At 43.7% G+C, this 118,292-nt stretch overlaps 10 protein-coding genes across 21 annotated transcripts; 5 read left to right on the forward strand and 5 right to left on the reverse strand.

Annotated features, from left to right (window-relative positions):
* Window positions 1-3,304: 3,304 nt before the first annotated feature.
* On the forward strand, window positions 3,305-4,869 carry gadd45gb.1 (growth arrest and DNA-damage-inducible, gamma b, tandem duplicate 1). The gene is made up of 3 exons (XM_068573954.1): window positions 3,305-3,516; window positions 3,631-3,838; window positions 3,965-4,869. The coding sequence occupies exons 1-3, from the start codon at window positions 3,374-3,376 to the stop codon at window positions 4,079-4,081; spliced, it is 468 nt and encodes a 155-aa protein (XP_068430055.1). The 5' UTR covers window positions 3,305-3,373; the 3' UTR covers window positions 4,082-4,869.
* Window positions 4,870-5,933: 1,064 nt separating this feature from the next.
* Window positions 5,934-9,397, reverse strand: nim1kb (NIM1 serine/threonine protein kinase). Of its 4 annotated transcripts, none has more exons than XM_068574723.1 (4): window positions 9,032-9,397; window positions 7,871-8,934; window positions 7,333-7,601; window positions 5,934-6,895 (listed from the first exon to the last, which is right to left on the reverse strand). In XM_068574723.1, the coding sequence occupies exons 2-4, from the start codon at window positions 8,142-8,144 to the stop codon at window positions 6,134-6,136; spliced, it is 1,305 nt and encodes a 434-aa protein (XP_068430824.1). In that variant the 5' UTR covers window positions 8,145-8,934; window positions 9,032-9,397; the 3' UTR covers window positions 5,934-6,133. The 4 variants fall into 4 exon arrangements, with proteins under 4 accessions (XP_068430824.1, XP_068430823.1, XP_068430822.1 ...); XM_068574722.1 differs by having other exon boundaries at window positions 7,871-8,721; window positions 8,844-9,397; XM_068574721.1 differs by having other exon boundaries at window positions 7,871-8,146; window positions 8,494-9,397.
* A 128-nt stretch (window positions 9,398-9,525) lies between these two features.
* LOC137784218 (coiled-coil domain-containing protein 152) lies at window positions 9,526-15,027 on the reverse strand. Its single transcript, XM_068574724.1, has 9 exons — window positions 14,687-15,027; window positions 13,991-14,096; window positions 13,386-13,454; window positions 12,920-12,984; window positions 12,196-12,331; window positions 11,831-11,958; window positions 11,358-11,462; window positions 10,279-10,429; window positions 9,526-9,766 (listed from the first exon to the last, which is right to left on the reverse strand). Exons 1-8 carry the CDS (start codon window positions 14,747-14,749, stop codon window positions 10,301-10,303), a joined length of 801 nt encoding a protein of 266 aa, XP_068430825.1. The 5' UTR covers window positions 14,750-15,027; the 3' UTR covers window positions 9,526-9,766; window positions 10,279-10,300.
* Window positions 15,028-22,932: 7,905 nt separating this feature from the next.
* Window positions 22,933-25,164, forward strand: LOC137784155 (uncharacterized). Its single transcript, XM_068574620.1, has 4 exons — window positions 22,933-23,397; window positions 23,843-24,043; window positions 24,172-24,282; window positions 24,822-25,164. Exons 1-4 carry the CDS (start codon window positions 23,074-23,076, stop codon window positions 24,876-24,878), a joined length of 693 nt encoding a protein of 230 aa, XP_068430721.1. The 5' UTR covers window positions 22,933-23,073; the 3' UTR covers window positions 24,879-25,164.
* Window positions 25,165-28,570: 3,406 nt separating this feature from the next.
* pip5k1ba (phosphatidylinositol-4-phosphate 5-kinase, type I, beta a) lies at window positions 28,571-39,559 on the forward strand. The gene is made up of 14 exons (XM_068574186.1): window positions 28,571-28,642; window positions 30,591-30,810; window positions 31,608-31,738; window positions 32,721-32,838; window positions 32,955-33,107; window positions 33,488-33,784; window positions 34,697-34,881; window positions 35,226-35,306; window positions 36,052-36,100; window positions 36,195-36,279; window positions 36,370-36,513; window positions 36,610-36,691; window positions 36,865-36,961; window positions 38,796-39,559. The coding sequence occupies exons 2-14, from the start codon at window positions 30,748-30,750 to the stop codon at window positions 38,796-38,798; spliced, it is 1,488 nt and encodes a 495-aa protein (XP_068430287.1). The 5' UTR covers window positions 28,571-28,642; window positions 30,591-30,747; the 3' UTR covers window positions 38,799-39,559.
* A 1,643-nt stretch (window positions 39,560-41,202) lies between these two features.
* tjp2a (tight junction protein 2a (zona occludens 2)) lies at window positions 41,203-69,617 on the forward strand. Of its 8 annotated transcripts, none has more exons than XM_068574879.1 (26): window positions 41,203-41,344; window positions 51,388-51,517; window positions 57,394-57,447; window positions 59,209-59,333; window positions 59,996-60,098; window positions 60,229-61,030; window positions 61,197-61,300; window positions 61,646-61,799; window positions 62,900-63,014; window positions 63,514-63,644; window positions 63,741-63,819; window positions 63,978-64,128; window positions 64,334-64,442; window positions 65,157-65,376; window positions 65,675-65,862; window positions 65,942-66,037; window positions 66,205-66,284; window positions 66,370-66,580; window positions 66,919-67,019; window positions 67,131-67,355; window positions 67,502-67,609; window positions 67,908-68,108; window positions 68,337-68,351; window positions 68,574-68,651; window positions 69,159-69,244; window positions 69,350-69,617. In XM_068574879.1, exons 2-26 carry the CDS (start codon window positions 51,515-51,517, stop codon window positions 69,498-69,500), a joined length of 3,690 nt encoding a protein of 1,229 aa, XP_068430980.1. In that variant the 5' UTR covers window positions 41,203-41,344; window positions 51,388-51,514; the 3' UTR covers window positions 69,501-69,617. The 8 variants fall into 8 exon arrangements, with proteins under 8 accessions (XP_068430980.1, XP_068430975.1, XP_068430976.1 ...); XM_068574874.1 differs by lacking the exon at window positions 41,203-41,344 and adding an exon at window positions 47,284-47,363; XM_068574875.1 differs by lacking the exon at window positions 41,203-41,344 and adding an exon at window positions 47,284-47,363 and having other exon boundaries at window positions 63,744-63,819.
* Window positions 69,618-71,648: 2,031 nt separating this feature from the next.
* On the reverse strand, window positions 71,649-85,832 carry LOC137784315 (amyloid-beta A4 precursor protein-binding family A member 1-like). 2 transcript variants are annotated; one of them, XM_068574882.1, is made up of 13 exons: window positions 85,234-85,832; window positions 80,042-82,010; window positions 78,668-79,048; window positions 78,230-78,269; window positions 77,866-78,011; window positions 75,075-75,107; window positions 74,774-74,860; window positions 74,475-74,675; window positions 74,042-74,221; window positions 73,573-73,785; window positions 73,140-73,259; window positions 72,871-73,011; window positions 71,649-72,288 (listed from the first exon to the last, which is right to left on the reverse strand). In XM_068574882.1, the coding sequence occupies exons 2-13, from the start codon at window positions 81,932-81,934 to the stop codon at window positions 72,217-72,219; spliced, it is 3,507 nt and encodes a 1,168-aa protein (XP_068430983.1). In that variant the 5' UTR covers window positions 81,935-82,010; window positions 85,234-85,832; the 3' UTR covers window positions 71,649-72,216. The 2 variants fall into 2 exon arrangements, with proteins under 2 accessions (XP_068430983.1, XP_068430985.1); XM_068574884.1 differs by lacking the exon at window positions 85,234-85,832 and adding an exon at window positions 84,984-85,049.
* A 4,408-nt stretch (window positions 85,833-90,240) lies between these two features.
* On the forward strand, window positions 90,241-102,618 carry LOC137783933 (MAM domain-containing protein 2-like). The gene is made up of 15 exons (XM_068574288.1): window positions 90,241-90,286; window positions 90,409-90,519; window positions 93,886-94,166; window positions 95,848-95,932; window positions 96,125-96,262; window positions 96,996-97,273; window positions 97,556-97,649; window positions 98,208-98,354; window positions 99,052-99,171; window positions 99,302-99,444; window positions 100,480-100,576; window positions 101,028-101,186; window positions 101,283-101,536; window positions 101,960-102,044; window positions 102,268-102,618. The coding sequence occupies exons 1-15, from the start codon at window positions 90,256-90,258 to the stop codon at window positions 102,312-102,314; spliced, it is 2,070 nt and encodes a 689-aa protein (XP_068430389.1). The 5' UTR covers window positions 90,241-90,255; the 3' UTR covers window positions 102,315-102,618.
* A 442-nt stretch (window positions 102,619-103,060) lies between these two features.
* On the reverse strand, window positions 103,061-111,241 carry slc30a5 (solute carrier family 30 member 5). Its single transcript, XM_068573950.1, has 16 exons — window positions 110,712-111,241; window positions 110,191-110,313; window positions 110,024-110,090; window positions 109,641-109,726; window positions 109,375-109,462; window positions 109,147-109,234; window positions 108,964-109,040; window positions 108,687-108,857; window positions 108,304-108,592; window positions 107,889-108,097; window positions 106,938-107,095; window positions 106,724-106,853; window positions 105,027-105,294; window positions 104,434-104,660; window positions 103,524-103,652; window positions 103,061-103,343 (listed from the first exon to the last, which is right to left on the reverse strand). The coding sequence occupies exons 1-16, from the start codon at window positions 110,780-110,782 to the stop codon at window positions 103,173-103,175; spliced, it is 2,352 nt and encodes a 783-aa protein (XP_068430051.1). The 5' UTR covers window positions 110,783-111,241; the 3' UTR covers window positions 103,061-103,172.
* A 614-nt stretch (window positions 111,242-111,855) lies between these two features.
* On the reverse strand, window positions 111,856-116,724 carry LOC137784138 (annexin A1-like). Its single transcript, XM_068574591.1, has 11 exons — window positions 116,630-116,724; window positions 116,169-116,274; window positions 115,847-115,941; window positions 114,987-115,100; window positions 114,698-114,788; window positions 114,296-114,432; window positions 113,862-113,955; window positions 113,232-113,327; window positions 112,740-112,798; window positions 112,197-112,319; window positions 111,856-112,040 (listed from the first exon to the last, which is right to left on the reverse strand). The coding sequence occupies exons 1-11, from the start codon at window positions 116,696-116,698 to the stop codon at window positions 111,984-111,986; spliced, it is 1,041 nt and encodes a 346-aa protein (XP_068430692.1). The 5' UTR covers window positions 116,699-116,724; the 3' UTR covers window positions 111,856-111,983.
* Between the last annotated feature and the right edge of the window lie 1,568 nt (window positions 116,725-118,292).

The raw sequence follows: 118,292 nt of genomic DNA on the forward strand, positions 1-118,292 counted from the left end.
GCTGCCTCTCTGATTGGCCGTTTGGGGCACAATGGAACAGGCCTGCGGCCCCCACCACCCCGCCCTCAGGGACGCGTGCCTATAGAAAGGTCTTAGAAAGTCGGGGGTAGTTTTGGTTGAAAGAATCAGATGTAGAAACTCTCTGACCTTCAAAGGATTCTTTCAGCTTACAGGATAATGAAACCACACAGGGAGAACAGACCGAGGGCGTCAAAGTCCTTGAAGTTCTGGAAGAATTAGAAGATATATACCAATAGCTCCCATTCAAACAGCAAGAAGGTTTGTTTCCATGTTCACAATCTACAGCACTTTACATCACAGCTGAATATTTAACCTGAATATAAACCTCAAAATATGTGACAGATTCTGCAGTTTCATGTCAACACAATGACACAATATATATATATATATATATATATATATATATATATATATATATATATATATATATATATATATATATATATATATATATATATATATATTTCTTTGTCAATGCATTGTGTAATTTTCTGCAAAACCTTCAAAATAAAAGTCTGAATTTAACATTGTTCTCTGGCTGTTCTTACCTCATCTAAGTTAAAGTTCATGAAATGAGTTAAAATGTGTCTGTACAGTAATGGAAACTTTAAAGACATGGAAAACACATTCAAAATGTCAAATTATCATACAAGTACACAAACATTATGTAACTTCACTAGAGTTGCTTTAGTGTTTTTGCAGAGGACACGTGTCCAGATCACAAGAGCATGAAAATAACATTATGGAAGTTTAGAAAATTTGCACAAACAACTGTTTGCTACTGTTTTCAGTGTCATAATGCAACATACCGACATGCCTTGCGTTAGATGTCAGGCAGACTTATCATGTCCAGTATTCCTGCATGCACTGTGTTATTATTGTTGCTGGTTTTTCTTCTGCAGATTGGGCAGCAGCACGCGCCGCTGCTTTGCATGCGTAAAGCCAGGCCTCACTTGAGGCGCGTGGCATCTGGAGATGCCTGCGTGCTTCATCTCTCTGTCTGCATCACTCTCCATAGCAACCGATAGATACCATCTGTCCCCGGGGGGAAGGCGAAGGGGAGAGTGGACAAAGGAAGTCAGTCAGCACCTGCTGGGCGGGATGGCCGTTTTTTTTCTATCCGCTCGAAATATGATTTTAAAGTTTTTGAGGATTACAGAAGTTTCGCTAAATCACACTTATTAAGTCGTGCACACGAATTGCTCACAAAGACTTATTTGATTAATTTAAAAAAAAAAAAACAACATGTTACTAATATTTCTTCCACATGCTAAACTATGCGCCTATTTTCCTTAGAACCGCATCTCGTATGTGCACACACCAACAGCCGGAACATCTCATCCTGCAGCTTTAGACACGTCCTATCCTCATAAAAGAGTTCAAAGCCTTCGCGAGTGGCCGCAGGTCCCCATGCAGAAAAGAGCTTTGAGCACCAACACCTGTCGCGCGCTGCCGGGGAGGCCCCCCTCCGTCTGGCAGATGTGCTTGAGCGACAATAGGTCGGTATCGATTTGCACGCGCCCGCCCTGTGGACATGCAAGTCGATCCTTCCTAAACTATCTGTGTTGGAGTCTCTGTCAGCTGGATCCAAAGCCCATTTCTCCCCCAAATGACGGTGTGGCTGCAGCGATGCACAGATAATAGTTGTGTTGATTGACACAACACACTTTCTGCATTCTTCGGCGTGTTTACAGCTTAAACTGAAAATGATTGCATCTGCACGTACACGTCTGGCATGATGTGGAGATAACACGTAGTCATTGTGAAAGTTTTAGACCATAAGCTCTTTTCTCTTTTTTTTTGGCATTCAAATTTAATCAAAACTCAGACAACAGACCGGCGAATGTGGAGACTTGTAGACAAAAGCTCGGCGCGGCCTGGGGTCGGGGTTGACCTCGGTTTAGGAGAAAGGGGAGGGTCCCCTCATAGCGACAATTCTCCATCTGCCGCTCTCTGCCTGCCGCAGAACAATAGCGCTGAATCAATCACCGCCAACCTGTGTCTCCTGCACAGCCTCTCCACTCCGGCCCTCCTCCTCATATTTACAAAGCGGTGGCAGCAGGCCTGACTGACTTGATGTGTTTTTTAATCATTATGCAACTAAAAAAAAGACCCCCTCCTTCCCTCTCATAAAAAAAAAGCACGAGCTGTTGGAGTGCTGCAAATCCTTCGAGCAGAGGAATTAGAGCCGTGCGTAAAAGTTGCGTCGTGCGTAAAAATGATCGTGAATGAGCAGAAAGTTGTCAAAACACGTTTATTTAAACCACCAGAGAAGAACATTACAGTGGATCTTTACAATATATGTTATAAATATAAACAATTGTATTAGTACATGTTAAATCACATTGGAAATGAACAGAGTTGTGTAGGTTTAAATAAAATCTCATATGAAGACATGTGCTGGGTTTACGCTCCAAATACAAAACAATAGTGCAATAAACTGGATGTGCAATAAGTTTTCCTATAGAAGTATAACTCCCCAGAGTAAATAAATAAAAACCGAGCAGGGATTTTGTGGACAGCTGATGGCCACGTGGTCAGCAGAGGCCAGCAGCGCAGATTGCGCAGCACGCACAGCGTTCTGGCACGCGCTGGTCATTTGCATTTGTATGGGGGACCGAGATAATAGAGGGTTTCTGTGCGCACAATGGGGCCGTTTTATGGGTAGCCTCTAGTCCACAGATGGCATCATCCACCTGCCCTTTCTCTCTGCTGGAGGGGGAAGGGGCCGCTTCACACTTTCTCCATGCTGCTGCTGCAATAGTCACCAAAAACCTCAAATGCGAGACAATGTTGTGAGAGTTTGTTGAGTTTACTTATCGTTGAGTTCATATTTAATGTTTGAAAGTTTGAAGGGAGACCTAGAATGTGTCTATAATGCGTGTTTGCGTTTCCACACAAGGCAACATGACGCTTCTGTGCACTTTAATGGGCCTTTAAATGCTTTTAAAAGTAGAACGTCTACGTCCAGCATGCATCTCTGCAACAAGCATCACAGGCTTCTGTTTTCGCTCATTTGCACAAACATAAATAAAGTGTTGCAAACTTTGATTTTAATGAAGCTATTTTTAGTTTCAGGCTGCTGCACTCGGAGGGGGAGCGTGCGCGGCTCAATGACCCCCATCAATCTGCCACGAGCCGGAGTGTGACAAAGGCATTATCATACCAATACACCATTCAGCCTCAGCCAATCAGCGCGCAGCGCTTTCACTGCGCCGCACGAGCTGCAGGGTATAAAACAGGGAGGCTGCGGGTCTGAAGGCACTCTGCTCTCTTTCGGGATTAACTCTCTGAACTAAACGTTCGAAAGCTCTTTCCTTTTGCGGAATATCTTCATCCTCTGATCTTCATCATGACTTTTGAGGAAGTTCTGATCCAGAAACCCGCCGAGCGCGCTCAGTGCACCGGCAAAGCCCTGGAGGAGGTCCTGGTGTCTGCTCAGGACAACGACGCCATCACCGTTGGTGTCTACGAGTGCGCCAAAGTTATGAACCTGTAAGTATGAAACTCCCCGCTGAAGTTTCACACTTTAGCCTACTGCGTGTTTATCGATCACGTATGAGTATTGGATGACATCTCACGACCTTTTTGTCCTTCCTCTCTCCACAGTGACCCGGACAGCGTGTCTTTCTGCGTGCTGGCCATGGACGAGGAGTTCCAGTGCGACATCGCTCTGCAGATCCACTTCACCCTCATCCAGTCCTTCTGCTTCGACAACGACATCAGCATCGTCCGAGTGAGCGACATGCAGCGTCTGGTGGAGCTTGTCGGCGACAAGGCGGAGCAGCTTGAAGACGCTCACTGCGTCCTCATCACGGTATGTGGAGCTCAGAGAGCGAGAGAGAGAGAGAGAGTGACTTATGAATCATTTCAGAAGTCTATGTGACGCTTTTAAACACAAAGAGACGCAGCTAACCCCTCTTCCCTCTTCCTGTTTGAACAGAACCCAGCTGACGGGTCTTGGGAGGACCCGGCTCTGCAGAAGCTGCACCTGTTCTGCGAGGAGAGCCGCAGTCTGAACGACTGGGTTCCTGAGATCAGCCTCCCCGAGAAGCGCTGATCGGGGCCTCGGCTCCTCTCTTGCTCAGATGCTGTGAAGCTTCTTATTTGGAAATACTCATCCTTGATGAACAGGATGACCCTGTTTCTGCTCATCCCTGGATACTCCTGAGGAGGATTCCCGTCCAGGCAGCACGGCGCCGGCCCCTGGGGGCCCCCCCGTGAACCGTCGCCTCTTGTCCCGTCCATGCCAAGATGACTCTCATTCTTTATGTGAATGAGGTCAGGTATGCCACAAGAGCGACACGTCGACCCTCATTCTTTGTGCGGATGAGGTTTGGAGAGGGAGGAGATGCGAGTTGTGCGTCCTGTGGTCCCACAGAGCCGACGTCGCACGTTGAAGCACGCGCAGCCGGAGAAGAAGCGGTGCTGAGGAGAGGCTTCGTTAGAAAAAAGACTTTTTTGACGACGGCCTCTTTGCTGAGCAACATGACAACAGTTGCAATCAGCGGAAATGTTTCCCACTTTCCAGAATTGTCTTAATTCTCTAAAGGTTTCACTTTAGAAATTTAACAATGACAAATGATATTCTAAACATAATTGAAAACAAAGTTTATTCTCTAAAGGTTTCACTTTAGAAAATGGAGAAATAACGTATAAAAAAAGATGAGAATTTGTAAGATTGTCTTATAAACATTTACTATACTGGAGACAGAAATGTGAACAAAATGAAAACTATTGGACCTGATGTTCTGAACCTGTTGGAACAATGTTGGAAGCAAAGTCCTTTATATCTTTATACCAATTTCACTGTAGAAATGGTTTGAAATAGTCAGTGAAAATGCTCAATAAAACACAAAAAGTAAATATATTTTGGTGTCACGTGTTTTCACTTTCTCTTGCAAAGCTTCTGCTTGAGTTGTGTACATTGTGTGTGTGTGTGTGTGTGTGTGTGTGTGTTTGGGTGGAGGTGAGGCTATGAAACCAACAAAAGTTTCAAACTCAGGCTTAGCACCTTCCATGCAAATCTGCTGTCATCTGCTGGCTGTTGTCCCTGCAGTAAAAACCAAAAAGACCCCCCTCCCCCTACACACACACACACACACACACACACACACACACACACACACACACACAGACACCCTCCCCTCTGCGGTCCCTCCTCCAGCAGACTTCATCTGCATGTGTATAGCACGGCGCACAATAGCGGGAGCTTCGGGGCTGTCAGCTCCAGCGGTCCGCACAGAGCGTCCATTGTTCGGCCTGCAGATGTCTGCGCGGCCACGCCGCACCATCTGCCGCTGCCTGCTGGTGGGGGTCGGGCAGGGCTGGGCTGGGAGGAGCCCGGTGGTGGTGGGGTTAGTGAGTTTTACGGTGCCAAAGGGGGCCAGCCAGGGTTGGGGTCTGTCTGGTTTGGGCCGGTTGTAGCGATGGAGAGGGGTCCCGGGTGTCATCTGGTGTCCTGCCAGCTGCTGCTTGTGTTGTTTACACGCGAGCTCTTTGGAGAAACTCCTGCAAACAAGGCGCGAAGGCGCAAACTCGACCCCGTGCGGGTGCAGCGGCAGCACCTGCTATGAGGACGAAGCTGCAGGACGCATCAGTTTCTTGTCTTTTCTCCAACACTATATATGTATATACTTTTATAAACTATAGGAGTCTTTTCAAGGGACACGGTTTGGGAAAGTGGGTGGAAGCTTTTCCCTTTCACTTCAACTACAATGTTCATGTTTACCAACCCTGTCTCAACAGGAGGTGTGGGTAAAAAGCAGGTGCACATAATATTTATTTGCATAAAATTGACTGAAATTGTACTTGTGGTTTTTTTAAACAAATCCAAAGGGTCCAAAGGAGGGTGAAAAGAAACACTAGTTGAATATTTGTATTCTTACTTTAATTTGTTTTGCTTCGTCAGGCACTTTGACATATATAAAAAAGTTGCACTGGAGGAAATGAAAACATATTTTTAAAGTATTCATTAGTAGAAGTACAAGTACGTGTACTAGAAGTACAAGTCCCCGCAAACAATACAAAATATAAAATAAAATAAAACTACAGGTACACATTCCATGTTTGTATAAAAAAAAAGTCTATTAAAAAAGTGCTGAAGTGTCTTCTATGAAAGCACACACAATTTGGAGGTGTGTCTGAGGTTCTTGTAGGCCCGGAGCCCCTCCCTCTTGGGGTCCCTCACCATCCCTCGGATCACTGGGGGACTGTCGCAGCCCCTCTTCTTCTGGGCTCGGTGGAGCAAGATTCGGTAAACCCCGGTGACGTAGCTGCGGCTGTTTTTGGTCTGATTCTTTTGCAGGTGCTCTGCGGTGAAGCCGAGCTCCTCCAGCAGACCCCTGACCTCTTCCTCCACCTCCTCCTCCAGGTCCCTGCGCTCAGAGTCCAGCAGGCTCTGCAGAGGGCTCGCTGGTTCGAGGGGCACCATCGTCCAGGGAAACTGCACAGGTAGGAGCCAATCGCAGCCCAGCATCTGGTCGACGGCGTAGCGATCACCGGGGGCCTCCTTCAAGATGCCCTTAATGAGCCTCTGGCAGGGGCCGGGCACCCAGGGGGGGATGGTGTACGTGCATGCGATGACGCAGCGCCGCAGCTTCCCCATGGTCTCGGCGCGGAATGGCATGGTGCCGGTCACCATGAAGAAAAGGAGGACCCCCATGGCCCACACGTCCACCGAGGCTCCCAGGTAGCATTCGTCCCGGAAGAGCTCCGGGGCGGCGTAGGGCGGCGAGCCGCAGAAGGTGTCGAGGGCCTTGTTGCGGTCCGAAACCTGCGTGCTGAAGCCAAAGTCCGCCACCTTGACGCAGCCGTTGCTGGTGAACAGAACGTTCTCCGCCTTCAGGTCCCGGTGAATGACGTTTATGTTGTGCTGCACCGCCAAACGCAAAACACAAGCTGGTCAGATAACACGACACAGCAAACAAATCTAACATGATGCAACTTTTTTCTATTATATGCTGGATCGTAGACTGACAATCTTGACCATTGTTTCTGTTGATTATGAGAACCTTTTGCAAATCACTCACATACTTTTTAAAGCAAAAAACAACAACTAAATACAAATGTAAATGCAAAAGTTTATAATTGGAACGTTTGCTTTGTGAAACTGCTCGCATGCACCGAAGGTAAGTAGTCAGTCAAAGCAGTCTGGGGAGACATTTTAAACCGAGTACTTGCTTAATACCTGATAAATTGTGTTGCTTGCTATATTTATAGTACTGTAGACTTAACACAATGAACAAATAACAGCATGATTGGAAAAACAACACACAATTAGGAGCTGTAAAAAGTTTTCATGTCCCTGACCATGTATTTGATGGCAGACAGGATCTGGGCAAATATGATCTTGCAGTTGTTCTCCGACAGCTTTCCCTCGGTGGAGAGCCTGTTGTAGAGGTCTCCTCCTCCCGCGTACTCCATCACCAGGTAGAGGCGGCTCGGCGTCTCCACCACCTCGTACAGACAGACCACGTTCGGGTGCTGCAGGCACTCCATGTTGCTGATCTCCTTGGAGAGCAGACGCTGGGCCTGGCTGTCCAGCCTGGTCTTATCCAGGATTTTCAGGGCCACTTTGTCTGCGAGGAGGACACACACAGGAACATCTGAGACATCAGGCGACAGGCTGGCTGTCCCCAACAACATCAAACTAATCAATGCCAGATATAACAACTTTACAACATTTTATATGACTGGAAACTGATTGTTGCTCTCTATTATACTTCTTTCCTGTGCTGCTCATTGTTTTTTTCTAAATAGTCACATTGTGTTGTGTATGTCTCACTTTGTAAATGAAGTTTTTTAAAAAACGGGCTAAACAGTGTAGTCAAACGGCATGCACGCCTACCTTTAGTCAGAGCATGGAAAGCCAGTTTGACCCTGGAGAAGGTCCCGCAGCCAATCTCCCCGCGGACCTTGTAGAAGCCCACCCTGCGGCCTACGATCAGCTCCTTGATGGTCTTCTCGTCCTTGCACATGTCGCTGGTGAGCTTCTGCAGGGGGGTGAGGCGCGGCGAGCCGTCGGGGTTCTCATCTCCAGTGTCGCCCTCAAAGCTGTCCGTCAGGCTGTAGAAGATGTGCTGCTGCTTGGTCACCGCCACCTGGTACTGGCCTCCGGGCATTTCTGCAGCAGGTTGAAGACGAGGTCGCCATTAAAAGCATGATACCGTCATGGAGTCTTGACCAGCTCGTGGTCTGGACATACAGGAGGTACTTTTCTTTCCTGACATTGCTGATAGGATGTTAAATCCATCGTGTTTACATCACTGAAAATAGCACACAGCCGTGCTTCGGCATTTAAGCTTCATCTGGTAAACACAGCTACACAGTAAATACTCAGTAACTAGTGTGAAAAGCAGTCAAGTTTTGTCTAAAAGCAAATGCAAAATGGATTAAACTCAAGAACATGTCTTAATGAGGAAGAAAACATTTGAGAAAATGCATATTGCCGATATATGCTTGTTCTCTTACCAAGTCTCCAAATGTCTGCACTGCATCAAATCACAGCGGTAGAATCCATTGCATCCAGCAATGTCCACAACGTGTTGGCTCCGTAGGACCCATAAAAATGAATTTACTCCACTTGCATGAGGAAGTCTGACTATTTGTGACAAAATCATCGCAGAGGGTCCTAGCACACGGAGCAGAGCGGTGCCGTCGACGTCTCCTTCTCAGTCCTCCCTAATACAATACAGTACTCTGATGGCCAAAAACCCAGGAGGGTGGAGGGGGGGGGGGGCGTGTCTGGTTGAGCCATCAGTCAAGTGGACAGAAAACAAGAGCTTTGATGGCCACACCCCTCACAGCTCACCTCTGCCTACCTCACTCTCTCCTCCTGTTTGATGATAGATTACGTTGCAATGACCTCTAATCCTGCTTAATTTTGGGTCGGTGCCAATCCGGATCCGATTTCTAATGCCGGTGGAGGGCAGCGAAAAGAAAAAGGTGAGGCCAAAAGGATCAAGCAGACAATAAATGTACACATTGTATTCACGGTGTGTGTACCTACGAGTGAGCAGAATGCTTTGGTTCGCGTGTGTAGCAAAGCACACGAGAGATGCGTCAGTACCACGCAGCTGAGGTTGATCTCTTGGCTCTTGTGAAGACAAAATGTTATGCAACGGTGTTACTCAATGTTCCCATGGCGATTAGCTCTCTGACCCCTTCAGACTGGCTGAGCAGCGCAGATGAAGAGATTATGAAGCTCAAGGTCAACGTGTCACCAGGCGCAGCGTCTGCATACAGGTGTGTTTGTCCATGAGGAGCAGTCATTATTCTTATAGATGATCTTCCGTTGAGTTCTTCATATTGCTCTCGTGTGGGACCAAGAAAAGCTGCACAGCCTCACATTTAGGAATCTGAAACTAGGGACGATTTGGCATATTTGCTTAATAAATTAATCTTATGGATCAATAGATTCTGCCAATCAAATCAAATTTAAGGGTTCTTTATTAAAATAGTTGCTTTATGCTATTTGTTAAAAACATAGTGATGGAAAACAAATATGTGTCAAGCTCAGATCTTTTTTAATTTGTATACACACCTTTCAATATCTATTATCTTTATAGGAAATCTTAAATTGTGCAGATAAATGCAAAAATGGAACTTGGACTTAAGCTCAAATCAGTTCAGCAGGAGTACTGCTCAGGAGTACTGCATAGGAGTACCGGTCGGGAGTACTGCACAGGAGTATTACTCAGGAGTACCGCTCAGGAGTACTGCCTTCTTTCCAGACTTCTTCATCCTTGAACAGAAATGTCAGGGAGCAGAGTTAAATGAGTCTAAATGACAAGAATAGTGGAACACAAGTTTGACTGTAAGGAAATAAATGGAAATAAGTTAAATTATTTATTTTTCTTTGAAAGAAAAGAGATGAACAGATAGGCCTGATTCACCCAGACGTGTGCGCTCCTCCTGCTTCGCCGCCTCCCCCTGCCTCCCCTTGCCTCCCCTTGCCTCCCCCTGCCTCCCTCCCATGCAGGCGTCTGATTGCAGGATTGGATAATTGGATTAAAGCCTTAGACAAGAACGTGGCCTGCCTTTACATGTGCTCTCTGCACGCTGGTCACCTGAAAGCCGGGCAGCGGGGCTGCGAGGCAATGTGACGGTGCACAAGAAGCAGTATCGTTATATAAGTGGTCTGTAAATCACACAACTCTAAGGAACTCAATTTACTTTGATACTGAAATACTAAACTGGAAATTTCCAAACACTTTTAGTCACTTCGGCCCTTCTGGAAGGTCAGGGGATTCTTACACATGTAGAGCCTCAAAACAAACTAGATCTTTCTCTTCTTCAGGCGGCTGTCACTCAAGCTGCATGCACGCTGGTTGTCTTCCAGCTCTTTGATTCTCTGACGCAGAGCCACAATCTCCTTATTCTTCTCCTCCTGGAAGAACTGCAGCTTCTGAGGACACAAACAATGAATTCACACACACACTAAACTAGAACGAGGCACCGCAAACAAGATGTGGAGCAAATTTCTTACTGATGACCTATTAAACTACTCGCCAATACTAAATCTTATATCCAGTGATTCATGTGAATTTATATTTAGCGATAGCTTATTAAAGGTGTTTTAGGACTCTATTGATTGTTTTCATTACCATTTATGATTTACAAAGTTAGTATTTTTTAGATTAATTCAGTGTCTAAATGCACATCACAGTTTCAAACCTCAAATTGCTTTTCACTTCATAACATAAGAAAAACTACAAAATACAATAAAACAAAACATAGAAAAACTAACTTTTAAGAAACTGGACTTAGAGAATGTTCGACATGAAATTCTGATAAATAAATCAACAAATGCATTAGCAGATTCTAGCGACTTCTGTAAATGAATGTGCTCCGTCTTTTGGTTTAATAAGAAGAGAAAGTGGAAGAAAATAAACACTGAACAGTGTTTTTTTGCAGGTCTTTGGTGCACACTCCACTCTTTTGTCTCTTAGACAAAGCTGATGGGGCATGCAGGGAAAAACCCTGACGTTGCTTAAAAGGTGGGGAATAACAAGATGACAGCTACAGGTTAAATGTAATCAAATTGGCTTTGCTCTCAGTAGAGGTTTACATGCCAAGAATACAAACTGCCAAACCCAAAGCATCTTGCAGGATTAAACATCAGTGACATCACTTCCACACAGATTCTGCCCGAGCACTTGCACTAACTTGTTTAAAGTTGTAAACATTTTCCTGGACAACAAGGTCATGAGGTACAGATTGATTACCATTTAAATGTGTTATGCACCTTGTTAGTATGCACCTTGTTAGTTAGCCTCTATAATATAACCTCTATATCACAAAAAGGTGTAAAGGGTGCTGAGTGGGATGCTCACCCTCTTGTAGACACTCTGGGGAAGAAGGTTGGAGCCGTGTTGCTGCTGTTGCTGCTGCTGGCTCCACTGAGCTGTACTCTGCACTCTGGCTAACTTTGCACCAAACTGCCATAACGTGAAAAAAAAAAAAGTCACAAAAAGCTTAAAGGGGAGCTGAAATTGGCCTCTCAAGGCAAAAGGAGAACACAGAGCTACCCTGAAAATACTCTGAAACTAGATTTCAACTGTTCCCCTGTGCAGCGAGACGGCGCTTTATTACTTGAACTCTGAACCCCCAGAACACCTGACAGTGTACCTCAATCAACTGCTTACATAATGATGTTCATCAACACGTTGTTTGTGGATATTACTCAACGGCAGGACCTTAATATCAGCGGATAAATATCATCTTTGAAATCAGAAAAAGTTAATTGTGACTTTTTCATTTTACATGGTGAATCACAAAAATCCCTCCGGTAACACTTTTAATTGACCTCCATCTGTAACTTCAGGAGCTCGCTCTGCCTCTCCCGCTCCTGGTCCTTCAGCCTCTTCTTCAACTCCTCCACATCCAGATCCCTGTTCTCCAGCAGATCCTTTACTTCAGCATCTCTAGCCTCCACTGTTAGAGAACAAAAACAACAGCAGGTCCCGAACACAGATTAATCCCTACATTACACCCATGCATGTTCTTCTCTTATGCTGTGGGCTGCTATGATTATTATAACTGATCCAATCTATGTCTTACGTTACGGTTTTTGGGCTGTGGCAAGGTTATGTTGTACATATATGATCCAAGTATTCCCTGAAACATCTTAAAACATCAGCACCGTCCGGGTGTGTTTTGTTCTGGTCTTACGCTGATGGAAACCCTCCCTGCGAGTGTCCTCCACCTCTCTTCTGCACTGCTGCCTGACAGTCTCTAGCGCCCTCTGGTGTCTCTCTCCTTCTGCCCTCATTTCACCGACGAGGCGCTGAAGCTCGGCCACTCCATCCTGACGACCACAAATGTCGGGTTGAAATGACTTCCAAGCAAACATTTGGAATTGCAACCTTTTTCAAAAGGCACCAACATGCTTTAAAATATTGCAAGAACTATTGCATATTTACAGAACTGACCCATATGATGCCAAATTGAACTGTAACTCAATCACTATTCAGTCCAGAATAAAATAATAGTGCTTCCATCTAGTGTTTTATATTCAACCAGACAACACAAACACATGTAATGTACACACATTTATACTAACCTAGCAAATTACTTTGATTTAGACATCTTTAGCGACAAATTACAATGATAAATAAATGAATAAAAAACAAAGCATAAAAAGTCTTATTTTGTCTGGATTTTGGCAGCTCAAAAGTATGAGGACGATGTTTACAGAACGAAAATTGGAATTAGAAATTCAGATGTGTACAGCCAACATAAATTAATAAATGTCTGTGAACGTTCATATCACAACAAACAGAGAACATTACCTCGTCCACAGAGCAGCTACAGAATTGGAAACCTTTCAATGAAACTTAACTGCTGTATTTAACTGACCTCATGTTAATTTATGCCCGTCTGCCTCAGTTCTCACCTTTGCCGTTCTCTCATTCTGCTGTTTCACGTCCACCATTTCGTTCTTCAGTCTCTCATTCTCTACTATAACATCAACAGTTTCAAAATATATGATGAAAAGCCTTACAAAGAATTTCAACTGTAATCTCAATTCATGTTAATTACTATAGTTGTGGTGCTATGGGTTGACAAATTTAGATCCACATTCTAACTATACTACTACTTAGATATCACACATTTTTTCTATGCAACATGAAAAGCAAAAATGACAGCAACACTATTAGATCTAGAATTATTTATGTGTTGTAGACCTCCATATTCTTCTTTAAGTTATTGATCCTGTGCTACTTGAGTGCTGATTGGCCCTCTGTAGTATGTGTATGTCTTCCAGACTAATTTGACTATTTTAAGTATCCAGTGGTATTAAACACATACATACCTACTGTGTGTTTGTGCGTGTGTGTACAGTGTTTTCTTGCATTTACTTCTGAGGTTGCACTGCTCCTGCAGAGTCTGCTGCAGTCTGTTCACGGTGACGAGAAGACTGTCTCTCTCTGCAACCGGGAGATTGAAAGAATTAGCAACTTGTCATGGATTGATTGATGGTTTTTAGGTGACATGCCAATGTACAGATTAGATTCCAGTGTAAGATAACTCAATGACGTAAATAAGGTTTATACAACCAATAAAATGTATTTATTGCTTGTTTTGCTTGATACATTTACAACATTGTATGAAACTGTAACTTACCCATCCAGTATTTTCCACACAATTAAGAGTAAGACAGCCTGACGCAGTACATTCATCATCATCCTCTCATTGTTTTCACGTATCTCATCGGTCTTAAAATTTAACTGTATGACAGTGTAGTAGAAATGACATTTGCGTAAGGTATCAGCCCATCTGGGCATTTTCACAAATTTAGGATTTCATTTTCTGAACTGAGAGCTGGACATGGGCAAAATCACCAGCAGAGGGAGACATACGCTAAATAAATCACAACAAGGATCTACATTCTTGGAAAAAATAAATGTAACCTGTAGTAAAGAAATGTTAAATAAAACTCCAGGTTTAAAATAAAAACACTCACCCTCCACCAGACTTTTTTCCTTGGCAATATAGAATTTCACGAGTCTATTGGCGTCCTGCAGCATGATGTCCAATGTGTTGTTTTTGCCATTAACCTCTGTAATGTTCTGTCATAAATATAAAGGCAAGTTTAGACTCTTCTTCATACCACATTACATAAGGGTAGTACGGTTATAGTTACTAACACTGGATACTGGGCGAATATGATTTAGCATAAAATGTTTAACTTAGGTCAGTGTAACTTATCTAGGATAACAGCTAACACTATCTATACTTACACTATACTTAACTAAATAGCAGACAATAAATGGAATCAAACACTAAATAAATACTAACTGTTACAATATCCACCAAATTAGAAAACAGCTAACAAGTCACAAAAGTTTTGGTAATGTATTATTGAAGTCAAGGCAATTTAGGAGACTATAACAGTAAAGCTACACCTTAAGCCGGTTTATGGCTACTTATCTCTATTTAAGGGAGTATTTTTTTCTAACTCATTCTCAAACTTTTAAATATTCAGTTTCAGAATGTAGAAAACAATGAGACAAGTTGATCAAATGTCAGAGAAGTCCTTAATTAGCTACCATAGCGTTCGCATATGTAACGTTAGCATAGGTACTGTTAGCTACCATAGCGTTAGCATAGATAACGTTATCTACCATAGCGTTAGCATAGGTACCCTTAGCTATCTTACCTGTTCTAGGTGAGTGAACTCCTCCAGACACCCGTTAAGGTCAACACAGTTTAACTTCATCATTTTACTGGTCCAATAAAGAGCAAAAGACTTCTATGAAGAAGTAAAAGTATCTTATCAATGCTTCGATTTCATGGGGAGGGGGGCAGGTCACGTCTGCGCGCTGCGGCACATTAAATAGCCTGGAGTTTTTTTTCAGCGTGAGAAATACGATGTGTGGCGGGAGGGCGTGATTTAAGATCGAAATGCGTGACAGTCACGCTCAATGCGTGACACCTGAGAGCCCTGTGCTGATGTCCTCGTGCTGGTAAACAGTTGTGCTAATGTTCACGTGCAGGTTAACAGTTATGCTAATGTTCACGTGCTTGTAAACAGTTATGCTAATGTTCACGTGCTGGTTAACGGTTTATGCTAATGTTCACGTGCTGGTTAACAGTTATGCTAATATCCTCGTGCTGGTAAACAGTTATGCTAATGCTCACGTGCTGGTTAACGGTTATGCTAATGTTCACGTGCTGGTAAACAGCCATGCTAGTGTTCCCAATAAACATTGAGGTCCAAAGTATCTGAATACAGCTCCCTGTAATTCAGAAACCATGGCCAGTATCATAACCACCTGTAGTCTGTAAGAAGAGTTGTGTGACTGCAGATTGTCACCATCATGAATGAAGTTGATAGAGTAGCAGTAGAAGCAGGCATGTTATATGTATAAGTATTGTAGTGTGATCCCTTTGCATGTCAAAAATATGTCACAGTTGTTGTTTGAGTTTCCAACGTAAAGGTAATTTATTCCTTACAATTATATATTTTCCCACATAAATTGAAGACAGCCACGTTCTCTGTCATAATCCAAATCTAATCCATAATCCAAATTATCACATATTCACAGGTTATCAAACATTATCACATGGTCAAAAACAGTTTTCTCCTGGCCCTGATGATCCTCCTGATTGTATTAAGCTTTTGCCAATTTTACAGAGGCCCTCCCACAGTGGTGGAAGGTTTAACCAAACAAAACAATAACAAACTGGCTCTTACGTGTTTAAGAGAAGAGAATGCTGCTTCATGCAGAAGACCAAAACAGCCTGTGGCATTCGGTTGCTTGGTGCTGATGTGACTGTATTTGTGTGCTTTCAGAAAAGTAGAGACGTTTTTTAAAAGTCATGCACGCCTCGATGTATTTTGTGTCCAAGTGTACAACAGAATGCACTGCTAAACTGTATCCTTCTTTGTCCAAGGTACATGGCCGTGTGGATTCCTAAAGGGGGAAAGCCGTGTCCAAAAGAAAGAAAGAACGGACAGCTCGGATGAACCGACATCATCACGCGAGACGAAGGAGGACAAGGGAAAGAACCACCCCACACATCAGCAGCCTTCCCCTCAGCCCAAGTCAATATAATGCCCATGGTGCAGGTGACAGGACATGATGGTCCCATGCTGGTTTTACTTTCCTGGCAAGACTCCTACTTTGACAAGCACAGCAGGCTAATGAAAGACAGAATAGGAAGTCTTCTTGAGCCGTATACAAAGTGCATCCAAAAAGAACATTTTCCAAGAGATATACGTGAGTTTAATCAACTTTGTTTTATGCTTACATCATTGAAAACATATACTAAATACTTTAACACTGAATAAATGCATTTTAGTTTGTTAACAGAATACACAAGCCTTTCATAATAGACTCAATGTCATCAGCTATCATGTCATCAGAACAATATGAACATTCAGGCTCACTTATCTGTCTCCAAATGTGTCCTGCAGATATATATGTTAAGTTACAGACTAAGAAAGAATTCCTGCACATTGGGACCTCAAAAAAAACCTCCCCTCTTCAACTTCAGTCTTTGAGACTGATGGCTTTAGAACACAGCTAACTCATGTCCTGCTTGAAATTCAGTCTGCTTTGCATCAAATTAACCAAATGATTGGATTTACTGTGCCTATAGCTTGAGGTTTATATTGTGCCTTAAAGGGGGGTTCAACTTGAGATCATGACTGTTAAATAAACTGTTGAGGGTGCTCTTTTGTAGTCAGGTACCTTTACTGGAGGGCTAGTGTTCGTCTATATTACTCTTACTGCAAAGAAATCCCAATGAAGAACAAAACCAACAATGTGTTAGTTCATTTCTCCATACTTTCTGATTGCCCTTCTCTGTGGCACTCAATCTTTAAACAACACCACACAAATACAAAGTTTAATTTCAAACTCATTGTGTGCTAAAACAAAATAGCTGGGCATTGTAGTTTTTAGTTACTGTTGCTGTTAACAGTGCATTTGTTTGGGACTATTTACAGCTGTGGATTAACACACATTTGACATACCAGCAAGGCATTGGGATTGTTGATGTATTTAGTAGTTTTTTAACAACAATGGAGTTGTGGCAAAAGAAGAGATCCCAGGCTTTGAATAAACACACAATACCTGTTAGCAGGATCAATTCATTATTGGTTTTGGTCTTTTCTAATTAACAATAAATACAATTACATATTGCCATCTGCCATATCATTCATTGTTTCAGATTTGCTAAAAGAAAGTTAAGGGAAAACAAATCTTACTTTGACCACAAATCTTCAGATGAAATACACATTTGTCGTACACCCTCATCATCTCTGTACAAGTGAAGAACTTAGCCACTGTGAACAAATTGCTGAGACTCCCTGTTCAGCAGTCGACTAAGCTCTGCGCCTGGTCAGACACAGCAGACGCACGCCACGCGACACAAACAAGGCTAATCCGCTGGTCTTGCCCCGGAAGAGTTGTTCACTCAGAGTGATCCACAGACCGGCGGCTTGAAGAGCTCGTCTCGACCGGCGGGGCGGAAGAGAGTGTGACACTTGTCCAGGCATCCTCCTCCAGCTCGGGGAGCAGCGGCAGCAGACGCAGCAGCAGTGTCGTAATCCCTGGCAATGTGATTTAAAAAAATCTATTTTGTCCCAAATCATCATGCCAGAGACCCACACAGCCACAGCAGAGACATCACTCCGTCCTCCAGGAAGACTCCCAGCTCTGCCCTCCTCTCGTCATCTCTCTCTCTTCCTCCTGCTACTTTTCCCCTCTCACGTTCCAGCTCTCTCCGGTCCGCCCTCCCCCACTCTCCCCTCTCAGACTCCCATGCTCGGTTTAACTTTGGGTATTTCCCTCATTAACTACGATGCCTATATCAGGAAGAGGCCCGAGAAAGTGTGGCTCTGCAAAAAAATAAGAAAATGACAGCGTGCTCCTCTGATCGTAACTAATGGTAATCACTCTTTCGCTCTGCCGGGTGGGGAAGTCTCATGGCAGGTGTGAGGGCCTCTTACTGCAGCGAGAAGTGCGACTTGTCTGAGGGGCCCTGGCTCCCATCACGGCCTAATGTTGGCACCGACGGACAAATTGGTGCAGGGGAGCACCACCCGCACCACCTGATGAGCAGCAAAGTACTCCTGTTTTCGGAAAGCACCTATACTCCAGGCTGTACTCTGAGGGTAGGAGGAGAAGAAGAAGAGGAGGAAGAATGGTCAATTACTGTTCTCGCCAGTCCAGGTTACAGAGCCTACATAATGTTTGAGAGGTGATACCTTCAAATGTTTTTACCCTCCAGATATGTCACCACTAATATAGAAATAGTCATTATCACAGGCTTAAAGACACCTGAAGTGTACCAAAGCACCATATTCATCCGGGCACCTAAAGTCCCCTTCTTATGGAATATGTTACAGCGATGGATGCATAAACCTCCTATTTTCCTAAACTTATAGAGAGAAACGTACAGGACCTACATGCATGGTGCTGGCCGGTGAAGTGCAGGTTGCATGTGACGACACGACCCTGCAGGGCTGATCTCATATTAGTGCACTTATGTTATCAGTTGGAGCCCGAAGCCAACCATCAGATGTTTCACCATCGGCTCAGCAAGCTAACGATCAGATTGTTGTCTGGCTCTGAGTGCATAGCTGTAAAGATGATTGAAATACGGCGCCAGCCGTGCATACATGATCTTAATTAATTAGTGGAGATTTATAGTTCATATAGCTGCGTCCCACAGCTGCCTCTTAAACATGTCAGTCACCCCAGTCTTTTTTTCACGTCACGTAAATCCTTTTCAGAATGAATGCCTCCCTCAATCCCTGCCAGAGACATCGTGTGCAGAGTTTGAGCGAGCTCACGCGCTACAAAAGTGAATCGGGCGTGCCGAGGCCTCAGCTGTAACACGGCCCTGCAGTATGGCGAGTGGTTTCAGGATGCGTGTGACCGCTGGAGCTTACCTAATGGGAATCACACTACACCAACACGCTCCAGCCCGCTTGCTGGGGTTTCTCTTTTTACATGTTTGAGCCACAGAGGGAGGACATACCAGGCGTGATGTTGGCTCGTGATCCCCGCCAGCTGTTCAGTCACCCAACCTCTGACCTCCAAACCCACAGGGAGTCAGAGGTGAAGTCATGCTTGACTTGATGGGGCCTTTCTGAAAGGTGGCGGCCCGGTGACGGAGAGGTTGTGTTATAGAAGCATGAGGTGCAACATGGTGGAAGAGCAGGCTGAAATACCTAGTTTGCCAAAGCACAGGCCACCAAAGATAATACATTTATGAGGTTATGAAGTTATTGTTACTGCCTTTCTAGAGAGATATGAGAACGTTTCTGCAACTACCGTCACTTTCAATTCCTCCAAATAAAAAAAATCAAGAAATCAACCTCTATGAATGTCGATTTTTAACATAGTACAGGTACACAGAATGGTATACACTGGTTAGAATTTCAATCAGAACATTTTGTATGGTCTTCATCACTTGTTCTTACTGATTTTGTAAGTTTTCCTTTTTTATTTCTAAATTAATTGAAGACACTTAATCAAGTGTCGAGCTCTGTGCATTATTGTAAATACTGATACAAAAATTAAGAAGAAATAGGTAACTTTAGAGATTTTTTTACCCCATGAAAGGTTTTGACCAAAATCTTAGATGTCAGTCTTCATAATGTCCTGATTTACAGTAAAAGTCATTCTGCGTGGTAAAAGGTCTTTCATTTTGATGTTCAAAATTGGAAACCAGATCAGATCATCAAATCCACACCCACCCGCTTCTAGATTATCACTTAGATTAACGTTGCCTCCTTTGACTGGAGCCTAACCCTGTTTTCACTTGTTTATGGGTGCAACCTTCTCCGGCCCTGAATCACACATTCAGTTGCCGAAGGTAAAACAAACCTAACCATATTTTTGGCACGCCGCTTTGCATGTGCTGGTCTTGGTGAAAGCACAGGAAGTTCTCAACAGCTCTGGATGTGTCTTGTGGTATTCTCAGGAAACCTGCACAATTGAGCAATAAATGAGGGCTGCGATCAGATCACATATTACCATCATAAATTACAACCTAATACGTGTTGAAACTTTTTCAGGGTTGGTGAAACTCACTGCAAAACATCTGCCGCTCGCTGCCAGTCTTCATGTTGTCTTTACTATAGGAAAGGCAGTTTTTGCAATTTTATTTGAAGTTGGATAAATCATAAGGGCCTTCTGGATGAGTGAGCATTAGAAAAAAAAGGTTTATCACAAAGTCAATTTAGTAAAATAGTTTAAAAACTTTTTATGGGAAGCCCACGCCCTTTTACAATGTATGGATGAATTATTATACATATGTATCCTGTAAATAGAGAAATCAGTATCATATTTATGGCTCAACTTAACAGACTTAACTTCTTTCTCTATTCATATGTGGATCGGTGCTGGACATTCCCTTCTGGTTGGGAATTGACCCGTGCATTGATCTGATTAAACTTTGACACAAAATCGCTGCATGGCCAAACAATCCAATCCGCAGAGAAGAAAAGATGCTCGCAGGATAGTGACAGGTGGTCATCATCAGCTTGGCTGATATTGTTCTATTAACTGAAACATTCGGTTTGAATTAAAGGTTTAGTACATGACAAAAATGAAAATAAAAACTGGTAATGTTGGGAAACAGGGCCTGACTCTCCTCTCCTCATACACTGAACGCTCCGACCTAAAGGCTGGACACCAGCAGCGCCTGCGGGCACCGTGAGATCATGAGACTGTTTCTATCAGCACATACATGCCTGCGTGCCGGCTTTGCTGCTCCCTCCCTCCATCTCACTCTGCTCGTGTTCAACACACAGCTCGACACACGCACACAAGTGGATATATTTCCAGATATGCACGAACACACAAGATAGTCCTGTCCCGAAGTTTTGACCGAACGGCAGCAGCATTGATAAAAACATGTCTACACTTCCTCTAGAAAGTCTCAAGTGAGGCCCCGTGACTCAATGTATTTATCCACTTGAGCTCAATGTCTCTGGAATGTCACTACTGGAAATAGGCAGGCAATTAGCCTAGCTTAGCATAAAACAGCTAGGGAAACATGACACCAAGGAATGGTTTCAATAATACATTTAGTCAAAGTCCATGTGAGGCACATACAGAGGAGGTTGGGGAGGATGTCAAATGTGGGACTTTTGCAGGAGACGTATCATGTCCTGTGTGAAACCAAAAGTAACACATTTTAACCCAAACCAGGACTTTTTACTAAATTAGTTAGTTACCTAAACGTATTTACACAGATTTTACTCTGACGACTGTGTTGATGACCATAGTTGACGCACATTAAAACAGGCGTGAGGTATCAACCTACTCATCTAACTATGTAAGAAAGCACACAAGAGAACAAAGTTGTCTTTCTTAGCTTTAAAAAAAAAGGTCATTATTTGAAGATGCAGTGGCTTTTAGTATCTTTCAATATTTGCTTATGCATTTATTTGACCTAAAAACCTTTTAAACTCATTTACTCACTGAAATGTCTGGATGATAAAACCGCATGGACTTACTGTACATCGTGGTCCACAGCCTCTCCCGTGCCGTGACGCAGTGACGCTGCCTCCCTGTAGCTTTCTGTGTGTATCCTGAATGGCAGGAAGGAGTGGGCAGAGACTGACGCCTTTCTCTCCTTGTATAAATCAGGCTTTATGAGTTGACATAGTGTCGTTTGTGCAATAGGCCAGCACCGGCTCCAAAACAATTCAAAGAACAGTTTGTTGGTCCGGCCCTTGTTGGCACAAAGCTCTTCATTCAGCCTGAGTCTAGTGTAGGAAGTCATGTTTTGTCCCACAAATTCTCTCCATCAAAATTAATTCAACAAACTTTATTGGCAGGACAATTGATGTTGATTCACTGTGTATGGCCGTGAGCAAGCTCTGCTCACTGTACACTATTTGTCCGGCACCAAACCGCAGATAGACTCATTGGGTGACTATCTATTGAAGAAGAAGAAGTGGAACATCTAGCTGCTGGAAAGATGGACTGTAGGAAGCAGCGCCTTGTTATAGAGCTGCACTGGTTCAATACTCTGTTTCGCTAAGTTTTCAAATGTCTAACTTCATCCTTCTTAGTGAGTTTTTGTTGATAGTCATGGACATTTTACTCCAGTTTCATCAAGACCAAGAATGACTATCTTAGTCAAACTTAAAACAGCAATCGCACAACACTGACATAAGTTGGCGTGGCAAAATTGTTGCCACGTCAACTTACAGCCCATATAGACATCCAGCAGACACGGAGGAACATCAACATTCATTTGAAGTCAAATCTCTCTCAAATCTCCTGCAAAAGTCCCACATTTGACATCCTCTCCAACCTCCTCTGTATGTGCCTCACATGGACTTTGACTAAATCTCTGTCCATCTGATAAATATATGTTCAACATCCACTCTCCTTTTAGCTCTGCTTTTGTCTCCACCAAACTCCTGAGGGAAATTTTATTAAACATGCTCCAATAGACATATTTATTTAGCGATAACACCGACAGGAACATTAAAGCAACATTAGCCTTTTAGGGGAGGACTGAATCTGAGAGGACGCACCCTTCCCAGAAGAAGAAAGAAGCTTGTTGCAGCTCCTGAACCCACCAACAGGTGTCCCTTATGCTTTACTTTCATGTGTAAATCCAAGACAGCTCATTTTCCCGAGGAGCAAAGTGTTTACTTCTGCTGCAGCTTTCACCTTCGATTATGAACTTTATTGACATTCACTAGCAACATTATCTCATCCTTCATACAGGAATTATTCAATCATGTTTCGTGTGCATGTGTGAATACAAATAAAATATTCAGGGCGCTGGTTAGATTTTCCTATTCTCGAGTTCATGCATTGGCCTGGGAACTCCCCCCTGTGTCCGTCTGGCTCTCCTCCCTCTCGTCCCTCTCCTCCTCCCTCTATCCTTTATAACTCCAGAGCTCCAGACCTCCTCGGGGACCACCCGATGCACATCAGGACTCTCGAGGCCCGGCAGATGTGGATCCTTCTCCTGAGCCTCGAAGCAGCCACAGATCTGGTATGTTGATCAGATCCGGTCTCTCAAGATACAGGATCCAGACCTTTAGTCCGGCAAAAGGGGATGTTGAGTTCCAACCCGATGAACTCCTGGGGTATGACGGCGAGCCGAGCGCTGCGGCTGTTCTTTTTGTTGGTGGGACTATGTCAGGCCCACCGTGCCCCTCCACCTGGTGTTCCCTCCGCATCACGTAAGGCAGGTGAGGTCCCCGTGTCCCAGCTGAGGATGCTCTCGCTGGGACTGGCTCACCTGCTGCAGGGGTTGGTGGAGAACGCCGAGCAGCTGGAGCGGCAGGGAGAGCAGGTGGCAGCGGAGCTGGACGGGGCCGCAGAGAGCCTCGAGAGCCTCCGCAAGCAGAGTTTACAGGCTGGACGGACTCACAGACAGGTGAGGAGGAATCCAATCTCACAGGGCCGAAACCTTCCCCTTGATTGATCGATGAAACCATTTCTTTTATTATTAAAAGCAGAAATTCTAAACATGACAACTATCTTTTTATTAATATTTTCTTGTACCCGGGATTCTATCGGAAGTATTTGGTTCTGCCAGAATCTTTGCGTTCCGATGTGACAGAGGCTCCTCAATGTTTCCTACATAGTGCTTCTGATTTCCACATCTTTTAATGATTCCGGGCAAGAACATAAACTTGAAATTGTCAGTGAGCGTTCTTCTGCTGCAGCTGGCTTAAAGATGCTCTCGAGAGCGGGACTATCTTGGGAACCAGTATGAAGTCAATGAGAGTTCTTCAAACATTAGAACACGAGTCAAGAAGAAATACTGTATGTAGGAAAATGCAGATACTGTGAAAAAATATACATATTTCGCTTTTGAGGTGAGGAAGGACCTGCAGATAATGAGTGCCAGGGGGGATCGGCTGTGGAGGGCGGCCAGAGACCTGCAGAAGGGGCTGGAGGACCTGGAGAGAGAGCAGGGAACCATGCAGCGCCGCACCAACCGCATCTTCCAGAAGGTGAAGAGCCTGACCGAGCCGAGGTCGGGGGGTCAGACTCAGCTCCACGTCGCCTCAATGAAGGTAATTGTCTTGGCGGAGCCAACACAAGGGCGTTCATAGACCGAACCGTTTTTCGCATGTCTCGGTGTATGTGCAGTGACAGATCCGTCTCTTCTCGTCGTTTGACATCCCTGCTGTGTCGTACGCAGTTCATCATGGATAAACAGGCCCGGAGGCTCGACAGGCTGACCTCAGAGGTTTCAGCTCGAGACAGAACGATTGGCAGGCGCCTGCGACACATCGGCCACCTGGAGAAACAGGTACGTTGGGGTTTTGAAGCTTAGATATTATGCTCTTTATAACTGTACCTGTTTCTAAAGAAATCTACGAGGCTGACCGCCCAGAGGGAAAACCAGATCAAAGGGCCTCGTATCAAAACAATGTGTCCACGTAAGACAGAAGACATACGTGAAAAGATGATACAAAGATGCAACATAAAGTCCGGAGGCACATGAAGAAACTGCATCACTGTGGGCTTTAGTGTTGGACTGAGGTAAAAGTGACTGTCGCAGGTTGGGTAGAACACAGTGATCTGTAGGAATATGACCTGGGAGGGATCACTGGTGGTCTGGAGCGGGGACATGAAAAAAAGGATGAGAAGCATCTTAAAGTCAAATGAAAAACCGATTTCCGTGTGGCGGTTTATACGTGTGCTAGATTTAGTCTTCTCTTGCAGGATCCTGGCTGCAGTATTGTGATGAACCCTGATGGCCATGAGTTTTTCGGCCTTTTAGTTTTCCACGGTTAAGCAATGATGCATTTCAATCATTTACGACCTGTCCCTGTGTGTTTCTTCGAGGTGTCAAAGAGCCTCCCAGCAGCACCGAAGGCAGATTCGGACTCCGACAGCGTCTGAGGATCACAGCTGCATCAACACTGTCGCTTTGAAGCCATCCTGCAAGCTGCAATGAGAAGGACTTCATGAAGCTGACAGAATAAACTGCTCTGAAAAGCACAAAAAAGATGCTTTACAATCAGCGAATGTGCCGATAAATTTAGATAAGTACACATTCGGGTTGCTCCTTAACACCAACTCAGCAGTTACAACCGAAAACTACATGTCAGGTTGTGTTGAACCCTATTGTCAGTGTGTCATCCTCAACAAAACACGCATCTGTTTTAAAAAGGGTAAAAAAATAAAATAAAAAAATAAACTTCTCTGCTCCTAAGTCATGGCGTTGTGACTGTTTGTGGTTGACGATGGGGATGAAACGCCTTGTGAAGATACTTGAAAATGCTCCTTATCCCTGGTTGAGGATGAAGATCAATCGTTAGTAAAATTGTTTCGACAAAAATACCTTTGTGAGACGTATGTAAATGTATAATGTATTCACTTTACTTACTAGCAGCAACATGCTGACTAAGCTAAAGTTGCCTAAACGTGTGCCAACTTGACTTCAATGGAGGTGATGCTACTATCACCTAAATATGGAATAGCTGTATTATATTGAGGCAAAATAAACAAAGGTTTTCGAAAAATAGATATTTGTTTGTACTCCAGCACATATGAACTGGGTTTAAATAAACTAGGTTGGAATCAGAAGGGGAAAAAAACACTATGCATGCGTATTCAGATTGCTCTAAAAGATTCAGAGCCACGTCCTTACGTAGTGACGAATGCTAACATTCTTTAATCACTTGAGAACTGAACATCAAACCCTCACCGGGTCAGTAGTGGGAGCATCTATGGAGGGAGCAACAGGACGTCTTCCCAGCAGCTCTGCACCCTCGCAGCTGTCTTGAGTGTGACAAAGGTCGTGTGTGGACAGAGCTGTTATCTGATGGCCTCAAGTCGCCATCTTGGCGGCCGACTCGCAGGCAGCCTGTGCCCCTCTGGTGTTCCCAAAACAAACCTCCAACAATGTAACCTCTGTCCCATTTTGCAGGAGAAAGCTAGGGAGTGTGGGAAAAGAGCAGAGACGGTAAGAAAGCATGAGAAGTAGAGAATTACTATTATAAGTGCAAAAAAAAAAAGAGGGACAAAAACAACAAATTAAATAAAGTCAAGAAAATCGAATTCTGGAAGAGAGTACACAGCAGCTCAGATGAGTACAGAGTATTACCGTACGGCATTGTTTCTGAATATGAGAGAAAATATGTACTATATATATATATATATATATATATATATATATATATATATATATATATATATATATATATATATATATATATATATAAGTGATTTATTTGGGATCGGAGGGTTTGGCAGGCGTGTCAAAGCTGCAGCAGCACCCCCTGGAGGGCAAAGTGAAACACTGACGTGTTTGCTATATTAAAAGCGTCTGAAAGCTAATTAATATGCCTACAGAGCGACCACAGAGACTGTCTCTGTTGATTGAACCCGCCGTTACGGCTGTGAACATTCAGGACGGGTCTAACGTCTCTCTCACGCTCTCTTGTTCCAGTCCACGCCCTTGCAGCACCTGTTCAATGTACAACATGCAAATAATGTGAATGAATTGAAATGAGCAGAAGTGAGAGAAAGACAAAGGCAAGCGGAAGAGAGCGATAGACAGTGCACAGTGGACACGTACTGTGGGAGAAAGATAATGATGAGGAACTGCCGATTGTTCAACCTTTAGACTGAAATTATGTGGACATAGCCAATCTTCTTGCTGATGGTCTTTGTAACGGCTATATTTTCCAGGCATTGCCATTTCCTAAACATCCACCAGATGCCCTGGGACTTTCCCTCCTTTGCCGATCACCTGATCACCCATCTTCACACCTGTTCACACTTTCCGCAAAAGCCCTGCAGACACGTAATCGGGCCTTTTCCACACCCTCTTCACACGTTTGCTTTCCAGCATTGTAATCTATTTCCTGGATCCCTGTCACTTAGCTGCCTGACCTTCTGCCTGATACTATGACTTCTAAATGCTTTGGCCAACACTTTCTGATAAGCTTGCCTGTTTAAACTGCTTTCCTGGTTTGACCCTTGCCTATAACTTTGGTTTATTCTTATGAGATACAAACATTTTGACTAAATCTTACAAGAGCACAAACCAGATGAATTGGTTCTATTTACTTCTTTGTGACCATGACGGTCAGGCTGGCCTTGGGTTGGGAACCAATGCAACAGATTATCAGCTCTTTAACATGTTGGACAAACCAGCAAGGACTGTCTCATAAAAATAAAGTTCCAATAACACAGGTATGCAGAAGCCTTCTTTGGGAGGGGGGCCGTAATCTGAGAGGAAAAAACATCCCTGAAATGTAGTAGAGTGCAGTTTATTGCCATTGTAATGTCATTTTTGTGGGAGATGAGGAATGTTTCGATGGGTTATCTCTAGTGACAGAGAGACATCATCTTGAAATACAATATTAGTTTCCTTCTTCCATGATTTATTTGACTTGTCATCACAAAAGATCAAAGGTCACATTTAGCCTGAGTAGACTATTTTGGCCTTCATAGGGGTTTAAATGATCAGATCTCTTCCAGGTAGCAGGTGCTTGTGTTTCTACAGAGGCAGTAGGACACGTCTCCTTTGATTAATTGACCCCTCCTGTTGCCTTTGGGGTCAATTTGACCCCATTCAATGTTTAACGTCTCTAAATAAATGATTGACGTCATAGTCAAAGAGGGTTGGTCATCCTCTGGGCTGTCGTCAGACCCGTCAGCAGGAACATCCCCAAATGCCTGGCAGGAAAAGTACGGCGCTCTTGAGGAGAAGTGTATCCTGAAAGAAAGGCGTTTGGACTCAAACATAAAGGCTCTGCTTTTACTAAACAGGGGTGTGGAGAAGACAACGAAGGAGCAGTCCATGGAGATAAGCGGTTGAATGTCTAGTGTGACTTCCTGTGTGATTAAAACTTCTCCCAAGTGCCAGAGATCCAACAGCTGAGACAGCTGTCTGTCTGAGACTGAAGAAAAAGTACTTTACGTTTCTTTGGTAGGAGGATGCTGGACCGAGACACAGAATTGGATAAGATGAAGATTAATATGCAGGCACAAAAGAGTTAGCGCGTCAGTAGCGCTTCTTCCTCCCCTGAACCTCTTCACGCCCCCTCAGGCAAGACACTCGACCCCAAGTTGCTCCCCGAGTTGTGTCTACAGTGTGTAAGTGATGGGCGGGTGCTACCGTGATGGTAGCTCCTCCTGTCAGTGTGTGAACGGTGGTGTGTGTCGTGTGATACAAGCGCTGTTCATTTACCATTCATGCTCAGGATTTTCCAAAACCCCTAAAAATTGAAAAAAAATAATAAAATGTTATAAATATATTTAAGCCTGTGTGCTTGAATGTATTTAGTATTAGAACAAACAAGCTCCTGTTTATTGTATTTATTTATTTTAGTATGACATAATGACTATAATAAAGAAGTACTTGTATCTAAGTTTGACAATAAATTATGTTTCAAATGGTATTTTAGGTCAATAGCAGGTTATTCTGTCATGATATCCTCCAACACAAAAAATGTGATCTTCATCTCTGACGGGTTTAGAGAGGGGGAGGGGAGAGGAAGAGAGAAAGAGAGAGAGAGAGAGAGAGAGAGAGAGAGAGAGAGAGAGAGAGAGAGAGAGAGAGAGATCAACACAGGCAGCCACAGAGTTCACGTCGGAGTATCATTTTTCCTGACCTGCATCTTCCCTGTCGTCATACAGCGATGCGTGTTACGGTAAGACTGCAGAGAGGCTCCTTTCTGCTGAGCGGCTTCTCTTCCTGCCAACTCTGTCTTGAAGTTTCGTGTTGAAGACACCTGTTTCACTTTTGTCTGTTTCAACTTTAGCTGTATAGGTGTAGTGGTGCGCGTTTCCTGTCGTGAACTCTGATCATCATTATGGTGTCACGCAGGCCGTTTGTGTGTGTGTGTCGTTCAGGGGAGGAAAATTAACTCAGGATGGGATCACAGGGCGACCACCTCCGTCTCGGAGAGAGAGAGAGAGAGACAGAGAGAGAGAGAGAGAGAGAGAGAGAGAGAGAGAGAGAGAGAGAGAGAGAGAGAGAGAGAGAGAGAGAGAGAGAGATGAAGTAAAATGTCGGCAGTGAGCTCGAAGTGGTTGTCAACATTTACATGTATGCAAAAGACGTCGAGGGAGTGTGCTGGTTGAAACTTTCACCTGTGTTCACCTGAGTTACACGTACACAACACAGCCTTGTGATGAATGCTCCTTTACGATGGCCTTCATGATGTTGAAGCTTCTGGTGTTTTCAAAAGGTGATGATTCAACTGTTCAGTCATTCTGGAGGCTGCCTGTGGATCTCTTGAACATTATCGTGACAGGTGTCTCTAACATGTAAAATCATCCTCATTGTTGGAATGATCACGATGATATGTTGGTCATGTGCAGGTTATAGACTGTGGTCCCCACTAAGGATGGAATATGTTGTATTTTAAATGCTTTCTTGTGCTTTATTAAGTATTATTCAGCAGTAGTATTAGTGTTATTAATCATCCATTAACATACAAAGAATTATATGTTTGTCTTGAATAGAAAGACACACAATAGAAATACATACATTTCCCATATGCTGTAGGAAAGCTAACGCTCTTTTAGAAGACATGTTTTCAGCCAGGTTGCGCCGTTACGTCACTCTGTGTGATTTCAATATGTAAAGTGCTGCAGAGAAAACCTGAAATGAACTAATTAAGAGTTTCATTGCCGCGAGGCAGCTTTAATAAAATAAACAGGGGCTTGTCTGTTCAGATCTGGATTTGCAGGTTTGTTCGAGTCAGAGAAAGATGTGTTCATAGAAACTTTTCATGTTTCACAAGCCAACATTTGTGTAATTTAAGTCTGCACAGGCCCTAAAGATAAACAAACAATTTCGGAAGCACGCCTTCAGCACTTATGTACTCTCTATAATACCCAGGGAGCTGGGAGAATACATTACATGCAATTTTTAAACCGCGGAAAATAATTGAAAAGCCTGTTTGACTACATCTGAATTTCAGACTAAATAAAACATCTTTGGCAACCTTTTGACAGATTAAGATAACTTGTGATAGGTGATGTTGAACTGAGCTGTTAGAAATGAAAATTTGAGTTAATAATAAACTTTTACTTTACTAGTAATCAATCCGGCTGCAAATGAGGGTGTGTTTTTCACACACATTGGATTTTTTTAACCAATATTTCTGCAGCATCAATCCCCACAACTGCCCCTTCAAGTACTGTAGCGGTCAATTCATGTGTTGTTGTTGCTGTTGCCGTTTCCATAATCACACCCGGCTTGTTTTGGATGTTGAGGGTCAAAGCACTGAGCCCTTTCTGCTCACTGTTATGAAACAGGGGAATTTGACATGTAATAGTTTCCCAATCCTTCTTAATGAGGATCAAGGGCTGTTGGGAGGGATCCTGGAGTTAAAGACTGAAACAAACACTGGTGGACCCTCAGAACTCAGCGGTACCCCGGACGGAGAGGTCTGCACATTACGAGGCTCTGTAAGTCATATGCGCTCTACAGACACACGGGATGCTGCTAAACTCTAATGCACCATGGGTAATCAGTCGAAGAAGAGCAGGGTTTTGACAAGGTGACCTGTGCTCTGCACTGACGTTCATGCAAATGTTGCACGCTGCGTGACTGCTCTTCTTCTCTTCTTCTCTAACCCACCTCTGCAGGAGCGGTGACCCTGGAACATGCAGTTTCGGTAAAGCCCTTCGGAGGTGAGTCACTGCATCCGGTCGTTCATCATTGAGAGGAAAGAAGGAAGTCAATCTCACAGTTGGAGGAAGGACCGCAGAGCTTCCCTCTCATCGAGTTCTCTCTGTGCAAAAGATGTCAACCACCACCGCAGACCGTGTAGGAAGAGGAACCAAAGCGTCAAAGGATCATAAAAAGGTAAACAGACGTCAATAGTAATTTGTGTCGTGCTTTTCAGAGAAGAGGAGCTCTCAAACACCCCCTGTTTTGAAGACTGCTATTGCTGTTGTTGAATCATTGCTGATTTCAAAACTGAAAATAAGTATCTTAAGTCAGATATCTTAAGAGTTACCTTTTAAAAACACTACATGCACAATATAATGCAATATGCATCATAATTCTTGTGTAAACCTCTGAGTATATCTCTTTCCTTACGACAGGAAAACATCTTTGGGTAAGATGCGTTGAGAAAGAAATCTTTCATTTCCTCGCATGAGTGACACCATACCTGCAGCTGAATGTTGGTTTAGATCGTCAGTTATTTACAATTTATTCATCATCACAAATGTTTCATTATCATCGATGTCCGTTTGTTGGTCAGTCCACCACTTTGGACCAGAATGAAATATCTCAATGACTAGATGTGGCCCTCCATTGAATTGTACACATTCATGGTGGATCCTGATGACTGATGCTGGGCTCACATATGTGAGCCCAGCATGTAGCTTGCTGTTGACGCGTGCAGTGGGAACATGTTGAATATCTGAAAAATATTTCAATGCACTGCATCCGGTAATAGCCGACTGACCAATCTATTGGACCTGGGGCCAACAGCTGATCATCCCATGAGCCGCACTGCTGGCGTTGCTGAAAACTATTCCCCAGATTTCAATACAGTTTGGTGAAAGGTTCGGGAATTGTCAATAGAAGAACTAGTTGATTCCCTTTTTCTTTTCTTTTTTTTTTTACAAATATGTTTTCTTCTCCCCTTTTAGCCCACGGCGGCGGCCCTGAAAGGAGCCATTCAGCTTGGTATTGGGTATGCTGTGGGAAACCTCAGCTCTAAACCAGACAGAGATGTTCTCATGCAGGACTTCTCTGTGGTGGAGAGCATCTTCCTGCCCAGGTAGGCCGCTCGGTTTTACACATTTCTATTATTGACTGCCAGCTAATGCACAAAATTAAAGTTAAGTTTGGATTATAGTTTGGGTAGGTAACATAGGAGACAGTATACTAGAAAAACAGCGCTGTCCTCACAGCTAGTGGCACAGGTAGAGGGGTAGGGAGCAACAATGCCACAGATGTCGGATTTTATTAGATTTATTGATTGCTGTCAGCATGTAAAAGAGAATTTCAACAAATAAAACAAATAATGTTCCTAATATCTTTAATAAACATGAAGGAAAAGTTCACCAAATTACAAAACAATGTATTATTTTGTTTCACCTCCCTTCAGTTGTATCTAGTACATTCAGATTGGGTTTTGTTTGGTTAAATAGTTTTGAAATATCTGTCCCAGGTTCACCACAATGACAAGGAGGGGAATGATGTTGTGTTTGTCCACAAAATGAACGTAGCTTTATTACAAATTATATACCCATGCTGGCTCCCTTCCACACTGGCATGGCCATCGTTAATGCTATTAGTAACACTTGTCGATGTCAAAATGCCTGCTGTGAAAAATATTGCTAAAATGTGTGGTTTTCTACTAAACCACAAGCACGGTAATCTGGTTGTAAACTTCCAAAGAAGAGACTTCCCTATTTTCTTAACATTAACACAAAATGCTGGATTCTGGTTGTACTTGTATACATACATGCATACTTACCCAGAATCTTTGACATCAACAAGTGTTACTAATAGCATTACCGATGGCTCTGGTGCATTCAAGTGTCCTAGTAAGCCATGACAGTGTAAGGGACCTAGCATGAACAGTAACAGGACCCTGAAACTGAAGAAGCTGAGTGGAATTCAACCATCATTAATCACATAATTTACATCTGTGCACGGTAAAATGTCTTCTGTGAAAGAGGCCTGTAAGCTGCAGTTACTGCTTTGTTATTGTGCACCGATATTTTTTTAAATTCCCCTTACTTTCTATTCTGCAGTGAGGGCAGCAACCTGACCCCAGCACATCACTACCCAGATTTCCGCCTGAAAACGTACGCGCCGCTGGCCTTTCGCTACTTCAGGGAGCTGTTTGGCATCAAACCAGACGACTATCTGGTCAGTGTGGAAATTCACATGGTCGCTCTGAGTCAGCGTGATGTGGCGGAAGTTTCAGTTGATTCGATTGCAGCAAACACTTTTTCCTGTTAAGACATCGCTTCTTGTCGTTTCAGTACTCCATGTGTAATGAGCCACTGATCGAGCTGACCAATCCCGGCGCCAGCAGTTCCTGGTTCTACCTCACAAGCGATGACGAGTTCATCATTAAGACGGTGCAGCACAAAGAGGCCGAGTTCCTGCAGAAGCTGCTTCCTGGTTATTATATGGTGAGCTCCATCCATCCATCCATTTTCATCCGCTTACCCGGGACCACAAATTCTGTTATATATATATATACATATATATATATATATATATATATATATATATATATATATATACATATATATATATATATATATATATATATATATATATATATATATATATATATAGGGCTACTAATGGTCAAAACACTTCACAGGGTACCTCTGAAGAGGGAGATAAATGTAAAAATCCCCCCATTTTCCTCCTAACTACAGATTTTTAAATAATGATCAACTTCCATGCGACTTAATTGCAGTTGCATGCAAAACAATAGCATTAGTAATGTCTTGACGTTTCTATTGAACATATTATCCTAACGTTTTTATCTTCCTTATCGCAGAATCTGAATCAGAATCCGAGGACGTTGCTGCCCAAGTTCTACGGCCTTTACTGCATCCAGTGCAGCGGCGTCACCGTCCGCGTGGTGGTGATGAACAACGTGCTGCCGCGCGCCATGAAGATGCACTACAAGTACGACCTGAAGGGTTCCTCGTACAAACGACGCGCCTCGCGCAAAGAGCGCGTCAAATCCTCGCCCACGTTCAAAGACCTGGACTTCCAGGAGATGCACGAGGGCCTGCACTTTGACCCGGACACCTACAGCGCCCTGATGAAGACCCTGCAGAGGGACTGCCGGGTGTGTTCACGTAGTGGTCTTCTATCCGTTAGCAGTGGGCCACCGGTTCAGTTCAAAGTGTCATCATAGTTCAGCGACAGTGCAGCGTATCACAGATTTGTTGGTGGCTCCAATGGAAAGGCCATAAAGTTTACAAAACATTGATAGTTTATTCTTCGGAAATCCAATATCACAAAGAGTCCACAAGCAAAGCGGCATAGTTTCCTGATAGCGGGTTTAAATCTCTCAGCCTGAACTGAATTCAGCCAGCGGTCAGGGCACCACTCTCTCAGATAACATTGTGCAACCACTAGCCGGTATGATGGCCTCATTGGCACTCGCCTGTTATTTCATGAGTGTGCAACAACAGTGGGCATTTGATGGAGGATTAGTGGCGAATGGCGCAAAGCACCTGACTAGTAGGAACAGCCTGTGCAGCTGGACTCTGGATCAAGACGTCTGGGGTGTAACGTGCTCTTATTGGGCCTCTCTGCGTGACCTCAGTTACTGTATTAGGTAACACGGTGGAAAGTAAAGGCTCCTTTGTTTACGGGAGTTACTTCATGACATCAGTGTTTAGTCAGAGGGATTGAGGATTAGGTTGTACTGTGCTTTTGGTTTGCAGATCAAGGTTTAGCCCTGATAATTGGGACCAGCTTAGGTGTGGGACAGGTCAATATAAAGCGTGTTTTAAGGAATGTTTACTGTGGGTGGTTAAAAAAACTCACATGTCTTGTTTTCTCAACCACGCATTATTAAATATATCTGGGTAAAGTAATTGCAAAAAATGCCTAGTAGGTCCCATAAAACCCCATAATAATGACAGTTTGAGACTTTTCTAACGACTTGTTGATGAAGCAAGACGAGTTTGTCAGCCCCAATATGACTTTTCTTTTTTACTTTTGCTTACGTCCACTTTCCGTCTCCCGCCAGGTCCTCGAGAGCTTTAAGATCATGGACTACAGTCTCCTGCTGGGGATTCACGTTTCAGACCGGAAGCCACTGGTCAGAGGAAACCGATGTGACAGCAGGAAGGGCCAGAAAGTCCTTTACTCCACCGCCCTGGAGTCCATCCAGGGAAACGCCAAGGCCCCCGAACCAATGGCTGATGACGACACGTGAGAATTTGTTTGTTTTTTCTCAGCTTGGTTTCGTTCTGGTACGTTTGTATGAGGTTGTATTCTTGTCTTTCTATCTTTTTCTTTTCTCCTTTTAGTTTCAGCATTTTGGTTACACTCTTTCTTCTGCCCTCTCAGCTCACTGTTGAGAAATTTGCCACAAAAGTGAGATCCGGTCCAGATGAAACCTATTTGACTATGGGGGATGGTTTTCTTGCTGATATATGTATTATAGCAAACATTTAAAGCTGTTTAAAAATATGTACTGTTAACTACTTCACAAAACTGAAATAAGGTCTGTGAAGTTTTTTGTTATCCATTAACACATCTTTTATTGTTTTCAGATTGGGTGGAATTCCTGCCAAACATAAAGATGAGAACCTTCTCATCTTCTTAGGAATCATTGACATCCTCCAGTCCTACAGGTGAGCCGAACACACTTTTAAGTTTTTATTAATTCTTCCATGTGCACGAACAATTTTTGGGGGATTTTTTAAATAATTGTAATATTTTGTGAAATGATATTCAAATGTGTAAAATATTTAGTTTTGCTTATTTGAGGTATTCCGTTTTAAGCGATAAATAAGAAATAACATTTAAAAATGGAATCTTACAATTATCTTCTTAAGCTTTTAATTTGTAGCTTCTATATAACTCAAATCATAACTCAGTCCAGAGCTCTATCATTTAACTATTCAAACTAAAGCGTCTCAGCCGGGCCGCTCGCCGACATAATCTTCTTCATGAAGAGGCGAGGCCTCTCTTCTCCTCGCGTCACACGTCTCCATGCTCCATTTCCCTCCCTGACAAGGAAATCAGGATCAGGTGTGTCTCTTCCCACACCTGATCTCAATGCTCGCCTGACGAGGAGTGGGTGGAGCCTTCTGGCTGCAATGTAGATGCCAGCCACTCCCCTTCCCCTCAGGCCCTCACACAGTATTCAATTGACTTTTGCCTGTCATATTTCCATCTCACAGATTTACAATTAGAGCTTGCATTTATGTATCAATTGATTTCAGTTCAAAGTTAAAAAGTCTAGAATTATTCTGTTGGCTCACTCACTGCGCACCAACACACACACACATGCACGCATGCAGACACACACAGTGTATGTATGATTACAACAGTTTAACAAGTGATGGAATACCAATTTATTGTCATATTTTCAAGGTTCATCAAGAAGGTGGAACACTCCTGGAAAGCTCTTGTACATGACGGGGTACGTAACTGCACCATCTCCTCCTTACTGTGTGTTTCTCTGTCCACACAACAGCATTCGTGTGTGTGTCTGACGGCATAGCTCTGCTTCTCAGGACACGGTGTCGGTTCACAGGCCTGGTTTCTATGCGGACCGGTTTCTTAAATTCATGGGCTCGACCGTATTCAAGAAGCTTCACCGTAAGTCGCTGAGCGAGCGTAACGCGTGTCTTCTTGTGTGAGATCGGTGAGCTTCACTTTTAGAATCACCCCTTCTTTGCATCCCCTCAGCTTTAAGAGGAGCATCTTCACGGAGGAAGAGGAGTTCCTTTCATGCAGTAAAGTCCGCCTCCCAGGAGTTTCTGTCCCCGCTGAAGGAAGAGAAGGAAGGGAAGAAGGCCCAGAGCTTGGACAACCTGGATGGAAACTGTAAGCGTAAGGAATGCATTTAAAATATTCTAGGAAACATTTCTGTCATGTTTGAAGAAGCTTTACTTGATTTACTTATTAATGCTTTGCTTGTTACAACAGTTTACAGTTCCTCCAAACAACCAGATGTCCTTCCCAGAGTTTCTTTCAAGTCCACAGACAACGATGAAGAGGACATTGACAGGTGCTTTACACTCTCAGACGGAAGTTATAAAAGTCTGATTCTCAAGAATTCACAAAGGTTGAGATTGTTGAAGTGCTTCACAGTAACAAAAAGGCCGACACCTGCTATAAAGCAAAAAGTCAAATAGTTGTATGCTCATTCTTTGCACTTCATTGTGTATTTGTATGCTGCAGTGAAGCCCGGCGAGCCTCCAGTTCAACGATCGCTCTCGACGATCCTCTGCCGTCTCCCAGCGGGAGCCTGTCAGACTCTGAACTGGGCGTCTACTTGGTATGAAATTATTTAAAATACATGGCATTCATCATTATATATAATCTCCTTTATGACGAGCAGACATCGCAGCAGAGTGCCCAGCAGCAGTACCTTAGTTGTGTTTTTACGCATTAAACACACACTATAACTTAATTAGTGAGTGTTAGAGGTGCTAGCAGGTGGATTTTGTGACTATTGGACACAGCCAGACTGGCTGTGTACCTACCTATGCTTCCTGTTTTTATGTTAAGCTAAGCTAACCAGCTACTGGCTATCACTATCCTCTTCATGTGCAAGAAAGCAAAACAGCGCATTTCCCACATTATAAGACATTTCACGCCATCTGATTTGATCTATATTTATATTTTGGGGTGAATAATGAGCTATTTATTGGTGGAGTATCAGCTATTCTGTTATTTTGACCGCTCTCACATGTTTACTTAAAATATAAATTATGTGATTTATTTTCCAAACAAATACAAAAAAATATGTTTTGTAACATTTCAACAATGTTCTTGAAACATTCTCTCTTTATTCTTGTAAAATTTCAACTGTATTCTCATGACCCTTTCCTCAAAAACAATTCAGACAGTGGGCCTAATGCTTTTGTTGCACTGAGGTGTTTGGGGACATCCTTCATGATGAATCCAGGGGTCACTGGGTGTCTCTGCATTTTCAGCATCACACAGACTCACCCAGGGGACCTAGCTGGAGCTGAACAGTCGTTTGTGACCCAGCGTCCACAAACTGTAAGCAGCCAATGACATCCAAAGAATGTTCCATTTATTTGTGTCTTCTCTTTCGGTTGATGCATAGGCAATGTTTCTGCCTATGCATCAACAAAAAGCACAGAAGTCATGACAATGACTACCATTTGCATGAACAGAAGACACTGAATAATCTTCTGCCAGCATTCAGCATGTGATTTGTCACGTCTTCCTGGAACTTTCTTCTTCTTTGGTGGTGGGTAGCGCTTAGGTATATGCAAGAGGCCCCGCTGGCATCCTGTGACGTCAATGCTGCATGACTCGGCAACGGCCCCTACCCCGCTGCTGCCCCTCAGTCCTTAAGTCTGTGTCAGCTGGAGAAACCTCCACGAATCCCCTTTTCTACAGCACTTCTCTTACATAACCACCAAATCCTCATTCGGGCTTACATGAAGCGGTTCTTCAGCCCACATTAAGCAGTTCTACTCAGGCGCTGTGGGAAGGCTCTGCAGATGTTGGAGTTAATCTGATCTGAAAGCCTTTAAAATCTAAACAAAAAAATACAGTATAGTGAAGGTGAAAGGGAAATCCAGGCCTTGGACTTCTGTTTCCATTACTGCTGGCCATTTCCTAAAGCTGTCCTCGTGTTATAAGTATCAGAATATGTGTTTCCTTCCTCCCACTGCTTTTCATTTACTTTAGTATATGAAAATCAACGGGTAAATACATAAAAACTTGCTTGAGCAAAAAAAAAAAAAGGTTTCAGGGACTAAACAGTGGTCAGCCTGCGCCTGACACGACTGAACCCAGACAACGTGTACCTTGTCAGGAGGTGGAATACACCTCTTTTAGTTTTGCATGCATCTTTTGTCCCGCACTTTTACACAACCTGGATCGGATGTGCACACAATTCACTTTCTTTGCTTTTAATAATTGGGCTGCTAAATCATCCAAAAACACACTTGTTTGAATTGAATTGTTTGACTCTCCAAATTTAAATAATAATGTCCCAATGAGCCCGGCCCGTTCAGTAATCCATCTGTTTGTAGGTTGTAAATGTTTCTGTGTTGATTAGTTTGACCTTAAACACGAACTGTTGCCCTTCAATTGACATCGGGAACTAATAACCTTCCTTTGTTTCCTAGTGAGGGGCCACCTGGACTTCTGACCTTTTGACCTCCCAGTCCAACAGTGTCGAGCCATCAGGACCTCACAACAGTGTAAATGTGACACAAGCTACAAGCGGCGTGCCGCTGTGAGCATCACCTTCTGCCTCTCTGACTTTCCTTTGTTTTAGTCGAAGTGCATGTGCCAAATCACTGGTTCTTGATTAGAGACTCCCATGAATGACAGATGGGTCTATGTTTCTGTGCGTTGAGATTACGGAGCCACTGTATTGATACACAACACTATGATGCCGTTTTCTCTCTTGTTATTTGCACTTTGCTGCTAATTTAACAGTGCTAACAAAGAAAATTGAGTTTGACCTACCCTCTTGGTGGATGTGTATTTCAGTGCAAATGTTCTCAGTGGCTGGATCCCTGAGGAAATAGATTGCCTTGTAACTAAATCAGCTGCAGGGGAAAATAATGCTGTTATTTTGAAATTATGGAATTTTGTGAAGCCAATTTGAGATCATTCAGGAGTCAGGAATCTGAATGAAAGATTCTTCTATCGATACATTCAATGTGTGAGTAAAACTGTTCGTATCCTCATCAACTTGATGTGTAACTGATTTTAGAATCCCAATTTGCGCCAAACAATAAATCAATCGATTTTTTTCTATTTTCAAACATTCCTGTGTCATTACTCTTTAGAAGGTACACGTCATCCTCACTGGGATTTATTCAAACTATGCCTGCTTTAAACAGTTTTGAATCCTTGAGGTAAATAATGACCATAATGTACTTTTATCAACTGTCTTCTTTTTGCCTTCCAATGATTGAAAATCTGTGCTTTTACATGATTTATAGGCCCATAACTGTATTATAGCAATACTTTGAACTTGTATCTGTGAAATAAATTAATATTGAGATAATGAAACGGTTGCCATATTTCATTCAAACACAAGGGGGCGCAGCAATGATGCGTTTATATACGACTGTATGAAGAGGTTAAAGTAGGCTGTCAACATAAGGTTTGCCTGTACTTTGCATATCTGCATCTGTGTCCTGTTCACTACTGCTTACGGTAGAGCACATGACCTCTCTTTGGTTCACAAGGCCGACTGTTGACAAAATGGCCATGCTTGATTTAATTTAATATCTGATGTTTCAGTAATGTCCTGTGTCCGTCTTCACCCACTGGTGGCTTTACAGAGCAGAGTGTGAAGCCAACACTGCAGGTTTAGAGGATTTAGGTTAATCTGACTCAGATCAAAACATCTGCCAGAGGTGGAAATTAACAAAGTACATTTGCTTATTCTGTTTTAAATTGTGATTTTAAAGTAGCTGGCACTGTGAGCAAATATATATTTAAAAAAAAACACAAGTCTGCAGTACTGAATAATTTGTTCTTCAGGGAATTTGTATCTGTTTCTCCTCTCAGTCGTAGTATTTCATCAGATCTACCACAGCTTTTACTCAAATTCACTCGCTGATACAGGCTGGTGTGAGCATCAGAGCGGTTGCTGAGGCGAGAACCGATTGCAGAGTGTTGCCAGGTTTTACGGCTGTTCTGAGGTCCAGAAAGTTGAGAAACTGAGTTGAAGAAAAACAGAAGAAATATATCCATTATTTGACATTTATCGTTATCATTTATCATCAACTTGTATTGCCCATTTAAGGATCAATACATTACATTTAAGATACAAGATTCAAAATGTTTTTCCTGTCATAAGTTAGTTATTCTAATTCTATACAATGAAACTTAAATAATAAATAATAATAATAATAATAATAAAGTTTATTTTGCTCGCTCCTAACACAGAATTACAAGAAACTTAAGGTAAAACAAAATAGTATTGCTATGATAAATATGATAAAATATGTATTTGATCTTTGATTTGTTTGTCTAGTTAGATATAAATTAATAGAATGTGTTATAACCCCATTACATGTCATGTGGTCCACCATCTGTGAAACACAGCATTTCATTTATTAATCATTTCAACATGACATTTTTGTTTTTGTGTTTTAATTGTATGTTGTAAATTTTCATTATTTTCAAATAATATGTTATTTGTTCATTAGTGGTGTTCATTATGTCCCATTATTCTCGGATGAAAAGCAGTAGCCTCGACATGTGTTATTAATTTGCTAAAACATAATATTAAATTGCCTTCCTTCACCTTTGTTCTGGTCAGCCCATTATTTAGTTGGAGTCACTATTTGATTTGTGGATCGTAAACCGAGTCCCCGTGTCACGTTTAGGTGACAGGATGTGTGACTCAGTAGCGTGTCACTTCCACACCGCACCCTAAAAAGGGAGTCACGTGTCGAAACCACAGTCAGGCGTGCAGCCCTGAACGCAACACACCTGCCTTGGGCGAAAACACGCCCACATACCTGCGAGAACCAGGAAGTGGCTTTTTTTTTTTTGGGACCAGACGAAACCTAAGTACTCACTACAGTCTCGCCTAGTTGTAAGCCTCGTCGTCCTCTGCATCCTTCACTTCCATTTACACTTTGCAGCTTAATCTGCTCCGGTCACAGCCCCAAAACAAAAACACAGACAACAGACGGAGTTTCACCTGGTAAGTAGACCGTGTGTGTCGTCTGACCCGTATGTCGACATGTTTTCACCGTGTTGCGTCGCGCTCTTTACCGTATTAGGGCATTAGGGCATTGCCCCGCTGCCTGCTGGAGAGCTCTGGGTCATGTTGGCGGACACAGTGATACACAACAGTTTTTATTTGCTCTTTGGGTCAGCAAGTCTTTTAATTTGTATCGAGTTACATTTAGCTGAACCGATAAACGTGTGTGCAGGCCTCGGTGTAGCTGTTGGTGTGTCCCTCTCTCTGTTCATGCATGCATTGTGTTGCTCCAGTGCAAACACTGAGTTGCGCTGGTACTGTACTGCTGCGTGAAAGCTGTGGTTCAGTCAGTGTGAGTTGGGCAGCCACATGTGGTACTTGACGAGACACCCAGTATACTTTGCTAAAACACAGCCTAAAACTGCCTGTGTTTTTGTTGGAACTGAATTGCATTGCAACTTTGTGGTCCTTTTTTGGAAACTGTGTTGTGTTGCATTTGAATGTACACTTTGAATTGCATTTCTTTTATACTATTATAAAGTGTTTTTTTTCCTAATATTTAGTCTGCTCTACCATAACATACACTGAATTGCCAGTTCATGAGGTCCACCTAGATAAAAACAAATGCCGTCCAATAGTACAGTCCTGCAGTAAATCATACCCTTGTGTAGAATGCAATGTTCAGTATTTGTTGAAATTATTTGAGAGACGTGATGAGTCAAAATTTCTATGGAGAACGTTGTTTGTGTTGCTGTCAAATTCAATGTATCCACTATAAATGGGGGACACACCAAAACATTATAGAAACACCTGTATGCATATTCATTTAACTGTTTTCTGTAGATGTGAAATTTGAAATACTGTTGACGCTGCTTTCAAATGTGTTAAAATTTCACAGCATGCAATCTGACTTTGCAGGAAGTGGACGGGTGTTAATAACGTATACAACGAAGCCATTGTTAATAAGTGTCTCAGTGAGCCATGAAGGTGTAACAGCGAGTCAGCATGCACATTAGCAGGGCCCTGAAACAGTAGCAGCTGAATGGGATTGAGCATCATTTTAGTATTTTCGCCTATTTTTCATGCCACTGTGAGGTGACAAACTGTCTGTATAAAAATAAAAGGCATATACCAGAATATAAGTGGGTGTGGACTATGACTCATCAAATTGAGTGGGCTCCCCAGTTACTGCACAGTTGTTGGTTCAGCGCCTTTCTGTCCACGCGTCGACTTGTCCTTATGGGCAAGAAGCTCAAACTGCTCCCAAGCAGGCTTCTTGTTGGCAGATACTTGCCCAGAATAAACCCGAAAAAAAAACAACAATTCTAAAAGTGGACTGGGGTCCTGAACCTAGAAACAATACTAAGAACGAGCTTTGTCCTCTGCGGCAAGTTCAGCCCCGTTCAACAGGAAGGGTCAGACTTCCTTTCAGTGTCCAAGCTGAGCTGCTCTCTCATTCCTCAATTTACATGGCTTCATTTTACCATCTCCCAAAAAGAAACAAACCTGCAGCAAGGACAACAGGCATTTCTTTATTAAAAATTGTAATGTGTATTTATTTATTTTCTTCTAGTTTGCCCCTCCAGGTCACTGTATACATCCTGATGATTCTGATTGTATCTGCAGGGGGGATAGTGCACACACTGATTCTCTTTCCTCTGCTTGTTCATCTCTTTCCCTTCGTATCTCTGCACTCTCATCACAGATTTGCGAGTGGCATGTGTTCCTCCATCTGACTCGCGCATGCATTGCATATGGACGTTGCATAATGCTGTTGGGCCGTGGTAATACAGCGCCGCTATAACACGTTGGAAAGTGTTGAGGGCCAGAAAGAGCGAGTCACTCTTCTTGAAACACTGTAATGTTTCAAAAGATTAAAATGGTTTGTGTTGCAGTTATGAGACTGCAGCAGAGCCAAAACAAATCCAAAGAAGCTTATTGACATGTTTTTCAAATCTTGGATGGAAAATGACTACAAGACACCATCATCGTTCAGGAGTTCAGAACAGTTCTAGCTGTGTGGATAACGATGATAATTGAAGACCTATTATTATTATTATTATTATTATTATTATTATTATTATTATATTGCCTTCATAAAGTGATGGTGAATATTTTTCCGTGAAGCATCTACTTTTATCCACATCCAGCATCCTCTTTCATTTTTTTAAGCTTCTTGCTGGTTTCGTTTTCTGCAGGAAGGTAATGGCAAGTAGAGTGCCATTAAATCCAAACTATGAGATAATGGAGGCTAAAGAAATCTCCTGAGAGATGCAGTGTTCTCTTTTGGTTCAGAACAATGCTCTTTGGGCAAATTTATTACAGTCGTGACTTTGAGTGTTTAGCTCGCAGTGACGGAGCTACACGCCTATTGGCTGAGTGAACGGGCTGTACGGTTGTATGTCCTGGATGTAGATCGAACCCAATCTGTTTGCAGCACTGTACGCAAGCGGATGCTTCAAAACATATACAACTTGAACATATGTTAAAAATCCATATTATATAAAAATGTTATTCAAGGTTTTTTGGGCAGCCTTTTAACAAACAGCATTTCACATACGTCCTTGACATTTGCAGGCTAAACAAACACTAACGTTCTTGTCCGGCAAACCAAGATAACGAGTTAAAAGATGTTCGAAACAAGTTCAGTAGACCTGAGAGGAACTAAGTCAAGCAATACTTTCCTGTGGTTTGGTCCCTGCTAGCAACCTCTTTTGTACCACACATTGTCCCTGTAGATCCATGGTCACGTTTTAAAATGTATTCGACATGTCTCAAAACCTAAACAAAATAATGTCCCCTGTATATGCAAAGCAAGCATGGTTGAAGAACACAAAAACAGAGGAACATTGCAGGTCTCTAGGTTGCTGACACCGTTGCTCATGAAGTGATATGTCTGCACAGCTGTGCCCCTTCGTGTGTTGCACTCTTAGCGCGTGTTAAGCTAAGTGGCGTTTGCATCCCTACACATACTCAACCTTGTCTGTCAGGCTGCAGTTTGGGCTGGCTGAGTGTTCTCCGTGAGATTACCGTAAAGTGTTGGATTATGATAAAACCGCCTGTGAATGTCAGTGTGATTTCTGCATGGCTTATTGGTTTGTTCTCCTCTGCGCTTTCAGCCCAGACGGGGGTCTCCTAATCTGGGCTCCTCCTGACTAAGATGACACCCAGGGTGAATAAAATAAAATAAAAAAACTCCACTTGTTTTTCATCTGGCTTTTGTGTTGTTTCCCCAACACTTCTATTTTTAATAATAGAAGTGTTGTATTTTGGTAACCCCCTCAGAGTGCTGAGGGGATTTCTGTTGGTCTGTAAAAAATCTGCAGCAGTTCTCGTGGCACGACCATCCAGAGCTGTAATCCAGACATCCAAGCTGCTGGAATATAAATCCTGTCCCGAGTTTGCATTGGCTGGCAATTCATCAAGAGGCTGGCATCGGGCCGCCTGGTGACTCGGGATGACGAGCTATACATTTAATCTGTGTGGCAGAGGAGACGGGGGGGGGGTGTGTGTGTGTGTGTTGGGTATTATAGTAATGTATTGAAGTCAATATACCGACGACAGTTATCGGTACACAATTCAAGGTTTTAGAGAATGCAAGTGAGGTCAGATTTAGACCCGGGGCTGCCATCCTCTTTGCGACATCAAGCTGTTTTCTAGTGCGCTCCGATCATCTTTTAAAGACTGAAAATCTTCCCCTGCCCTGAACCTGAAAACTGAAAATGCAACTTCATCCCCAGACCTCCACATGTGTTGTTGCTGCAACCCTCTGCCTTTGTCATTTCAGTGGTCTCTTTGAAATGAATTGGGCCGCTGCAGTTCTTTGCTTTCTTTCTTTCCTTTTATGAGATGGCAGTCGGAAACATGACAGCGCATGCGGGAGCTTCAGATGAAACGGAGGACCCGGCTGTATTCAAATCAGGGACATTGTGTTTCTGATTGAAGCCAGGGACCTTGATGTTTCTTTGTGTTAACCTGCCTTTTTTCCACGCAGGGCTATCTTTGGTGAAAACAGCCATAGATTAAAAAAGGGCCTGTGTGGTCTCAAGGTAGTTCTTTTGGGATCTTGAGGCGTCTTTTCTTATTATTTGACCCCAAATTACTTTTCATAAATTTTTATGCTGCTTTTCTTCATGCTGAAGTGTGCCAACAATTTAATGTGAGTTTGCAACAAACTAAATTTTAGACCCTCAAATGTGAACGCTAACATACAGAACACACTTTGTTAACACTTCTCCTCTGCACTGATCTCTGTATCGCACACCGCAGAGTCCCGCCCCGATGCACACAGACACGTGTGCACACACAGGTGAGCACTGAGCACACTCCCAACAGCGGACAGAGAGTGTCGAAAAATATGTTGTGTAATAGGCAAAGCGTTATTGAAACGCTCCCAGGGTGAAGACTGCAACACTTTGTCCTGCGAGTAGCATCCGGAGGAGCTCTCTTGCTCCATGTTCAATACAGAAACGAGCCAAAGTGCTTGTGTCTTGTACCCAACAATGAACCTATTGGCACGAATCGCTGATTCTTGGCATTTTGCCGAAAGACGATTTTCGTGAGATCTGCTTTTCATTTCAGCTCAACGTTGAGCATGAATTGAGTGGCCTGCAACCCCGTTTAAAAAAGATTTGTAGAGGAAAGCAGCTCATTGCAGTCACTAATACTGATACAACACCCCCCACTACACCCATAAGCTGTAAACCTAGGGGAAACACAATGAGCCACACTGGGTCACCTCACATGCATACATGCAGCATTCCTTTTTTAAATTCATTGTAATATAATCCCACCTACTTAAATACTCACTCAAACACCAAACTTGTATTAATCCGCAGCTTATTTCAAAACTACAGTCACAAACTGTTTAACTTTATTGAGCCCGTTTTTAAAAGTGGAACTACATATTTTTGAGACACTTTTTACATCTTTAGGAAAAACCTGATCACCAGAGACAGGATAGGGAGGTCTGACATTCTGAGGCCGACTAACACATTGTCGGTCTTAAGTCACTAAGTGGCTGCATTATAAACGTTTGACAAAAACAAAACCATGTTCTAAGATTGTGTTCTTGATTCAGGATATGCCAAAGCAGCTGCAGAAAGCAATGAGAGTAGATTTTCCAACAAGGCGTGCACAGAATCGCTCCGAAAAAGACTTTTTTTGCACTCCGAAACTTGTCCCTGTTCACTCTCAAATCTTGAAGTGCAGCTTGATTGCAGCTTAAATGAGTTCAGTAGTAGTGTCATTAAAAAAACAACAACATAATGGGTTAGCTCTGGTGTGTGTGGGTGGGTGGGTGGGTGGTGAAGTAGATGGGTCTGTCTGGGTGTAAATGGTGAGAAGACTAAGCCTGGATGGGGGATTATAGGCAAAGGGGGCGGGGAGCATCCATGATCTGTCAGGGCTTAGTACCACAATTATTCCAGCGGCTGCTGCAGCAACAGCAGCAGTGGTGGCGGCGGTGGCAGAGGCTGCGTTTTCATTAGTGTAATGTCCAGAGAAGCTCCAGAATTATGTAAGAGTGACGCGCTGTCATCCCCTCTCAGCCCGCCCACCGCCTGGTTGGAACGTGGCCGTTTTTTGATTTCCTTTTATCCTCCCTCGCCTCGGGGAAAAGCCAAAAGGACATCTGTCGGAGTCTGAGGTAAAGAGGACGGCACTCGCAGTCGCTCTGCCGAGGGGATCCTCGTGTGCTGAAGCTCCGGCTCGTCGCCATGGAGAGGGCAAATTCGTAGTGTTGATGACGTGAAGAGGGGCGGTGGGGGTGGAAGGGCCGAGCAAATGGGCTGGGAGACGTCGAGTGTGCCGCCGGTCTTGCGCTTCGGTAAGGAGATGGGTGGCGGCATCGTAGCGGCAGCCGGAGCGGCGCAGTCCGTGTGATGCCGTCGCCGCCACCGGAGAGGTAGAAGATGAAGTTTAAGAAGTTCATCACCATCATGCAGGCGGCCATAGGGATTGTGCCCCTGAACAAAAGGGAGCTTCTGCCACCCGGCAGGAAACTGTGGAGACCCCAGGGGTGAGTTAGATCACTTTGTGTCGCCAACTTTTTAGCAGGCATAGTAGGGAGATGCATATTGTAACAACTGCTGCAGCTTTTTCATTCTAAAGTCCTGATAATCTGTGGCTTTTTAGTGCCTAGGTCAAGGTAGCAACACATGGATTTTTAGAAGAATGCAAACAAAAAGTGTTGTGTGGTCATATAGATAGTTTTAGTTTTGTGGAACCAGGTTTTGTGTCTCTGAGACCTCACAGCATTGACATTTAGACATCAACATCTATGTGTCTTCCCAGAAGCAATCTCTCAATTATTCAGATTAATCTGGGGCAGAACTCTCGGAAGGAGACGTCTCAAAAGAACCTGCACAGATACAAACAACTGTATCTGCATTGCTCGGCATCACCAGGAGTACATAAAACATATGTATTTTGAATGCCTTTTTTTTGGGTGGTCTGATTTGATCAAGACAAATGGACTTTATTGGACTTTTACATATTCTGATGCCTTTTGGACATAAAGGTTTCAAGGTTTCATGAGATTTGTGCCCTGACTACTTGGAGAGAGATGCACCATGTTTTATTAGGATCAAGTTGTTTCCACTGATGCGATGATCGATCCTGAAGACGCAGAGATCACAGTATTCAATATCGTCTTACTCCGGTTTTCAAACTTATTATCTCATTGACTCGTGGATCTACAAGTACAAATCTGTGGATCAGGGGTATTCAATTAAAATTCAGGTCTATTGTCCTCATACAAATTGTTTACTGGATGAATTATAAATAATATATACTATTATAATAAATACATGTTCTTATCGAAGTCAAATAAACGCTGCGTTTAAGATTAATATACATAGTGGAAAACTTTTGCAAAATGTACATCTCAAAATAACATACTTAATTTTATAAATAAATATTTAACTAAATTAAATTTGCCCAGCTGCTTTAAATTCCGTTTATTCATGGTGAAGTGATGTCAAATGATAACTTCACCATGAAACCACTTGTTTCAGCTCTATTCTCCTCTCTGTTGCGGTGAATGAATATGTCAGACTTCTGAACATATCTTCATTTTATTTTCCAGCGCCTTCGTTTGTTTAAAAGATTTGTGCTTCGTCTCTTCGTGGCGCTTCACATCGCTGCTTTTAATAATCACCACGATCTCTGAACATATGAGACACTGTTTCTTGTCCTGGCTCCTGTTGGGTATTTCTTCCCGTCTCTCTTGGGTGCGTAAATCTCCCTGCCGTTGCGACGCTAATTGGAATACACACATTTGATGATGTTAGAAAAATTCACTCGACGGCTTGGAGTAAAATTAATAAAACAAGAACATTTCTTCTTTGAAGGAGCAGAGTCAGAAGTACAACGTAACAGACCAATTACACATCCAAGACTGCTCCACAATCTCTCAAGGACCACCTCTTAAATACACATCATGACACACTACAGAAACCCTCATGACGTCTTCGGCCTAATCGTGAACCTTTCCCCCCGTCATCCCATAGAGCGGTTTGCAAGAAATGGTCATGTGATAACAAAGGAACAGCACGTTCTTTCAGACAGAGATATACAGATTCCCCAGTCTCCCTGCTATCAGGAGACGTGTTGAGTTTGTGTGTAATGTTAAACAGAGTCAGTGAGATGAGGAGTCTGAATATAACAGTGAAACAGTAACTGATTAAGAGTGAACAAGTTTTTCTTCCAACAGATGAGTAGAATCACGTGATGTGATGCATAACGCATGTAATTGGTCGATGTGTTTTCTGGACCGCTGAACGAGCGCTGGAAAAGCAGGAAAAGCGGCATGGGTAAAAAAAAAAAAAATAGAAGCGCTGCATCAACATTTCATAATTTTTTAATTATCTATTGATTGTAAGTCTCGGGTCCAGATGCAACGGCGTCTCTTAGGGACCCCTGCAATAGATTGGTGTAGCCGACTAGATGCTGATTGGATGAAGTATTTTCTAACAGTGCAACTCCATGATGATTATCTCATGTTGATGAAGTATATGTCACAGTTATATCCCTATTACACTACTCCAATGCGTCATTCCACATCCTCTACATTCATTCATCTTCATCTCTATATGCACTGTTTTCACTAATGTCCAATTAGATGCTAAACTGCCTTGCATTTGTGACTGTGTGCAATGAATGTAAAGATTAACCCGATCTAATATCAACATGTCCATCACATTGCATAGGAAGGCTGCATTCAATTTAAATAAACTCCTGCTAAAAGTTCTTATTAAACAGTTTATTTCAAATGCAGGGGTTGTGTGTCACTCCATGCGCGACCCTTCTTCACTTAGTCAGGATGTGATTCCGCTGAAATATGTTAATCATTATCATTGGATTATTTTGCCCAATGGGTCATCAACAGGCTTGTGTGTGATAATAAGTGGTTTCAATTCACTGCATTCCCTGTAATGGAGGTCAAAAATGTAATATAATATTGAAGTGTGATTGGGTAGTTTGGTGGTCACAGCTGATTGAACAGCAGTTTTCATTTGTAATTTCAAAATGATACCCAGTGTTTGGTCCTCTCAGATTAACGTTGAGACATTGAAGTTATCACAGAATCTGAGTTATGTGGGTGTTTACCAGACAGGAAGGGTCGAATAAAAGACACTCTGGAGTTTTAGCATGTGGGATCCAGGGTTTTCTAACCTTGACCCTTACTAGAGACTGCGATAGTGACTCCCGCGACTTTAGGATAGTGCCATACTGTCATGAGTAAAACCTCCATGCACATTGTCAAAGAGCAATGGCTTAATGCTGCCAGACCCAGCACAGGGTCTAAATTGTCTTTTCTTTTGTATTCTTCCCTTGTTCCTGGAGATATGAAACTGAATCTACAGGTCTGTGCTGCAGCATGTTTAGTCATGCGGAGGAACAGTGTTTCGGTGCTCTCTGACTTGATCCAGTCACACCGTCTCAATGAGTCAAACTTCCGCGTCTGGCTGGCCGTGTGCCGTTGGGAACAAATATTTTTTTTGCTGTAGAACTCCACATGTTGGGGCCTGATAGTGATCAGGTCAGAAATACTCCTCTTGTAGTGAGGCTGCAGATTATAGTATTACTGTCTGTAGTATCTGAGTGAGCCGGGTCTCCTCGGGCTTTACTCGGAGCCGTACATGGGTGGCTTAGTTCTGGAAAGCGTTTTATTCTCTATATATAGCTCAACTTTTTTCTTTTTTTTAATCTGGCCCTGTGCTCTTTGAAATATTTGGTTTTTTTCCCTGTTTTTACTCTTTTAGTAGATAGTTGTAATCTCCAATGTGAATGTGTGTCTCATCTACCAATACTAGTTAAAAGATGAGTCAACAATGTGAAAAGAGGTCCAACCTCCCAGACACCATACGCTGAAATCCTCAAATTACTTGATTTGATTGACCCAACAGTCCCAAAGGCCAAGTACAGACAATTTTACAAATACATAAAACAAAGAAAAGCACATTTGGGAAGCTGGAATCCGGATGATATATAGACTTTTGTCCCGAGTAAATAATCTCAACAAGTGGGCAGATTGCTATGAAAGTTGCTGCAGTTTCTCTGGTGCCCAGAGAACCACATCGCTGACTTTGGTGATCCTCTGACTTTTCCTAAGACCACCGGGTTCTCACTTCTGCACTGAAGTAGCTCAACATAATTGTATATCGAGCACACGTGACTGTGTCATAAAGGTCTTAGCCCGAAATCTGCACTTAAAGTGAAAATCCAGTGATTGAGCACACAAGAGACACATTAAACAAAAATAAAATGTTCAAACTCAATGGAGCAGTGGTCGAGTTGTTTAGATTGTCCAAGAACAACGTATCCTACTTTTCCTGTAATGCAACTGACTAGTGTGTTTCATAGACCCTGTCTACCAGGGAAATGCTCAACCATTTGTGTGACAACTTTTTCTTTAAAAAAGTTCTTTTGAGTAAATATTTGGTCTTATTGAATTATAATATTTTTGGTGTAACACACTTGCCGTAAAGAGTTGTCATCTAAAATTGTGTTTCTCTCTCTCTGTGTATGTGTGTGTGTAGGGACCAGCCGGGCTCTGACCACGGCAGCACTGACCTGCTCAAGTCCAACCGCAAGTTCCGTTGGTCCAGAGAAGCCCAGTACTTGTACCTTCGCCGCCTCTCTTCACGCAGCTACTTCTCTATCACGATGGTAGGTTTTCCACATCGCGTTTAGTTCTGATGCTTATTGTTTTCTGAGCGAGACGAAATCTGGTCTGGTCTGTGTGTGTGTGTGTGTAGGTGTGTGTGTGTGTTGTCCTGCTGACCCCTCACTGTCATTGTTTAATGTTAAGAAGCACATCTGTCTGCACCCATCTTGGAAATCTATTTCAAGATTTTATTTTTCAGTCCAGTCACATGTGAGCCCATATATGATATTGGTTTGTATACAATGTGATGAAGACTCAGACTTCGTTTTCCTTATGTCCCATTTAAACCCTCACCGGTCTGTGGAGTAGTGATTTGCACGACTATCGCATTACTCGGACGATTGTGTTTCTTTCATGACGAAAATTTCATGAATTTTAATCTTGTGACACTCATAATCACATCACTGGGTAAAATAATAAATACTTTGTTAGCTACAAACAAGGCTGCTTCTCTTCTGACGCACTAATGATTCAGAGATGTGACTTTTCCTGAGACCGCATTTCCCAGATTTCTTTACTTATTTAAATACGACTACGCTTTAGTGTCCCCGCCTCCTGCATCCAGGATGATGATTAGCCAGAAAGACATGCTATGTCCCAGATGCTTTATTGTTTTAATGACACGGCCACACAAATTATTTAGGCCGACGAAGCTGTTTTGCATTGGATGGCCTATTTTAAAGTTCATTTTGCATATTTCCGCTGATGAAATATGGTGATTTGACACATTGAACCGTAATTTATCTGAAATGTTAACGTAATTGTGTCATTCCTAAGGTGTTGCTACTCTGAAGTTTAACATTTTGGATATACCGTTCCTTTTTTGCAAGCATAAAAGCTCCTGTCATTTGTTAAAATAGTGGCTGATGAGAGCACATAGTTTCGGGGGATTTTTGACATTTTCGGGGTCAGCTGGCATTCTTATCTGTGATTTTGTTTTGTGTTGATACAATACTAGATGGGTGCTGGCTTGAATGGATAGAATTGATTGTATTACACACACACACATACGAACAAACATACATACACACACTCTCTCTCACCCCCCCCCCCCCCCACACACACACACACACACACACAACAATAGGTCATTGTTAGACGGCTCACGTGTAAGAGCCTTTACAATTCTTTCACATAGTTCTATAACCTTCACATATATTTGTGTACTTCTGATCTTCGTGGTTTTTCATGGTTCCAGTAAATGTGAATTCTAACACTTTAGCGTACAGGTATAATTAATACACTAGTGTGTTTTTAACTTTGTTGAAGGCCTCTTCCTGTTCCATTTAATTCCCCCTGTGCACAATGGGAAATGAGTTTTCTTAGTTTGGTTTTGAAGAACTTCACTGAATGAACTGGACCGCCAACTGTAATCATTGTTGGACCTTACTATCGTCCATGTAGTGTGTTTTCAACACCGCAATGCATTTCCCTCTTGTCTTTGCTGCAGGCGTGGGAGAACTATGAGAAAATGATTCATTTAAAATGGCTTGTTTTGTCCTGTCAAAAGTATTGGTGGTACAGGTTGCTTCGGAGTAAAACACATCGGTTTCATCTTTTTGTGGTCTTTAATCATCAGAGCTTTGCCTATTTCGTACACAAAATTCCAACATTGTTTTGCCTCTGTATGCCGTATTCAATCTGTGTTTGTGCTGTCTGTCTGGGAGCCTCACTGCAGGATCCCTGGAAATCAATGGGAGTTTTGGACGGATCCATGTCCGTGGTATCAGACGTGCAAACCCTCCGCTACACATGTATGTGTAATGCGAGCATCGGCTCGTTATTACTCATAACCAAATTAGCACTTTAATGTCAAGCGAGTTTAATGCTATGACAAGTTGTTTTAGTTTGCTGTCATCCATCACAATTGTTTTTAAATGTAACGCGCCCCTCCGATGCTCATATTTGGTTTGATCTTAACCGAACCAGGACAGCCGCTGGTTTTTGCTCTGAATGTTTACTCCTAGTATTTGAAGTAGACAAAGTGCTATATTTAAATTAAAGTAGAAGACGTTTTACCACTTGTTGGACGTTAAACTCTGAGGTTCCGTCAACACTTTGGTCTCTTTCGGACCGGAGAGGTCTGGATAGTCTAGTTTGGGTCTAAAGCACCGGACCCGGGCAGTTCAAAGTGCGTGATGCCAGTAAACGGAGGGGGGCTGCTCTCGCTCAGCAGATACGCAACACAGTATTTCACCGTGAGTACTTCCAGAGAAAAATTCAATGTATCCATAAGTACACACGTTGATGGACAATAGCACCGATTTAAATGTTTTTGAGGATAAATGACGGAAGGACTCTGCGACTGCCTGTTGCATCCCGCTGCACCTGCTGTGACGTTAAGCTAAGTTAGCTGTCAGCTAGCAGTTCAACTTAGTTAAGATAGCAGAAACACGTACAAAGTTAATACACCCGGTTTAAACAGCTATCCTGACCCAATTACTGTGTCTGATGTGTCCACTTCTCCCGTAATTGGTCACATTGTGTAAGTTGTTCTGCGCTTAACGTGTGGTTCTCTCTCGTGCCTCTCGGTGTAATGCGGCGCTGTGTCCGGTAGGGGGCGGACGTGCTCAACCTTTCTGTTATCAGCCACACACACATTGAGACCTTCAGACTAATGAAGGATTGTTGGAAGTTGATGAGACACAAAGTAAATGTATTGACACGCACTTATTTCAAGCAAATGTTTACTAAACAACAGTATGGACAACATGTTGCATCATATTTTACATTTGGCTTAAACTAAATATCTGTATTTGCATACTCTTGAGTACTGAGAGGTGGCAGTTTCAAAGACGTTTTAAGAGGAAAAATGAAAACAAGTCATACCTTTTTTTTATTTTTTATTTTTTTATTTTTTTAATTCAGTGTCTTCCACAGAGCAGTAACATTTCCAAACTATTTTAAGATGTTTTCTGTACAAATTCACAAAACATATCAGTGGTTTCCTTATCAGGTTTCTAGGTGCCTTGATCTAGGTACTGAAATTCACTTCGAACTACTTGATTAGATAAGAAAATGCAGTCATAAGAGTCATTTTTCGAGCAAAATATGAAATGTTTGGATTCGAGCATCAATCTTTGTGAATCATTTTGTATCATTGATATCAACTCTTATTTCAGTGCACTATATTGTTTTGTAAATTCTACCCACACGATCTGTGTTTCTTTTAATTTGAAAAGAGCCGTCCTCTCCGCTAAATAATTTGTCACGGCCTGCGAGGATGACCCAGTATTTCAACCCTCCCTCCCCGGAAATATGTTTGTGTCTTGTTATGTAACGGCCAACGCTCAGGAGGCTACGACTTCTCCAGCAGGCCTGCCCGCGAGCAGCCATCACAATCATATTAAAAAAAAAGGAGGTGGATGGATGGTAATAATGGTTTGATTTTATATATCGCTTTTCTGACTACTCAAAGACACTTTACATAGGAATTATTCACACAGAGAGGAGCTACCATGCAAGGTGCCACGTCATCTATCCAACTTTCATACATCGTAGTCGCAGCTACGGGAGCAATTTTAGGGTTAAGTGTCTTGTTCAAGGGCACATCGATGCTGGCTAGCGGCGCCGAGGATAGAACCGCCGATCCTCTGATTGAAGGACGACCCGGCTCACCACTGTGCCACGATCGCCCTCGATGCTAGGGTGTTATCCTTTCCAAAATTCACAACACACCATAAATTACATTCATATCGCCACAACATCACATATGGTTTTGGCAACGAAATCATGAAATATGGCGACAAACATTAAGATCATCATTTTACAATCTCAATCAAAGTTATAAATGTTAAAACAAAAAACATGTTTACTTCTTATGAAGCATAGTGTTCTGGTGAGCGGGCGTGTAGAGAGCAGTGGGTGTGGGATCCATAATAAAAAAAAGAGACATCAAACTGGACCGTAATTAACGATTTAAAATTCACTCACGCTGACGAACATGGCTCAGCGGGTGGATGTGCAGCTCCACCAGAAACGTCACTAAATGCACAGTACTGTATTAGAAATTGTTTTAATGAATTTCTCATAATAAGTGAGTTAAATCACCTTTTTATCAGCGCAAAGAACTGTCGACCATCCCTTCACTCGTCGGGAGTCCATTTCATGATGAACATTTCAAAGTGCAGTGCCAAAGCAAAGATCCTCTCCTCTGTTGTCTTTTTCTCTGCATTGTGTAGTGCAGCATTTGTCCTGCTGTTGTTGTTTTTTAGTTTTTATTCACACGCAGTCCTGCTGCTGCTGCTCCTAGTCATCTGGTTTTTCGTTGTAGACCAGAAGATCAAAAAAAGTGGGTTATGATGGGTGAGCTACCGGCTCCAGTTGTGCCCCGTTTCACTAAGCCCGGACCTGAGCTGTCAGCAGCACACAGATTTCCCTTTTAGTTGCTAAAAATAATTTTAAAATCCTAACCGTTGTGCCGTCACTAACTCTGATTTGCACTCTGCGCATGCTAAGTGTTTGTCTTCTCTGAGGTGTGCAAATCCTCTCTCAAAGTTAGAAGAGCGTATGATTTATCTTCAAATCTGAGCAGAGATCAAACCCCAAATGTGCGGCGTGAAGTATTTATTTATTTTTCCTGTTGTGTTTGCGGATGAAAGCTCGGGGTGTTTGATCACCGCGTCCGTGTGCAGAAGTTGGTGTGTCTGTATGTTTACACTGTCTGCCGACGGTGGGATTTGTGCTGAATGTAGGCCAGCAGAATCCCTCTTACGTCAAAGGCGGGCGGGCGGGCGGGCGGGCGGGCAGATGCAGGAAGAGAGCTGCTGCTGGTTGAGCAGCTGTGACCATGGAGGAGGTTGTGGCGCACATCAGTCTGCCAGAGCACCGCTGGCGGTGAACAGGGAGAGACGCAGATAGGAAGAGACGGAGAGCGCCGACGATGAAGACCGTCCTCAGCCTGCACAGGAAATGGGCCCACGCGGTCAAGACCATACGTATCCTTCAGGGAATTGTGAGTCTGTTTCTGCTACAGATGTGTTCGGGTCCGTGGGCAGCTGGACCCGACCGGTCCTGTGAAGGATGCTGCTGTTGGGTAGTTTTGTCCGTCAGAAATGTTGAGTCTAGTTTTGACATTGTAATCAGGGATCCAGAATCACAGAAAAAGTGGCATTAAGTTTTAAAATGATCCTTTAGGATAAACATGTATTTGATCGTCTGATGTAAGTAACAAACTCAAACTGACTCAATGGGACGGTTTTGTAGAGAAGTTGAGATATGAGCTTTGTTTTTGAATTTTTCCACATTCACTTGTTCTTAAATGGAGTAGTTTTGACACAAGTTGGATGGACTGATTGGATCATTGATCTTTCATTATAAGTCACTGATCGGGAAACTGATAATTATTTTTAAAAAAGTTTAAAAAAAATAAATGAATACTGGTTTCAGCTCTCAAATGCAAATATACGGTTGTTTCCCTCTATAGGGTTTGACACCTTTTTTTTTTTTTTTTACTATGTCGGAGAACAAAACTAATTTCCAGAGGGTTTGGGCTCTAGTAAAGTCTTATTAGTCCTGACAAATAATGAAACAAAGATTGTCATTTAAATTAATGATAAAAGACCTCGCTGTGTTGTTAGCGGTTTGGTTGTTGAATGACGTTCAGCCGGTGTGTATCTTATGGTTGATTTATGTAACCTGGTGGCTTCCTGGAGCACGCTGTACTTTCACCCTGAACCATTCTGATTCTCATCAATATTGAATCAACACGAGACCAAAGTTTTTTTGTTTTGAAGCGGTGCTGTCATTGTTCTTCTCGTTGTGTAACGACAGCGGTGTGCTACTGTGAACTAGCTTTGTCGTTCCATCACGTAATACATTATTAATCTGGCCAGTGAAATGAAAACGACCCGCGGTAATCTTTCCCTTCTCTCCACAGAACCCGGTGATGGAGGAGACCGTGTGGGAGCAGTACACCGTGACTCTGCAGAGGGTGAGTCCATCTGCCCTGAAACACTCCAGAGCGACTCTCATTCATAGTATTTACATTTTTAGCAATAAACACAGGCCGTTGTACTCGCTGCGTCACAGAGCGGGTGTTTACATGATTAGTTTGACGCGGTGCAGTCAAATAACTGTTAAGAGAGAACCCAGACTACAGGCATTAGAGACACCCCCCCCACCTGACCTCTGAAGGAGAAATAAAAAATGTCAGTACTCTGTGCTACTGACACATTCAGGATGGAAGAAATAATGGCTAGTTACAGCATCGTGTGTGTGTGTCACATCTGTGCCATATCTCGCCACCAGTTAACCAGGTTCACCAGTTTAACCAGTTCACCAAGTTAACCAGGTTTTGAGACCCCTGTTAATGTTGTACCACGTGTACGACTGTGTGAGCCAAGCGAACCAGTTGAGCTTTAGGTAATCATCATGATGAGCTCATTGTCTCCTGCTGTGGTTCACTGGAGCCAGAAAAGCAGATTTGGTGCATAAAGGTCTGCCGGAGGCCTTTGACCCCCCCGCCCCCAACTCTCGACCCCACCACAGCCAGCTGTCACTCTCTGCTCTGTACATCTACAATTGTATTCTCTTCCACCATTTGATATCTGAGTTTTGCCTCTGCCTCCCACACAGCATCGCTCACCTTGTTGAAGGAAGGAAGGGAGGAATAATCACAAATCATTAAACATTGGGACGTTTATTGGCATTATCACAGAATCACCACACAATATATCGTACACTGTACAGTAACAATAAGTGCCGTATGTGAGTGACTCTTTCACTGGCTTTAATGGGAAGGCACCACATGCATCCCTGTACACGCATGCACTCATTTACAAATGGGTACCCATTAAGTCCTGTCACCTCTTGCATGAACTGCTGGTTGGAACGACAACATAGCATGGGCTTCCTTGGCTTTACAGTATTTTCTGTCATTGACAAAAGAAAAAAAAGGTTTTTATAGCAGTGTAATGATTTTTCTACTTTCACTTTGTTTTTTTATTGCTTCGAGAAGACTCTCTGGCGTCGGGCAAAAAGCCCGACCTCATCATGAAATGTCTGGGAGCGGATGATGTGTATTATCCACCATGAAATATTTTGTTACGCAAAAGTATTGTTGGTTTTTTTTGTAACAGATTTTGATTATATCAGCGGTAAAGAGACGTATTCTCCTTTGTGCCTTCATTTTTTACCTCTGGAGGTTTCTAATTTCCTTCCCCCTCTAAAGCCATCTGCTACAGACGGTGGTGAATTGTACGGGGCTTTTTATTTATTTTTAAATACAGATGGAAGGGAAGGGATAAAGAGGCAGGGTCACGAAATCTCTGACCTAATCTCATCTGGGCAAACTGGAGCAGTGGCAGGTGGAATCATTGTAAGCTCAACGTTTCCACAGGAATAAAAAATATATACCTCCTTTTTAAAAAAGTGTGCAGTGAATGCCATCGGGCTCTCACACACTTGAGAAACATTATGAGGTCGAGGATGAGCGTCGTTCATTGCACTCGACATGCACACGGCGCTGCACCACTGCAGTCGGACATCACACCGGAGTGCACAACTGTAATCGCTATCAGAGTCGCAATCAAAATCCCTTTGTTCACCATGTACAATACACATACAGCCAGGATAATACACTCAGCTGACACACACCACAGGGATTACAGGACCCCACCCCCTCTCTCTCTCTCACACACTCACTGTGACCACGAGATTTGTGTGTTTTCATTTTCTTTTCATTTTTTTTCAGGATCCAAAGATGGGGTTTGGCATCGCAGTGTCAGGGGGGCGAGACAACCCGAATGACGAAAGTGGAGAGACGTCCATTGTGGTGTCCGACGTCCTACAGGGAGGACCTGGAGATGGCTTCTTGTTGTGCGTACACTTGTTGCTCATGATTTTAGGAGGAAAACACCACAGAGTACACTCAGAAAACATTTGCAGACTTTAAAGCAGTTTAAAGCAGTTTAAAATATGTTTGGCAGGATAAATATATAATTTAAAGTTGTTGTTTATCTTTGTGATGAAGTGCCTTTGTCTGTTCAGGGTTTATTTAAATTACCACAGGATTGGCCCAAAGCAGATATTCCTGTCTGGCTAATTTATTCACTGTCATCCAGAACCTACAATTTTAAGATGTCTGAAGTTACTCATCCATTATAGTGGACTTCATCCACATCGTCGCCCACACTGCAAAACAAACCCAAGACTAATTTCATCAGTTAATTCATCAGTATAACATTCATATTTCCTTTCATGTGACAACTGACAACAAAAAGGATTAGTGACTAGACTAAGCTGTCCGGAATATTTTAATAGCCCAAAGGATTTATTTCCCAACTTGTAGCAGTCACGTTATAGGACTTAGTGGGAGGACAACTTTCAGAACAGAAAGTCACTTAAGATTAAAATATGAAATGTACCTATACCTTTATTTTTGCAATAGGCATCCACATTTAGCAGCCTGAGAACACCCAAACTACCAGATTTCTTTCTGCATGTTGCATGAGCTCATATCAATGTGTGTTTGTGTTCAGTGAGAATGACCGAGTGATACAGGTGAACGCCATTCCCATGGAGGGGGCCATCCACTCCTTCGCTGTCCAGACCCTCAGGAAGTGTGGCAAAGTAGCAAAAATTGTAAGTTTAGCTTTTGCTTTGAAGCTTGTTCTCCTTTTCATGCTTTGTAAATAATGTTGTACCAAGTCTACCCTCGGATACCAATAAAGTAACCAACCCAAAATGTATTGTATGCACATCTATGTAACAGACAGTCAAGAGGCCCAGGAAGGTTCCGGTAAATATTCAGAACCGTCCCCCGTCACCCGATGACAGGGTCTTTAACAACGACTACAATGAAGATTACAACTACGAGCAGGACCGCCGCAGCGTGTACAGCGGCCGGAGTGGAGGCGGGCGGGACCACAGCCTGGAGAGGGAGCGAGGCGGCGCAGGCTACACGGATTCTGGCTACCAAACACGTGAGCGTGACTACGACCGGGACTATGACCGTGACTACGACCGGGACTACGACCGTCGGGAACGGGGCAGGAGCATGGAGAGAGACCTGAGCCCGGACCAGCAGTACAGGAGGGACGGCAGCCGAGGTCGCACTTTGGACAGAGATCGCAGCCCGGATCGCTCCTACAAGGGCAACCATAGCCCGGACCGCCGCTACCGCAGCGAGCGCACACTAGACAGAGGCCACAGTCCCGATCGGCGCTACCGCAGCGAACGAGCCCTTGACCGGCAGGTCAGCCCAGACAGACGCTACCGCAGCGAGCGGACGCTGGACCGCATCGACAGCCCAGACCTGCGCTACGGGCGCGAAAGCCACAGCCCGCCGCGAGGACGCGGACGCGAGCACAGCTTCGAGCGCGGACGCGAACACGCCCCCAGTGACCCGAGGAAGTTCGAGGAGCCGCTGAGGAAGAGGAATGGGAGCCGGGATCGTCTGGAGCGTTCGCCGTCACCTGCTGCCATGCCAATCCCTCTGGCCCGCCCCGCCCGGGACATGGAGCCGCTAGAGATACCCATGAATGTGCTGCTGCTGAAGAACCGTCCCAACGAAGGTGAGAAACTGATGAACCACTTGCAGTCGGTGCTGAAGCAGATATTATGTTTTTAACCAACTACGGCGGCTTTTTTTTGTACGCTGTAGAGATTGTTTATGTATTCATGTGTTATTCTACAAAGATGATTATTTCTTTTACCATTCCCCCCCACGCCCCTTCTTAGAGTATGGCCTTCGTCTTGGCAGTCAGCTCTTCATCAAAGAGATGACAAGCACGGGACTGGCCTGCAGAGATGGAAAACTGCAGGAAGGGGACATTATATTAAAGGTAGGGTGAAGGTTTTTCTTCTGAGTGCAGGTTAAGAACAAGCTTTGTGTCTAAATAGAATTGTATATTAAATTTGAACTCCAACTTCTGGTGTGGGGCTTGAATGTGATTATTTGAGATGCCTATTTAAGTTTTATTTCTATCTAATTTGAAAAGTAAATCAAAAGACATGAAGACTTCTTTCTTGTTTTTTATTTCTTGGAAGTTTCAAACCTCTCATAATCACTCTCTCTCTCTCCATACCAATTCAGTTTGAATACATGACTGCGAGGGGGGTCGTACAGTTTGCGTTGCTTCTTTAGTGAGTGCAGTGATAACCATCCGACTCCCGTTCCTTTCTGTCAGATTAACGGCACTGTGACTGAAAACCTGTCACTCAGCGACGCAGGGAAGCTGATCGAGAAGTCCCGCGGGAAGCTGCAGCTAATGGTGCAGAGAGACAATCAGCAAGTGCTGATCCGAGTCCCCCCGATGGTCGACAGCGACTCGGAGCTCGATGGTGAGAGACACTCGAAACTGAAAAGCAGCAGGTCCTATCCATCGTAAAGGCAAACCTCGCGAGTGGCTGCCATCAGCGTATAGAAACCCGCTGCATATAAACTTCATAATCAACTGTAGAAACATTGTTGCTGTTGTGTGTTGTATTTATCCACCAAAAGTGTTTCCCCTTCATAAAATAAAAGTTTTACTAACATCAGTTTTTAGTTTTATTTAAGGTGTGCAAATATTTATACATAAAAAATAAAAAAGCGCTATAAGCTAACTGGAGATTCACCAAAATATCATCATTATTGTTTTCTACTGTCATGATTACACACTCTTTTATACCTGGTTTTACGGTCACATGACTGGATGGTGTGCTGTGATTGGTTGGGACCAATCTAGATAAGTGGTGTGAGTGGATTGTTCAATGACCAAACGTTTGCAGGGAGGCGGGGTGAGATAGCCGGAAGACTTGTGACCCATTTTGTCTGTTTTTGGGTGTGTGTGTGCGCGTGCGTGCGTTTGTGTGTGCGCGTGCGCGTGTACGTGTGTGTGTGAACGTGCTCACTTGCCTCAGGCAGGGTGATCTAATCCGCCATCATAATCTGCTATTGGATATGACAGAATTTCATTATTGTTCAGGTCGGCACCGTAGCGGCCGTCCATTGTTGCTCTCTGTGAATGCCTCTGAGAACAATAAAGGACGATTGTGTTGCGTGAAGAGTCGCAGCTCTGCGAGGTCAAAATCACCGGAAGTGCGTCTCCGTAATTTGGATTTGTAATGGATTGCTGCGCTTCCGTTAATCATGATGCACTTGAAATACGTAGAAACACAATCCAGCTTTTGAGCCGGTACTACACGTAATCACTGGGCACGCTCCTTTTTTGTACTGATGTGACCTTCATTTGTGTGCGTTAGTTCCCTTTTCTGCTTCCCTGAACTGTAGGCCATCTGAATCATGTAAACAAATGAAGGAGACATTTTCTCCTTCATTTTCCAGACATGCTTTTTAGTCTTTTTAGACATGAAGACAATACAAAGCCCTAAAGATCTCATGGTCACTTACAGCTTAAGGATGCTTTAATTTTCACTGTGTTTGTTGTTGTGTGTTGCAGATATCTCCGAGATCGAGTCGTACCGCTCTTACTCTCCACAGGATGACAGGCGGGGCCACCACCACTCCGACCTCTCCTCCCACTCCTCCAATGAGAGGCTTAGAGAGAAGCCTAGGTAAGCTGTCACTAAATCTTGAGCCATGGGAAGTATTTATTTTCCTCTACGCGAGAATTGAACTGCCTGCTTGCAGAGTTTTTGTTATGATCAAAGCCCCAAAGAGTCCGCTGAGATATCCCGAGCGATTGTATTCTATGTGTGTTGCTCAGTAGAGCAGGAAAATCAGGACAATGCAGGATTATGTTGATTTGTGTTTCATGAAGCTTAGCCAATCACATGAAAAAAGTGACAGTGGTGATCATTTTAATTATGATTGATATTTTTTTTTTACTAATCTCTACAGGAATTTTTCTGCAGTGACTAAGCGCTATGATGGTTGATTTGTCTGTATTTATTCTTCATCAGCCATTTTGTGGTTTTCTTGATAGTATTGACATTTTTGGGACTGAGAGATGACAAGCAACAATGGTCGCCAGCAGAACTGACGATGTGGTCACCAGAATATTTTTATTGGAGATTCCTCAGATTGTGATACTTGAATTTGTGAAATTACCAGAGAGGACCCACCCAACAGACTGGCCAAAATGGGCGCCATGCCAACGCCTTTCAGAGGTCCCGACAGGGTTGCAGAAGACAAGCCGTCTTTGCCGGCGGAGAGGGAGGAGCCACGGTCAGAAACTCCGCCAGGTACATAAGTTTCTCCTTTTGAGTGTATAAAACTTATAATTAACTAGTTTTGAGTCAAACATTATGAACCTGTTTCTTCTGTTTCTTCACTACCAGCAGTCACTGCAGCCCCGAGGGTTCATGCTCCTCCTAAGTTGCCACTGAAGCCGAGCATAGAGGACCAGGAGGTTTATGGGTCAGTACATTGCAAATGGTTATTCAGTGGGGTTTTTTTAACCACACTGTTAGATCAGCTCTCTCTGGGTTCTGAAACCAGAGACCCAGAGTTCACAAATGCCTATGAAATGATATCTTCCGTCCTTCCTGTAATGAGATCTTCCTTCCATCGACCAGGCCGAACACGGTGATGGTGCGTTTCCACAAAGGGGACAGCGTGGGTCTGAGGCTGGCAGGGGGGAATGATGTAGGCATCTTCATCGCCGGGGTTCAAGAGGACAGCGCCGCTGAGCAGGAGGGTCTCCGAACAGGAGACCAGATCATGAAGGTGAGACTTAATGACCCACGTTTAGGATGTGTCTGTAGGTACCAACTGGTGCACAGCTCTGTACACAAAGCACTAAGACATCAAATGAGTCTAATTAAAGTGATGCAAAAACAACATCATCAAATCAACAATCCATGGGGTATTTATTCCTGTTCTATACTCTACGTCTCTCTTAAGGTGTTTCTTGTCTTATGGTCTGTTTTAGGTGAACAACATGGACTTTCGATGCATGGTGCGCGAGGATGCCGTCCTCTACCTCCTGGAGATTCCCAAAGGAGAAGATGTGACCATTCTCGCTCAAAGCAAACCTGAAGGTACTGGACTGCATGGGGAATGGCTGCTAGGGGTGTGTGATATATATAGACTGGCTGGTGGGGGAGGGGCTTGTTGTACATGGGACGTATTACATCATCATGTCTCAAACATTAAGCACAAATATTAATCGTCACATAACTTTTCTTTTAAGCAACTGGCATTCGTGTTTCGTTTCTCCTGTGGCTCCTCTCCTCTCCCAGATGCACTCGCCAAGGAGAGCCTGTGTGTGGTTTATGAGCAGGGCTGTTTGTATTGGGGGGTGTATTCAGATCCAGAGGGAAGCAGTGAACAGGGAAAGGGCCGAGAGAGCAAGAGCTAAAAAGTGAGACCTAACTTTCTACGTGTTGAGGTGGCAAGGGTCATGGAGAATGCCAGCATCCACTTAAAGTACGACAAACTAGCTTCCATGTTTTGTGTTGTGTGTATGCCAGCCACTACGGTAGGAGCGTAGCTCCTAATGCAACTAATACAAATCCGTATTGCCATAAATAACAATAGTTAAGAAGGACAGATGAATTTAACGCACAGCAAAAACCAGAGTTGACAAACTGGCACTTAAAGAAATGTCTAGAATATTGTTGGATATGAAGACATAGCAAAGCAGTGAACCCAGAACTGTGCCATCACATCCATGTTTGAAGCGGTCGAGGTTTAGCTCTTAGTTTAGTTTTGTGGATCCCGTCTTGTGACACTTCACTTGTGTTCTGTTTCAGTGTACAAGGACATTTTAGCGTCTGGCAGAGGGGATTCTTTCTTCATCAGGACGCACTTTGAGTACGAGAAGGAGGCTCCTCAGAGCCTCCCTTTCTCTAGAGGAGAGATCTTCAAAGTGACGGACACACTTTATGACGGCAAACTTGGCAACTGGCTGGCAATCCGCTCTGACAAAGACAACCAGTTGCAGGAGAAGGGAATCATCCCCAACAAGAGCAGGTGTGTGCAGAGTCGTGGTGTTTCACACATGCAGGGAGTGTTTTGTTAAATGAATTGACACGAGATGTGTGCGTCTGTGGTCGGCCATGCTAGCACAGTCGTTCACTGGCTTCAGAGTAGATGGCAACAACTGGAACTACTGGTCTGCCGTACAGTCCAGCAGTACAAGGCTCCGCTTCATCAAACAGAACAGCCTTGATCATTAGTCGGGGTGCAAGTCACAGCTCGGCGCATCCCCCAGTTTAGGATTCACTGTTCGCTGATGCCTAACTAAAGCTCTTTTTTTTTTATCTCACAGAGCAGAGCAAATGTCCAACGTTCAGAATGCTGCTCGGGTGGCATCGGGCAACGACAGAGGAGACTTCTGGAGGCTGAGAGGTCAAAGGGCGGCGAAGAAGAAAGACTTGCGCAAGAGCCGAGAAGACCTGAGTGCAGCTCCGGTCAGCACAAAATTCCCTGCGTATGAGAGGGTGGTCTTGCGTGAAGGTACCTAAAAAAACACAAAGTATATATTGGCATGTTTTCTCTTTCTACTTGTGACTACACACCTGTGTGTTCTGCTCAGCTGGTTTCAGGAGGCCTGTGGTGATATTTGGGCCCATTTCCGACGCAGTGAATGAAAAACTGGGCAACGACATGCCGGGCGAGTTTGTTGTCGCCAGTAAGTGCTTTCCCCATCACCTGTTCATGTTTAAATTTGTAGTGCAGCACACTTTGTTGTATAACATACCTTTTTTATATAGTGAAAATGAGGTGTGATGGATTATTGCGCATGTATATCATTCTGCATTGTGAATCTTTAAAACAAACGTTTGTATCCTCTCTCAGAAACGGAGCCCAAGGACGCAGGAAGTGAGAAATCCTCCGGAGTGGTGAGACTAAACACCATCAGACAAATCATTGAACAGGTATGTTGCACGAGAAAAAACAAAAAGTGTATTTCAGAAAATAATGTGAAGTCATTGACATTCAACTACCTCACGTTTTCCTCAGGACCGTCATGCTCTGCTGGACGTGACGCCCAAAGCTGTGGACACTCTGAACTACACCCAGTGGTACCCTATCGTCATCTTCCTGAACCCGGACAGCAAGCAAGGCGTCAAGACCATGAGGAGCCGCCTGGTGCCCGGTTCCACCCGCAGCGCACGCAAGCTGTACGAGCAGGCCGTCAAGCTGAGGAAGACCTGCTCGCACCTTTTCACTGGTGGGTTTTGCTACGAAAGTGACACAGCATGATGGCAATCTTAATAAATCGCTTAATGTTACATGGTGCCTTTATGACTGTAAATAGTAACAATGAGCAATAATAGTCTGGCAATTGAAAAGCGATGACAATGGAAAAACTTAAATAAAATGCTTTTTTTTTTTTATCGAAAGGCTGAAATGATCCTTTAGCAGTCACACCTCTTGATTTAAGATAAAGCATTATTCTGGATGTTATTTTGTTCTCCGGTGTCTCATTGCGATTCACACGGATTTACTTCCCCATTGTTCAGGATTGTCGGGCTAACTTTGTGCCGTCTTCCTTGTCTCACCACTCAGCGACCGTTGACCTGACCTCGACCAATGACGCGTGGTACGGCAGCGTGAAGGATTCCATTCAGGAGCAGCAGGACCGAGCGGTGTGGGTGTGTGAGGGCAAGGTGGGTCTGATTCTCTGTGCGAGTGAAGTCAAATTTGTTCTGCGATGACAAGGGTGAGGATTTTGACCGAGCCGTGCGAGTTGTAACGCGTCACTTCTTAATCCGACTCAGTTGGACGGTTCGGAGGAGGACCTGGATCTCCACGATGACCGCATGTCCTACCTCTCGGCAATGAGCGTGGACTACCTGAGCATGGACAGCCGCCTCACCAGCGACTACGAGGACACAGCGGACGAGGGCGGGGCCTACACCGACAACGAGTTGGACGAAACGCTGGACGAGCCCCACCCGGTTTCTGCCATCAGTCGATCGTCGGAGCCCGTGCTGCCAGATGAGGTGAGAACGCCAATACGCTGTATGAAATACTGAGCGGCGCATACACTGGACTCGGGAGTGGGGGGGGCATTTAACGGATCCCCGTTCTGATTATCCTCACTGTTTCCATACCCTTACCCTGACAACCCTCCTGTGTCTGCGCGTAGAAGCCTCATCCTGAACCCCGGGCTCGAATGAGGTCGTTAGGGAGCAGAGAGATGCTGAACAGAGACCCCAGCCCTCCCCTCCCTCATTTTGTCCCCGAACCTCCGAAGGTGAGATCCTCCCCCGTCCTTCCTCCGTAACTACTCTATTTACCTACATCAATGAGTACAAAGTAAGCCTCAAGTTGCTTTTGCAGGTTCCACTTCATTTTGTATTTCATTTTTATTTCACTGATATTTTACACATCGCTGAACCTGAACTGGACAATCAATATTATTCCAAGATTTTGAGTTTTTTTGTTTTGTTTTGAGGGAGCGCGATCATCCTCACCAAAACGCCGTCTTTGACAGCTGCATGCAGATTTCAGAGTGCTCCAAAACGTCACAAACTGTCCTTTTCCCGTGACAGGTGCGGGCGCAGACTCGAACTGACTCATCCCGGAGCTATGACTCACACTCCAGCAGCACCATCAGCAGCGACGTCGTAGGCATAAACAAGCCGCTTCCCCCTCCCGTGGCCCTGAAACCCCCCGTCCCGCGTCACGGCCAGCCGTCAGAGGAGCAGGGCCCCGGGGACGAAGACCCCGCCAACAAATCCTTCCTGGGCAAGGTTAGTGAGATCACACGGCATTTTGTTTGACCAACGAGGGATGCAACTCGAGCAACAGATTTCTGTTCTGATCTATTAAATCTCAAATATCCCTTCCAAGTAATTCTCTGTGACGTTTTCCTGCTCGTCCAGCATTTTTCTTATGACGGAGACTTTGACTCACTTCTGAAATGCTTATTTATTTCATTTTCTTCCTCTTTCGCTTTCATTGCTTCTAATGTGAAATAGAAAATGGGTGATCAGGTAACTCAATATGTCTGCATCCGTCTTCAATGTTTGTAGCCCTCCTTTTTAAATTCCATAATAACTCATCTTTTGTAACAGTGTTCCATCATCATTTCATCAAGTGACACTGAGATGTTTCAGTTGACAGTCATTTTTATATTAAACCTGCTGTGTGGATGTGCCGTATCTACTATCTATCATATGGAATGGAACATAAATTGACATTTATTTGTCTCCTAGATAAAAGCTTTTGAGAAAATGGACCATCTGGCCCGAGCTCAGCGGATCCTGGAGCTGCAAGAGGCAGAAAATGCAAGAGTGAGTATTGTTGTTACTCATATCCCCGTCTGACATATGACAGTAATGTCAGCGAGCCTAGCACGTTGGTAAACAAAGATGAATATTCATTTCTTATTAATTCATGAGCTCCAGTGTATGGCTTAATTACGTAAAGGGTTGCGTGACCTGTAGACTCGCCTGAACCCCTCGCTGAGTGCTCGCTTGTTGCGTAATCAAACGCACCGATGGAGACTGCTCCAGAGGCAATGGTCTGTAGTTTTTGTCAGACAACTTCTCGTGGCCGTTTTCATTTTGTCCTGAAGGCCGAACCCGCGCTCTGCTACCACAATAAAGACGGAGTCACCAGACTCTCAAGTCCTGCTAGCACTCGCTCCACCGGGAGGAAACCCTAAATCTGTCGCTCTGCAACACAGAATGAAGCCCTCGGATTTCCCTTTGTTGTTGTCGTTGGGGAAAGAACAGTTGGTCAATGACGAGACATATCCGGTTGGCGCTCCTTCTGATCTCGGTCTTCTCTCTGCACAGTTGGAAATCGCCCAGAAGCATCCGGACATCTACGCCATCCCAATGAAACCGCCAAAACCCAACCTCAACCGTCCTCAGCCAATAGGGTGAGGGCATCGCTAAGATATTGTAGGGTTTTTACCTTTTTTTATTTCTATGAAAGAAAAAGCTAAAACGCTGGATCATTGTGGTGTGGGTGTGTGCGTTTTCAGTTCAAGCTCCAATCCCGAGCAGGCCTACAGGCCGCCGCACTCTGAGTCCAGAGGCTACGAGGACGATGAGGCGGAGTACCGCAGGCAGCTGGCCGACCAGACCAAGAAAGGGTACTACAATCCTCAGAGATACAATGACACTGAGCTGTAGGCCGCGGCATCTTCTCTGCACACGGCTGGTTTCCTCCCACGTCATCGCTCCAGGCAGACACCTTGCCATGTTGCCATGGTAACAACATATAAAAACTTTACCTTGATGTTAACTTAAGTTTTTGTTTGCGTTCCTATTTCTGAAAAGAATTCCAGACAATTTTCAATACACACACACACACACACACATACACAGTGTATATTGGCAAATTGTGAGTTTTTTTATGATTTGTTGTGTCTGAAGAGGTTTTATTTTCCCACATTACTTTAATAGCTACCGGTAGCCCTATTTTATTTCTCATGCATTACCATTACATTTGAGTTAGCGCTGAGCATGTTCTCCTGAAAGATAAACAGCCCAGGAGGTTGTTAAACGTTTTCTGTAGTTTTGATTTACTCGAGCTGTTCGCGTGCCTGTTTGGAGCGGGCTGCTTGTTTAGCCCAGACAGAAATCTGGAAAGGAACAATATTGCAAATATACAAATTGAGCAAGGACAGCTACCAATTTAAAAGAGTGTTTTAAGGATTCTAGTTTGCCTTCAGATCATCAAGTTGGAGGAACGTTCGTGGGCTTTTCAAAGATCGCCAGGTTTTTATCTTTTAGAAAAACAGATGATTACCTCTGTTACTGGAATGAATTTCATGACGAGGCAGAAACTGGAGCTAAAACCATTAAACTATATATATATATATATATATATATATATATATATATATATATATATATATATATATATATATATATATATATGGTACTGTAGATTATGTACAATATCTAGACTTTTTTTCATCCAATTAGCAGTTGCGTGTGACACCAATATTCTGCTGACCCTGCACACCATGAACGAGCTTGTTTCAGGCATTCATACCATCTAACTGTCAGTAGGAGTTACACAGACACACACACATAATGCTGCAGAGGAGACATATTTCTGAAGGCCAACCCCGGGAAATTAGCATCTCACTGGTTCCCTTGACAAAAAGCCGATGGTATTTTTGGATCATCACAGACAATAAGCTCTGTTGCAAACACAAGTGTCTGATACTTAGGTTTTGTTCAAAAACACAATGTTTTTAGGCTGTACAAGAAACGACGCCACTCTTCGAAAGTGGGCCAGTTGACGTGATGACGCGTAGTCGTTTCATTTAGCCACGCCTTAAATTCACGAGTGACATTTACTGACATAATTTAGGCCGGAGAACAAAATGTAAAATAAAAAAAGCCATGGACTTTGAGACGAGGGAACCAGAAGTGTAAATGTGTTCACTATTTTCTGGGCTTTAGGATTGAACCACTCTGTCGGTGTTCGCCTTCCTCTTATGACTCTCCAGCCAAGTCTTCTCTGATTCCTACTATATATATTTTACACACACACACCTGTAATACGTGTGGGAGGCAGCATTTTTACAAGTGCCTTGTAGCTCTAATTTAAGTTTGGAGAAAGAAAACAACTTAGTAACAGACGGCATACGGTTCCTACTGAAAAGATATTTTAGGTACATTTGTTCCGTCCACACTGACCAAATACAATCCGCAGATTAATTTAAATGGAAACGGTCCAAATGTTTCCGTTTATTGGACATTTGGTAAAGAGGCACACAGAAAAATTATGGAGATGCAAAGTTGTAATTCTGAGATACAGAAGGATTTCAAGAAGGCAACATCTGTATTTCATACCCATGAGATAACGCATTACAACATGTGGAAGCGGTTCTGTATTTAACTCGGCTGCAATTTTTACGGCTTGTACATAAAGAGGCGCAGCACAACACTAATGTACGGTTTGTCTTTTTAGCTGCTTCCAGGGACAATCCCAGTTATTGCATATGTTTTTATAACGGCTATAAAGTCTTTGTACACAGGAGCATGTGGTGATGACAATCATGTGGGTTTATCTAAATGTTTGTGACTGTGCTCTTTTTTTAGTTTGTGATCTCTGTGTTACTGAACAGACTCTTGGTAAATTCAAATAAATAAATCTCTTTTTACATTTTTTAAAAACTGATTTTTAAATGTGTATTTTGTTTGGAGAGATTGTCGTGTCACATCAGTTACACAAACACACACATACATACACACACACACACACACACACACACACACACACACACCAAAGCAGGGTGATAAGCATTCTCACCCAATCACACTTTGCAGCTAATGTGGGGCTTTTAAGTTCTTATTTTGAGTTGGTGGCTTGATGGTTCGTGCAGACCTCAATGCAGTAATCTTTTGTCTCATTACAACTTCAGCCTTCAGCTCAGGTCCTGTTGGATAAAACAAACCAGAGTCTACCGACAGCGCCTTTCCTTTAGAGTTTATTGTACATGCATTCCCCGTTAACTTGACTACTTCAGTTTAAAAGTTGTTCATCATCTGGGTTGCCCTGATAATTTATAGGTCCGACATGATTTAGAGTACATTCAGATATTACAGCTATTTAACCAAAAAGGTAATATTTACTCTGTTTGCCACCTAAATGATACACAATAAAATCCACTATTTCTCTTTGGTCAAACATAACACGTCACATTAACACTCGGCCTCGTGAGATAATCTGTCTTCTGCTGTCATACTATAGATTTACATGTTTACATGACAGTGTACTGTACAGATTAAGGCAAGTCAAGTGAACTCAAACGGGATACAGAGAGGAGACGGGTCTTTTTCAACAGAAAGAGGGACGGACAGCAGTAGTGAGAAGGAGGTGAGACGAGGTTCAGATGTAGACGGGTTGCTCCTGTGCCGTCAGCAGACGGTACATGGCTGCAGGCATCGTCTTCATGTGGATCTGGAGCAGAAAGAAGCCAAATGATGGAAATTAAAAACACGAGCGAGACATTTCTTTCAAAAGCAACTCAACACTTTCATGCATGACTGTTTTTAAATGATTTGAATGCACAATATTAACATGAATTATCCAAAAATTATTACAGGATGCAGTGAACATTACGGTCCAGAAATACATTTAAAAAAGAACAACCGGCGATCACATGGTTTGTGATAATAATTAGCATTTCTAACCCTCTGGGGAGCGTGAACATCTTCAATGATTCCATGTGAATATGAACAGGAATGTTTTGGGTTAGAGTCATAAAATCAACTGCTTAAACTTTCAAAACTATTGTCAAGGAAACTAAACATGTCCTGCAGATGCTACAAACCAACAGATGACCAAGAAACGGTGGGATTATTTCCTTTAAGCTCCTGGAAAGCTTTTAATGTGAAACATGTGAGTGTTACTGACATTAGCTTTACTCCAAAAGAGACAAAAAAGTAAGACTTGCAGGCCTATTTCATGTAGGAAGTGTTTTTTTTATTCAAAAATGAATTACCTTGATCTAAAACATCAAAAGACCAGAACTCCTCCTACCTCTCCCATGGCGTTGGACAGAATCTGAACGATCTTCTCGTGCGGCGTCGCCACCACACTCTGGCTGTTGATCTCGATGATGCGGTGGCCGACGCGGACGCCTCCCCGCTCCGCGATGCCTCCCCTCATCAGGCTGCAGATCTGTGCAAGTTAAGGACATGAGAGAGAGGGGGAGGTGAACTCCAAAGCCTCCAGCAAAGACAGCTGTGAGAGGATACTTTCTCCTGCGACAGTTAACAAAATAAAAGCTCTTCTTCAAGCATACTCACGATGCCATTCTGGACGCTGAAGCCCAGCTGGTATCTGAGGTCCGGCCTGCGGATGAGCACCATGGTGACGGGAGGACACCTGACGATGTTCAACTTGATCCTGGACTGAGACTTGAGACCCTGAAGGAACACAGGAGACACAGGGACGGCTTTCTACAGCAGCGATATACATATTCACACTAGATAGTGATGCTTTTTTTTAATACTTTAATTTTTTTATCTAGATAGTGATGCTTATTGCAAAAGAACATGGATGATGGATCGGTTGAAGAAAAAATCTTTGCGTTAAACACACACATTTCTTTGATATAGTGTTGTATAGTTCCCAAGACAAGCACATGAAGAAAATGCCAACACACTCACTGTAAAAAGCAACGCAAGGAAAAACATGTTTTAAGCACTAACAACAAAAGAAAAGTTCTGCGCTGCATACCTTGATGATGCTCTGGCAGGTGCTTAGCGGTAAACCCACCAGACTCGTCCCGTTGATGGTCATGATCTGGTCTCCGATGTTGAGTCGACCGGACTTCTCCGCCGGCCCAGCATGCATCATGCTGGCAATGATGACGGTGGGGAGGATGGACCCCCAGCCCGACTCGACTATCACCACACCCAGAATCTCTCCTTTCTGCTTCTCAATGTAAACCTGCAAGGAAGCGCCGCCGGTTTACATTTGGGAAACTTTTATTTAAAAGACTTGTGTTCATATATTTCTAACATGATTTGACCTGAACGTGAAGGTTCTTTGTATGAAAGTTGCAGAACACACGAAGGCCAGTCATTAGGTTAAGTGGAAGATGCTATTCTATTCCAGCAGACGTTTATCTCCGGAGGCGAGAATGAAACTCAAGAAGTCCATGAGGAGCTGCCGTGACTGTGCTGCCCCCTACTGGTTCACTCACATCTTTGCAGTTCTCTGACTTGGAGAAGTGGATGAGGTCGTCGTTGTACATGTCCTGAGTGTTGAGCAGGTCGCTGTACTCCCTCTGGCTCAGATCCTCGGGGTCGATGCCGTTGGCCCTGAGGAACTCCTGGTAGGCGACGCTGAACGACTGGCCGATGGACTGGGCTATGAGCTGGGCCTTGAAAGAGGAGGAGGAAGAGGAAGAGGAGAGGGAGGAGAGCAAGAGCTCGTCAATGACGGGTAACTGGTATAGTCTGTGCAAGACAAAAGCCATAACATCGTACGTTAAAGGTGTGTTTACAGTACACTGAAAGACACGCAATAGCGTTACATATCATCAGTATTACAATGTTACAATATTCATTTTCACACTGTGAATGATATGAATAGTTGAGGATAATAAAACAACAGAATAATAATCAACAACTCACATCCTCTGACTCGAAGACGTGGCAGATCATCCTGTACAGCCGCCTGTCGTCGGGGCTCATGGTGGTTTGCTCGGCCGTGTGGTCCAGGTTGTCCTGTGCGCTGCGGGAGCGCACCATCTTCCCCCGGGCCATCAGCACCACCATGTTACCGATGTCCGCTATGTAGGAGATCGTCCTTAGCGGGAGGTCCATTAAAGACTCCTGGTGATCCCAACAAGGAAAGGAAAGGATGAGGGTGACGTTGCCCCTCCAGAAGGCGTCCCCTCTGAGGTGAGGAATGCTTGTTCTCACTGCCATACCTGAGTGTCTGCATTGAGCACTTTGATCCTCTGCGTGGACATGAACAGATCCACCTCGGCAGTGGCCGGAGCCTCCCCGTCGGGGCTCTGCGTGGAGAGAAGAAGCAACAGGTCGTGAACGGCCGTGGAGGAGAGCGGCGCGGGTGGCCAGAGCCATCAAGTCGTTGGCACGCGAATAAAGACGAATGGATGTCAAATCCAGACGTGTCGGCGCGCGAAACTGTTCTCCTCGTCTGTACTTTACAAGTCATCTGTTACATGTAGCACACAATCACGGGGAGACTGAACTAAAGTAGCTTACCTGTTTCCTGTTCTTGGCCTGCTTCTGAGCAGCCTGCGATGAGAAAGCAGAAAGACTCAGAACAGAGACTCAGAGGAGCATCAAGACAACAGAAGCATAAGAAAATGTCTCTCAGGGCGGACGGACAACAGCCTAAACGCCTCACTCCCCGCCTCCGTTCCAAATGCAAAATTAAAGGGACAAAAGGACCTCGAAGGTGTGTGTGTGTGTGTGCGTGTTGGAGGACAGCGATGTGTTGCTGTCCATCACGTGTGACGGGAGCAGGCTGCCAGAGGCCTTCGCAGTAAACATGATCACAAGTCTCCTCTTCATCGATGTGACACAAGCGGCCCCGGAGACGGAGAAGCGGCCGCATGTGTTTCGCCTCATGACGACTCGGGGTGTGTTTGTGTCTCCGAAATGTTGCCGCGTGTCCAGTATTTGGTGTCCGTGTCTCTCAAAGGTGTTACATCCAAACCTGTCAGCTCACGCTCTTTCTAGATTTAATCCAATGAAAGCTTTGAAATATATATTTTATTTAGAAGAGTCTGAGCTTCTACGTGGATTCAAACTGTGTGATTCATTTCAACAGAGGTGGCCTGGATATCTTCTTCACTATCTGCTGTGAAAAAAACCATTAACATAAATAATAACTGCATATTTGTTGTTCCAACGATCATGTTTTTTTTTGGACCCCGGGACAATGTGTAAAAACATTTTTTTTTCATTTTACAGATAAAACAATTGACAGGTTAATCAAGAAAATGCAATAAATGTTCACTGCGTTATTCAGTCGCGTCCTCTCCATCATTCTCTCTATTCTATAATTGAGATTCATAACCTGTCTCTCAATGTCATCCCACACCGTCCTGCCCGTGGAGCTTTTCTTCCTGTTGAATTGTTTATTTTTTTTTCCTTTCATATTATCGATTAACGTCTGCATTTGTGTCCGCTTGTGAGCTCAAATGTATCAGCTTCAATCGGGAATATTTTCAAATCCAAGATGTCAAAACTCAGTTTCCTTTTTTTAAATACATTATCTTTGATGGCCATTAAAACTAGTACAAGATATTTCCATTTCAATCAATTCATCTATATACTTGTGTATGTGATGTGCATTAATTTTTTAAAAACCCTTAACCTCTCCCTCAGTTCCACACAGATATCAGATCAGTACTTTGTATCATCCACGTTTTAGTGTCGGATCAGTGCTTCCCTCCAAGCGATGCCCAGCCTGTGAGACAGCGATCCTCCTCTCTGTCTTTTCCCATTCTAATATATATATATATATATATATATATATATATATATATATATATATATATATATATATATATATATATATAATACCGTCTCTGAATTCCTCCCTCCCCGTCGGTTTATCAGATCATAACAGAGGCAATGTCCTGGATCTGTCACCCACCCAGAAAGCAGAAAGTTTGGCTCAACTCACGTCCTCTTCCTGCCTCTGAATTCCTTCACTCGACTCTCCAAAATGCCCATCTCTGCCGCTCACGCAGTACTAAGTTTCAATGCCATCTGCAGGGTATTGTTAAAAAAAAAGTACAATACCAGCACCCCTAACGTGAACCCCATACCGTACATTTAATACTTTTAATAAAATGACGCCACCAACGCTTATATATATATATATATATATATATATATATATATATATATATATATATATATATATATATATATATATATATATATATAACATACCCTGCTTTATGTTGCTGCCACAGTGCATGATGTCATACGCAGCACGCGAAGAGAAAACACTTCTTTCTTTGATCACGGTGATTGAACTAAGTACATCAGCGCATATAAACCTGGTTTCTATGTGTGTGTGTGTGTGTGGGTGTGTGAACACTGTGTGTGACATCATGCACCGTGACCGCAGCATAAAGCAGGGTTACAGTCTCCGGGGCATCACAGTCTTGCTCAACGATTTATATAACATCCCTTGGAGTGGAGGAGCGAATCCTGTACGACTGCAGATCGGGAGCAGTGATGTGTGACTGATCCCAGAGACGTATTGCCTGCTGGCTGTGTTGCCCGCTGAGGGTTTCTGACTTTTCAACAACCAAAAAAGAACCAAATATGAAGCGGACCTCAGTTACATTACTGAGGGTCTGAAGCGTGTAGGAAAATGTATCTCCAGACCGAGGAGATGTGGATTTGATCTCTGAGCGCCTTGCCGTCTGCTGTTAGCTGTATTATTAATCAACCAGAGTTTCCTCCTTGTGCCTCCGCCAGTGGAGCGTCAGTTTATATCCATGCCTGTCCAAAATGTCTTGTCGTCATCACATTTAGCGGAGCATGATGTGTTCAAATTTTTTAGTGACAGCGACCTTGACCTTTAACCCCCAAATTATCATCCGTTCATCCTCAAGTCCAAATGGACGTCCGTACCGGATTGATCCCTACGAAGAGAATCTGACGAGAATTTCATATCAAAAACGTTCCTGATTCCATGTGTAGTTTAATCAGTCGTGACGTAATGCACTATATTTAACCTCCGCCATTTTATTTGAGGGCCTGATTTCTGACAGGTGAATTTTATACACTACTACATATAGTGCCCTCAAACATTCTTCTTACAAAGTACTTATTCTAGTACAGGTCACACTTAAGTTGCCAGTGAGGATGCTAAAGGAAGAGGATTGATTCCTGCTCTCATTAGAGTAAAGTACCGAGTGGCTATCATATAGATGCTAGCGTGTGAAGGAACGGGGGATTGTCCTGTTATTCCCTCACTACGATGCGACTGCAGGAAGGACTCAAATAAGCCGTAGTCTGCTCTCACCCGGACTCTGCTCATGGCCTCCTGTGCCTGCTGCATGCGGGCGCTCTTTGTGGGCGTCCTCTCGGACAGCAGGTGGGTGCAGCCCAGGTACGTCGCTGCAAAGATGATGCCGTCGATAAGGTCCTCGGGGTCGCATGGTCCCGGTACTGCGTGGAACCGACGGCGCTCGTTAGATGATAGATAGATAGATAGATGTAGACTTTATTCATCCCCGAGGGGAAATTTGTTTGTCAAACACATTTACACGAGAGTAGCCAAGCGTGCAGATCAAAAACGAGATCACAGAGATAAACAATGACGTCTAGAGATGCATAGAAGGAGAGCTGCGATGGGTATTTGGATGTTCATATGCGAGGCAACTCACCGTCCACGAACGTTGGAAATGGAGGAAGAGCTCTGCGAAGCTGAAAAAAGGAAAAACTATATTACCATCCTTGTTTTTTTACTCGCATACTTCAGGGCTTTCCTAACTCATTTAAATTCTGCAGGACTGCTGCAAGATAAACACGAGGAGAAGACGCCTGCCTAGGCAGAACGCACCATTCAGTCTGCCATGGATTTTTATAAAATGACACCGGTTTGATCTTCTTCCTGTGTTTGTTTACACTTTGGCAATGTGGCTGGATTAAAAGTAAATACTAAATATATTAAATTAGCTTTCAGCGGTTCCTGTTTTGCAACGTGCTAATAACAGATGTGCAGAAAACTGTCACAGGGTTACTTTGACACTAAAAGAATTTCTGAAGCTATAAAGAGCATCGTTTTGACTGTATTTCACGGATGTTTATTCACAAACTCTCACCTCCTGGAGAGTCGGCTGCTGTGGAGGAGACTGTGGCTGAACTTGAGGTCGCGGCCGCTGAGCCGGAAGCTGCTGCTGCTGCTGCTGCTGCTGCTGCTGCTGCTGCTGATTCTGTTGTTGATGCTGATGTTGGCGTTGCTGATGAGGGGGTTGGGGCTGCGTGTAAGCGTGCAGTGGCCTCGCGGCGTCTCTCGGCTGTGAGTGGTGGCCCTGGTGGTGGTGATGGTTGTGTTGGGGCTGCGGCTGGTGATACTGCTGCTGCTGAGGATGATGTGCTCTGGATGACTCGGCTCTCGGCGAACTCGCCGGCTCCCGAACCGGAACTGATGCGTAGCGGGACGGAGACTCCGACACCGACTGAGCGGGGGAGTGGGGAGGAGACTGAGCGAGTGAAATGGAGGGGAAAGAGAAAAAGAGAGAAGAACAAAATATGATTATTTTCTGAATCACTACTTTTAAACTGCACTTCATCCACAGCAACTCAGCTGACATCTTATTCCAATGATGCATGATTCAGGAGTTTGGCATTAAGCCAACATGAAATGAAATGAGAGCCGGGGATGTAAATCTTGTTGTAAAACTTCCCGTAAGCAATGAAATCTAATTGAATTCCTGCAACACTGCAGACTACCACGGGCAATTTCACTTATCAGCACAGCCTTGAAAGTATAGCTCAATATTTTGAGAGCAAAATAGGAACAGCACGAAGAAATAAAGAACTAAGTCTTAGAATAATAGTTGAACCTTAAAATGGTCACTTTTAACGTCTCGGTTTCTGCACACGTTAAAAGGAAAAGTCTTTCTGAACTGATATTGTCTGCTCATCTCCTGAATGTTGAACAATTCCTTTTTATTTCTTGCTTCCTGCTGTGTCATGAACAACAATAATCAGTGCGGCTGTAAAGTGAGCGATAACGACATCTTTTTTCATTTAACTGGGTCATTTATGGGAACCGGTTCTGAATATTAAAACGTTTCTATTTGATTCTTCTCTTCATGCGGTGCCACAAACACCAGAACACTCTGTTCACTGGGAATTGTGCAAAACAATAATGCAGAAAAAATAAATCTCTCTGCAAAACCGACCTCCCCGCTTTTAAAGTATGAAACTATTCCATTCTTCCCAGAGTCCAAAGTACAACTACTTTGACTGGATTTCCCAAACCCATTGGGTAACTTTAAGAAAAGTGCTACATCAGGTTCAGTGGGACGACAATGATGAGTGAATATAGACTTGAAAATATTGCAGTTTTTCATGTGACACTTAAGAAACTGTGAACGTGATCAGATCACAGTGCTGCGAGTCCTTCGGGAGCTACAGTCTTCACTAAAAGCAGAAAACTCAGCATTAATGACAGCTGAAGTCACACTTACATGGCCAGCTGTGGTCTGCAGCGGGTACCCCTCCTCTGTGGGGCTCACCTCCTGCCTCATCACCCAAATGGGCTCCACGGACTTGTCAGGTGTGTAGGGCGAGCGCACGGTCTTGATCTTCACCTCCTCGATCGCCTCCTTGATGTCTTTAATCGCCAGGATGATGGCGTCTCCCGAGCCCCTCGTACCTTCTTCCTCTTGGAGACCCTCCGAATGCCGCTCCTCCTGGCCGTCCCCCGAGCTGCTCTGCCCGGACGACGGGCTCTTGGCCTGGGTGTCCGCTTGCCTGGGGGGCTGCCTGCGGCTTTTGGCAACGGGACTTTGATAGGCGCTCTCCGCCTCGCCGTCCGACTGTCCGTCGTAGTGGTGCAGCCGGCAGCCGACCGAGCGGTAGAGAGGGGAGTGATGTGTGCCGCGGTCTCGGCCCTGCCTGGGCCCGTAATGGGAGGAGCCCTTGGTGGACGGTGAGGATGGAGCCCCTTTTTGTACATTCTCCTGTCTATGGCTGGTAAAGGGCTCCTGGCGGGACTCCTGCAGGACCTCGTGAGACTCAGTCCTCCAACCAGATTGCCTGCGGGGCTCTCGGTGTAACTCGGGGTAGGAGGTCTTTAGGGGCTCAGGAAAAGAGTTGGGATGGGATTTAGGCTCCGAGTACGACTCGTACACCGGCTCTGGGTAGGATTTTTGGTGGGACTCCGTATAAAAGTCTGCATAGGTTTTAGGGTAGGAGTCAGAGCAGGAAGTGAAGTGAGACAGCGAGCCCGATTCGGAGCAACTCTCGTCGTCATCTTCGGGCAGCAGGTCATTGTCGGGCAGAGGGCTCATACTGGTGTCCTCGCTGAAGTGGTCCAGCTGAGGGAAAGGTGGAACATCTGGGGACGAAGGAGGAGTTGGTGACTGGAGTGGCGGCGGGCTGTGGAGAGGACCGTCCATACTGAGTGAGGCCGCGCTCTCCGTGTCGGAGCACAGGTCAGTGATTTCACTTCCCAGAGCTGCAATGTCCTCCGCTACATCCTCCATCGCTTCCTCCTCAACCTCCTCCTCCCTCTCTGCGCGTTCCTCCGGCCCACCATCGACTGTCTGCATGTCGTTCTGGCTGCAGCTGGAGGGATCTGTGGTTGAGCGGTGGTCTTCGTCATCCTCCGCTTGTTCTTCATCGTCGTACTTATCCTTAACTTCCTCCAATTCCTCTTCACACTCCACTTTAGGCTCCTGGAGGTCCTCTTGTACTATAGCAGGGGGTGTGTGTTGGGGGTGGTGTTGCATTTTATGCGCTGCAGGACCAGGTGAGAGTTGGGTGGGGGTGACAACTGCAACAGGACTCTGGTGAGGAGATCTCCTGTCCTGCAATTGGTCGATTACAGGATTATCTAATGGGCGTTGCTGTGCCTGCACCTCTGCCGGGCCCTCCTGCGTGCCAGGTGAAGAGTCCTGCATCTCTCTGGTAGGTTGTCTTTGTCTGTGTCCTCTGAGCCTGGGGTTAGGGTCGCCGTGGCGGCGGTAACGGGTGACGGCAGGGCGGGGTTGCTGGACAGGAAGAGACTCGGCATCTCGACTCTCGTCCCCGTCCGGTCGAGAAACAGCCACCGCCGGCACCGTACCGGGACTCCGAGCCTGGCTTTGGCCCCCCTGCCCCGATGGAGGCCGCCGGCGGTGCCGAGGGGCTCCGCGACTTGTGGGTGGATGGTGTTGGTGAGGAGGCTGATGGTGATGATGATGATGATGATGATGGGGATTTGGTTCCCCGTCCTGGTTGCCCATCTGGCATGGCCTCCAGGACCGACGCACTGGAGGTTCCCCGGGCGACGTCCCGTTGGTCTGCCTGCTCCTCGGAGGCCCCTTGTGCTCCTCGCCTGCTTCCCTGGACGCCTCTCCCTGATACTTGTGGCTCATGGCTGGGGTTTGATCCGACTCCAATTCTCAGAACATGCTCCTCTTGACTCCAAGAAAACCCCGCTCATAGCACAGCCTGGGGGAGACGGAGGCGGGACATGAACAAGAAACGTCTCATTACACACACAAGTGGTCCAAGGAAGGTTTAAATGTAAAGAAGAAACCTTATAAGAGCTGGATATTGAACATTAATACTGTTCTATTTGACTAAAAGGCATTCGCCAAACTAATCAAGTAGTATTTAAACATCTTCAGGCAAACATCACCTGAACAACACTCCCACCCCCATCCACTCATCTTTTAACCAGCCTCCCACTGATCATCCCAATCTACCAAACTACACACACACACACACACACACAGAGGAAATATTACAGCGATGTTGGGTACCAGGCCGGGGAACTCCTCGTCTCAATATTGCGAATATAGTAAAAAACTAAATCCTCTGGGATTCATCTGAGTGTTTGCACTGCACTTTAATCTGCACCACATTCATCCGTCCACCCGCAGCTGGCAGATGGCCCATGACAGGAAGAAAGAAAAGGGAGGAGGTAAAAAGAAAGAGGAGGAGGAGGAGGTGGACGAGGAGGAGGAAGAGGAGGAGGAGGGACATCTCTCTGATATCAGATAAGACCTGACAGAGAGAGATGGATAGGGAAGCCATCTGAATAATAAATGCCCTCAGTGAGTGAGAAGCCCAGTTTTTGATACTTATTTAATATGACGAGGCTATCAGGGTACCCATCAGTAACGCCGGGCTTCACCCATCTGAGGTCAACGCACTGAGAAAGGAGACTAGAACGCAATCCTTCTCGATGCTTCGGGAATACTAAACTGGTTCCAGAAAAGAAAAAAGGTCACCAACGGGACAACTGTACAGTCGGATTGAAAAGAGAGAAAAAGGGCTAAAGCTTGTTGATGCAGGCTTATTGACGGCTCATCATTGCTCCTCCATATGTCTCGCTGACGCTGCTTTCAGAAGTTATTTATCTGACCTCGATGACCAGAAGGGTCCAGAAGTGTACGACTGTACATGAGACGTCTACATTTGTGGACGGACACGTTTCATATTGGATGAAGAGGAGGCAGGAGGTTTACTGAAATCCAGACTTTTCAGTGGACAGACAGAAGACACAGAGGGCAAAGGTTAATGTGGATCCTGTAATCTGAGCACAAACTACAACTACCAGGGGGGAGGGATATAAAGGGACACAGCAGGAGTGAGGGCGGACTCCCAGGGTGGCTGATGTCCCTCTCTGGCAGTGGCTGGGTGTGACTGAGAAAAGGGGGGTTTGGGTGTCACAGATGGCTCTGGCAGCGCGGCAGTGAAACGTACGCGCCTGTAGAGCGGAGCGCTGCACGTCCATCTGCCAGGCTGCAGTGAAAGCTGCGGGTTTGGGAGGTTGGGGAGGGATTTACTAGCCCATTAACTCGCTGATCTCACACTGACCGACAACAACAACACACGTGTTGTCCACACACAGGGACTGATCACCTCTTCTCATTAGCCTTTACCTTTCTTCAGTACGAGCCGAACATGTAGGGCTTCATGACGATGCAGACTCACATATCAAGTGCAATATTTATGACTGCATTTTTCATTATTTTCACCATCGGTGTACCTTTAACCAAGTATGCAATGTCATTATTGTTATGTTTAGGAATATTTTGGAGCAGCCACTGTTCGAATATGTAATTATTTCTGATGAAAACATTTAGATGATAATGGACTGGATATTATTTGGTGCTGTGGAAATACTACTGGTGGACTTCCAGCCCACTTTAAACCACTAAGGCCTACTGTGCGCCTATCCTTCATCTATCGTTATACACTATAAAAAACAATTGCCCACCTGGGAGAAACAAAATAATTACTCGAAGACTATAATAGCTTCAACTATAATATCCCATCTCAAAATTGGTGAGGTTAACAGAGAGCGATCATGAAAAGGCAACATAAAAAAAAAAAGCTTAAGTCTGAGAAAGGAACGCCCAAATGCATTACGCAACTGGCATCTATCCTCATATCACACCATTATATTAATGGAGTTATGACTCTGCCCTTAACACAGGCCCTCATACGGCTCTAACCTTAACATGTAGCCCGCACTCTGTCCCCGTGGATAAATCCTAACAAGGTCTGGGACAATAAGTTGATGGCATGAATAATCAATTACTCAACCAAGCAGAAATTTAAACAGCAATTTTGATAATCGATTTACGCGCTTCAAGCCAAAAGTGGCCAACGCGACCTCGTCCTGGCTTCTGGATTATGAGGAGTTGCTGCTTTTCACTGAACAAAACATGCATTTTGGAGGACAAATCCACGTACTCTGCATATCGTGATTGACATTGTTCTCCATTTTGCTGACATTTAAAAATGATAGATCAATAAAATGACTGGCATATTAGCCAATAATGTGAATAATCATCATGAGCTGCTCCTCTTCTCACTTTGGAGGACTGTCCTTGTCTTTCTATTCTTGACAGCGTGATTCATACCCTCTCTCCCACACCACACACACACACACACACACACACACACACACACACACACACACACACACACACACACACACACACACACACACACACACACACACTCACACGCTGACAGACTCATTCAGCGAGCATACGGTCCATGTTGGGACGCATCAATAGTCGCATTACTTACATTGTGTGTATATGTCGACTGCCCAAGAGGGAGACAATTAATCCAAGAACAAGTGCCAAATTGGCAAGTGCTTTTATTTTGAAGGTTTACTGGCTGCTTAAATCCCTTACCCCACGGCCTTGAACGCTTTTATTGTGTTAAAAAGGGGCAAAAGCCTTCTTTCTGGGATTGGTGCTTGTTAAGGGTTCGTGATCAGCCTCCTCCTCTCTGAGGTACAATACATGTTATGATCACGTCGTTATTCAGGATATGAAGCAGGTATGTCCTGGGAAACACACACACACACACACACACACACACACACACACACACGACTAAAACGCCTTACATGTAAATGTAAAGGGGGATAAATAAATAAGTGCCGCACGCTGTCACCTGTCTCCACGCCTCCCTCTCTCCCTCCGGGACGGTCCAGATTAAATCCCCGCAGGTGTCAGATCCCCCAGCAAAAACAACCCGCTCCCATTCCCATTCCGCCCTCCAGCTCCACACACACACACACACACACACACACACACACACACACACACACACACACACACACACACACACACACACACACACACACACACACACACACACACACACACACACACACACAAACCTGCGGTTTCCAAACACTTACCTGCATGTCAGAGGAGGAGGAGAGGCCCGGGTCCGGCCGCTGCAGTACGCATCGCCCCCGTATATCTCGTGCCCGCTCGCTTTGGCTCGGCTCGGCTTGGCTCGGCTCGTCCCCTCCAGACAAGTTGCTCGGGATTATAGCGGAGTGCTCAGCCCCTCCTCCTCACCGTGACATCAGAGCGGATTAGCAACGCACAAAGCGCCTTTACGAAACGCGGACGGATGCTGGGGTGGTGCGGGACACAGGCGGTTCTTCACGGCCACGAGCGCAGCCTCATCCCACCTACCGGATCATCATCATCATCATCCTTATCCTCTTCATCGTCCTCCTCTTCAGCAGCAGAGCAGCCGCATAGCGCTGCCGTGTCTCTGCTCGCCTGCTGCAACGTCACGTTTCACCAAAGGCGTCGCTGTTGTCCGTCTGCGTGTTTCGCTGCGCTCCTGGATTAATGAACCACCTTGATTGACCTTTATTTAGATCGTTCAATTGTTTCCCCGAAGACGAACGTGCACGGCGCGTTACGACACCACACATGTCGTCACGTGACAGCCGGCCCCCGGTTGGAGAACATTGCTTTCCCGGAAACTCTTCCCGCTGAAACAGATCATATTACATCTGCTGTCATAGTAAAAGAAAAAAGAAAAGAAAAAGTGATCAGTCCGGACAATCAAAGATGGCAGCCAAAAGTCACATGCTTGTTCTTCCTGGTCGGGGATAAAGCAGCATTTGAGTTTTCACTCGTTCATTACTGAAAGGACAATGGAGTGTCTTGACCTCTTTTATACCTCTTTTACCTCTTTTTATTAGAAAATAAATGTGTACATTTAATTATCCAGGTTCAGGAATGATGTGGTTGTAATGCATTTTGCTTTTTTAATCTTAACAATATATGTTTTATAGACATTTTATTAGTAGCTTAATATGTGTAAGACTTTTTTTCTCCACAGATACATTTTTTAGCTACTAGAAAAAACATCTAATTAGAAATACTTGTGTGTTTCCGACTAGGACCTGAAACGGTTTCATACAAAATGTTTGCTGAGAAAAAATCCTGCATGTGGTTGGCTTGGTCCTATCCCCCTTAAAACACTTAAAATGATAGAAAATGTAATGAATATAAATAAATGAACGACAATATACGGTGTAACACAACAATATGTGGTGTAACGTCAGGCAACCATCTTTGATTGTCTCAACTAAAAAGTCGCAACTTAGAGAAACAACATCTTTACTGTGTTGCTGTTATGTAAATACTTTTCTAGCATCGCTTTTCCTTGAGGTGTCCGGGTGTCATTATCTTCAATTTACACGCTTTGCATGTTTGGGGTTACTTCAACTTTAAATGTTAAGTTTTAAAAGATGAAAAGTGACACATTCAATTACTGATTACAAAACGTCCGACATGCAGTATCTCAATCATCTTAACAAAATGTTTAAGTTAAGCACTAACATTGCAGCGGTTTCACATCAGATATTTCTAAAATGTCCTCCCTTTGCTGTTAAAGTCAAACGAACCCTGAATATTCCAGGCCTGCGTGTCGATTGTTGTTACAGGCTGACAGGAAATAAAGTAACTAACCATGGTCAAGAGACGAGGGTGTGTGTGTGTGTGTGTGTGTGTGTGTGTGTGTGTGTGTGTGTGTGTGTGTGTGTGTGTGTGTGTGTGTGTGTGTGTGTGTGGCGCTGCTTGCATGATAATCCGGGCACGTTTTAGTGTCACTCAATGTCTGCAGAGCCCATCAATAGGGCCGCTGTGTCTCCTCCATATTGTTGTAATGTTCAGCCCCTGGAACGCATTCTCACCTAAATCACGTGCCCCCCCCCCTCCCCTCTTTTGCCAGAGCAGCAGTTACCGTGACAACAATATGCGATGGAGGATGGCGATGCTGTGGAGTAGTAACCATGGCACCCAATCTGTGACTGCTATCTTTTTTTTTTGTGTTTGCGGCCGCACGTCTCTGATCCCACACAGGCCGTCAGCATGTGAAAACACGACCGGGGAACCTCTGACCGGGCCAACGGGGAAGCTCCAGAGCGGAGAGTGCAGCGAGCGCAATCAGGTCATCAGGACGTGTCCGAGGTCAGCGGCACGCAGCCTTCATTTCATGCTCTGAGTCCAACTCCCTGCCGCTCTATTTCCGGAGACGACATCAATAATTTGTGGGCCCTCTCTTTGCATACATGCATGAAGGTATACTGTGCGTGTCTTGTTGTTAAATATAAATATATATATATATAGCACGCAGAGAGACGGACTGAACCCATTACTGGAATGAATGCACATTAGTGTTTCATCGCTGAACAAAAGTTATCTCTTATCAAGTAAAGAAAAGAAAAAAAAACCATGGCCTCAAAATGCTCAGTGCAGGTTCAAATGTATTCAGGAGACAGCCTCAGCCTGTGTGTTTAGTCGGACTGCAGGTGGCACTCTTCAGCAGGAGAGTGTGTGTGTGTGTGTGTGGTCTACAGGGGCCTTGCTCATGGGTACTTCAGTGAGAGTAAGGAAACAGTGCCGCTGTTTGACTTTAACCTCCCAGATTTCTCCCGCCGGTCTAGGAATCTAACTGGCGACAATCTGGTCGCACGCCTGCTTCTCCAACCTTTTAGGCCGCCACTCTCTTTTACAGACAATCAATCAATGTTACTTTAAAGTCATCACTCATTCCAAAAAGATCCATGTGCTATTCATCAACAAATCATTTGTAATTAATCAGTAAAGATTTTGTTTCTACATTAATCCTTGTCCGTAAGACAAAATGTTACCACTATTTGTAAATAATTTGTACATAACCTAAAAAACATAATATATATTAAAATATTTGTAATGTTTCCGCTTGTGCCATCATGGTTCTATGAGTTCTTGGGACAAAACAAGTATCAACATAATTAGACTTGTGTTTTAAATGCACATGAAATAAGAAACTAGATGATTTCTGACATTGTCAACTTGTATAAATGTGTTTAAAAATAAAAAATAAAGGGTTTGCAGAGTTCCATGAATGGCTCTGACCCGTTTGCCTTGAATGACAAAAGTGACATCATGAAATAAAGTGGTCATCGGGGGAAAATGGCATTGTGGACTAAACAAAAAAAACATTCAATGAAAAAGCAGCTGAGATGATGTTTCATCACATTGAAACATCATCTCAGTCTTACAGTGTTGTATAATTCACAAAGATATGGCTAGATTATAGATGTATTTGCAAAACCAGATTCCTTCACAGATAAAGCTCAGAGAGAAACACGAGGCGGTGGTCCCGGTGTTCCCAGATGAAGGGCGGAGGGCCGGAGGGGATGTAGCCTCTGGCAGCCAATCACATACTGAGGATAGCACGTCATAACTGTGTCATGCAAACAATAACCTCTGCATGCACTGCATATTACACCTTTCAGTTATCTATTGAAGCTTTTTTTTTTTCTTGTCGCTTAACCAAACAATAAACAGACAGCCAGGATATCAAACAGATGAAGGATGGAAATTCAAACCAGTTGAAAACGAAAACCCGTGGACACAATCCTTTGAAGTGGATCCTCTCTGTTCACTGTACAAACATAATTTGTCTGAAGAAAATAACCCATATAGCTGCAGTTAGTCTTTCTGGACATGACCAGAGGAGACTTCATCTCCGTATCTGGTCTGAAAGGGTGCCGGGCACCTCATGAGCAAATGCCGATAACCACGAGTGAGAGGAAGGTGGAGGATAGCTGGTCTGGAAGACAACTGTGGAGAGGAGGAAACAGACAGACGCAGAGAAAGCTCGTCCGGCAGATGGATCACAAATGTGGATGAAAGCGCTCCCTCTAAAATAATAACAACAGTGACGTCACAGTCTGGTCTCCTCTAGCTCTTACATCCATTCCCTTCTGCAATGAATTATTATTTTTCAATCAGTTGATAATTTACTCGGGTGTAGGATCAAGGCAGACTTGACTCATGTTCATGTTCACAAATACATGATGCCTGCAAGCTGATCAGAGCCGAAGCCAGCAGAAATATTTGAGACGGTTGCAACAGTGCTTCGTCTCTCTGCAGGTGTATCCACACCTCTCTTCGAATAGTGAGGCGTGGAAGAAGTCAACTTCTTCCACACTAAACCGGGAGAACCATTTCTTTGTGCACCTGGCTTTGTCACGCCGAAACAGCGGAGGAGCTTCTCTAAACTATTGCACAGAAAGTCGAAGGCGTGCTGTTGCTCCGGCGGGTTTTCCGGTGAGGACCGTCTCATCCTTGTGGCGAATGGTCGGCTAATCTCTCAGGGAGGTGAATGAACATCGCTGACCTTCTGTTTTGGCCACAACTCAGGCTAACTCTGCGGTGGGCCTGGTGAGGGGCCAGCGAATAGGGCTGTCTTTGAAAAAGAGTGCTGAACTACTTTCCGCCATTTCTATTTTGTACACCAACCTCCAGTCACCAGTCCGTCAAGCTCCTGCTGTTTGCGGATGACACCACCCTCATTGTATCGTATGTACCGCTTCTTTCAATACATTGAGCACCGACTGTGTTCAGGAGTCCACAGCTTTCATACACCCGTCTCCCATTTTGGAGTAAATTCAGGACCATGCTGTGTTTCTCTTTTCGGATACTTCCTGCTTTTAACAGAAAGAATCACTCCTTCGTTACTCTTTATCGTCCTTCTTTTTCTCCCACAACCTCCACCCCTCCTCTTCTCCTTTCACCCACCCTCCCTTGTTTCCTCTGGTCCCTCACTGGCTTCCCGTCGGGTCATCACTCACCTTCTTCCTCCTCCTCCTTCTCTCCTTTTTAGTCCCCTTTTTTTCCTCCTCCTCCTCCTCCTCTTCCTCCCCTTCCTCCTCCTCCCTGCTCTGTTGTCCAGACACACTTCCCAGTGGATCGTCTGCAGTGCGCTGCCAGTCTGTGAGCTGGAGAGACACTCAAGACGAGACCAGAGGAATCTCCAAAAACAAACTTTTCCTGCAACTTCTTGAATCTTCTGCGGATGCAAACTACTTTTACTTTGACTTATTTTCCTCTGGGGGTCGATTTATTCCCAGAGCGCTGCAATGCTTCCATTCTACATCTTGACTTTTGCTGGTGAGTACTTTCTAACGCTCGTGCCAGAGCTGGTGGTGAATGAGGACATGTTTCTGTGAATGCCAGTCGCTATGATTCATACTTACCGTTCCCTCGCTCTTTTTCTCTCCCTCTGTTTAAAGCCACCATCCAAGCCCACAACCAGCTGTTGCCAGGCTCCTGCAACTTTGAGTCCAACACCTGCGGATACACATCAGATGAAGACTTTACAAGCTGGGCCCTGCACAAAGATGGTACTGGGAAAGTTGCGACCCAGCATCTTCAGTCTTTTCTTGAAAACATTTTATTTTCAATGTTTCTTCTTGCACTCAGTGTAGGCTTTGTTGTGTCTCTTTGAGCTGTTCATCTGTGATGTTGCAGTGGTTTTAGTGCAGGTTTTGGCCAAAACTAAACGATGCACGCTGGCAGAGAAGCCCATCTGGTCTGCATTGAATCCAGCATCTCCGAACATCTGGAGCCAGTGAAATAACACATTTAGGCATTCCGTGTTGGTTTGGTTCCGCAGCTGATATTAATGGGTTCTGCGCGCCGATATATACGTTATGTCAGCCAATATTTATGTTAAGGGATCAAAGCCAACAGATGAATGCGGCTGAGATCATTTGTACATCCCCCTGTTCTGGAGACTAGGCCAACTTCCATCTCATGTGCTGAGAAGCGCTCGCACACATTGTTGAGGAAAGTCGAGCTGCAGATATCTTGAGAGTGTTGTACTTGCAGCAGGATCCTGTCAAGTTAATTATGACATGAAGCAGGGCCGGATTGAAGAGGTGGAGGTTGTGTTGATGTTGTGAAACACTCAGCTCTCTGACCTGATTTTATTTACACAAAACCTTAATCTAACATATTTGTACGACTAGATGCAACTAACTCTGTCAGGCCTGTTCGGCCTGTTAGAAGTATGATGAACAATCCTCCAGAACCGGTCCGAGCACTGGTCTGAGTCGAGGTGACCGGGTCCCGCTCACTGGACTTCATTCTGGCCCAAATCCACACTTTCCAAAGGCAGATCGTGCAACCATATTTGGGCAACAACCAGAACATATGTGGTCCATTAGTGCCAGAACATATCCAAGTGTGCAAAGTTGAAGTCTCTAATACCAAAATGCTCTATAAATGAAAAGAGTGCCTATAAAAAGGAAACAGAAGAGCATTTTTGGAAATATGCATTTTGGATTTTTTACCAAGAAGATGAGATGAGAGAGTCAGGAGGTGACTGACCTAGCTTAGCATCAAAGGTTGAAAGCAGGGGGGACCAGCGAGTCTGGCTCTCTTCAAAGTTCAACAACAGAAAGGTGAATGTGGGGTTTTAGGGAGGAGTTACATGCTGAAACATCTTCTTGCCAAACAACAGTGACTTTTCAGATATTTGTTGTGAAAATGAGGCTTCCCGCAGGAACTCCCCCTAAAACCACGAAGAGGCATTCTTACGTTTGTGCTTTGATTAAACAAGCGACATACCGCATGCTCACTAGGGTACGTTGGCGGTGTTGGTGGGAAGGTTGGACAGCCAGGTTAACATCTTCCAGTATTTATGCTAAGCTAGGCTAACATCGTCCTGACTTCAGCTCTGTAACCCACAGACACAGTTCTGCATAGGTGCTGAAGAAGTAACCACAAACAAAAACTGCTTTCACTGTCACTTCATTCACCTGCTGTTTCTCTGAATAATCGATCATTTGGTGTAAACAATGTAATGATATCCGACAGCTTTTATTGTATGAGGAATTCATTTGATTGAATTGGGCAATCCTCATACTTAAGACTATGGAACAAGCGAGTGGAAGATATTTTGTTTCACCTTTCAGAGAGTTTATTGATTATGAATGTTGGCATTATATGCATTTGATGACTATGGACCAACCAATTGAGTGACTGACTAACTTCTTGCTTCTGCACTAGTGAAAGGGTCGTGCTGAAGCTCACCATCTCCCATCAAAGCTCTTTGGATTTGGGGGAAAGACTTTCTTCTAGCATGATTGTTCCCTGCTGTTCTAGTAGCAACTGTATCTGCAGTGAGACTCTGTTGGAAAAACTCCTCTTTAAGACTTTATTCCCCACCATGGTCCTTCGCTTATTCTTGCCTCAAAATTGCTCTGCTGGTGCAGCGCCTGTCTCGCTGCCAGTCCTCCCTCTGGGAAAAAAAAGCCAACTACTTTCTCTTTTCCTGTTTCCATCCTTGTTGCTACTGCCGCCGGCTTGCTAGAAAGGTCAGCGTAGCCAATGGAGTGCTCAGTCTTTGCTCATTAAATCTCCTCTCTTAAAGCTGTGTGCAGCACAGCAGAGGCTGCAAGAGAAGTGAAGTCATGTCGACTACATGAAGCATGTTATGTACTTTTTAAACAAAGCCGAGGCACTGATGAAGTCAAGAAGTTACCTCAAGTTGATTGTGCGCCATCATCACTGACGTTTCCATTCAGTCCATTTGTGTAAATACAAACATTTGAAAACAATTGGACTTCATTGGCGTAAAAGAAAAAGAAGCATATTAAATGTGAGATGATCTCAGCCCCAGTGTGAGTGTGCGTGTTTGTCAGGATAGGAGCCTCAAGGCAGCGGCATTCCACAGGGACAAATAATAAATGACAGACGAGTAAGGAGAGCCCAGAGGCCCCTGTAGAATAAAAAGAAACTAAAGTCTCTGTGAGGGTGGGAGATGAATTTTTGATGTATCATTTCTCACTTTCAAGTTTGTGTATTATATTTTAGAATAAAGTTCCGTAAGTGACCGTATTCAGCCTTTTACCTCAAAGAGAAGATGTGTGACAGGTCATCACGTCAAAGTTCATGACTTAAAACCTGCAAATCTAATAACATAGCCATCAGTCTCAGCCGTTCATGACTTTGAGCCTCGCACGTTTTTCTTGTTTGTGCATCGAAGGTGTAATCACACACAAAAGAGGAATCCCGGAAAGTATAATATGAATCAACTCCATGTTCCAGCGCTACATTGCTTGTTCTCTGTTGGTTTGTGTGGCAAATCAGTCCAGAGCTGAGGGTGGATTCTCCCCTTTCTTCAAGTTTTTCCAAACTAATGATCATTCCCGCATCATCTGCCATACCACAAAGCTTCGAAGGGACTTGACTTCATGTGCGTCCCATCGAATAGGATTTACATTTTTCTTCACTATTATGTTGTGTTGGTGCAGCCTGGTTAGTTTGCATTTTTTCTTTTTTCTTAGCACTTAGCACAAATAAGATTTGCTACTTTTTTCAATTCTTTCTTTGAAAGCTCATGAAGGTGCTGACTGCTGGGTCTCAATTATTGCTGAAAATTGGAATTGCATTATGATGGATACTGACAAAAGTTTTCAGTCTCTACTGTGCAGGAAACCTTGAATTCGTTTATAAAATAACCACGATGACAAAGAGAAGAGTCTATCAACGCGTGAACCACATGTTCATATCCTTTTAACTTTAGATGTCAAAGAAAAGTTAAGGCTTTCAGATAGATAAGTCAGAAACATTTTAACATTTTAATCATATTTAATGTACCAGTGCAAGAATCTCATTCAATATTTTGTCCCCTCCCCCGCCTTGGCAGCAACAGTGTTAACGATACATCTTGTCTAAATCCCACAAACCTTTTTTTATGTCAGGTCGTTTTGTTGTCGTGGACGCAGTGGACCAGGACGGTGCGATCGGGGCGGACGCTGGGCCACAGAGAGACGTCACAGGCGTCCTGCTGAGCCCGGCTCTGGAGCAGGACGAGTGGAGCTGCCTGAGGCTCGTCTACCAGATCAGCGGGTCGGGAAGCCTGGAGGTCCTGCAGCGCACGGAGGGAAAGAGCTTTGACAAGCCGCTGTGGAGCAGCAAGGCGGCCTCCGACAGCTGGGTCATCTCAAGCATGGACCTGCAGAACAACACCGAGCCGTACCGGGTAAGAGATGTAGAATACAAGGTCTACTCGTTGTGTTCATCATCTGAGGAGCTTTCACGTGATGATTCAATTTCACGTCTAACTCCCCATATGGAGACTGCAAACGCAAGGGACATGTCAATTTACCCTTTAGTTTTGTTACTATTGTAGTCAAATGTGAAAGTAAATTGTAATTGTTAGGAATCATGCAAAACACACCTAAGAATAAAAGTTAGGAGAAAATAAATGTGTTCATCACAAAAAAATAATCTCCAGATTGGGTTGTAGGCAACATAAGGCGCCTAGGCCATTCTCCCTTTTCTTAAAATAAAAAGCCTCAAGATAAATCAAAGAATTAATTATGTAAATGTTTTGAAAGTGTAACCGCTGACTTTCATTCCCTCTTTCGTGAGACAGAAAACAACATTTCATGTCATTGTTGACAGGAGGGAAGACCAAAGTTGATATTATACATGCAGGCCCAAATATAGGCCAGTGTGAAGGGTGTGGAGAAACACACGCACACACACACACACACACACACACACACACACACACACACACACACCAACACCTACACCCACACACATTATCCAAACACTGTGTGAGGATAGTGCAGCAGATGTTTATATGATATGCACAGGCAGCGCTGACTCTGACAGGGTCGTGACCTCTACGTAATGTGAAGTCGGGTCTGTGCTACACGTGGGCCCCTCAGTGCATTAACGTCAGTGCATATACATGTATTACATTCCAAAGTAGACCCAGGTGGAAAAAAATGTACATGTCAGTGGTTTCAATTTCCCACTGATTACTAAAAGGTGAAATTTCTCTCGATGAAGACAAAATGGCCAACATATAATCTCATGGCTGTTAAGTTTTTGAGGAGAAGATTGATATCAACTGAGGGCAATATCTGAAGAAATTACGTTTTAAGTACCGGATGTTGAAAAGCTGGCGCTACACTGAATTTGAAGCTGTCAAGTTAGCCTAGCATAGCATGCACACAGCAAAGACAAAGGGGAGCCTGGCTCTCCTCCAAAGATATTGTTGCCAATAAATAATTACACACTGTAACTCCCACTACAATAGCTATGCAAGATTCAGGAGAGTTTCCTTTTGAAGAGAGCCAGGCTGTAGCTACGCCTCACTGCTCCTTCTTTATGCTAGTGCAGCTATTCAGGTCCAGAGTCTTGGGCTGTAACGTTATCCTACTTAAGGCACGGACACAAGAGGGATATCAATCTTTGTGTCAATAAGAAAGAAAGCAAAAAAGTGTTTTGCCCAAATTGTTACAATTCTAAATATTATTTTAACAATAAAAAGCCACAGGATTGAATTGATTAAGCTATTAGCTTTTTAATCTATTTCAGCGAAAATAATATGAATAAATCCCATTAAAATACTATGTAGAATATATCTGAATTGAAATGTAACACACATAATGAAAACACATGCTTTTTATTTATCAAAAAAAAGTAGAAATAACATTTCCGATCATGCTTGTGCCTTTCTTCTTCTGGAAGTCATTTTTACAGAAAAGCTGCCGCTCACGCGAGCTTTAAAACTGAATTAGATGCCTTTGTGTTTCATGGGTGCACTTTCCCTGACCCTAAAATGCTCCGTGGATTTCTATGACATCATTCCTGTGTCAGTCCCCATCAGGGTTGCAGGGCATCGCTGAACATGTGTTGTTGATTAGGTTGTCATCGAAGGTAAACCTGGACGGACCTCTGGGAGCAGCGTGGCCATCTTTGAGATCCACATCAGCTCTGGATACTGCCTGGGTCGGTTACTTCACACACACACACATCACTCACACATAATAATCCACATAAGCATGCAACTCTGGATGCACGCCATCTGTGCTCTGTTCCTTCAACTCACACACGCGTGAACATTGTTGGTGCATTAATAGGTTTTCAGCCTGTTGCACTCACACCCATAACGGCCCTGTTTCACATGTGTTCTGCGTCTAGAGTGTGATTTCGAGGAGTCTCACCTGTGTGGATACAGTAATCAGTGGAACGCCAATGTAAACTGGTATGTGGGAGGAGGCGGGGGCCAGCTCCTCCACAACAACATACCAAAGGATCACACGTACAACAACAAGACGGGTGAGTATTATTCATACAGACGTGTTTCTCTTATCCAAGGACTTGAGTCCTGGAGGTTTTCATTCAGAGAAAAAGAATGCTATTTAAGGAAAATGTTGTTGCATAGTTTGGTCATAACTTTAACATTTACTCCCCATCCTTAGAGATAAGCCTGATATTGCTTCATATTTGTTTTGTATTGGCAACAAATCCCATGAAAAGACCCAAGGTAACAATCCATTGGTTCACCTCTCACTACTTTCTGACCTCGCTATAATGTCTGTGGGTTTCAGCTACAAGCATCTTCCATCTGAATCATGCTGTAAATCTGTAAAAATGGGTCACAAATACATAGTTTAATTTCTAAAAACAGCCCCCATAATTTCATAAAACAGCTGGGCGCTGTAGAATTTAGCAAACGCTACTCCAACCGAAGTAAAAAAGTTCATTTGTTGGGTAGAGGTTTAATACACATTAAGGCCTCTAATGACTATTTACAGCAGCAGGACGGTGTATGTGGGGTTGACTCTAAATAAAATAGTCTGCGCTGACAGCGTTCTCGGATCAATTCATTCAGCATCCGTTGTTGTTTACCTGTTAAATAAAACCCTTTGTTTAAGTGCATGCTGGGAGAGATTTCAATGACCTGTGCTTCCTGCATGGCTCAGATATAATAAAGGTAGCGAATTTCATTTGAAATGTTCCCAGTAAACTTCCCAGGAACAGCATGGCTCATGTCTGAACCCTCACTCAGGTCACTTGATGTACGTGGACTCCATCTACACCAAAACGTTCAAAGAAGTGGCCAAACTGGTGTCCCCCATGACGACGGTGCCGTTGTCCGGCTGCCTGAGCTTTCAGTACCAGAGAAGCGAGAGGAGGGGCAACCTGTTCTCCGTCTACACCAGAGACCAGCTGGGCCAGTACCAGGAGCTGTGGAGAGCCGACACGGAAATCCCGAGCAACTGGAGCGGGACGCTCGAAGAGTGGATACCTGTGCAGGCGGACCTGAAGGCACCGTACTCTGTACAGGTCCGTACGAAGCAGTCAATGTCAGCTCGACGTTTGTATTTTAAAGCTCTGTGTGATGACTTTTTTTTACATGAATAGATGATGACATTTAAAAAAAAAAACAGGAAGAGGAAGCTTTGTCCAAGTAATCCATATACTTCTGAAATGTTTCAACTATTTTGAAACCAAACTATTTAATGTATGCCTTTAAAATGTATTTACCCCTGAAATATAGCGTGCATGAAATCCCCTCCTGTGTGAGGCCTTGCATGTGTGTGTTTATGAGTGTGTGTCTCCCTCCAGGTGGTCTTTGAAGTGTCCTTCAACAGCCCGAGAGGCGGACGCGTTGCAGTTGATGACATTTCCTTTTCGCCAGAGTTTTGCAGCAAAGACACTGGTGAGCTGCCGTCTCAGTTACTCACTGTTCCTTCTGAACAGGTTAGTTTAGTGTCGGCTTCACACGCAGTTACATCTGTGATAGGAAACGTTTTGTTGTTTCCAAAATCAGAACTGAACAATCTTTTATATGCTTTTATGATCATTGTTGATGTCATTTCTGGAAACTCTGTGATGCTGCTATTCATGGATCTGAAACGGGAAAAACCTGGTTAATTAATGGATGAATGAATTTAAAAAAAACATGTCTGTTGGGTAACTTAAAATGTATTATTTGTATTATATATTTTTATTTTGTATATATATATATATATATATATATATATATATATATATATATATATATATATATTTCATCCTTGTTCTTTTCTATTAAATACGATTTTCTACTATTTTCTATATTATTTTCTACTCCGTTTATATTCATTCATTTACTTATTCATCCTCCGGGGACTATAACCACAGAACATGTCACTCTGATAATAATTAAATACTAAAACTAGAGCCGCAAACGTTTATCCAACATCAAAACACTGCTTTCTCTGCATTTGTTCCACAGAGCCGACCTTTGACCCCTCCATCGCCAGCTGCAACTTTGAGTCAGGTTTCTGCCACTACGTCGAGGACAAAGGGACGTTGTCGCCGTGGAAGAGAGTGTCTGTGAGGCCCAACATATTTAGGAACGGAGACCACACGACAGGGGCAGGTGGGCTTTAGTCTCCAACACTTTAACCTGCATTGAGAGCAATCGAGTCACCGTCACTCAAACAGGAAGTTGTAGGATTGTATAGTTAGAAAGAAGTGAGTTCACCAGATGTCTGTAGCCGGCTCCTCATCTCAGCGTCTCAAAGCTACATGAACCGCTACTAGCGTACCACATCAAAATCTGTGCAGTTGTACAGAGGAAGCGAGTGGAGTTGCCTTTTGGGTAATGTAGGCAAGAAAGAGGACTGTGTGGATTGAAAAGGCCCATTTCTCCGGTTCACTCATAACGAATATTTCTAATTTGACAGTGGCTCTAATGACTGCAGGGACAGTCATTAGACCCACTGTTGCAGAGCAGTTCTACAGAGCTTGTAGCTTATAATTGAGGTACATTTACTTTCTGGTTTATTGAATGTTGCCACCAGAGGCGATGGATTTCCCATTCACATTGCTAGAATAATGTTTGCGATTAAAACTTTGCATGCCAGTGATTTGGTGGTGGTCTGTTTGAAAACTCAATTCACGCAGCTCTGGAAACCAGTGGCACCTCCGGATGACAAAAGTGGGATTTTATGCCGTTTGAAAAGAGTTGAAATTGAGATCAACACCAGCTGTGACTGCTGATGAACATTCATGGCGAGCAGATTTACAGAAAGGGACAGTTTCGCGAGAAAATAAAGTCTGTCTTCTCCTTCCAGGATATTTCCTGTTGGCTCATTCCCGGCTCAGCCCACGCTCCGGTTACGTTAGCCGTCTGATCGGTCCAACTCTGCCTGGGAACATGAAGTATTGCCTGAGATTCTACTTCTCCCTGAGGGGTGAGTGGCACCTGAAAACTCTCCGGATGGAAGGATATTTTCCACGTGTCATGAAGTGAATCCTGTGCAGTGATTTTGTTTATGTTTTCGCTGACTCACCACCAGACATTAATAACTGTGGCAAATGCAGGTTTCAACCAGACGGACCAGGCTCTTGCTGTGTATCTGCAGCAGCAGAACGGCAGCCAGGAGAAGATCTGGACTCAGGGGGAGAAGTCCAGAGGACTCTGGATCGCGACGGACGCCACCTTCCAGACATCACAGCCTGCCAAGGTCAGAGGAGAGAAAGTGGAAATATCATATCGGTCAGAATAACAGTGGAGAATGAGTGCAAGAAGGAAAGACGCAAGTAAGGACAGGAAGAACTGAACATACGGAGAAAATTCAGGAATGATGTTCATTTAGTAAATTATGGTCCCATTTAGAGTCAAATAGACCATAAGGCAGGGTAATGCTCAGGGCGGGGCTACTTGTTGTGATTGACAGGTCAATACCGCAATACAGTTGTCCGGTCTGGGAGTTGTCAGTGTTTTACATCTTTGAACTTGAACTCTTTCACAGTGTGTTTTCAGTTCATGGAAGTTAATTGTAACATTTTGGTCCCCTAAAAAAACGTTAACTGGGTCGCAAAAGAATGAGACGGAGACAGACAAAATGACACCAAATCATCTTCTTATGTACAGTATGGTCTGGACCAAAATGGTGGACCAATCTATTGATACTACAGATGTGCCGCTAAACTGACTACACAAAGGGAAAGGAACAGTTTTAGAAGAGCTAATTTAGGAACAATTAAAGAAACAAACACATAAAAGTCAAATAAACCAATGGATGGATACAAACACATATATATATATATATGTAAAAGGTGAAAAAAAAAAGGGAGCGGGACATGTAAAGAATGAAGGACATGAATAAAGGGGCCAAACAGTTGACATGAGAAAGAAAGAAATGGATTACTGGTACTTTCATGCAAAGCTTTACTTCCTGTGCTGGCGAGCCTTTTAAGTTCTTCCCTGTGATCTCTTTTATCCACCACACAACGGCACAGTACCATCAGCACGTTTGCATGTGCATTACAATTAATCCATCCAGATCCCAAAGGGCTCAAAGGCATTCTCCACACTGGCCTTTTGTTCCCGACTTGACATATTGAACCGTTTAGAAGAAAAAAACACTTGACTATTTATTTTTCTTCCCCGTGAGTCGCACACACACGCGTCTGTTTTGCCGTAGCGTAGTGTAAGTGAGCAACGCTTTAAGTTCCTGTGTGGGCGATGAAGCTGACGGCTTACCTTTGCTGTTCAGGTGGTTTTTGTCAGCACCTGCAGGAGCTTCTGGGACTGCGGCTCCGTGGCTTTGGACGACATCAGCGTGAGCCTCGGAGACTGTGAGCTGACAGCAGGTAAAAAAAAATAAAGTGACGAACGAAGAGCTCTCACGTGTCTCCACCAACTCTCATCAACATGTGTTATTTGTTTCAAATGTTTCATCTACACACACCTCTCGACCTGATGTTTAGCAGATGGCATGGCATGATTTCTGGGGGATAAGTAGATCCAGTACGGTATATATTTTTACCGCAACATCTTTGGACATAATACTTGTTCAGGCCAAACCTCACGATGTGCAAACTAACTCCTTATCTGCATGTTTTCGGCTCCCAGTGGATGCAGGACTGGCAAAGGGACTAGTAAATAGGACGAGTAAATATCTGCGCATCATGAAAGCAGATCATGTTCAAGTTATAAATGGAGTCGGATGAAAGTCAAAGTTAGAGGCGAGAGGCGATACGGATGTGTTTCAAGGTCGACCGTCACAACAGGCGTTACGTGTCATCCGTGCTTCTGTCGCAGGCTTGCTGTCGTCGTCTCTGCCGGGACACTGTGACTTTGAAGTCGGCCTGTGCGGCTACACTCAGGACAAGCAGGGCGATGACGCCAACTGGGAGTGGAGGAGAGGATCCACCCCGACCTCGTACACCGGCCCGAGAGGAGACCACACCAGTGGACTCGGTGAGGAGGCTTTTCCTTTCTGTCCCAAGTCCAGAATACTCCGCTCACAATACACACAGTACATTAAGTATAACCTGTGTGACGTTTGATCGACAGGGTACTACCTGCACATGGAGGCGTCGCCCATGCTGCCCGGTCAGCGTGTCCGGCTGCTGTCCCGCCCTCTGAGGGGCTCCAAGGGGCGACAGTGCCTGCGCTTCTACTACCACATGTATGGCTCAGGGACGGGTCAGCTCAGCATTCACCTCCACAAGGCCAAAGAGGACACGCTGCTGTGGCAACTGAGCGGCGAGCAGAGCATCGCCTGGCTGAGGGCCACAGTGGAGTACCAGAGCGACAGCCAGCATCAGGCAAGAGTGAAAGACGTACACCTTTGCAGGTTTTATGTTTCAGGCCTGCGTGCTGCACATGGGGACCATGACCGGTACAACATGGTGGAAGCTGGCTGATATACTTTACCTGTTTTAAAGAATTACTTTTCTAGTGGTGCAACTGATGAATACGTTCACTGTAGGTTAGTCTATGACTAATATTCGGATTTCATTCGGTCTTTAGAATGTCAGAAAACTGTGGAAAATTGTCGAACACTCTGATGTTGGGAACCACTCATACTTTTGATACTTTAAGTACATTTTGTTTCAGTAGGCTTTTAAATGCAGGCCTTTTATCTGTTATGTTCCACTATCACATCGCTGAATTGGTCCACATACTTAATAGTAAAGGAGCCGAGTAATTCTTCTGCTCATCACTCACTGTGAGAAATATGCTTTCAGATTGTGTTTGGAGCGACCAGGGGTTCATCAGTTAGGAGCGACATCGCCATTGACGACATCATCTTGGAAAGCGGACCTTGCCCCGGTAAATATCTAAGAAAACTGTTGAATACACCGCTACAGATTAAATCATCCACGAACATAAATGTGCAGTAAACGAGAATATATATATATATATATATATATATATATATATATATATATATATATATATATATATATATATATATATTTACACAAATAAAATAATAAAACCTATGCCTTCAAGGTCTGTAGCAGCTCCCTGATTACTTTTTGATCCCCTGCAGAAATAGAGATCAAGGCCACCGTGGGAACCTCCAATGAGATCGAGTAGAAGCCAGAAGTCAGCCAGCTGCGTAGGATGCATGACCCCGTTCTTTATTTTATTTTTTTGCACATGACAGACTCCTGACACCTGCATATCAATCTGAACACATATGGAAGTGGATAACAGCAATCGTTCCATGCAACAACTATCAGTTGTGTCATATTCAGCATTTCTCTCTGCACCGTAGCAACAGAGAGCGTTTTTAATTGTTTTTCATCACATTTATATGCATTAGATTAATGCTCATTGCTCAAAATAAAGCTAGACGGTTATTCACTATTATTTTTGTTTTTCTCTCATTGCTAGCTGCTGAAGTCAATACGAATCACATGTCATTACTGAAACTCAGGAGAACATATCAAAACATGTCCAACGTGTTCCTAGTTAAATATAACAGTGGCATATAGAACATATTAGGGCAATAATTATAATACAAGGTTTTTAATAAAAATGAAAACTGGATTTTGTCAAAACTCCCCAGGGAGCTGTAATTAATGTATCCAGATGGTTTTAGGCCGACAGGGTAGGAAGTGTCAACTAACATCTCCAGTTGTGTCCCAGATGTCCCTGAGAAAGTCAAAATACATTTCTCCTGAAGCATTACATAAGCAGTCAAACAGATGAAGAGTTGTCTGTTTCCACTTTAAGCTTTGCGACAACCAAAAGGCATTTCCACTGTGAAAATGACAAATGCAAATAAGACAGTCAGTTAAATACTGAATACTTGTTCAAACACAAAGAAAACACAAAGATAAAACCAATATATTCAGATTTATTTCAAACCACATACATACATATACTGTACATTTCAATGAAAAAAAATAAAAAGGGACAGACGGTTTGATTTGGTCCAACAGATGGTCGTTACATGATGCACGTCCCGTCTTTCAGGTATTTAATGGACTCCATCTGCTGCGTCATTGCCAGGACTTCGTGAAATCCTGTACTGAGTCCAGACATGTGCTGGAAGTATGCCTCCTTCTCCACCTGCACCGACAGGTTATTCACCCCGGCGTCTTTCAAAATGGCCGTCACCTTCGCACCGGGGGGGGGGGGGAACACAGACCAATCAGAACGGTCAATATTCACAGCGGTCAGCCTCGAGGATTCATCCTCAAGGGCGCATGAACATATCAATTACTGTTCAATAACAGACTCAGATCAAGGAGAACTGGTGTTTGCTGGGATGATGACGCGTAGTCTGCGTGTACCGACCTGCTGAATGATCCTCTGCTCCACCGCGTCTGCCATGATCTGGAGGTGGATGGTGCCCGCGATCATGTTGGCCGAATGCCTCCAGAAATGAGGGTCTCTGAACGACAAAACGCCTTCGATCTTCTCAATCTGAAACAGGAGTCAGAAATATTAACGCCACGAAAAACTATTTTAACACCGGCTGATCATAGTTTTTACTGTCGTCAAGGCCAATGATGATGCACAAAAACCTATTGGAATTTAGATGAGTAAAACCAAAATATATATATATATATATATATATATATATATATATATATATATATATATATATATATATATATATATATATATATATATATATATATATATATATATATATATATATATATATATAAAGAGTACCTCCACAAAAGCGTCATTATCCTCTTATTGAACAACAAAATGTTACGATCCAATGATTAAAATAGTGCAGATAGATAGATAGATAGATAGATAGATAGATAGATAGATAGATAGATAGATAGATAGATAGATACTTTACAGAATAGAAAATAGCAGGATTTTCTGGATCTCCACTAAAAACAAAAACTTTCCTCCAAATTAAATTAAGCGGTCAACAATCAAACAAGCAGTATTCGAAACACACAACCTCATTTGTGGAGTTAAAAAGCGTGTCATACTATTGATGTCCCATCTTAAACTGAAGAGCTAAAGCAATAAAACTAAACCACTTGATTTCTCTCAGTGGAAGGTTTTTGAGAGCGTCATCCATCGTCTCTCCACCCACCCACCCACACACACACACAATTAAGTGAAACAGAAAACAGATTTCCCCCAAAACATCTGCATACAATTAGTTTGGTGGGCAGCTCCACCATCATCTTTAAAGGACACGGCAGTAACTTTGCCGTTGGCATGTGCGACTCACCTTCTCCAGCGCGCAGTTCAGTTCCTTCTCGTTTTCCGGGGGGCCTCGTAGCAGCAGAACCTCGCAGGCGTCCTTCAGCAGAGGGATGACGCTGAGGAAAATAAGGATGGCGATGAAGAGCGAGCAAATGGGGTCGGCGATCAGCCAGCCGAACTGACGGATGAGGATGGTGGAGATGATCACACCGACGCTGCCCAACGTGTCAGCCAGGACGTGGAGGTAAACACCTGGAAGGGAGAAAAACTATTTGAGAATTGTATCTTCACATTACTTTTAATTTAGCCGACGCTTTTATCCAAAGCAACTTACAAAAAGTGCATTCAACCGTGAGTACAAACTCAGAACAACAAGAATTAGGAAAGTACACATTTTTCAATAAAGTAAAACTAAAAAGTGCCATCAAGAAGTGCCATTTAAGTGCTACTAAAGTGCTACTACTGCGCTACCTTCCTTAATCAAGGTGTAGCTGAAAAAAAAGATGTGTTTTTAGTTTGCGACGGAAGATGTAGAGACTTTCTGCTGTCCTGCTGTCCTCTGGCTACAACTTTCATTTTACAACATTTTCTTTGAGTTCATTAAACGGAAACACACACCTCTCATGTTTGCATTCATGCCTCCGCCTCCTCCTCCACCCCCGGAGCCATGGGCGTGGCCGTGTCCGCCGTGTCCATGCCCGCCGTGACTGTGGCCGTGCCCTCCGTGAGAGTGGCCGTGACCCCCGTGGCTGTGCTCGCTGTGGGAGTGGCCGTGGTGCGAGCTGCCGTGGTCATTTGACGAGCAGCTTTTGCCACCGTGGGAGTGAGCGTGACTGAAAGCGCAGATGCCCACCAGGTTGACCAGTAAGCCTCCCACAGACACCGGCTGCAGGAGACACAGAAACAAAAACACAGAGAGTGACGTCTGGCTACTTGATAAATCACCATTTGATGACACAGAATCTGTACACACACACACACACACACACACACACACACACACACACACACACACACACACACACACACACACACACACACACACACACACACACACACACACACACACACACACACACACACACACACACACACACACACACACACACAACTTGTCCTGATAGCTGGCTGTTTATATTCGTGTTTGAATGTTTTTATTGAGGTGGCCATTAATAGGGTGGTTGGATGAAGTTGAAAATGAAATGCATTTCCTGATACTCTGAGGGCAATGTCTGCTGGACATCCCAGTCTGTTTGATATGATTATCAACATCTAAGACCATAACACGTTTCAATCGTTGTGTTTTCATTGACAGGGCTTTCCTTTGCTTTCCTTCTCGTTTTATCTGGGCTCTGGAGGTAAGGAGACTAACGTCTACAAGGCCTGTGACCACTGGGCAGCTTCAGATGTATGACACTTGAATACTATTAGCAATTAATTCTTAAAGGGCTTCTCATCAGTAATTAAATACAGCCTCTCAACATCCAATAAAACATTGGAATTTGTGAGAGAAAGACATTTTAATATTTTAGCTCCTCAGGTGGCTCATACAGTTCCCAAAATGCAACTAGATAGGGAGTGTTTAATGAAAATATTCAGTCTGGTAAATGCTCATTTCTTTGAAGCTCCACACCGCTTGTAGCACAGGCTTTCGACTGGAGGTATCCCTGATGGCATTACTCATGTTTTTCATTCATTTTCAAACTTTTCATGTGCCAAATTGGTAAAGTTATTCTATTAGGAGAAGAAATTATGCCGGCTGTGTTTGCGTGACCTTATAAAGTAAATGTTGTCTTCACAATGTAATAGCTATAGAATAATGAAACCATCAGCATTGAGATTGATTCCCCACAGTTCTTGAAAAATAAAAAGGCACCATTTACTCCACAAAAGAAGTGCTTCTACCAATGCACAACCAAAACAGAAAGAGGACAACGCTTTTGTTTACCCCGTGTGCTATTGGCAGCTATTAGCAGGGAGCGGCAATGGTGGACAGTGGTACAACCTGAGTCATTTGTATTGCTATATTACTGTGTTGTTGATCAAGAGCGACCCGCGGACAATCACTCGATGGAGAGAGCTGCATGACATGAGAGTTCAACTGAACTTCTTTCTACTAGATCAGTGAGTAACAAAACCTGCCTACTTAACAATAATACCCATTGGCAACACTGGGGGAGGTGAGGGCAGGTTGCCTATTGCCCCTCTAATACTGAAGTGTCCAATGTGATTGTATAAGGGGAGCACAGTGTATGAGCAGATATTAAATGAAAAGGCAAAGCCTATACATTAAGTGGTCGATGCAGTTTACTCACAGTCAGCATGTCTGTGTTTATATTCGGAGGATCCAACACACGGGAGACTGACTCAACGAAGACAAAGAAAGCGATGACCATCAGGAACAGGCCATTGATGAATCCAGAAAGTATTTCCACGCGACCATACCTGCAGAAAAAGTCCATGTTTTAAATCCAGCTGAATTATAAAATGCTCTCCATTTTTCCAGTGTCTCCAAATGTTCCCGGTTACCCGTAGGAGAAGATCCTGGTGGCTTTCCAGCGCGTCATGAGGGCAGCAAACAAGCCGAGGACTAAAGCGGAGCAGTCAAACAGCATGTGGAAGCCGTCAGAGATCAGTCCCAGGCTGTTGGTCCAAACCCCATAAAAGAGCTCCACGAAGGTGAACGCCTGAAACACGCAGAGCAGCAAACAGAGTCAGACCCAACTCGAACCACCAAACCCAAGTCTTAGAGATATTCTTTAAAAACAATTCAGAAGTAACAATTTTAAATATTTTATAATTGTTCTATAATTATATTTGTTTTAAATGTGTCAACCCTATGTCTCAAAGCCACCTCGACGCTTCAAGAAGGCTTCATTTGACTGAAAATGTGTATATTCCTTTGTCAGAAACCATCAAATTTAAATGTGTAATTAAAAAGAATGTCAGTCTAATATAATCAACTGTGTGATTTTAGAGCGTGAGGTCCTCTACAGGCAATTACAACCTCAAGAAGCCTAAAACCTAAATAAATACAGAGACATATCCTCATTGTTCTAAATGACAGCTGCAATGTTACTTTGAGTTGAAAACATCCAACACAACTACCGCCAAGATGTTGGAGGTGAGCAGGAGCCATTTGTAGGGAATATCCTTCTGACATTATTATCAATCTCTATTGAAGACATATTGTTGACATTAGTAAACTTTAGAAACTCAGAATTAGTTGTCATGACTTTGCTATTGTGGTTTTTTCTGTATACTGAACCTCTAATAATAACTCACATGCTTTGTATAGATTATGTATTGTATTAATTCTTATTTTAAAAATAAATTTGTAATCTACAAATATCCCTGGCAAATCAATTATCTATGTGGCTAATTTTCAAGAGTTTTAGTAAATTCCCCACTCCCGATGATATTCTGGTTCTTTCGTGTGACGGTCAGTTGTGAGCGTTTTCTTCCTGACGCAGTGCGTACCAGGTTGAGACACAGGAAGTAGAAGATCTGTCTGGAATCGTATTCCTCCAGGATCTGTTTCAGGGAATCTTTGATGAACCTCGGGAGGGACTGCGATGTGTGCTGCAGGGCGTCACCCATGAAATTGTATAGAGGGGTCCCTTCAGGCGAGTAACCCACCAGGGTGCCCTTCTGACCTTTCTTTGACGGAGACGAGAGAATACTGGAGGCTGCAGACAAAAGATGAGGGAGGAGAAGAGATACAGATTCAGCATTATAACACGAGGCATTCGTTTAACTTTTTCATTGAGAATGGTGACCAACAGAGAGATACATAAATATCCATAAATGCTCTGCCAGTGCTGCTGGGCATGGACACCCAAAGTCATCACAGAGGATCTGAGATGAGGTGCTGACTCCCACAGCCTTTACTTACACATGATGAAGAAGATGGCGCTGACTATGACTCCTCCCGAGAGCACATGCTCCGTGCTGACTTGTTGAGGCGGTTTGCTCATGGAGCGTAGCTGGTCGGTTAGCGGGTGGGTCCAAAAGTTGGCCAGCAGCAGGGCGCTGAGGAAGAGGGCAATGGCGCCGTAGCGGGCGCATCTCGGCGTCTCCATCTTCGTGTTGCAGATGGCCTCCACATAAAACTCCAGGATCATTACGGAGAGGATGATCATCCCAAACGGCAGGATGAGAGACGACCACGAGTCCACTTTACTCTGAGTGACAGATGAAGTTAACAGACATTGTTTCAATGAATTCACAGTGTGGCGGCATGGAGCTGAAGAAGGTACACATGGTCTCTGCACTCACTTCTGTGGTCAATGAGAGCACTATGACCCAGGGGAGCAGCACAACGGCCGAAACCAGGTTGTCAAGAGCATAGAGGCGTTTCGCACCACCAATTTCCACTGACAGTTTTCTGGAGGCCGTGTGGAAGCCCACCTTCAGGCACAGGGAGGCCACCAGCAGCACAACACCTCCCTGAAGGGAAGAAGGAGAGAGGAATTTCATGTAGAAAGCTAAAATTAATAATTTACTGAGCAACTGTGAGCAGCACCAAAGATAAACGTATGAGCGTTTCGCTTACTTTATGATCTGCAACCCCTAAAAATGCAATGGCCGTATAAAGGAAATGAGTGAGCGCGCTGTCATGATGTCCCTCGGCTGGTTTGGAGAAGAGTCAAGGTGAATAAAATAACAACAGAGGTTTATAATGAACTCAAACAGATCCGGCCAGTAACTGATGCCCTCCATGAGGAGCAAAGGATACGGTGCTCCGCCATCTTTGCCATGAGATCGTCGTTGTCAAAGAGGAGGAGGCAGATCACAGCGATGATGAAGAGAGCAGTGCCTCTGGTCTGCATGAAGTCGTAAAGTCAGCCAAAACCAACAGAAATGCATTTCACATATTTCTACCACAGCGATGTAATAACCTGAGGCAGCATACACACTGCAACACAGGCATTTACATTTCACATTTGAACTTGTGGCCTCCTACCTTGGAAGGCCCTCCTCCCGAGCTTGTGAACAGGACGCCAAGGAGAGCAATGACCACCACATCACTGTGCTCAAAAAGCAACAATGTCCTGTAAAAAAATAAAAACAGAGACACGTTTTAACCACACCCTAAACACGACAAAATGTGCATGAGCACACGCACAAAAAGACATTAAAAAAAGACTTAAAACCAGACAAATATGCTCACATGCATGCAACACGCTATGTAAAACGTACTCTTAACAGACTTTCATGTTGACATTTTACCTGAGGGGTCCGCAGAGCGTCAGGCCAAAGAAGCCCAGAAGAGATATGATACAGCTGAAAACAGCATGCTTTAGTAACTTTATCCACTAAAAAAAACAGATTTGAAAAGAAAACGGATTATTGTATTTCAGTGGCAATAGTTAAGAAGTCAGTCCTGGTTGATGTAGACTTTATATTTAAGATAAAAGAAAGGAATTGTCAGATTGGTACAGTCACTTTACAAAAAAGCGTTGATGAAATGTATTTTTCTTCCATAAAGCCCAATGTTTAAAGTGTTTACCTTGAATATTATGTTGAATGAAGCGGAAGTGGCAGATGAAACTATGTGCAACAGAGGAAAAGAGCTGAATAGACAGATAGAAGAGCAAACAAATTGAACAAACCTGTCTTTTTGAGATGCCTTTGCCCGAGGAGAAAGGCTTTTGAAAGAAAAGCAGAATAACAGCACTCCTGGAAAAAGAGAAAATGTCCATGATGAATAAAAAACTGCTGCTATAATAATACATAACAAGTGTAAGTTCAATAATATGGCAAGCAGGTAAGTACGTACCCTAATTTCAGTATAAAGATGAACTGGACAATGTGAACAACTTTTAGGATATCATAAGATTCAAAGATCCCAAGAGCCTTGAGGACCTTCGTGACAACCAGTAGGACTATGTACCTGGTTAACCTGAGGGAGAAACAAACAAGACATTATTAGCATAGGAGGAGAAAAAAGTGTTTCACTCCACTTAACTTTGTGTTTTTTCGCACATTACATTTTGTCAGCATCTGAAATTGATGTTTTCCCCCCTGTTTCATATGATTGTAAATGTAATGAATTTTTGAGTTTGGACACAACAAGCAACTGACCCACGTCATCGTTTATCAGCTACTTAGTTGACACACCAGTCATTAGACGCATCCCTCATTTAGTTTCAGTCGGTGCTATATCAAAAGACTATTACATGGACCACGACTGCAGTGGTCTGACGTATTATCAATACTTTATTTAATGTCCAGAAAGCATAAAGTAATAACTCTGACCGGGTGGATGAAAGGACTGAAGATCAACAGACAGACACGTACCTAGAATTGGGCACTTCGACCATGCCCAGTTTGCCCCCGGACAGGACGTTGCTGCTGTATTTGTCTTCCATGTTCAGGCACCTGAAGTCGACCAGTTTAAGTCGAGTTGTAGTATTTATGTCCCCACTATCTGAACCATCACTGTCAGCAATGAAATCAACCCACAGACCAGTTAACGTCACCGGTGAAGAATACGGCCCCGCTCCGCCTGGCTCTTATTCATTCTTCCGTTTAAACCTAACTCCGTTTCCAAATTAAACAATACACCGACATAAACCTGAAGTCAGTTGACAGCTTCCTTTGCCTTTATCCGGTTAGCCAGCTAGCTAACCATCTGGCAGCCAGTCGAGGCAGACTGAACCCAAAGTTTGTAGCTTCAACGCGCTCGTGCCTGTTCGGTGACCAGCACGCGCTCTCCTGGTTAAAGATGGACAACTAACGAGTCCTTCTTTGAGCTAGACCCAACAACTGTTAAGAGTCTACAACGAAAAGATAAAACCTCCAAGCTGGCCAAAAAGCCACAGCGGCACTTCCGGACACGGTAAACAAAGTCCACGTCACGTGCGTTCATCGTTCGTGAGCGTCACTGCTGCGCAGTTTGGGTTTTCTGCGCCGAGGATGACGACGCTGGTAGAAAGCGACACAAGAGTTGTTGAATATAAACGATGTACCTGACTTTAACTTTTTTTATAACAATATTGAGAAAGTTGGCAGTCTTCAAGCATGATATCTGTTGTCTTTCGTTTCAATATTGGCAAGTAAAAAAAAAGACAAAAAACAAATGGAATGACAAAAAAAAAAAAGATACCAGGTCCAAAATATGAGATACTGAGCCATGAGTTTTATTTGGAATTACTGTACTTAGAATATCGACTAGTGTCTCATCATTTTGTCAACAGGTTGTCAAAACAGTCAACATTTTACATATTGTTTCATATTTTTGGCTTTCACTAAATTATTTCGGAGTATCCCGTAATCTTTACTTAATTCCTCCTCAATTCCTCGTATCCTAACTCCTATTTCCTGGTAACAATTACCTAAAGATTACATTTGGGGTCTCATACTTTTGGTTTACACAACAACACATGAAAGCAAAAAGAGAACCAGACAGAACATGTATGAGATAGTTTTTTTAATTGTTGGTTGGATTACATTAATTAAATCAATAACAGAGATTGGTCACGGTATTCAGAATAATCTTTTAAAGATGCGAGATTCCAGTGGCATCCAGTGGACAAACTGGCCTCCAGTCCTCGACAAGTGGTCAGAATTTCAGTGAGGTCCACACAGTCCGAGCAGGATCGCCTCGTAATGTCCTTTAGTGTCTTCCTGTGAAACAGAGACAAATATGTGCTCAGCAGTAATACATTGATACTACAGTATGCCATTATATTTGTTTCTGGACTGTCTGAGTGACAATATATTTAAACATAAAGGCAGCCAGCCGTTTTGGTAAATTCAAATATTTCATAGGTATGTCATTACCACTATGTGGTCCTGTAAGCTGGCATCATACATGGCCCTGTATTCCTGCACAATCTTCTTCAGGTCGACTTCCGAGCGGCTCACCAGCACCCTGATCAGTGTGTCGTCACATGTGCCGTGACCCTGAGAGAACAGAGCAAAAGTTGGTCCGCTAAACAGGTAGAAAGCGTGCAAATCTCCGTACTCTGCTTATTCTACACACGGTGTGTTCGTGTTCAACATTTTGTGGAACCAATCAAGACGGTTGAGCAGTGTTTTCCAGAAGTTGACAATATTTATGGTGACCATGCAGACCACTAACATCTAACATTTGAGACTGAGCTGCAAAGCAGGGATTCATTCACAAGCTAATGTATAATTCGTAAAGTCACTTTTCGCATATACACAAGCAAAACTTAAAAGGAACACAGCATTCATAGCAGAATGTTAGACACACACACACACACACACACACACACCACACACACACACACACACACACACACACACACACACACACATATGCACATATGGTGGGAAAGAGATGGACATATTCGCACACACCTTCATGGCCAGATGGAGCTTCTCTGCGAAGAAAGCTGACTTGTTCCAGGAACATTTCACTGGATGTGGAAAATACATACAAAAAGGAATTCTCAGTGAAAATATGCAGCGTGCAGATGCTGCTGTGTGTTCGAGAGTCTACAGCGTTTCTTTATTTACTCTCATGAGCTTCATGTGTGAGATCATGATGTGCCACATGCTGGAGACGGGGATGTGCAGCCAGTAACATAAAGACTGGGTATGTCCTGTTCGTTTCATGTACTTTTCCTCACTTGTTGTGCTTGCTCAGCTGGAAATCATTTAGTTCACTTGGTCATTTCAATGTTTTGTTGCACCCCTTTGTCCTTTGTTTGTCCAGTACTTCGTATCATTTCATTTTTAGCTTTAAATAAAATCTTCATAATGGTGTATGAACATCACAGCCTGTAGTCGTGTTAACAGCTTCTCCATACAAACATCGAATCCGGAAAGAAATGAAGAAAACCTCCGTACCAATGTCAACCAGACAGTCCTCAATGTCTCCCTTCAGCTCCATGTCCAGGGCTTTGGGCAACGAGACGTCGCTGACAGAGGCGTAGTGCTGGAATGCTAGCAGGGGAACATTAATACAACAGGTATTTAGGAGAAAATGAGCTACTTGTCAGACAGAAAGCAGACGTCTCTCTTTTTCGTAACAACATGAGATCATTGCATGTGCCCCAAACATCCCAACAAGCATTGATCTGAAATACGGAGCATCGTCTTATTGAAAGCCTTCATTTGATACATACATATAAACAACTTTTTCTATGTCCCTTCCAATGAGTGAACCTGGACACCATGGATGATGAGGATAAAGTAGTTCAACAAATAATTGTTTGAGAAAACTCGTTTGGCTTACTTTGCTCCATACTGTTTCTACACTGCTGGGTGTGTTCCACCTGGTAGCTCACAGACTGTGGTTCCTCCTGTTTTTCCAGGTGTGTGTGTGTGTGTGTGTGTGTGTGTGTGTGTGTGTGTGTGTGTGTGTGTGTGTGTGTGTGTGTGTGTGTGTGTGTGTGTGTGTGTTTGTACTCTTTGAAATAAAGGTATTTGGCAGATTAAGCCTCTGATGAATCAGCCTAACACATTTCCAGCACTCACTCTTTGCGAGCTGCAGCGCGTTCCGCATGGTCAGGATGTCGATGAAGGCCGAAACATCGGTTCCTTTGGTATTCTCACCGGCCTCAAACAGAATCTACAGGCAGAAAACAGGAGCACGCTGTTACAAGATAATATCATTCTCTGCAAAACCTTTCAAGTCAGACAATGTTCTATATTTTTCTTACTCAACAACGGATCCTACATGTATTGTGCGTATCAAAGCCTGATCCTTGTCCTCTGTGCTACAGAGCTTCACTGTTGTTAAAGACACATCAATGAGCCTCACTGTTTCCCTGGGTGACATGCTCCATCATTACCATGAGCACACACAACATGGTCAGCTGTTTAGTGAAATTACTGCATCTTGTGTGAAAAGGAAGATTTTGTGGACACGCTGAATAACGCCAGGCTTGTCGTGTAGAAGTAGGTTTTACCTCCGCGTCCTTTCGGGCCTGATTCGTGTCGACCTCATTGCTCTCGTCTTTGTTTGCTTTCAACATGGCAAGAAGGGCCAAGGTGAAGTCCCCGCTGGTTTCATCCTTAATGACTTCCTCCAGCTCTGTTTCGTACTCTGAGGGACAAACAACATTTTAGCACAAGAGAAAACAGACTTTGGGACACAGTCTGACTGCTGTAGTTAGATCTGTTGTCCAGAGGCCTGCAATCCTCATGACTGGGTGATAACAGGTGATGCACTTTCAAAGAATCCCGTGTTGTTTTACTGCTGGGTGAACCAGAGACACTAAAGAGTATCTGGGATGTTACGTACAATGTAAAAATGCTCAGAATGTTCATCAGAAATAAATAACACAGTGACTGCATTGAATGGGCCAGACCTTCTTTGAAGACCTTCTTAATCTCTCGAATCTCTTGGTTTGATCTTGTAGCCAGAATCTCCACCAGGACGTCTTCGTCTGTGCCGAAACCCTGTCAGTATAGCGTGGCTGAATTAAAAACATTTTATTTTGTGTTACAGAACTCTTTAAACACAATAACAACTTGAGCGCTATAGGGAAACTGACAAGTAACACATGTGCCGACAACCAAAATGAAAAGTAACATTAAAGAGTGAGATTTGGAAGTGATTGATGACGCTGATGAATAGTGCACAAACTGCTGAGTTACCTTCATGGCCTTCCTGAGCAGGTAGGCGTCAAAGTGAACCGAATCCATGAGCAGGGCCAGAGATATGTCCTCTAGATCTGACCTGAGAACAGACTTCAGAGCTTTATCCAGCCTCTGCAAGACACAGGGAACAGTAACAAGACAGCATGAGGGTACTTTTCAAAACAGACTATGCCATTATGTGTGTGTGTGCGCTTGTTGTTGTTGTTTTCTGTGAGATTACACCATTTTCCACAGTGTTTTTTTTTTTTTTAAACTACCAGTCTAAAAGACTATATGAGTTTTGATGACCACTGTTGCCACAAGTAGTCATTTTCTTAAGGTTCTCGAGGCGGTTGCTTTCAAAGCGTCAGCGAGCTGAAGACAATGTTTACTTTTATGGTGAAACCAGTTAAACGGTTCTGTTGTACATAAATAACTATTGAAAAATTGCTAGTTAGACACCATGATACTGGTCGTACGAGCAGCAAAGCCCTGCAGTGTATTGACTTCTAACAATTTAAACAAGTGACATAAGCTTTCTTTAGGTGGAACTAAGGAGAAGAATGAAGAATGAAACAAAGGAACTCTCAAATAAAACAATTTATACAACGTAAACCAAGCAGTTTCATATAAGGAACTAAGAACTGCACAAGCAGTGCGGGTTTGAACGCAGTGGATCTGGGCTGAATGACTTGTTGCCGCCACATCATTTGACCTCATTTGTTTTGCAAATCCCTAAAAGCTGAAACCCCTTTACATTGTGAGGTCAGAGGAAGTCTTTGCTGGACATTTCATGTGCCATCAGTACGTCTCCAGACCAGTAATATTCATTTGGCCATACTGGACTCTTATCTTCAATGATGAAAAGAACCGCTCACCTTCCCAGTGGACGCTTCATAAACCACTTTGATCTTCTGTCTCTGCTCGTTGCTCCTCTTCAACAGGACTGCAATGATCACGTCCTCGTCCACTCCTGTGAGGAACAGTTATACTTTAGCTTACTTTCTTCGGAGACTTTAAAAAAACTACCCAAGTACATTCAAATTATGCAAAAGCAGAAGAGCAGCTTGACTTGGGTGAAAAGTCACTCAGAGAGGAAACATGAACATGCCGAGTTATTCAACTTCAATCCTTCACATACACCATGTGCAAAGACATTTCACCCAACTTTTAAAAGCCGACATGAGTGAGCACACCCACCTTTACAGTCAATGGCGCTCTGAAGAGTGGCGGCGTCTTGGCTGGCACTAAAGTTTGGATACGGGACGACTGTTCCATAGTACTTAGGCTTCGGTTTACCCTTCACCTTGAGCGACAGACAGGAATACAAACGTCTCACTCACTCATGGCAGTTGCAAACCATTCAGAAGTTACAAATTATTTTCATAGTTTAGTCAGGAAAGACGGAGGAGAGGACCAGAAGGGGACAACGAGCGGAGTAGCCGGGCTTCACGGAGCTAGAGACAGTAAGTCATCTTACATGAACAAACAATAGGATTCAAAGGGAATCCAAATAGTCAAGTTCAAGCACCGAAGAGTTTCACTAACTTCCAAATATCTGTAAAATACACGTTGAAGACTGGAGGGCTGTCATGTTGAACCCAAACCCAACAGGTGTACTCTCCTCTTGACCAGTTGTTCTCTGGTGATCTGATACTCACTTTAACGGTGTCATCGTCAGGGTCGGTTTTACGAATGACATCGTTGAAGAATTTCTTGAAGAAGGACATGTTTCCTTGGCTGTAAAGTGATTACCAGAAACACAGCCAAAAAATATTTCTGTGGAGGTGGTGAAGGAGGGGGGGGGGGGGGGGGAAGAATAAAGAAAGGAAAATCAAGAATTAAAAGTGGATTTAAATAAGCATAAAAAATGCTAAAAAAAACACTCACCTGTGCTAATGCAGACGGTCTTGTATGAAGATCTCAGGTGTAAGGCTCGGTATTCAAACCTGCTCTGCAGTGGCTCCACCCATGCCTGCACAGATGATTTTCAGGTTTATTTTCACCTGCAAAGCCTCAGCCAATCGTCTGCCACCTCTCAAGAGACAACATTCCTGCCAGGTGACAAGAGGTTCGGTCGCTTCTGACAGGTCCGGTGACTCTTCTGTACGGACTTGTGTTGGAGATTTGTGAGCACTTCACCCTTTAATAAAACAAAGCATCAATCACACAAATACACACACAGAGGGAGCAGTGATCAAGTTGACTTGTAACACATATTTTAAAGGAGCTAGTGAGAAGAAAACACTCCTGAATACTGACCTGAGTCTCCAGATTGTTGGTCTTGCACAATAACATGACTCAACCTGACGTGCCACTTATTCTCTTGAGCTGATACTCCTGAAAGGGAACTCAACAGATTGTTCATTGTAAATGGATGTAAAAAAAAAAAAAAGGTGGACGAAGCCTTTTCTCTGGGCTCTCTGATGAATTGCCTCAAGTGATGTCACGTAAGTCAGTGTCGGCTGTGGCTGAAGACTTGGGTTTGAAAGTAAAAAGAAAATCTTGGGGTGAGGAGCTCAGAAGAAGCGACCTTACCCGACCTCTGTCGCCCGCTCCTCATCTCGGATTGATGCTGTAGCAGCTTGAGGTTATATGAGATAACACACCTGACACTCCAACCGAACTGCTGGTTGGCGCGTTGCATTGTGGGTAATGCTTTTCTTTAGGTTTTGACAAAAAAGAACATTGCATGGAATATTTAAAAACAAAACACTTTTTCTTATCTTCTCTGTATAGTGTTGTTTCCTGTTTAAACATGTATAAAATAAGATAAAAGATGCAATTAAAAGTTTTTAAACTTTATTTAAAGTCAGAGTCATACCATAAATTACAAAGACAGAGTAAATGTGAGGGAAAACCAAAAAGCCCGAGCACAGACATGACCACACAATAACATGTTTCTGTGGTATTATGAAAGCAGAAATACACAATGAAATGTCCGGATATATTAAAATAATGTACAAAGTGGACGAGATGAAATCTATTATTTCCTACATTGATAAACCTCAGAGTAATAATATAGTTATGCTATTGTGCTTGGCCCAACGTGAAGACAGTTTATGGTTGTCCACATTTCCATCGAATTTCCAATTGTATGGAAATGTGTATACAATGTAGCCAGAGACCGTGAGATGCAGTCGAAAGAGTTATTTTGTTGTCAATCTATTTTTTTTAATAAACATTATCGCTCAAATGTAGGCTTTTCTTTTCTTGGGCACAGAAAGCTCCTTTGGGATGAATACGTCTCTATCTTACTGTACCTCATCTTATCAGACGTGCTGTTGCTATGGTTCCCATCAGTTTAATATAGACTGAGCACTG

Source organism: Clinocottus analis, unplaced genomic scaffold (genome assembly GCF_023055335.1).
Source record: "Clinocottus analis isolate CAN_PGR_092001 unplaced genomic scaffold, fCliAna1.0.p SCAF_13, whole genome shotgun sequence".
Taxonomy (NCBI): Eukaryota; Metazoa; Chordata; class Actinopteri; order Perciformes; family Cottidae; genus Clinocottus; species Clinocottus analis.

Excerpts from the sequence above, each read along its gene's own strand:
- gadd45gb.1 (XM_068573954.1), top strand. The coding sequence starts at position 3,374 with ATGACTTTTGAGGAAGTTCTGATCCAGAAACCCGCCGAGCGCGCTCAG. Across the intron at positions 3,517-3,630 it reads TGCGCCAAAGTTATGAACCT|TGACCCGGACAGCGTGTCTT; the intron begins GTAAGTATGAAA and ends CTCTCTCCACAG. Across the intron at positions 3,839-3,964 it reads CTCACTGCGTCCTCATCACG|AACCCAGCTGACGGGTCTTG; the intron begins GTATGTGGAGCT and ends CTGTTTGAACAG.
- nim1kb (XM_068574723.1), bottom strand. The coding sequence starts at position 8,144 with ATGCCCGGAGGCCAGTACCAGGTGGCGGTGACCAAGCAGCAGCACATC. Across the intron at positions 7,602-7,870 it reads TTTCCATGCTCTGACTAAAG|ACAAAGTGGCCCTGAAAATC; the intron begins GTAGGCGTGCAT and ends TCCTCCTCGCAG. Across the intron at positions 6,896-7,332 it reads TGTCTGCCATCAAATACATG|CACAACATAAACGTCATTCA; the intron begins GTCAGGGACATG and ends TTGGCGGTGCAG.
- LOC137784218 (XM_068574724.1), bottom strand. The coding sequence starts at position 14,749 with ATGATGAAGTTAAACTGTGTTGACCTTAACGGGTGTCTGGAGGAGTTC. Across the intron at positions 12,985-13,385 it reads GGAGCAGTGCAACCTCAGAA|TAGAGAATGAGAGACTGAAG; the intron begins GTAAATGCAAGA and ends TTGATGTTATAG. Across the intron at positions 11,959-12,195 it reads CAGGGAGGGTTTCCATCAGC|TGGAGGCTAGAGATGCTGAA; the intron begins GTAAGACCAGAA and ends GTTCTCTAACAG.
- LOC137784155 (XM_068574620.1), top strand. The coding sequence starts at position 23,074 with ATGTTGAGTTCCAACCCGATGAACTCCTGGGGTATGACGGCGAGCCGA. Across the intron at positions 23,398-23,842 it reads CTGGACGGACTCACAGACAG|GTGAGGAAGGACCTGCAGAT; the intron begins GTGAGGAGGAAT and ends TTCGCTTTTGAG. Across the intron at positions 24,283-24,821 it reads TCGGCCACCTGGAGAAACAG|GTGTCAAAGAGCCTCCCAGC; the intron begins GTACGTTGGGGT and ends TGTTTCTTCGAG.
- pip5k1ba (XM_068574186.1), top strand. The coding sequence starts at position 30,748 with ATGTCAACCACCACCGCAGACCGTGTAGGAAGAGGAACCAAAGCGTCA. Across the intron at positions 35,307-36,051 it reads GACATCCTCCAGTCCTACAG|GTTCATCAAGAAGGTGGAAC; the intron begins GTGAGCCGAACA and ends CATATTTTCAAG. Across the intron at positions 36,101-36,194 it reads AAGCTCTTGTACATGACGGG|GACACGGTGTCGGTTCACAG; the intron begins GTACGTAACTGC and ends TCTGCTTCTCAG.
- tjp2a (XM_068574874.1), top strand. The coding sequence starts at position 47,284 with ATGCAGGCGGCCATAGGGATTGTGCCCCTGAACAAAAGGGAGCTTCTG. Across the intron at positions 61,800-62,899 it reads CAGCGACTCGGAGCTCGATG|ATATCTCCGAGATCGAGTCG; the intron begins GTGAGAGACACT and ends TGTGTGTTGCAG. Across the intron at positions 67,020-67,130 it reads TGTGGGTGTGTGAGGGCAAG|TTGGACGGTTCGGAGGAGGA; the intron begins GTGGGTCTGATT and ends AATCCGACTCAG.
- LOC137784315 (XM_068574882.1), bottom strand. The coding sequence starts at position 81,934 with ATGAGCCACAAGTATCAGGGAGAGGCGTCCAGGGAAGCAGGCGAGGAG. Across the intron at positions 78,012-78,229 it reads ATTTCCAACGTTCGTGGACG|TACCGGGACCATGCGACCCC; the intron begins GTGAGTTGCCTC and ends GGTTCCACGCAG. Across the intron at positions 74,861-75,074 it reads AGGCCAAGAACAGGAAACAG|AGCCCCGACGGGGAGGCTCC; the intron begins GTAAGCTACTTT and ends CTCTCCACGCAG.
- LOC137783933 (XM_068574288.1), top strand. The coding sequence starts at position 90,256 with ATGCTTCCATTCTACATCTTGACTTTTGCTG. Across the intron at positions 98,355-99,051 it reads AGACCACACGACAGGGGCAG|GATATTTCCTGTTGGCTCAT; the intron begins GTGGGCTTTAGT and ends TTCTCCTTCCAG. Across the intron at positions 102,045-102,267 it reads GGAAAGCGGACCTTGCCCCG|AAATAGAGATCAAGGCCACC; the intron begins GTAAATATCTAA and ends GATCCCCTGCAG.
- slc30a5 (XM_068573950.1), bottom strand. The coding sequence starts at position 110,782 with ATGGAAGACAAATACAGCAGCAACGTCCTGTCCGGGGGCAAACTGGGC. Across the intron at positions 109,235-109,374 it reads CGGGAGGAGGGCCTTCCAAG|ACCAGAGGCACTGCTCTCTT; the intron begins GTAGGAGGCCAC and ends GACTTCATGCAG. Across the intron at positions 105,295-106,723 it reads TAAACACAGACATGCTGACT|CCGGTGTCTGTGGGAGGCTT; the intron begins GTGAGTAAACTG and ends TGTCTCCTGCAG.
- LOC137784138 (XM_068574591.1), bottom strand. The coding sequence starts at position 116,698 with ATGTCCTTCTTCAAGAAATTCTTCAACGATGTCATTCGTAAAACCGAC. Across the intron at positions 113,956-114,295 it reads AGGCCCGAAAGGACGCGGAG|ATTCTGTTTGAGGCCGGTGA; the intron begins GTAAAACCTACT and ends TTCTGCCTGTAG. Across the intron at positions 113,328-113,861 it reads CGCGCTGCAGCTCGCAAAGA|CATTCCAGCACTACGCCTCT; the intron begins GTGAGTGCTGGA and ends TTCCCCTGCTAG.